The 131489-nt window shown below is 41.8% G+C and overlaps 1 protein-coding gene and 2 pseudogenes across 1 annotated transcript; all 3 read left to right on the top strand.

Moving 5' to 3' along the window:
- The first annotated feature begins 15773 nt into the window (after positions 1-15773).
- Positions 15774-15891, top strand: LOC149455430 (U2 spliceosomal RNA; annotated as a pseudogene).
- Positions 15892-30484: 14593 nt separating this feature from the next.
- Positions 30485-114578, top strand: LOC149455428 (membrane-bound glycerophospholipid O-acyltransferase 2-like). Its single transcript, XM_089686279.1, has 13 exons — positions 30485-30686; positions 45475-45620; positions 47994-48071; positions 70382-70471; positions 70560-70615; positions 73372-73426; positions 79243-79372; positions 84144-84318; positions 85110-85213; positions 88976-89040; positions 92928-93060; positions 97762-97913; positions 106788-114578. Exons 1-13 carry the CDS (start codon positions 30606-30608, stop codon positions 106927-106929), a joined length of 1407 nt encoding a protein of 468 aa, XP_089542405.1. The 5' UTR covers positions 30485-30605; the 3' UTR covers positions 106930-114578.
- Positions 42633-42748, top strand: LOC149455429 (U2 spliceosomal RNA; annotated as a pseudogene).
- Positions 114579-131489: the final 16911 nt, after the last annotated feature.

Genomic DNA, 131489 nt, shown 5'->3' with positions numbered 1-131489 from the left:
TGATTGTTCAAGTGTGCATGTTTATGTGTGAAGAGGGACAAAGCCAGTTAATAACAGCTGTTCTTGAGGGGAAACAATAGCATGAGTCCAAAAACTTCAACCTGGTACACTGAATCATTCATTGAGGACGTTGGGCTCTATTTACGAAGTGGTGTCATAGTTGCATAGGTAGTCTGGCTGAAAAAAGACAAAAGTCCATCCAGGTCAACCAAAAAAAAAACAACCTTATAATCCTACACCCTCAATTGATCCAGAGGAAGGAAAAAAAAAACAGCAAATCACAATCCAATTTGCTCCTGCAGGGGAAAAAATTCCTTCCTGATCCCCCAAGAGGCAATCAGATATTCTCTGGATCAACTATACCTATAAATTGACCACTTTAACAGCCTATAGCAGACTGACGGCCGGGCAAGACACTCGCCGTTGTGTCTGGGCGGTCATATGACGTCCTGTCAAAACAAGGCGCTCTTGTGGCCTCAGGGCAGCGCAGCGGCACGATCTGTCACTGGCTGTGTCCACGGGACACAGCCAATGACATATCATTACACTGCCCGTTGCCAGTATCACGTGACCGCTGTGACCAATCACAGCAGATCATGTGTCAATTGTATACAATGGATAGCTTCCTGTCATGCCATCCATTGTATACAATTATTTTGTTAGCTGTGACTGGTCAAGGCAGTCACATGATACAGACAGGGCCAATCACAGCCCATCTGTATCATGTTATCAGCTTTGCCCAATCACAGCTAATCACAACAAAAGACTGAATTAATCAGTTTCATTCAGTAACAAAGATTGCAAATATCAATGAAATACATTGGTATTAGCAATTCTAATGTGTTAAGAAAAAAAAAATCCTGCTCACTTGCCTAGAGTAGTTCAATGTTACTATGGTAACATTGTGTTGCTTTGGTCGCTGTGTGCTGAAAAATAAAATAGTTGAAAAAATGTAATACAAAATAAAAAAAAAAATAGAAACATTTAAAAAAAAAATACAAATTCAATTATTATTATTTTCACCAAAGAAATGTAGCAGAATACATTTTGACCTAAATTTATGAAGAAATGTTATTTATTTGCTAAATTTTATAACAGAAACGAAGAAAGGTGTTTTTTTCAAAAGTTTCAGGTGTTTTTTTGTTTATTTAGCAAAAAATTAAAAACCCAGTGGTGATTAAATACCACCAAAAGAAAGCTCTATTTGTGTGAAAAAATTTATAAAAACGTCATATGGGTACAGTATCGCATGACCACGCAATTGTCATTCAAAGTGCGACAGCGCTGAAAGCTGAAAATCGGCATGGGCAGGAAGGGGGTATAACTGCCCGGTATTGAAGTGGTTAAGAAATGCACTAAAATACTGCTCAGTGTTTTTCAAAACAAATTTTGGCATTCACAAAAAAGCACTACTAAAATACCGCATGTGGTATTTTTCTGAAATACAATATGTGGTATTTATCTCATGAAATTTCATGCGATATCCAGTGGGATGGATACAGTGGAGAAGGATTAGAACCCCTGTCGGTTTTTATTGCTAATAAAGAGGTAAAATTGTTTAAGCCATAGAAATATGCCAACTAAGGCCCATTTCAGACGGGGCAAATCCAAGTGCTCAGTGTCAGTCTTCACTGACTCCTGCTGAGCAAGTGGATGACAGGTCTGTGTTCGCTCCACTGCTGCAAAACGGACACAGACACAGCCTGCTGTCTTCTATGGGGCAATCGGATGGCAATGGACCGACTGTCTGTTTCCACCCAACTGCCGTCCAATCTGATCAAATCTGCCATCCATCTGTTTTTAACTTACAGGATCGGATCAGATGCCGGCAGGTGTTAGCGGACACCTGCTGCTCCATAGAGAGATATGGATGGTCTGATTGGGTCCGCCTGAAAAAGTGACAGGATCGGACTGTCAGTATGAAAGGGGCCTAAGTCACTGTGGTCCTATGTATTTATACAAAACAAAAAAGGTGCCTGGAATACCAGTCACAGGGAAGCTGCTTCCACAGGACACACATGGTGTATCAAAAACAACTAACTTAAATTAGGTAAATACAAAATATTTTTCTAAATGTCACCTATTGAATGAAAATAGTATAAAAAATCACACACATATACAAATACCTTTCTTCCACCAATAAAAAATACAATGTTGCCTTTTTTATTGGTGGAAGAAGGGTATTTATATATGTGTGTGATTTTTGATACAATTTTCATTCAATATTTGACATTTAGAAAGATATTTTGTATTTACATAAAGTATAACTAAAGGAAAAACTTTTTTTTTGTTTGTTTTGGATAGTATGGAGAGGTATTAGAACACCTATTTTTTTACTGCAGCCTGTCTCCATTAGGAAGATTCACCGTATTTGTCCTGTTTACCATTATAATTGAAAAGTAATGTAAAAGAAAATCCCAAATTTTGGGGTGGCCCCAGAACAGTAATAGAGGGGACATTTTCCAATGGGGACACAGATGGCAAAAAAATTAAAAAGAAAAACTAACAGGGATTCTAAGCCTCAATTACTCTATTCAAAATGAAAAAGAAAGTTTTTCCTTTAGACCTTGATCGCACTGGGTGCAACATGGCATGCGATTTGCATGCCATGAAACTTGCAAATCGCATGCCAAGTCGCACCCTATTGCCCGCAATTACAGCGGTCATATCAGTGCGGTTCCAACTTGGCCGGAGCCACACCGATTTCTAAAGTAGTACATGCACTACTTTTGGTGCGATTTGCATAGACATCTGTGTCAGATATCTTGAAAATTGCACCTGAAATCGGCAAGTCACCCGACTTTGAAATTGTGCGACTTCACTGTAAGTCACATGATTTCAGAGTCAGGCTTGATGTGACTGGGGTGTTACACTTTCAAACAGCCTTTCTCAACCTTTTCAACACAGAGGAATCCTTGAAATAACTTTCCGGTCTCAGGAAACCCCTGCTAAAATGGCTATATCTACAACTCATGATACATGATAATACATTAATGTGATGGCCAGTGGGAAGAATGCTCCTTACACTTGTGGTCACTATGAAGAATTCCCCCATTATAGATAGATAAAAAGATCAATGATGTCAGTGGGAACTTGTTAGTGGGAAGATATCTCTAAAAATAATTGTGAAAAAGTAAAGTATACACACTACATATGTTCTAACAAGGGATTAGACCAGTGGTCTCCAAACTGTGGCCTGGGGGCTGGGTGTGGCCCGTTGCTTGCTTTTATCCAGCCCTTGGGGCTCTATTCCATTCACTGACTCGATCAATGGAACATCATTCCTGCCACTAACATCAACAATGGGGCACAAATCCTCCCATTTACACAAATGATGGTATACAATTCCACCCAATATCACCAACAATGGGGCACCATTCCTCCCAATGACATCAATGATGGGGCACTATTTCTCTCACTGACAACTACAATGGGGTACAATTCCTCCCAAAAACACAAAGGAAAGGGCACAATTCCTTCCACTGACACCAGCAGTTAGGCACTATTCCTTCCACTGACACCTACATTGGGACACAATTCCTCTCACTGACACCAGTGCTGGGATATAATTCCTTCCAATGATATCAACCATGGGGTACCATTCCTCCAATTAACACCAGTGGTGAGGCACTGTTCTTCCCACTGACACCAATGGCAGGCCACTATTCCACCCACTGACACCAACAATGGGCCACAATTCCTTCCATTGACACCAATGATGGGGCACTATTCCTCCCGCTGACACCAATGATGGGGAACTATAACTTCCACTGACACCAGCAGTTGGGCACTATTCCTTCCACTGACACCTACATTGGGACACAATTCCTCTCACTGACACCAGTGCTGGGATACAATTCCTTCCAATGACACCAACCATGGGGCACCATTCCTCCAGTTTACACCAGTGGTGAGGCACTGTTCTTCCCACTGACACCAATGACAGGCCACTATTCCACCCACTGACACCAACAATGGGCCACAATTCCTTCCACTGATGCCATTGACGGGGCACTATACCTCCCCTAATTCCAAAAATCGAGCATTGTTTACTCCTAGTGAAACCACAACATTTTCTTCTCTGACTTCCAGCAGTCCGGCACCCCCTAAAGTCTGAAACACCATTAACTGGCCCTTTCTGTAGAAAGTTTGGTGACCCCTGGATTAGACCATTGTGATATGTATTATGTTTGGAGTGATTGGGAGTTTTTTTGGTTTTTTGGGTTTTTTTTGCAGCAAATGATGTATATGTTTGTATAGTCGCTAAAAAAGGTCCTCTAAAAATCTGGTGAAATGACAAGAAAAATAAGTATATTTTTCTACATGTAATGAGGTGGATTTACAAAATTTTATGGGGTTTATTTGCTAAAAGCACATAGACTGAGCACTTTGCAACATTCCAGAGCTTAGTAAATGAGGCGAAGCTCTGCTGACTTTCATCATTCAGCCATATGCAAGCAAAAATTGCTGTTTTTTTCCTTTGTATGCAATTGGGTATTCCTTGTAAAGTGAAGCTTTACTTCATGTACTAAGCTCGGGAGCAACCTGAAAAATGCCTTACAGGAGAACTATAGGCAACAGTTTTCCCCCCATTTTGGATGACATAAAGGAGGGTTATACCCCCTCTGTTTTTTTGTTGTCTTTTTCTTAATTTTTTGCCATCTGAGTCCCCATTGGAAAATTTCCTCTCTATTACCTTTTTGGGGACAACCAAAACTGTGGGATTTACTTTCACTTTTGATGATAGTGATAAATAAGATAAATAGAGAGGGTGAATCGAACTGGGGGACAACAATAAAAACCAGACAGGTGTTCTAATCCACCTCCACTCTATCCAAAACAAAAAAAAAGCTTTTCCAATGATTTCCATGTTTAGGTTTCTATGGTTTCTAGGTTTCTATGCATTATTGTTGAGAGAACTGATCTAAAAAGGCAGAAGCTACTCAAAATTGCCTATTATATTTTTACATTTCTTAAATACCTCATGCCTGGACCACTACTTAATTACCGCATGCATTTAATTATCTATTTCCTTCTGTGAATTGAGTTTAACGCCTTTTCATGCTGTTTTTACAGAACGTTTTGAGCGCTTGAGCGTAAATACCGCAAAACGGTATAGTGAATTGACAGTTTCAGAATTGCATGCAATATTTAGGCAAAATGTGTCCAGGCACCTAAATCCCGCAAGTGATCTGCTTCTGTGAATGGAGCCCAGGGCCATGGATAAGGGGTTACCACCAGTCCTCCTGTACGGGGCCCAGGCCAGCAAGGGGGGCCCAAGTGGCTGGGTGAATATGATGTGGGCAGGAAGGGTGATCAGTACAATGGAGGGAAAATTACTGGAACCGATCCCTTGTTTGGCTCACTCTGCAGCTGGCTTTTAACTGCTCCATACAAGTGATTGGTTCCTGTAATTCCCCCCCCCCCCCCCCCCCCGCTGCATCCATCACCCTACCTGTGCACCATATGTTTCCTACCAGGCCACCCCTGTAGTGCTGCAGGCTTCCCTGCTCTCCTTCCCACCAGCAGCTGTAAGCACGCAATAGGATCCTTCAGAATGGAGAGTGCGGTAGTGGTCCGGTACATATTCCACATTTACCAGCCCCTACTTTTTCTGTATGAACACAGTGAGTGATCAGTACCAATAACTCACTGTGTTCATTCATATCTGATGTTTTTTTTTTTTTTTTTGTTTTGTTTTTTTTGGGGGGGGCAGGGGGCCCCATTGGGGGTTGGCTGTATGGGGCCCCATTGTTTCTAACAGCAGCCTTGATGGAGCCCAATATGCTAAGTGATGTTTGCAGAAATTGGACTGTATCCATAAATAAATGACCTTGTGGCTGCGAGCACTGATCAGTTCTGGCAAGGGGGGCCCTGCTGTCAGAATACAAAGGCACAACAAAGGAGGTTGCCACATCAACATTGCTTGAGTTCTAATCACAACCAAGCTGAAGTAAAAGTAATGCAAGAACTACTTTAGAAATCGCCCTGTAGCAAATCGCATATGTTAAGACACTGACATCCACATTCATTAGATGCGATTTCAGGTGTGATTTCTATTCGCAAATTGTACCTAAAAACGCACCAGTGTGACCAGGCATTTGCTGATTTGCTGCAGTGCAATTTCTAAAGTAGTTCTTGCATTACTTTTTCTGAAGTTTTGTTATGATTTCACATACATAGAATATAATGGAAATCGCACTGCAAATGGCAATAAATCATTGAAAATCTTCACAAGTAGCAATAAAGTCTTCAGAAATCGCACTGCAATTAAGTGTAGCCAGTTTTTGATGGAATGATGGAATATGGAATGATGGATTGCAACATGCATAGGTGTAAACCAGGCCTTATACAGGGAGTGTGTTAGTGGCCAGATCACCAGGTCAAATAAAGAAGAAAAAAAGCCAAAAAAAGAAAATGAAAGCAGCCACCACATCTAATGATTGGTAAGCTGCAATTATTACAGTTTTGTATTTCAATACCTCTTTAATTTGCAGTCAGATTGAGAATTATATTTAGCTTAGTGGTGATGGTTACTTACAACAGTTGTGGTTCGGGGTTCTCCAGGGTTTGGCAGTCAGTACCACAATAGAAGAAAGATTGAGAAACCCTGCCTGTAATCTGGGGGATTGTTAGCTTGTGAGTGAAGTTGCATTTGTTTAGTAAGATATGTCAGTCCGAACTGCAGTTTAAGGGCATGGCAGCCCGCTTTTATTAAGTAAAGCAAATGGTTCCAATGCAGGGGATTTTCCGGCATCAGCAAAAACACAATCACTGAAAATACTGAGCTACCTGTCTCTCATGTCAGCAGCACTATGGCTTCATCAGCCTTGGTTGCAGCACCTCTCCCCATAGGCCCACTTCTGACCACCTGTCCTCCTGAGGATTTACCCCCCTTCCTGACCAGGCCATTTTTTGCATTACGGCGCTGCATTGCTTTAACTGACAATTGCGCAGTCATGCCACGCTGCACTCAAATTAAATTTACGTCCTTTTTTTCCCATGAATTTAGATTTCTTTCGGTGGTATTTGATCGCCTATGCGTTTTTTTATTTTTGGCGCTATAAAAAAAAAAGGCTGACAATTTTCAGAAATAACAATAGTTTTGACTTTTAATCATGTCCAGTAAAAAAAATTTAAAAATCTAATTTCGGCATAAATTTCGGCCAAAATGTATTCTGCTACATGTCTTTGCTTAAAAAAATCCCAATACGTGTAAATTAATTGGTATACGTGAAAGTTATAGTGTTTACAAACGGCGGTATAGATACTGGAATTTTTTTTTTTTAACTAGTATTGGTGGCGATCAGCGACTTATAGCAGGACTGCAGGACTGTGGTGGACATTCTGACACTGGGGGGAACTGACTTGGTGTCACTGACATCCCCAGTGACACCAACACAGTGACCAGTGCTAAAAAAAAGCACTGACACTGTACTAATGGCACTGGGCAGGAAGGGGTTAACATGAGGGGCGATCAAAGGGTTAATTGTGTGCTGGTAGTGTTTTACATAGGGGGCTGTGTCTGTGTGCTTCACTGTAAGCACACTGCTTTGGATGGCTGTGCTGTGCACAGCCATCCAAAGCAGTTCTCCCCCCATGTTATTATTATTATTATTATACAGGATTTATATAGAGCCAACAGTTTGCTCAGCGCTTTAAATTTTGGGGGGAGACAATACACGAGACAGTACAGTAACAATACGATTCAATACACGAGGGGTTCGAAGGCCCTGCTCCTTGGAGCTTACAATCTAGGATGGAGGGGATAGTGGTACAGGAGGAAATAGCTGTGGGGGTAGAGTGGTAGGAAGAGTGGATGAGTTCAGTAAATAGCTGAGGGCGGGGTAGGCTTCCCTGAAGAGATAGATTTTCAGAGTGTGCCTAAAGGTGAGCAGAGTAGGTTATAGTCTGATTGATTGGGGTAGGGAATTCCAGAGGATGGGGGACGCCCTGGAGATGTCCTGGAGACAAGCATGGGAGGAGGAAACCAGGGAGCTAGAGAGTAGGAGGTCTTGTGAGGAGCGGAGAGTATGTTTTGGGTGGTATTTGGATACCAGAGCGGTAGTTTGGAGTAGTATTATGAACAGCTTTATACATCAGTGTTAGCGGTTTGAATTTTATCCGTTGGGCAATCAGAAGCCAGTGGAGGGATTGGCAGAGGGGGGTGGCAGATATGGAGCGGTTAGTAAGGTGGATGAGTCTGGCCGCAGCATTCAAAATAGACTGAAGCGGGGATAGCCTGCGGTAAGGTAGGCCGATAAGGAAGGAGTTACAGTAGTCAAGGCGAGATATAATAAGGGAGTGAATGAGTAGCTTAGTGGTTTCCGGGGTTAGGAACGGTCGTATTTTGGAGATGTTGCGGAGGTGAAGTCTGCATGAGTTTGTCAGCGATTGGACCTGGGGCTGGAAGGACAGATTGGAGTCTAGGATGACACCTAGTACTCTGGCTTGAGGCGTGGGACTGTTGGTAGTGTTGTTGGTCTTGATGGAGAAGTCCGGGGGGGGGGGCGCGGGCTGGGGGGAAAACAAGGAGCTCAGTTTTGGAAAGATTTAGTTTGAGGAAGTGGATGACATCCAATCCGATATGTCACTCAGTAGGCTTGTGATACGGGTGGAGACTGAAGGGGTGAGGTGAGGGGTAGAGAGATAGATTTGCGTATCGTCGGCATAGAGATGGTACTTGAAGCCGTGGAAATTGGCCAAGGGAGGAGGTGTAGATGGAGAAGAGAAGGGGCCCAAGGACAGAACCTTGAGGGACCCCAACAGAGAGGGGGAGTGAAGAGGAGGTGGCAGCGTTATAGGTAACACTGAAGGAGCGCTGTGATAGGAAGAGAGCCAGGAGAGAGCGGAGTCTCAGAGGCCAAGAGAGTGTAGTTTTTTGAGGAGGAGGAGATGGTCAACCGTGTCGAAAGCCGCAGAGAGGTCGAGGAGTAGGAGCACTGAGTAGTGGCCATTAGTTTTGGCGGTAAGCAGGTCGTTGGTGAGTTTGAGTAGGGCAGTTTCGGTGGAGTGTAGGGGGCGGAAGCCAGACTGTAGGGGATTAAGGAGGTTGTTGATGGTTAGGTGGGAATTCAGGCGATTATAGACTAAGCGCTTTAGGAGTTTGGATGTAAATGGCAGCAGGGAGATGGGTCTAAGGTTGTTCAGGACGGTGGGATCCAGGGTAGGTTTTTTAAGTATGGGAGTGATGTGCGCATGCTTTAGAGGGGAGGGGAAGGTGCCAGTAGAGAGGGAAAGATTAAAGATGTGAGTGAGGGAGCGTAGGATGGAAGAAAAGGGTGATCGTAGGACTTGTGAGGGGACAGGGTCAAGGGGGCAGGTGGTGAGGCGGGCTTCTGAGAAGACCTTAGTGACCTCTTTAGTAGTAGCGAGGTCGAAGGAGTGGAGTGTTGAGCGGGTTTTAGTGTGAGGAGTGCTAGATGGGGTGGAGGTCTGAGTAGTGGCGAGGTCGATGAAGTGGAGTGTTGAGGGGGTTTTAGTGTGAGGAATGCTAGGTGGGGTGGAAGTCTGAGCAGTGGCGATGTCTCTACGAATTGCGTCGATCTTGTTTTTGAAGTGGTTAGCAATCTCGTGGGTGGTGAGTGAGGTACTGGGTAGAGGTGGGGGCGGAGAGAGTAGAGAGTTAAAAGTAGAGAAGAGCCGGCGAGGACTGGAGGAGAAGGTATTAATGAGGGTAACAAAGTAGGCTTGCTTGGCAGCGTGAAGGGAGGAAGTGTATGTTAGGAACGCTGATTTAAATCGGGTGAACGCTTGTTGGGATTTGGTTTTTCACCATAGTTGCTCCAGCGCATGACTGCGACATTTGAGATTTTTGGTGTGGACAGTCTGCCAGGGTTGTAGCGGTCGGGGTCTAATGTTTCGTGTAGTTGGGGGGGCTAGCGAGTCTAGAGTGGCTGACAGCGAGTTGTTATAAACAGTAGTGGCCAGGTCAGGGCAGGACAGGGGAAGGATACTGGGGTAAAGTTGGTCAGCTGCAGAGTGGAAAGGGGCAGGGTTCAAGTTGCGGAGGTTTCTGCTGGTGATAGTTTGATGTTTGGAGGGATAGGTGTTTGAGGAGGAGGAGACGGAGAAGATAATGAGGTTGTGATCAGAGAGAGGAAAGGGGGTGTTTGTGAGGTTGTAGGGAGTGCAGAGATGAGAGAAGACAAGGTCTAGGGTGTTCCCGTCGGAGTTGTTGGAGATCATCGTAAGTCACCGGGCACTGGTGAGTAATCACCGGCTGGGACCAGGTGATTGACAGCACCTGTGTTGGGTAAGTGCAGCGGCAGTAAACACACAGAGGCCCAGAGGGCAGTGACTGATGTATTAAAGAGATTGCAAACAGTACAACGACCCGGCAGGGAGCTTACCCAACCGGGAACTTACAGTCAATGTAGTGGAGAGTAGCGATAGTAGGCTCAAACTCTGCTGCACTGCTGAGGAGGGTGGAATGCGGCCTGGTCCATCAAACCCAAAAGGAGCTTGCTGGTAAAGACATAAGCCCTGAGCTGACCCTACCCCTCTGATACATGTCCCTACCACTAGTGCTGTCACTGACAGACAGGAATGCTCTCCCTACACTAGTCACTTCACCAAAATGTACCAAAACCTAGGGACAGGGACTTAAAAAGACTCCGTTTAACCCAAGATGGCTGCCAGGGTCACCTGGATGCAGTATAGCCAACCAGGAACCAAGGGAACCATAGAGACTGTCAGTTTCCCTAGACTTCCCCTCAGGCTGCAGTACCGCTTGGGATAAGCACCACCTGCAGTGGAGACAAAAGACCACCTTTCTACACCTGAAGCTTGCTCCCTCTTCCAGAGACTTCCCGACTCCCTCCAGCCCCCTGCCTTAGCTTTCTCAGTCTCCCAGACTCTGATAGCTGTCCTGACTTTCCCAGTCCTCACGTATGAAATCGCCCTCACAAGGGATACAGTCTCTGGCTGCAAATGGCAGACCTGAGCTATTCTCAGACTTGGTTTATAACGACCCTGCATACCCTTGTACTCACACAGGCTACAGGAGTCCAGCAAACTGTACACATAGGATTGAAGGTTCTGTTCCACCCAAGACACTTAGGGGTTTATTTATTAACCGCTTAAGGACCGCCCTATAGCAGATATACTGTATATATATGTCATTCTGCATTTCCGGGTAGGGGGCGCGATTGAGCCATGCGCGCGCCCTATCCACACCTCCATTCGCGGCTGTGGATGTCAATCACCAGGTCTTGGCCGGTAATTACCCGCCGGCGCCTGGTGATTACCGAGCATCTCCAACGAGGAGGAAGATTGTTTTGTTTACAAACAATCTTCCTCCCTGTCAGCTCGAGCACACTGTTCGGGATGGCTGTGCACAGTACAGCCATCCCAATCCGTGTGCTTACAGTGAAGAACACATCCCCCACCCCCTAGTAAAACACTCCCAGCACACAGTTAACCCTTTGATCGTCCCTCGCATTAACCCCTTCCTGCCCAGTGTCATTAATACAGTGTCAGTGCTTTTTTTAGCACTGATCACTGTATTTGTGTCACTGGGGTGTCAGTGACACCAAGTTAGTTCCCCCCAGTGTCAGAATGTCCGCTGCAGTCCCGCAGTCCCGCTAAAAGTTGCTGATCGCCGCCATTACTAGTAGAAAAAAAAATCCCATTATCTATGCCGCCATTTGTAAACGCTATAACTTTCACGGAAACCAATTAATTTACACGTATTGGGATTTTTTTTTAGCAAAGACATGTAGCAGAATACATTTTGGACTAAATTTCTGACAAAATTTGATTTTTTTACATTTTTTACTGGACATGTTTAATAGCAAAAAGTCCAAAATATTGTTTTTTTCTCAAAATTGTTGGTCTTTTTTGCTTATAGCGCACAAAAATAAAAACTGCACAGGCGATCAAATACCACCGAAAGAAAGCTCAATTTGTGGGAAAAAAAGGACATAAATTTCACGTGGTTGCAGCTTTGCATGACCGCGCATTTGTCAGTTAAAGTAACGCAGCGCTGTAATGCAAAAAATGGCCTGGTCAGGAAGGAGGGTAAATCCTCAGGAGGACAAGTGGTTAAATGTGAAGTTCTAGATAACTGTTTCTGAGCAGAGAAAGCTGTGTTTTAGGCTTTTTCTGGGGTTTTGTAATTGGAGTTTAGAGCTTGAAGGTTCATAAGGGGTTGATTTACTAAATCTGGAGAGTGCAAAATCAGGCTCACTTCTGCATAGAAACCAATCAGCTTCTAACAGGGGGTCAGCACAGTAGCTAAATGGTAGGCAGTTCCACCTGGCAGTACCAGGGTCATTGGTTCGAACTCCAACAATGGGACCACCTGCCTAGAGTTTGCATGTTCTCCCTGTGCCTGCGTGGGTTTCCTCTAGGTACTCTGGTTTCCTCCCACACTCCATAGACATGTTGGTAGGTTAATTGGCTCCTGTCTAAATTGTCCCTAGTATGTGTATGTATGAATGTAAGTTAGGGACCTTAGATTGTACACCCCTTGAGGGTTAGGAACTGTGAATGTACAATATATATGTAAAGCGCTGCGTACATCAACGGCGCTATATAAGTATATAAATAAATAAACCTCAGCTTGTTCAATTAAGCTTTGGCCATAAAACCTGGAAGCTGATTGGTTTCTATGCAGATGTGTGCCGGATTTTGCACTCTCCAGCTTTAGCAAAGAAACCCCTTAAGAACCTATAAGCTCCAGACTCCAGTTACAAAACCTCGGAGAAAGCCTAAAACACATCTTTCTCAGCTCAGAAACAATTATCTAGAACTTAAGTCTAAGGCTGCTTTCACACATTTCTGCTGAAAAAAAGTATCCAAAACGCATATGCGCTTTTGATACATTTCCAGTGCATTTTCTGGGTGCCCATTATCTAGCATGCACCTGTAAATCTTGGACATGTGACTCAAAAAACGCACCAAAAACGCAACACAGGTGCATTTTTTATGCATATTTGCCACGTTTTCTATTTATTTCAATGGAGACCTGCATTTTCGGTGTGGTTTTCAAGATAATGCAAGCAGGACTTTTTAAAATGCACCGCACCCACAGCACAGTGGTATGAAGTGTCCCATAGGATTTAGCTTGGGTTCACACTGTTGCAATGCGGAATTCGCAGCGGTTTCTGTGCAAATTCCGCACCGCATCACAGTCGCACCCCGTTCACCGCTGCGGGTGTGTATGGTAAGTTAATAACACCCCGAAATCAGTCCGCAAAATGCGGTGCGATGTGCAGAACCGGATCACATAGGTGTGAATACCCATGCAATCCGATTCTAGTGCGGACCAAAAAAAGGGTCCTGCATCTTTTTGGCGTGGATGCGGTGCGATTTGAGCCATACAAAATGTATGGCTCAAATCGCACCGCACAGATTTTGCCTGTGATTTGCACAGGAAGGCGGTGCTGTTCTTGTGCAAATCACATGCAATATGTCACACTGCACAAGTGCGAACCCAGGCTTAAAGGGTAATAAATTTTCTTGCGTTTTTTTTTTAGCAAGGTAAAATCAAACGAAAAAGGCCTCAGTGTGGACTGGCCCTGAATGCGAATCTATTCTACCTTCATTTCCCAAACTCACATCATGGCAGGGTATTGTGACATATGTAAATGTTGAAATGGGATGCACATGCAACACTAGTATAAAAATCTTCCTTTTTTTACCCTCTGTCTGTTCTATTTTTATGTTCACACGCATATTCAAGATTATGCTGTTTTTTCCTTTGTATTTTGGATAATAAAAAAGTATCTATATCATAATCTAATCTAATAATCTACCCATAAAGGATGCGATATGAATGATTTTACCATCTACAACACATGGCTGCTAGGTCTGGGTACTAAATGATATATGTAACATTTTCTTCACAACCTTCTCATAGTGAAAATACATATGAATGGATGTAGCCAGGGGCGGACTGACAACTCATGGGGCCCCCGGGCAATAGGGGATCATGGGGCCCCTGTGTCCTTGCCCAAACTCAAAAAAGCATATGAAAAAGGTACCAGGGGCATCTCATGGGGCCCCTTACTGACCCCAGGCCCTCAGGCAGTGCCCGAGTTTCCAAATGGTCAGTCTACCCCTGGATGTAGCACCCTCCTAGTTAGGCTGCTAGCTAAATTTAGATTTGACTTTTGCTGTAATCAGCGGAACAGTGATTGCTTGGTTTGGTTTACTTACCCGAGGTTCACACCTAAGCGTTTTCTGCAGCGTTTTGCATTTTGCAGAAACGCAGTACAATCCATTTAATAGGATTTCCTATAGGACATGTTCATACCTGTGCGTTTTCACCCGGTTCATTTTTTGGAAAGGTTCAAGGACTTTTTTTAAAGCAAAACGTTGCATTTTTGGTTCTATAGACTTCGATGGGAACGCTGCAGAAAAGCATGTATTGTGTTTTTGCTGCATTTTTTACGTGTTTTTGATGTGCTGCCTAGCAACAAGAAAAATGAAAAAGAATGAAACCCCCCCCACAAAACACATCAAAAAAGCGGCAAAAATGCATCAAAAACAAAAGCGTCCAAACGCAATGCACAAATGCTTCAAACGCAACCTGCATAGGTGTGAACCTAGCCTTAGAGCTTTACAGGCTGAGAGTTTGATTACTTCCCTCTGCTTCTAGGAGACGTTTCTAGAGCTTAGGGCAGGAGGATTGAAATGTCCAATCTGAATATTCAGCAAAGCCTAGCCAATCCCTAAGGAGGTGTGCCCATATGGAATTAGGTTGCTGTTAAAGAAGAGTTCCACCCAAAAGGGAAGCTCTGCTTGTCCGCCTCCCCCCCCCCCCCCCCCCCCACACACACACACCCCCGCTGCCACATTTGGCACCTTTTCTGGGGGAGTGGGTACCATTTTCTCCCATTTTCGGCTCAGTTTACTGTGGCAAACTAAAGAAGTTTGGCCTCACCCTCTTTCCCCCCGCACCCTTCTGGGACACTTCACAGGTCCCAGAAGACTGCGGCCCATTCACAAAATGCACTTGCACTTCGTGCCCGTGCAGTACGAAACTGTTAAGGCGCAAAGCTTCATTGCCGGTTTCCCTTAGTCAAGATGGTGGGGCCAGCACCCAATAGCCGATTAAAGGCCTGGGGTGAGGACACCGCTGGATGCCTGGACAGAAAGTGCTCTAATATTAAAAGTCAGCAGCTACAGTATTTGTAGCTGCTGACTTTTATTTTTATAAAAAATTTTTGGGGGGGAATCCTCTTTAAGTAGTCTAGGGGATGGATCTGTGAGCTGAGAGTAGAGAGTCTTGGACTGGATGGACTTATCCTGCCTTAGGATTTGGGATAGAGCTTCTTTCTGTACTGCAGCTTAATGCATAGAGCCCAGCTGTGTACCTATAGACTGCCCCAGTCTACTACTACTTGTGCCCATACTGCTGCAGGGTCTCCAGCTGTGCATCTCTAGACAGTCTACTACTTCCTATGCTTCTGCTACTGAGAAAGATATGTCCTCAGCAGACTGTGTTTAACGCTCTCACACTTTGAATGACAATTGAGAAGTCATGCAATACTGTACCCTTATGAAATTTTTTGCATTTTTTTCACACAAATAGAGCTTTCTTTTGGTGCGATTTAATCTGGGCAGCACAGTGACTAAATGGTTAGCACTCCTGCCTGGTAGTACTAGGGTTGTTGGTTAAAATCTCAGCCACAGCACCACCTGCATGAAATTTGCATGTTCTCCCTGTGCCTGCGTGGGTTTTCTCCAGGTACTCCAGTTTCCAAAGACATGCTGGTAGGGTAACTGGCTCCTGTCTAAATCAGCCCTAGTATGTGTACGTACGTATCGCTTCTCGGCCTTTTGGCTAAGATCAAGTGTAGTATCTGTTCTTATCAGTGTCCAGCAGGGGTGCTCCATGGTCATTCTAGCTTTGCGGGGATGGCTGTTTGTATAGTACCCCTGCTGGAATGATGGGGGTCCTGACGGCTAGTACCGGCTGGAACAGAAATTGAGGCACCCACAGGCTGTTGGGGCCCGAGAGTAATTCCCCCGGGAATACCGTAGGGGCCCAGTTCCTCCTGATCTGAGCGGATCTACCTCGGTCTGGCCAGGGGCCGGGAGGGCAGAAAGTCCGTGAACCAGTGCCCCCGAGTGGTCGCCTCAGGGATGCTCTTAGTAACACTTGGGTGTGGGACCCCAGCGTGTGAAAAGGCACATGGTCACTGTGTTCAAACACTTTTTCCTCACAGCGCCCTCAGGACCAGGCCTTTTGGCTAAGTTCGGAGCAATTTTTGCTACAGGCCTCAGGGCCTGGTCTGTGCACATTTGGCACGACCACTTTTTATTTATTTAATTTATTATTTCTCCCACTGTTTGTCACTTTCACTCTTATGTGTGTGTTTTATTTCCTCACAGGATGGAGGGTGTGGGTCCTTGGGCCTACCCTGAAGTCTAGGGGGAGGATGTGTGGCCTTTTGGTTCCTTCCTCCCCTGTCCCTAGGGGGTTTTCTCTTCGGGAGAACCCCCTGGCCAAGTACTGAGTGGCTGGCTTCGGCTGGCCACAAGGAACGGTAGTCCGCCAGGCCTTTTGGCTAGGTGGACCAAATGGGAACCTTGTCCCTGTCAGGAGCTTCGTACCCCGGGGGATCAGGATAGAGGTCCATCCCCTTCGGGGGAAGGGCAAAGCACACCCCTAAGTGCACTTTTTTTTGTGGTGTTTTGCACTTGCACGTTTTTTGTGAACACATACGGGTTTTTTCGTTTTTCGCACGTTCGCGGACTTAAAAAAAAAAAAATGTGTACGTATTAATGTAAGTTAGGGACCTTAGATTGTGTGCCCCTGGAGGGTTAGGGACTGATGTGAATGTGTGTATATATATATATATGGAAAGCACTGTGTAAATAAAATAAATAAATCACCACTGGGTTTTTTATTTTTGCACTATAGACAAAAAAAGTCCAAAAATGTAAAATAAAAAAGTTTTCTATTATAAAAATGTAGCAAACAGATAATTTTTCTCATTCTCTGATGTACATTGATGAGGTTGCACTGATAGGCAGCAGTGGTGGGCACTGATTGGCAGCACTGATGTGGCTGCATTGATAGGTGGCAATGATGGGCACTAATAGGCAGCACTGACTGGCGGCACTGACGGGCACAGATTGGCAGCACTGCTGTGCAGCACTGTTGGGAACTGCTGAGCGGCAGTGCGGCACTGATGGGTAGCACTGTTAGGCATTGATGGGAACTTTTGGGGATGCCCTGATTATTAATGTAGATCTCTCCTTTCACAGTACTGCCGATCTGGGGCGGACTGGCAACTCATGGGGCCCCTGGGCAATAGAGGATCATGGGGCCCCTGTGTCCTCGCCCACACTCAAACCACACCCAAAAAAACCTATGAAAGGTACCAGGTGCATCTCATGGGGCCCCCTACTGACCCCGGGCCATCGGGCAGTGCCCAAGTTCCCAAATGGTTAGTCCGCCCCTGCTGCCAATAACCAGCAAGTGTATTTGCATGGTGATCAGCTGTGTCCAAAGGACACTGTGTGTGTGCCGCTGGGGGTGTGCAAGGGACGCGTTCTGCGAGGACGTCATATGACGCCCTCCCAGAACTGGACGAGTGCGCTGTAGCTGTCATTCAGCTATAGCTCTTAGATTGTAAGCTGCAAGGAGCAGGGCCCTCCTAACCCTCTTGTATTGCACTGTATTGTTGCTGTATTGTCTCACTTTATATTGTAAAGCAAAAATGCATGTAAACGCGTCTAAACACTAGCTGCGTTTAGTGCTTGGGCATTTATTCATGTCAATTGAAATACAGTGGCCAATCAAATGAATAAACATTCAAGCGCTAAATGCGGCTAGAAGCGGTACTGCACCTACACGCGTTTTTTCTGCGTTTAGCGATTTTCTGCTGCAAGGAGAGCTAAACGTCTCGGGGGTTAATTTGTACATGAGGCCTCAAATGCTGGTAAACGCTTTTCCTGAACACAGTTTTTGTGCTTTCAGAGAAATGCCAGTAATTTCAGCTGCCTGTAAACTCCTCTAAACGACTATGTGTACATGAACACTTACAGTTCCTTGAGTTCCTCCCATTCTTTCTGTTCCTTTAAAAACAACGCATGGGGCTAGTGGTGAGGTCATCACAGTGAGCGGCGTCTGGAAGCCATCCATTGGAATATGGATGTGTCATGCCGTGTTTTATCTGCTGAAATGTCCATTTGTTTACCATTTTCAATAAAAAGAGTGAGAACGATCTGCACTATAAGTATCTTTTTGCTTTTCGCATATTATTTTGCCATTGGCAGAAGGTCTGTGAGTGAGGTAAGAGGAGGACTGGAGAGGAGTTTCCTTTTTACACATGTAAATAAAGCGCAGTTGGCCTCCTTTTATCAGTGGGGGTCCAACAATTAAGGTGAGCTGATACCCATAAGGTGGGGTGAAGGGCACTCTGTTATGCATGGTGTGGAAACTGGAGCTTCCTTGCACTGTCCGAAGATCTACTTATTTGCAATAGGAGATTGAACAAAAATTGAATGGTTTATGGGACTCACTTAATTTACAGATTTTTTTTTCTTAGAGATCTTTTTCTACCACTGTTGCACTTTATATTGACTTTGGAATGAATATATTTAATACAACTGTGGCATATGGATTATGTTATTATTTATTTAATGATTTACATGATTCAGAGAACATTCTTTGCACATTGCCATGGTTCTTTTTACATCTATTGAGGTTTGATCCGCTCATTGATTTATCATGTATGATAATAATAATAATAATGATAATATATATATGATACTGATACATACAGTATACTGGATAGATAGATAGATAGATAGATAGATAGATAGATAGATAGATAGATAGATAGATAGATAGATAGATAGATAGATAGATAGATAGATAGATAGATACCATAGATAGATAGATAGATAGATAGATAGATAGATAGATAGATAGATAGATAGATAGATAGATAGATATGAGATAGATAGATAGATAGATAGATAGATAGATAGATAGATACCATAGATACCATAGATAGATAGACAGACAGACAGACAGACAGACAGACAGACAGACAGACAGACAGACAGACAGATAGATAGATAGATAGATAGATAGATAGATAGATAGATAGATAGATAGATAGATAGATAGATAGTAAGAAATATAGATCTAGATAGTGTTTATAATTGATTGATTTTGGGTCACTGTAATATTTATTTAAACACTGTATTAAAGTGTTACTAAACCCAGGACCCTGCATCCACTATATCTGGTCTCCCACATTACACACTACATGAAAATGCAATTATTTTAGTAAATAGAAGCTGCTAAATACCTTTTCTCATCAGCAGTATAAAGCAGTCTTGTGACTTCTATCTATTCTACTTCTAATCTATGTCCAGTAGAGCACATGTTAAAGCTTGTAGGAGGAGTTTTCATTTTGCTCTAGGAGGATGCAGAACCCCTGACCTCTGTCTGGACAGTGCTAATTGGCCCTGTGCTGATCACATGCAGTCTCTCAAGAAAAAAAAACCTCTCTAGCAATACACAGCAAACTGAGCATGTGCAGAGTGACTCCACACAATATGTCCTATCAAGAGATCAGAGGGGGACACTGGAAGAAGTTGAGGATCAGAGAAGGCAGGATCAAACAGCGTCTTTACACAATGCAAAGGATTAACCCCTTGGGTCCACAGTGAGTATAACAAGCATGCTTTACCACATATACAGAGTGTTTTTACTGTTGAGGGTTTAGTAACACTTTAACTCTTTACACTGATATCTTTATACCCCAATAGGCTAGTGACCTAATCTTTGGCTGTCTGTGCCGATTACTTGCATTACACCCCTTTATTAACTTCAGACCAGGCAAAGTTTCAAAGCTTTACTTGAATAATAGAGCATAGAAAGAATCACAGGATACCAGTTCAACAATAAGTAGTCTTTCCCTAACATCCCTAATCCCTAACTACAGGCTTGTGGCTGCCCAGCATACCTTCACAGGTGAGAGTCCCATCATGGCCGAGTCCCTGGATGGTATCCTTAGGGGGGACTGCAAGTCCCAGAAAACCCCTACACATGGAAGGCTCCAGGACACAGGTTGTAGTAGCTTTGCTATAATCAAGAGCACAAGCACTCTCCTAGGGACATACTAAAATGAATGACAGAATGGAATGCCCATAAACTTTAACAAGGCAGTGGAATGCCCATAGAGAATAATGAAACAGAAGGGAATGCCCATACAAAATAATGGAGTCAGAACCATTAGACATATCACATAAATCCTTAGCAGACATGCTCTGCAAGTTCAGTATTGACGTTTAAAATGAGGAATTAATATTGTTTTCTTTTAGAGTATGTCGACTAAGGATTTATTTGATATGTCTATGTATATCGGCATTCCATTCTGTCATTTACCTTTGTCTTTCCCTAGAAAACTGCTATAACCCAAGATCATTTCAATCTTACAATCTGCTACTCTGCTTGGGGATCGCCCAAAGATTTGTCAACAAATACATTCATATTTTGTTTCCATTATACTCTATGGGCATTCCCTTTTGTTATTCACATTTGTCATTCCATAGAAAACAATAATAATCCCACTTAATCTCAATTTTAATAATCACCGCTGAATTTGCAGAGCATGTCTGCTAAGGATTTATGTGATATGTCTCATGGTTCTGACTCCAGGTCACACTTTGCTTCCCATTATACTCTATGGGCATTCCTTTGTGTGATTCATCTGTCATTCCATAGAAAACAGCTATAATCCCAAATTATTTCAATTTTACAATCTGCTGCTGTACTTCAGGAACACCCGTGGGAAAGATTAAATTGCTATATGTCACAGCTTTGCAAATACATTCATATTTTGCTTCCCAATATATTCTATGGGCATTCCCTTCTTTCATTCACCTTTGTCATTCCATAGAGAGCAATGATAATCCTGTTTAACCACTTCTTGAGCGCACTATAGCTGAATGATGGCTACAGCGCGGTTGTCCAGTTCTGGGAGTGCATCATATGACAGCAGCGCACACCCAGCACTCTCTGTGATCGCTGTATTCTTTGGACACCGCTGATCACATAACATGGTAAAAAGCCAATCACAGCAGCCTTTTACCACATGATCAGCTGTGTCCAATCACAGCTGACCACTATATAAATACACTTGCCAGTTATGGGCAGCACTTTCCTCGTGCTGTCACAGCGTGAGGAAAGTACTGCCGATAATCGGCAACTGTGAAAGGATTAATCTACACTGATAATTCAGGGCACTGAATATCAGTTCAATATTATCAGTGCAGCCCCAAAAGTGCCCATCAGTGCTGCCTATCAGTGCCCAACAGTGCTGCCCAGCAGTGTTGCCAATCTCTGCTCATCAGTGCTGCCAATCTGTGCCTATCAGTGCTGTCAGTCAGTGCCACCAGTCAGTGTCCTTCAGTGATGCCTATTAGTGCCCATTAGTGTCACCTATCAGTGCCCATCATTGCTGTCTATCAGTGCCGTATATCAGTGCAGCCTCATCAGTGCCTTCTCATCAATGCCCTCATCAGTGAAGCCTATCAGTGCCCATCACTGCTTTCATTCAGTGCTGCTGCATCAGTGCCCATCAGTGCTGCCTATCAGTGCCCATTAGTGCAGCCTATGAATGCCTATCAGTGCAGCTTCATCAACGCACATCAGTGAAGGAGAAAAATGAAATTAATAACCCAGTGGTGATTAAATACCACCAAAAGAAAGCTTCATTTGTGTGAAAAAAAAGATAAAAATTTAATATGGGTACAATGTTGCATGACCGTGCAATTGTCATTCAAAGTGCGACAGCACTGAAAGCTGAAAATGGGCCTGGGCAGGAAGGGGGTGAAAGTGCCCGGTAGGCAAGTGGTTAATCTCAATTTTAAACATCACCACTGAATGTGGAGAGCGTGTCTGCTAAGCCCCCGGTACACTTCACTTACAGTGAAGTCGCATGATTTCAAAGCCGGGTGACCTGCTGATTTCAGGTGCAATTTGCAAGACATCTGACACAGATGTCTATGCAAATCGCACCAAATGTAGTGCATGTACTCAGGGGCGGACTGACCATTTGGAAACTCGGGCACTGCCCGGGGGCCCAGGGTCAGTAGGGGGCCCCATGAGATGCCCCTGGTACCTTTTTCATAGGCTTTTTTGAGTGTGGGCAAGGACACAGGGGCCTCATGATCCCCTATTGCCCGGGGCCCCATGAGTTGTCAGTCCGCCCCTGCATGTACTACTTTAGAAATCGGTGCGGCTCCGACCAAATATGATCGCTCTAATTGTGGACAATAGGGTGCGATTTGGCATACGATTTGCATGCCAAGACGCAGCCAATGTGCCCGGGGTGTAAGGATTTATTTGTAATGTTGAATGGTTCTGAATCCAGGTCACATCTTTCTTCCCATTCTACTCTATGGGCATTCTCTTTTGTCATTCCATAGAAAACAGCTACAATTCCAAATGATTTCAATGTTACAATCTGCTGCTCTACTTGGGCAAGACCCGTGGGAAGGTGACATTGCTGTTTCTCAGATTTGCCTGCAAATGAGTTTATATTTTGCTTCCCATTATACTCTATAGCAGTGGTTCTTAACCTTTTTGGAGGTACTGAACCCCACCAGTTTCATATGCGCATTCACCAAACCCTTCTTAATTGGACAAATAAAATATGATTTTTAAAATTCAAAACATAGGTATATATTTATACATAGGTGCACAAAATGAACAAAACCATTAAGAACAAAGAACAAAACCATTAAAACATGATTTTCACACAAAAACAAAATAATGAATATTTACCGCAAATCAGTGTGACTTCTGCTGTTGTCTTTCAGAGGCCAGTTCAGAAATGCGCGGCATTACCTTGGCAAGTGCCACTCTCTTGTCATTTTCGCAACAAAGTCTGTTCCTTTTCTTCGTCTTTATGTCCAGCATCCTCGAAAAGGATTGCTCGCAAAGATATGTTGTAACAAACGGTATGACAATTCATCCCCCATAGTAATTCATCCCCCATATAGTAATTCATCCCCCATAGTAATTCATCCCCCATATAGTAATTCATTCCCCATATAGTAATTCATCCCCCATAGTAATTCATCCCTCATAGTAATTCATCCCCCATATAGTAATTCATCCCCCATATAGTAATTCATCCCCCATAGTAATTCATCCCCCATAGTAATTCATCCCCCATATAGTAATTCATCCCCCATAGTAATTCATCCCCCATATAGTAATTCATCCCCCATAGTAATTCATCCCCCCTATAGTAATTCATCCCCCATATAGTAATTCATCCCCCCTATAGTAATTCCTTCCCCATATAGTAATTCATCCCCCATATAGTAATTCATCCCCCATAGTAATTCATCCCCCATATAGTAATTCATCCCCCCTATAGTAATTCCTTCCCCATATAGTAATTCATCCCCCATATAGTAATTCATCCCCCATAGTAATTCATCCCCCATATAGTAATTCATCCCCCATAGTAATACATCCCCCATATAGTAATTCATCCCCCATATAGTAATTCATCCCCCATATAGTAATACATCCCCCATATAGTAATTCATCCCCCATATAATAATTCATCCCCCATATAGTAATTCATCCCCCATAGTAATACATCCCCCATATAGTAATTCATCCCCCCATATAGTAATTCATCCCCCATATAGTAATTCATCCCCCCTATAGTAATTCCTTCCCCATATAGTAATTCATCCCCCATATAGTAATTCATCCCCCATAGTAATTCATCCCCCATATAGTAATTCATCCCCCATAGTAATACATCCCCCATATAGTAATTCATCCCCCATATAGTAATTCATCCCCCATATAGTAATACATTCCCCATATAGTAATTCATCCCCCATATAATAATTCATCCCCCATATAGTAATTCATCCCCCATAGTAATACATCCCCGATATAGTAATACATCCCCCATATAGTAATTCATCCCCCATATAATAATTCAACCCCCATATAGTAATTCATCCCCCATATAGTAATTCATCCCCCCTATAGTAATTCATTCCCCATATTAATTCATCCCCCATATTAAGTCCCCAAGTCCCCCCTGTGTCAATTCACTTACCTTTGCTCCGCGCGTTCCTCTCGCTGTATTCCCGCGCCGTTCCGGTCTTCAGGGCGGACTGTGAGAGGAGCCTAGCTCCTCTCACGTTCGTCACGCTGCCCCACCTACACACATCCTGACAGCCAATCACTGGCTATCAGGATGTGAGTGGCAGCGAGACTGGCCAATCATTGCATTTGAGTCCCTGCCGCCCGAGAGGAGGGAGGGGAGCGGGCGCCCAGCACACAAGAGCCGCGGCTTGCCGACCACTGGGCTAAGCGATGTTGCGTGACCACCTGCAGCCAATGATGGACAAGCGGGGCATGTCATCACAAATCATATGAGTCGGGTGTGGGTCACCTCCGCCGAACCCCCGAGACTGACTCACCGAACCCCTGGGGTTCGATCGAACCCAGGTTAAGAACCACTGCTCTATAGGCATCCCACTGCCCTGCTAAAGTCTATGGGCATTCCATTCTGTCATTTCTTTTAGTATGTCCTGTATACACAATTATACAGTGATGTTAGCATTTTCTGTATCTGCACCCCTCTCTGCCAATCTATCCACTGACTTCCCATTGCCCAATGAATAAAATTCAGAATATTAACAATAACATATAAAGCCATTTATAACTCTGCCCCAAATTTCATCACCAATCTTGTCTCCAAATATCACCTAAACCGTCCTCTCCACTCCTCGCACGACCTCCAGCTTTCTAGCTCCCTTGTCTCCTCCTCCCATGCTCATCTCCAGGACTTCTCCAGAGCCTCCCCATCCTCTGGAACTCTCAACCCCAATCTATATATCGCATACTCTGACCACTTGTATGCAATCTCTGATTACCTCTCTCTTCAGGGAAGCTTATCCTGCCCTCAGCTAATAATGGAATCTTCTGTTTCTCCAATCAGTTCATCCTTCACAGGTATTTACCTTTTGTACCACCAGCCCCTCCCTCTAAGATTGTAAGCTCCAAGGAGCAGGGCCCTCCTAACCCTCTTGTATTGAACTGTATCGTTGCTGGATTGTCTCCCTTTATTTTGCAAAGTTCTGAGAAAACTGTTGGCGCTATATAAATCCTGTATAATAATAATAATCATAATCCTCACGTCACTGTATATTAGTGTATACCATGAGGAAAGTCCTCACGTCACTGTATAATAGTGTATACCATGAGGAAAGTCCTCCTCACATCACTGTATAATAGTGTATACCATGAGGAAAGTCCTCCTCACATCACTGCATAATAGTGTATACCATGAGGAAAGTCCTCCTCACATCACTGCATAATAGTGTATACCATGAGGAAAGTCCTCCTCACATCGCTGTATAATAGTGTATACCATGAGGAAGGTCCTCACATCACTGTATAATAGTGTATACCATGAGGAAAGTCCTCACATCACTGTATAATAGTGTATACCATGAGGAAGGTCCTCACGTCACTGTATAATAGTGTATACCATGAGGAAGGTCCTCACGTCACTGTATAATAGTGTATACCATGAGGAAGGTCCTCACGTCACTGTATAATAGTGTATACCATGAGGAAAGTCCTCACGTCACTGTATAATAGTGTATACCATGAGGAAAGTCCTCACGTCACTGTATAATAGTGTATACCATGAGGAAAGTCCTCCTCACATCACTGTATAATAGTGTATACCACGAGGAAGGTCCTCACATCACTGTATAATAGTGTATACCGCGAGGAAGGTCCTCACATCACTGTATAATAGTGTATACCATGAGGAAAGTCCTCACGGCACTGTATAATAGTGTATATTGGGAGGAAGGTCCTCACATCACTGTATAATAGTGTATACCAGGAGGAAGGTCCTCACGTCACTGTATAATAGTGTATACCACGAGGAAAGTCTTCCTCACATCACTGTATAATAGTGTATACCATGAGGAAAGTCCTCCTCACATCACTGTATAATAGTGTATACCATGAGGAAGGTCCTCACGTCACTGTATAATAGTGTATACCATGAGGAAAGTCCTCCTCACATCACTGTATAATAGTGTATACCAGGAGGAAGGTCCTCACGTCACTGTATAATAGTGTATACCACGAGGAAAGTCTTCCTCACATCACTGTATAATAGTGTATACCATGAGGAAAGTCCTCCTCACATCACTGTATAATAGTGTATACCATGAGGAAGGTCCTCACGTCACTGTATAATAGTGTATACCATGAGGAAAGTCCTCCTCACATCACTGTATAATAGTGTATACCATGAGGAAGGTCCTCACGTCACTGTATAACAGTGACACTATTATGCAGTGATGTGAGGAGGACTTTCCTCATGGTATACACTATTATGCAGTGATGTGAGGACTTTCCTCATGGTATACACTATTATACAGTGACGTGAGGACCTTCCTCATGGTATACACTATTATACAGTGATGTGAGGACTTTCCTCATGGTATACACTGTTATACAGTGACGTGAGGACCTTCCTCATGGTATACACTATTATACAGTGATGTGAGGAGGACTTTCCTCATGGTATACACTATTATACAGTGACGTGAGGACCTTCCTCATGGTATACACTATTATACAGTGATGTGAGGAGGACTTTCCTCATGGTATACACTATTATACAGTGATGTGAGGAAGACTTTCCTCGTGGTATACACTATTATACAGTGACGTGAGGACCTTCCTCATGGTATACACTATTATACAGTGATGTGAGGAGGACTTTCCTCATGGTATACACTATTATACAGTGACGTGAGGACCTTCCTCATGGTATACACTATTATACAGTGATGTGACGACTTTCCTCATGGTATACACTATTATACAGTGACGTGAGGACCTTCCTCATGGTATACACTATTATACAGTGACGTGAGGGCCTTCCTCGTGGTATACACTATTATACAGTGACGTGAGGAGGACTTTCCTCATGGTATACACTATTATACAGTGACGTGAGGACCTTCCTCGTGGTATACACTAATATACAGTGATGTGAGGAGGACTTTCCTCATGGTATACACTATTATGCAGTGACGTGAGGACCTTCCTCATGGTATACACTAATATACAGTGATGTGAGGACTTTCCTCATGGTATACACTGTTATACAGTGACGTGAGGACCTTCCTCATGGTATACACTATTATACAGTGATGTGAGGAGGACTTTCCTCATGGTATACACTATTATACAGTGACGTGAGGACCTTCCTCATGGTATACACTATTATACAGTGATGTGAGGAGGACTTTCCTCATGGTATACACTATTATACAGTGATGTGAGGAAGACTTTCCTCGTGGTATACACTATTATACAGTGACGTGAGGACCTTCCTCATGGTATACACTATTATACAGTGATGTGAGGAGGACTTTCCTCATGGTATACACTATTATACAGTGACGTGAGGACCTTCCTCATGGTATACACTATTATACAGTGATGTGAGGAGGACTTTCCTCATGGTATACACTATTATACAGTGATGTGAGGAAGACTTTCCTCGTGGTATACACTATTATACAGTGACGTGAGGACCTTCCTCATGGTATACACTATTATACAGTGATGTGAGGAGGACTTTCCTCATGGTATACACTATTATACAGTGACGTGAGGACCTTCCTCATGGTATACACTATTATACAGTGATGTGACGACTTTCCTCATGGTATACACTATTATACAGTGACGTGAGGACCTTCCTCATGGTATACACTATTATACAGTGACGTGAGGGCCTTCCTCGTGGTATACACTATTATACAGTGACGTGAGGAGGACTTTCCTCATGGTATACACTATTATACAGTGACGTGAGGACCTTCCTCGTGGTATACACTAATATACAGTGATGTGAGGAGGACTTTCCTCATGGTATACACTATTATGCAGTGACGTGAGGACCTTCCTCATGGTATACACTATTATACAGTGACGTGAGGACTTTCCTCATGGTATACACTATTATACAGTGACGTGATGACTTTCCTCATGGTATACACTATTATGCAGTGATGTGAGGAGGACTTTCCTCATGGTATACACTATTATGCAGTGATGTGAGGAGGACTTTCCTCATGGTATACACTATTATGCAGTGATGTGAGGACTTTCCTCATGGTATACACTATTATACAGTGACGTGAGGACCTTCCTCATGGTATACACTATTATACAGTGATGTGAGGACTTTCCTCATGGTATACACTGTTATACAGTGACGTGAGGACCTTCCTCATGGTATACACTATTATACAGTGATGTGAGGAGGACTTTCCTCATGGTATACACTATTATACAGTGACGTGAGGACTTTCCTCATGGTATACACTATTGTACAGTGATGTGAGGACTTTCCTCATGGTATACACTGTTATACAGTGACGTGAGGACCTTCCTCATGGTATACACTATTATTCAGTGATGTGAGGAGAACTTTCCTCATGGTATACACTATTATGCAGTGACGTGAGGACTTTCCTCATGGTATACACTATTATACAGTGATGTGAGGACTTTCCTCATGGTATACACTATTATGCAGTGACGTGAGGACCTTCCTCATGGTATACACTATTATACAGTGATGTGAGGACTTTCCTCATGGTATACACTGTTATACAGTGACGTGAGGACCTTCCTCATGGTATACACTATTATACAGTGACGTGAGGACTTTCCTCATGGTATACACTATTGTACAGTGACGTGAGGAGGACTTTCCTCATGGTATACACTATTAAACAGTGATGTGAGGACCTTCCTCCCAATATACACTATTATACAGTGCCGTGAGGACTTTCCTCATGGTATACACTATTATACAGTGATGTGAGGACCTTCCTCGCGGTATACACTATTATACAGTGATGTGAGGTCCTTCTTCGTGGTATACACTATTATACAGTGATGTGAGGAGGACTTTCCTCATGGTATACACTATTATACAGTGACGTGAGGACTTTCCTCATGGTATACACTAATATACAGTGACGTGAGGACTTTCCTCATGGTATACACTATTATACAGTGACGTGAGGACTTTCCTCATGGTATACACTATTATACAGTGACGTGAGGACCTTCCTCATGGTATACACTATTATACAGTGACGTGAGGACCTTCCTCATGGTATACACTATTATACAGTGATGTGAGGACTTTCCTCATGGTATACACTATTATACAGTGATGTGAGGACCTTCCTCATGGTATACACTATTATACAGCGATGTGAGGAGGACTTTCCTCATGGTATACACTATTATACAGTGACGTGAGGACCTTCCTCATGGTATACACTATTATACAGTGATGTGAGGACCTTCCTCATGGTATACACTATTATACAGTGACGTGAGGACCTTCCTCATGGTATACACTATTATACAGTGATGTGAGGACTTTCCTCATGGTATACACTATTATACAGTGATGTGGGGACCTTCCTCATGGTATACACTATTATACAGCGATGTGAGGAGGATTTTCCTCATGGTATACACTATTATACAGCGATGTGAGGAGGACTTTCCTCATGGTATACACTATTATACAGTGATGTGAGGACCTTCCTCGTGGTATACACTATTATACAGTGACGTGAGGACCTTCCTCATGGTATACACTATTATACAGTGACGTGAGGACCTTCCTCATGGTATACACTATTATACAGTGATGTGAGGAGGACTTTCCTCATGGTATACACTATTATACAGTGACATGAGGACCTTCCTCATGGTATACACTATTATACAGTGATGTGAGGAGGACTTTCCTCATGGTATACACTATTATACAGTGATGTGAGGAGGACTTTCCTCATGGTATACACTATTATACAGTGATGTGACGACTTTCCTCATGGTATACACTATTATACAGTGATGTGAGGACCTTCCTCATGGTATACACTATTATACAGTGATGTGAGGACCTTCCTCATGGTATACACTATTATACAGTGATGTGAGGACTTTCCTCATGGTATACACTATTATACAGTGACATGAGGACCTTCCTCATGGTATACACTATTATACAGTGATGTGAGGAGGACTTTCCTCATGGTATACACTATTATACAGTGATGTGAGGAGGACTTTCCTCATGGTATACACTATTATACAGTGATGTGACGACTTTCCTCATGGTATACACTATTATACAGTGATGTGAGGACCTTCCTCGTGGTATACACTATTATACAGTGATTTGAGGGTTTCTCTCTTGTAGTATAGCCTTTTATACAGTGTATCATTGTGTCGTTACATTCCTGTCATTCTGCTGGTACAGGCTCCCCTCCTACATGAGAATACATTCCTGCAGTGTCCTGTGCCGCTCCTTCCTGACTAGATCAGCCTCCCTCCCCAAGTTCCTCCCTCCATTCACATCTTGTGGGGTGCCCTCCTAGCAACACACTTGTCGGAGTGGTGTGTGTGCGGGTGTGGTAGGGCAGGGGCGGGTGTCATAGTAGGTAGTGTCAGGGAAGTCTCGGCACGGGGGTGGATTGTCAGTACAGATCACCGAGGACTCGGAGAGGACATGAAAGGGGTAGGGGTGTCTGAAGAAGGGGCACCCCTGCTGGTCCTGTGGCACCTGGTCACCACCCTTCCTACAGAACAGGTGTGTATACATATATGTGTGTGGGGGGAGGGAGGGGGGTGCTCAGTGGATGCCTTGGCTGGCTGTACACTACTTCTATATTGATCGCACAGCACGACCCAGACTTCTCAACCTCTGCAGGGAAGTAGCTGGCACCGTTCTAAAGTTGTGTTGCTGCTCCAGGGAGAGTTTGGTGGGCTGCAGAAGGCGGAGGTCCGTGTGACAATGAGCAGGGAGTTGTAGAATGACACCATAGAGTGGGCTAGTGTGTGAGGGGATGACAGCCCGTGATGACGTCACTGGCGATGGAGGAAATGTCTGTGCAGAGCAGGGCGGTCCATGTGCTCTCTTTGTTATCTGCTGGAGTAGTGAGCAGGCAGGGTAACAAGAACACCACTGATAGGAGATATCACATGAAGGACAATAGTACACAGGCACACCAGTCTCCAAGGGCAGTATTGAGTTATATGGACCTGTGCGCACAGCTGCGTTGCGCTCTTGTGTTCAGTGAAATGAAAGCAGAAAATTCTGCGCCCCACTCTCAGTGATTCGGTATAATTTGTATGTGTAGAAGGGGGCCATGGATAAGGGGGTACCTCCAGTCCTGCTGTACAGGGCCCAGGCAGCTGGGTGAGTCAGATGTGGGCAGGTAGGGTGATCGGGAATGAGGGGGGGCAATTACTGGAACTGATCCTCTGTATGGTTCTCTCTACCACCGCTGCAGAGACAGACATACAGGGGATGGGATCCATTAATTGCCCCCCCCCCATGCACCCATCACATTCCCTGTGCACTAAATGTTTCCCCCGTTGTCCAGGCCCCTGTGTGCCCCCACTCCTGCAGTGCTGCCGGCTTCCTTCCTCTCCTTCCCACTGGCACATTTACCAGCCCCTTCCTTCCCTGAATGAACACAATGAGTGATCAGTACAGATGACTCACTGTGTTCATTCAAACTGAAGCACAGTAAACTGTGGGAGTCCTTTTGAAAGGAGGGGCCCTATCAAGTCGGCTGTATGGGGCCCCATGGTTTCTAACAGCAGCCCTGTGTATAGGTGTGTAAATGTGTGCCCCCACTCCTGCAGTGCTGCCAGCTTCCCTCCTTTCCTTCCCACCGGCAGCATATGTCACATTTACCAGCCACTTCCTTCCCTGAATGAATACAATGAGTGATCAGTACTGATGACTCACTGTGTTCATTCAAACTGAAGCACAGTAAACGGTGGGAGTCCTTTTGGCAGGAGGGGCCCTATCAAGTTGGTTGTATGGGGCCCCATGGTTTCTAACAGCAGTCCTGTGTATAGGTATGTAAATGTGTGCCCCCACTCCTGCAGTGCTACCAGCTTCCCTCCTTTCCTTCCCACCGGCAGCATATGTCACATTTACCAGCCACTTCCTTCCCTGAATGAACACAATGAGTGACCAGTACCGATGACTCACTGTGTTCATTCAAACTGAAGCATAGTAAACTGTGGGACTCCTTTTGGAAGTAGGGGACCTATCAAGTTGGCTGTATGGGGCCCCATGGTTTCTGACAGCAGCCCTGTGTGTGTAGGTATGTAAATGTTTGCACACGTGTACATGCTGGGACTGAAAATAGAGCTAAAAGAATGGAAGAAGAATTCTACAGGTCTTTGGACATTTTGGATGCCTACAAACATGTAAAGTGATGCATTTTATGCATTTTTGTTTTAAGCAGGATATTTCTGCCAGCAAATCCCCTGCAATGATGTTTATATTTTATCATGTCCATGTGCATCAGTCCTTAACGTATACCTAAAGAAAAAACTTTTATTGTTTTGGATAGAGTGGAGAGGGATTAGACCCCATGTCAGGTTGTTATTGCTGTCTTTGTCCTCATTAGGGAGATTCACCCTCTATATTTGTCCTGTCTACCAATAAAATTGAAAGTGAAAATAAAAGAAAATCTCACATTTTGGGTTGTCACCAGAAAATGAGTAAAGGGGAAATCTAATATGAACACTACTGGTGATTTCCCTCACTTTGGAAGGATGTTCTCTCGCTTTCTGTTTGGCCGTGGGACAGGAAGTGAAGGGAAATCTCTTGAATGGGACACATCCCGAAATGAATGGCAGGGTACATCCAGAGACTGTGACATTAGATGTTAGCAGGCTTTAGCCCACTGTTAGCTGATTCTGGATAACAGGAGCACAAAACTAAGTGCACTCCTCTGACCCACATGAGAGTTATGATCAACCAAGCTTTGTCCATACCTCTGTTTTAATAAGTTTTTTGTTACGGATTTGGAACACCTGTACAAGTCAGGGGTTCTGACTTTTCCTGTTGCACATTTGTTCTAAGTTAGTGCCCATTCACACCATAACACACACACCAGAAGTATGGAAAACCTGCTTTCCATGCGCATTTCCCACACTCCACTACCATGCAATCCAGAGTCAGTGCATTTTTAAAAGTAGCGCATGCACTACTTTTGGTGCAATTTCAGCCCATTCAAATGAATGGGCTGAAAATCGCATTGCACTGAATCATACAGGAACACAGATTCTGAATTCCAGTGTGAACTAGCACTTAGTGATTCAACACACTAATGCTAGAGCGCAGCAGGATCATCCACGGGTCCGCTTAGGCAAATTTCAATGTTCTGGGGGCCATGTTAGAATCTTCATGCTCCTGCAGTAAACAAGGGAGCTAATGCAGTTGGTTAAAGCTCTGTACCTGCCAGTCCGTTCACAAGGGTGGATGCAGATAATGTGTGGGACAGCCTATGCCAGTACTTACAATGCAAATAGGAGGCCTATTGTAATCCTTAATATTGTCAGTTGAAGTGATGGGGAAGGGGTGGGGGGGATTGCTACCTTGCCTAGGGCCCCATAAAGCCCCATGAACAAGAGACATTTTCACATGGAGGGTCTGCAATAGTATTCTATGTTTTTTCACAACAGGTGTACCTAAATGTAACCCTTTATCACCTGCTACATTGGTACAAGCTGTGCTGGATGCCATTACCTAGTGTGGAGCTCATCCACAAACTTGTACTCATTCCTGCCTGCTTTTAGGTACCTTCATCCTCCCCCCCATGCTCCACCATCAGAAGGAGCCTATGTGTGCCTGAAGATAACATAGGGTGGTCAGAGGTCTCCAGCACTCAGGCTTAACTGTGGGCCACAAATAGGAATGGGAAATGGAGATGAGTGCTGTCGGCAAACCTGCAAGAAGGATCTGTACCTGCAGTTATACTTGCTTTACACTTTGAAAGTAAATATAGTGAATGATGGTGATATATTGTACATGCTACTGCATGCTGATGATTGTCTGCCACAATAAATGATAGCTCCTTAGCAGGGGCGGACTGACAACTTATGGGGCCCCCGGGCAATAGGGGATCATGGGGCCCCCATGTCCCACACCCAAAAAAGCCTATGAAAAAGACAATGAAAGGTACCAGGGGCAACTCATGGGGCCCCTACTGACCCTGGGCCCTCGGGCAGTGCCTGAGTGTTCAAATGGTCAGTCCACCCCTGCTCCTTAGTAATCAGTTAAATATTTAGGCACTCGTATAGGGCTGAGAAAAAGTGATGATTTGTGTGGCAATAACTCTGTCTATGGTGAGCAAATGGTCACTGAGTATCTGGCTGGTTATCTGACACTGCGTTCCTGATCATGTATAGAACAAGGACGGGTCACATGACCAACGCAAGCACATACATCAGATGAATAATCACATTTACCATACACACTTGGGACCCAGAGGCATGCACAGTACTCCTAAAAATTTGACACATTCGGTATCCCTCTACTCGTTGGAGGCTTTGGGGTCCATGCACACTGGCTTAATACAACTCCAGTGCTCTTGGCGGAAAAAAGCTAAATTTGAGTGTTTAGGAGCGTTTAGTGTTTTTTTTTTTTGCTCTCAAAAATGCAAACAGAAGGTTTTTTTCTTTCTCTAAACGCTGAGCTAGACTACCTAATGTGCATGAATAACAGGTTTTTCTACAGGCAAAATGTTAAACTCCTCTAGGAGCAGCATTTTTTAAGCCAGTGTGCAAGGAGCCTTAGAATTAATTTAAAGTGATACTAAAGGTTCATTTTTTTGTGTGTAAAATAACAAACATGTTATACTTACTTGCTGTGTGCAGTGGTTTTGCACAGGGCAGCCCGGATCCTTCTCTGGTCCCCCGCAGGTTCTACTGTCTCCTACTTTCAGTCGGGTGCCCCCCACCTGCTCCCTGTGTCCATTCACACATGGAGCCATGGCTTGGCTCCGCCCCCTCTCTGTACTCATTGTCTGATTGGCTGTTATTGTCAGCCAATGGCTCCCGCTTGCTGTCTCAGCGAATAAAGAGGAAGAAACCCGGGACAGCCAACACTGTCATGGACATCGCTGGATCGCGGTGGGGCTCAGGTAAGTATTGAGGGGCCTGGGGACATGACTGCACACAGGTTTTTTACCTTCATGCATAGAATGCATGAAGGTAAAAAACCTTCAGCCTTTACAACCACTTTAAGCAAATACATTTATATTGCTAAAGTGTTAAAATAATTGTTTATGTTTGTATTCATTTTTCATTATATTTTTGTACAATGCTTTAAACTTCAGACAGACAATTAAAGGCACAGCTGAAATACATATATGAAAGCTGTTTTACCTGCCAAGGATTTGCATTTCTCTGCATCCAGTTCTGAGATTTAGGCTTCATGAACACGAGCTTACCCTGACCACCGCCCATGGGAAAACGCAAATCGTGTCATAAACGCAGTACTGCGGTTGTTGTGTTTTGGCTCGTTTTGCGTTTTCCCATGGTCAGTGGTCAAAACATTCCTATTGTGATCGCGATACTTCCGCATCCAGGAGAGGGAGGTTTAACCTCACCTAAACACTGCAGCTCCTAAATTCTGCTAAAAGCTTATGTGTACAAATTTAATTTCGGTACATACACTAGTTACATTTAGGGCCCATTTACACCACCACAGTGCAGTATCATTCATTGTGAATGGCACCCCAACACACCTTCCCAATGTACCTATAACACAGTGCAAAGCAACATGCAGTATTGCACTACCATGTGTTGTGGTGCACTACAATACCCAAACTTGGTACAGCAGTGATTGTTAGATCCATGAATGGGCTGCCTAAATGCAATGCACACTAGAATGCATGTGTTACATACTGCAACTGAGCTCCCTGGTGTGAGTAGGTCCTTAGAACATATAGATATAATGTGGTGTGTCTATGGTGAAGCAGCTTTGTCAAAGTAGGACAGGAAGTAACTTTGGACTACAGAAAATCTCCACTTTATCTCCATAACATAGAGGGAGGTATTCAGTAGTTCAGAGGTGAGGCAGGAAGGTAAGACTTGCAAAAATGCGGTAGAAACACAAGTTTTTGATACATTTCCAGTGCGTTTTCTGGGTGCCTATTGCCCAGCATGCACCTGTGAAACTTGGACATGTGACTAAAGAAACCTACCAAAAATGCAAACAGCAGGTGAGTTTTTGATGCATGTTCTATTCATTTCAATGGGGAGGTGCGTATTTGGTGCATTTTTGTAACATGCACAAAATATGCACCAAAAATGCAGCAAGCAGGACTTTTAAAAATGCAACGGACCATAGGATTTAAAGGGATGCATTTTTCTTTTGCTTTTAACTGAAAAACTGATCAAAAACTGATCAGTGTGAAAGGGACCTTATACTTTGGAAAACTGGCTTGGCCACCAGGGGTTGGAAACAAAGTAAAAAGGATTTTTTGTAACCTGACTTGGGAAATGTAACTGTTACATAACAAATACACTTGCATACTAATTGGAATGATTAAAAAAAATCCCCTGGGCATAACTGTTATCAATGAACGCAGGTTTTCTGTCCCATGTAAAAAAGACTTCCTTATGTAGCAGGCTCATTGTACAAGAGGATTCAGAAGGAATCACATGATCAGCAGTCAGTCCTTTCTCTCTCTCTCTCCTTTTTGTAAAACCTGGGCATTCTGCCAAGTTCATGACTCATCCACTACACAGCAAAGAACGCTGGGAGGGGGAGGAAGGAGGAAGTGAAGGGGAGAACAGGGAGACACGAGGCTGGAGAAAAGACAGGGACATGTGGAGCCCGTCCAAGCAGAGGAGGAGGCACTACAGCACCCAGTGCGGATAGAGGGACCCTGCTGTGTGTTCAGAGTCTGGTGAGCTGTCCCCCTGGAGAGAGTAAGACACACCATTTACACTTTGCATATAGACTGGGACATCCGCACCCCACTGCTGGGATCTCACCCATCCGGGGCCCTGTGCAAGCCACAGATCCCCCTGCCTGCTTTGCCCCTCACCACCAGTGTAATTGAGACTGTCTGCCCCGGGGACTGACACATACTGGGAGATTGCATCCTGCGACTGCCCCTGGTCTTGGGGTGCTTTGTGTTGCGTTTAGACACTGAGGTTGGACCCTCTCAGCCCAGAAACCTAGTGAAATCGGATGTAACCCACACCAGCTGAAACTCCAAAGAAGCCTTCAGCTGCTATTTACTTCATTGTAAGGACTAAACGTGCACCAACTAGAGTTCCACCGTTACAAGGACTAGAGTGGGGGAATCTGGTTTAGTAGCTTTATTAGATGTACCTCTTTATTGCATTCTGTTCTGACTCTGAGGTGATTTTTGGCTGACGCCCCTCAGAAGCAGAATCATACACCGGTGTGGGTAATACATTTCATTGATACAGTATAAGTAAGTTTATTTGTTTGATATCAGTTGTATTCTGCTTAAAGTGCGACTCTGCCATCCGGAGACTCTTGGCTGTGAAGCCCTCTAGTGGCAGACCAAATTTACTGCATTGCATAAAAGAAGAAAAGTAAGTTTTGAAGTTGAAAGGGGAACCCCACCTCTCTACACTGCATTTCATTCTCCATAAAATTGTTCTTGTTTTATTTAACCCTGTGTCAGCAAATTTCTTGGCGGGGTATTTGCTATTCATTACCAGTTGTGCCAGAGGGATTGGGTTTGCTTAGGGTTGGATCTATTGAGCGCAGGACCCATAATATATTCCAGCTTGTCCCAAGGGGCAGTGCTACATTTAGTAAATCACACCCTATGTATTTTGAACCACGAAAACCAAATTGTGGTAGTTATCTGATTAAGTCACAGGAATAAAACTGCCCATGTGTAGCTGTCTTAATTCCCTGAAGCATCTACACTGAATAGGTCCTGCCTGCTTATCTTTTAATTATGGGCTTAAGCTAATGCAGGCCATAGATAGGCTGTTTATTGGCCGAATTGTCAATGCTGCCACCAATGTCTATGAAAAAACGGCCGTTATTCGTGGATTTTCCAGCATGACCGATAAAAAGAAACAAGAAGATCCACGAAAAACGGCTGACGGCATTGCCCCACTAACGGCGTGAATATCGGCCGATTTTTCGTGCGGACAAAAATTCAGCCAATAATCGACCCGTCTATGGCCTGCATAAGAGACACCCTTCATTTGAAGAATCTAAGCCTGTCTCAGGCAAATTTTAGTAGCTCCTATTGGCTGTGATCATTCACTAATATTGCCCATATGTGCATTGATTTTTTTCAAGCAATCAGTTGTTCTGTACATTAGTTTTGGTTGGCTGAATATCTGAATTTATTATTATTATTTTTATACAGTATTTATAAAGCGCCAATAGTTCGCTCAGTGCTGTACATTACAAAGGGGGACAGAACATGTGACAGAACAATACCAATACAATGCAAAACATGAGGGGATCGAGGGCCCTGCTCTTTCGAGCTTACAATCTAGGAGGGAGGGGATAGTGGTACAGGAGGAGATAGCTGTGGGGGATGGAGTGGTAGGAAGAGTGGAGGAGGTCGGCAGGTCAGGAGGGGGTGGGGTAGGCTTCCCTGAAGAGATGGGTTTTCAGGGTGCGCCTAAAGGAGAGGAGAGTAGGTGATAATCTGATGGGTTGGGGCAGGGAGTTCCAGAGGAAGGGTGACACCCTGGAGAAGTCCTGGAGGCGGGCATGGGAGGAGGAGACCAGGGAACTAGAGAGTAGGAGGTCTTGTGAGGAGCGGAGTGTGCGTGCTGGGTGGTACTTGGATATTAGGTCAGTGATGTAGTTCGGGGCAGTATGGTGGACAGCTTTGTACGTCAGTGTTAGGATTTTGAATTTGATCCGTTGCACAATCGGAAGCCAGTGGAGGGATTGGCAGAGGGGGGTGGCGGAGATGGAGCGGTTGGAAAGGTGAATGAGTCTGGCAGCCGTATTCAGGATCGACTGAAGCGGGATTTTTTAAACACATGTTGGCATCAAACGCTTACAGAAGAAAGTAGATAAAAATTGGAACTGATTGTTTTGGAATTGATTGATTGCTCCATACACCTCAGAAATGAATTGGTTTGAAATGGATCACAATACCCAGTTTCTTCTTCAGATTGATTAGTTAAGTTAAGCCAGCTGTACAAGGCTTGGCTTTCAGTTATTAATTCAGTAGTCTAATACAGGGGTCTACAAACATTCTATGCAAAGGGCCAGTTTACTCTCGTACAGACGTTAGGGGGGCCGGACTGGAAAATGACCCATCATTAGTGGGAGTAAACAATGCCCCATATTTGGTGTTAGTGAGAGGAATTGTGCCCCATCGATGATGTCATAGGGAGAAATTGTGCTCAATCATTGGTGTCATTGGGCCCCATTCATGGTATCATTGGGATGAACTGTGCCCCGTCATTGGTGGGAATTATGCCCCATCATTGGTGTCATTGGAAGGAGTTTGTTGGTGTCAGTGGATTAAACAGTGCCCCAAGTGCAAGATAAAAGCAAGCAAAGGGCCACATCCAGCCCCTAGGCCACAATTTGGAGACCACTGGTCTAATAGATTATGCAAATGTATTTATGTCAACCACAGGCCAGTGTTGATGGGGGAATCCCTCCTGCTGTTTCCCAGCTGTCAGAATACAATGATCACTGCTGATGGCTATAGCTGCATACAAAAAAAAAACCTGACAGGCTGGTTGTACTAAGTTGATCAATAGATCGACTTCAGCACAACCAGCCTGCTATGGATCCAAATTCTTCCAGTTCCTCCTGAACCGGCTGAATTTTGATCCACCTATGGCCAGCTTAAGAAAATCTATTTACTCCCCCATCCATGTTAAACAGCATGGATGAGTGGATGAATCTCCACTGATGAATATTGTATTCAGAAGCCTTATTAAAATGATGCTTCTGGACAGTGACTTCTTTGGACAGGATGTGGTCACTGTTTGGCCGATAACTTTCCACCCAGCTCAATTTATTATTATTATTATTATTATTATACAGGATTTATATAGCGCCAACAGTTTGCTCAGCGCTTTACAATAGAAATTTATTTTAGAATCAATTTTTGTTGAGCCAGGTGCAGGGGCGGACTGACCATTAGGGTACTCCGGCACTGCCAGAGGGCGCGGGATCAGTAGGGGGCCCCATGAGATGTATATATATTATAGGTAGTTATTAAGAGGTTGTTAATTAAATTATCGTGTCACCCAATGTTTGGTTTCCATTCAGTAGCCAAAGAAGGCATTCAAAAAAGGGGGGTTTGTGAAAAGAGATTCACAGAAAAGCGGCTACATTATGAACAGACCGTGACACTCAGAAAATTTTCCAAAAATTATGCTTTATTACACAGATATAAATATGACATATGGGCATTCGCCCTGGTTTACCATCACCTCAGTATGAGACAATAACACACAGACCTAAAACCATATAAAATGACATCAAGACCGGTCTAAATGTATGTGCAACAGAAAAAGTGACTGCAAGAGTCTAATATCTCTGTAGTACAAACACATAGGTAAACACTTCCCTGAAGAGGTGTATCCAAAAATTATACCATAGGTATACCATAATATTAAATAATGAATTTACACCAATATCATAATGGTGAATCCCGAACAGGGAATCCAAAAATTATACTATGGATATACGTATATCACATGTATGAAATGCAGTAAGCACAATAAGCGTAAAAGAGGGGAACAGTAAGCCTCAGGCCTGTTTGGAAAAAGACATAAATGTCAAATATATGATGCAATACATTCCTGTGCCGGCACACGTGGTTGGGGCCCGTTCATCTGTTATGTGAACAGCTGTATCATAAAGCTCTTGAATGGAAATAAGCCCCATTTATTCCCAGGATGGGAGAAAAGGTGCAGATTGCAGCACTCTGCTTGAAATGGTGTCTTCACCACTGTATGTGGACTACACACCACCCTTTGTAGGAAAAGCAAAACATATCCCAAGGAATCTTCTGCCTGTTGAGCTATATGCGGTATGTCCTGTATCCTACACAAAGCACCATAATGTCCCCATCCTGTAGTGAAACAAATAATGTGGGAAGTCACTGACAGAGCTTGCACTCAATAAGATAAGTAGGTCATATTGATCACAGAGGACCGTATATCTAATGTCCTGTAACAATCCACTCACCACCTGTGCCGTGGATAAAGGGAATGAAAGAAATGTCCTTCATGAATATTGCCAAACACGGCCACAGAGGCCCAGGAACCACCGCTGACATCCGCCTTATGGGTCAGCGTGCGTTATGGGTCAGCGTGCGTTCCACCTAGTGGTCCTGACGAAGCTGAGTGAGATACGCCCATCGGCGAAACGCGTTGACGTCATACGTCAGATACGTCACTTCCGGTCATGCGCACTAGGTGGAACGCACGCTGACCCATAAGGAGGAAGCCATCTTCACATGCCATGAGGCAAGCGTGAGCAGTACAGGCGCTGAGAGGGGGCTGGAACCCGCGGTATATCGGCGGATGTCAGCGGTGGTTCCTGGGCCTCTGTGGCCGTGTTTGGCAATATTCATGAAGGACATTTCTTTCATTCCCTTTATCCACGGCACAGGTGGTGAGTGGATTGTTACAGGACATTAGATATACGGTCCTCTGTGATCAATATGACCTACTTATCTTATTGAGTGCAAGCTCTGTCAGTGACTTCCCACATTATTTGTTTCACTACAGGATGGGGACATTATGGTGCTTTGTGTAGGATACAGGACATACCGCATATAGCTCAACAGGCAGAAGATTCCTTGGGATATGTTTTGCTTTTCCTACAAAGGGTGGTGTGTAGTCCACATACAGTGGTGAAGACACCATTTCAAGCAGAGTGCTGCAATCTGCACCTTTTCTCCCATCCTGGGAATAAATGGGGCTTATTTCCATTCAAGAGCTTTATGATACAGCTGTTCACATAACAGATGAACGGGCCCCAACCACGTGTGCCGGCACAGGAATGTATTGCATCATATATTTGACATTTATGTCTTTTTCCAAACAGGCCTGAGGCTTACTGTTCCCCTCTTTTACGCTTATTGTGCTTACTGCATTTCATACATGTGATATACGTATATCCATAGTATAATTTTTGGATTCCCTGTTCGGGATTCACCATTATGATATTGGTGTAAATTCATTATTTAATATTATGGTATACCTATGGTATAATTTTTGGATACACCTCTTCAGGGAAGTGTTTACCTATGTGTTTGTACTACAGAGATATTAGACTCTTGCAGTCACTTTTTCTGTTGCACATACATTTAGACCGGTCTTGATGTCATTTTATATGGTTTTAGGTCTGTGTGTTATTGTCTCATACTGAGGTGATGGTAAACCAGGGCGAATGCCCATATGTCATATTTATATCTGTGTAATAAAGCATAATTTTTGGAAAATTTTCTGAGTGTCACGGTCTGTTCATAATGTAGCCGCTTTTCTGTGAATCTCTTTTCACAAACCCCCCTTTTTTGAAGGCCCCATGAGATGTCCCTGGTACCTTTCATAGGATTTTTTGGGTGTGGTTTGAGTGTGGGTGAGGACACAGGGGCCCCATGATCCCCTATTGCCCGGCTCCCCATGAGTTGTTAGTCCGCCCCTGGCCAGGTGATACTTGCAGGACTTCCCTTGGCTCCAATTTCAGCTGAATGAAAGGATTCTGTAAGTGCTAAATTGAACTAGAGCAGTTTCTTCTCGACCTTTTGGCTAAGATCAAGTGTAGTATCTGTTCTTATCAGTGTCCAGTGGGGTTGCTCCCGGCCATTCTAGCTTTGCGGGGATGGCTGTTGTATAGTACCCTCACTGGTATGATGGGGGTCTGGAAGGCTAGTACCGGGGGGACAGAAACCGGGGAGCGCCACGAGTTAAGCTGGGGCCCTGGGAGTAATTCCCCCGAGAAAACTGGAAGGACCCAGTACCTCCTGATTTGGACGGATCTACCTTGTCTGGCCAGGGGCTGGGAAGGCAGAGAGTCCGCAAACACAGTGCCCCCTGAGTAGTCGCCTCAGGGGTGCTCTGAGTAGCACTTGGGTGTGGGACCCCACGTTGCGAAAGAGCACATGGTCACTGCGTTTAAACACTTTTTGCACTGCGCCTCTAGGACCGGGCCTTTTGGCCAAGTCCTGGGCAATTTTTTTGCTACAGGCCTCAGGGCCTGGTCAGTGCACAATTTGGCACGACCACTTTATTATTTTTATAGATTTATTATTTATTTATTTATTCACTCCCACGTTTGTCACCTTTTACTTATGTGTGTGTTTTCTTCACATGATGGAGGGTGTGGGTCCTCGGGCCTGCCCTGAAGTCTAGGGGGAGGATGTGCGGCCTTCTGTACTGTGTGATCATCATCATGATAATGATGACAAGCACATAAGGACAGTGAGATGCTTCCTGTTAGTTCTTATTTACACTTGTGTTCGAGGGACATTAATAATGTGTGGCTGAGCCACACGTTTAATGTCCTTCAACCACTCCCCATTATGCTGCAAAGGCACTGCCACCGTAGTATGGCAATAGTGGTGGGATGTTGTGTAAAACCCCTTGCTGCCATACTATGGTGGCAGTGCCTTTGCAGCATAATGGGGGATGGTAAAAGTGTGGCTCGGTCCCACATTTTTAACCTTCCTAGCGGTAATCCTGAGTGTGGCTCGGGGTTAATTTACAGTGCCAAATGCGGTAACCCTGAGCCACACTTGGGATTACACTGTAGTGCTTCTCCTGCAATCCCCCGATCCTTACCTTGTCCTGCGATCCCCCGATGTCCTCCTGCTGTGTCCTCCGGCTGATGCTGGCATCTGTCTTCCGGGTTCCCTTCCCTGCAAGCATCGGTACACGGGGGCAGAACCGGAGGGAGATTCAAAAAAGTAAAAATATAACATACACACAATACATTGTAATCTGTTAGGATTACATTACTGTATCAAACCATTTCACATACATTTTGTCCCGAGTGCTTTGTCCTGTGCCCTGCCTGCATTTTTACTGTTCTTTCTGCCTGGAAACTTGAGAACGTCCATGGCGTCCAAAAAGCGTCCCTTTAGGTCAAAAGCGGTTTTTGACCAGCTAGAGAACAGCGATAGTAAATTAGAACCACTTGCAGAATTGAGTGATAATGATTTGTGGGGAAATTCGTCATCAGACACTGAAAACGATTCTGCGACTATGCTCAGTGATGTGAAAACTTGGCGCTATATTTCAAATTTCAGTGTTTTTGGTTTGATTATATTATTCAATTAAATTTATTATTATAATATTATTATTTTTTATAATTACTTATTATATTATAATTAATGATTTTGTGTTTCAAACTTTATCATACCCGGGATGTTTACTAGACTCTTGTTTGGACATGAACATGAACATTAAGTGAATTATTCCTAAGAATTACAGGCCTACAATATAAAACAACACATTTCCATGCAAAACAATGTACCGCTTTGACATTCAAAAACATTGATTAGTTAGACTGCCAGGGAGATTAATGTCCCTCAAACCCAAGTGTAAAGAAGAACTAACGGGAAGCATCACATTGAGTGTGTGCAAATCTGACATGCTGACTGTCAGGTGAAAATGATTCAATAGCTGTGCAGCCTCCAAATCGCTTCCACGCCCCCCATGTGCCCTTCAATGCTTCCCAGGCTCCGCACTCCGCACCCAAAAGCAGACCTGGGACCTGCGTGGTGAGTGCCACCAATAGAAGGGTAGGAAATCAGCGAACACTTGTTCACTGATCTCCCCTTCCTGGTAATGACCCAGAAGCAATGTGTAAAACTTCACTTCTGGGTCCTGGTGTCACTGTCCCTAGACAGGATTAGATGATGTTAGCTGGAGATGAAGCTGTCTCCTGCAAACTTCAGCCAATCCTTCAAGAAGAGGTATCCAGCCAATGAAGTGCTGCACAAGCTCCCAGCTCCCCAGTCTCCATAGGTAGCTAACGTTGGCAAGGATTAGATTTGTTTTGAAGTTTTATTTTTTTTTGGAGGGGTGCAAATAGGTGGTCTTGCCTTGGGTGCAAAATGCTGTAGCACCGGCCCTGGCCGTACCTGCATGTAGCTCAGGGAGGATGCCAGCCCTAAAACAAATACCTCAGTGCCTGTCTGAATGAGGCCTTATGATCCATATAAGGATCAGTAATGTCTTTTAAACATTTGATTTCTGCTGTTTTGTGTTCTGTTCAACATCATTTCACCCAGAAGCATACAGTCTTCACATATTTGAATATACAAACTAGCAAGTGTAAGATTTCCAGGTCTTTTTCTAATAAAAAATGTTTATAAGTGCTTAGTATACAGTATATGTCATATTTGTATAGGAAGGATCAATAAATGCAGCAACATTCCAGTCACGCTGCACAGAGTTTGCTTATGGCCTTCTACTCTGCCATCTGGGTGACCTTTGTGTAGTGTGACAATAGCTGATCCTGTTTTCCATACTTGTAAAATTATAACTGATAAAATGGTCTGACAGTAACAGTCATGGTCAATGAACCTATCAGCTGTTTATATATCCCTTTTTATCTTTTTTTTTAGCGCATTTTCCTTGTAGGGCAACTCTCTGCGTTGATCCTGGCCTTCTTGTTCCGATATTACCTACCTCCCGCACAGTATGGACCAAGAATCAGACATGGCATGGCCTCCTTGCTGGGAATCTGCTTGTCAGTCTACTGTTTTGGATGGTGAGAGTCCCTTTAAGAACACAATTTTTTTGTTAAATTACCAAGAGATACTACAGATTAAAAAATTATGTTATTGAAGAGACCTGACTTGATTTCCCTAACTACTCTACCGGAATATTTTTTCACCTTCAATTTGAAGTAAAGCAATAGTCACCTATGTTTTTTTTTTTGGGATAGTAGAAAGGAGTAGAACCTCTCTCATTTTTTTACACTATTGTTGGGGAGATTTACCCTCATATTCCTGTGATGGACACAGTGATCACTGAAACAGGAAATGATTAGCAATCTCTCCAAAGCAATCCAAACAAAAGTTAAATAGTTGTGCATTAAAACTGGCCATACACTGTTATACTTTTTTCATTCAATAAATGTATACACATTTTCTATTACAGTGGTTGTCAGTGCAAATTCCCCATTACATTGGTGGTCAGTGTAAATTTCCCTTTACCTTGGTACATCTACACACCACACATGCATGCACGCGCGCACGCACACACACAACTCTCAAGGGGCATAATATATATATATGAATTCTGTCGATACTTACATATGAATGCCTCACTATTTACATATCGATTCCACCAGCCCATCACTATTTACATATGAATACCTGGTGTTTTCATATGAATGCTGACAAGATCCCCATGTGAGTCATAGCAGAGCTGAACAGCAAAGGTGACAACACTTCATGCTGAGATATTGGAACACAGAGTGGGATGAAGACTTCAAGGGATAAGGGAATGTAAACTAGGACAGTTGGCAACTATGGGGCAGCTGCTTTTGGCCCCACAACTGTGACTGGGCCCAAGGCAGCTGCCCCTTTTGCCCCTCCTTAAAGACGTGCCTGCCTATACTATACATAGATCATTATTATTTTCTGTGTATAGATTTGGAGGATTTCTCATTTCCTGTGCTAGTGATATTTGATCATAGGACAAAAAAATTAAGGGAAATCTCTCTAGTATGAGTGCAGGGAACAATAAAAAAGTTTAAATTCATATTAAAGATTCTGCTGAATGACTTTAATTGATAGCTAACTGATACGACTGAAGTCTGACTTTAGAACAGATCTATTGAGTTTAGAAATAATGTTTCTCATATTCATTTCATTATTATACGGATGAAATAATACCTTTTTATAAATTGTATTAGCTGTACAATTGAACCTTGGGAGCTCCCAGTCAAATTAGTACTGTTCTGCCTTAGATTTTAACCTATTTAATGGCAAAAGTATTTCTAAAGCCCCATACACGCGATGAGTATGCGACGAATAATTTTTTTTGCATGCTAGTCTCATTTTGAAAATGAAGAGGTTATGTACTTGTACTACAGAAAGAAAATTTGAAAGTGATGTGATGTATTTGTATAGTATTGAAAGCTGTACTGATTAAACGAAAATCGTACGATCCGGTATCGTACAAGAAAAATTTTCATGCTTGTCCCTTCAAATAATTTCATATGAAAGCGGTGCACTAACGATCAGATTATCGTACGATTGCTTCAAAAGCAGTATTTTTCTACGATTTTCTGATCATGTGTATTAAGCTTTAGACAGAGGGATTTATGTGGGATTTATGTGTCCAACAGAGTTGCTGGAGTTTCCAGCTATGCTGTGACTAATGGAAAGCTGGTACTTGTCATTATGACTTTGCTATGCTTTGTCTGGATTTATTTATAGTAGTCCACTAGGTAATGCTTTGCTATTTTGTACTTTTAAAACAAATCTGGAATAAAGGGGGGCCAGTCAAGACAACAGTATAAGGCACAGTTCCACTAAGGGCATGCATTAAAGGGGTTCTAAAGGCAGTTTCTTCCTGAAATAAAAAAGGTTTATACTTACCTGCTACATGCAACAATTTTGCATAGAGCAGTCCTTTTCCTCTTTATGAGTGGTCCCCCACTGTCCACATCTTCTTTCTGTGAGTACCCTCAATGTAAGCTGTATGCTGAGGGGGCAGTTGTGCGGTCGCACAAGCAAACCAGGCTGCGTTCATCCATAGACACATACAGTGCACCTCGACTACACCCCCTGGTCCCTCCTCACAGGATATGACTGACACAGAAAGAGCTACCGGACTGCTGCCAGTGAAGCCTGTGGATGCAGGGAGAAAAGAAAGTGGGTCTATTGGCAGGGACAGGGTTGGATTGTGAGAGGTGTCAGGTGAGTGTTTGGGGGGTAGCTAGAACAATTAGTAGGACATTTTTTACCTTAATCCAGGGAATGCATTAAGGTAAAAATTATTTGACTTTAGCACCCCTTTAACAACCTTCTACCTTTCTTTAACACTTGGTTTTGCCTATCACTACTCGAAAGCACATGAAAAGCTGCTAGATAGTAAACTTTGTATGTTTTTTTTTCTGTTTATATTTCAGGCTTACCGTATTCCTGATAGGAGAAGTTTTCTTATGCTACCTCATGCTTCTTTTCATTGATCCCAGGAAAGTACATGTGTAAGTTTTATGTGATTGGTTCTTAAAGCATATCTAAACCCAGGAACAGAAATACAAAGTATTGCAGCTTACCTGTCCTTGGATGTGGTGGTTGCATTCATTTTATTTGATTTGTTAGGTATTTTCATCTCTATCACTGTATCACTGCAGGAGCAACATTGTCACTGTGGGCTGTGATAATAGAACGTCTCCCTCTTTTCATCTTTGTAACATAGGAGGAGGTGTTCTGTCATCCACAGAGAGAGCTGGAAACAATGTTAACTAATAAAGAATTAAGTACAAGCAGAGAGCACAGGAAGTTATAGGCTCACACGATTTCTGGCTGGATCAACAGGTTCTTTTATACCCATTAAACAGATATGACAAAAGAATTTCAATGGTATTGTTTACAGAACAAATAGGAGCAAAACAGATGGGGCGGATCCATCAGTCTGCTCAGTGGGGGATCTCTCCACTGATCAAATGGGGCGGATCCATCAGCATTTTCTGCCTGCTCAGAGGGGGATCTTTCCGCTGATCAAACGGGGTGGATCCATCAGCGTGATCTGCCTGCTCAGTGGAAGATCTCTCCACTGATTCCCACTGAGCAGGCGGATGACAGGTCTCTGTCGGCTCTGCTGCTGCAGAGTGGACGCAGACAGTGCCCACTGATATCAATTGGACGGGCAGATGGAAACGGACCACCTATCCATTTTCACCCGATTGTCACCCAATCTGATCCACTGGATGGATGGGGAACAGATCCTCGTCTGTCTGTTTTTGACGTACATAGAAGTCTATGGATGGACTGATCGGGTCCACTTGAAAAACAGACAGACGGACCCCATCAGTCCATTCATGTGAAGGGGGCCTTAAGGTTCACATACACTTTAAAGCAGTAGTAAACTCTACTAATTTTTTTTTAATGAGCCCCTGCAAGTTTATGGCATAATGCGCTAGTATTCCCGGCATACTTGCACATTATGACAGACTTAGCTTGTACAGAAACATCCAGCACTGAGCTGTCACTGCTCCCAGCTCTTCCATCTTCACCTAGTCTTCCTTCTGGATTCTAGCTCTCCAACCATTTGAATAGCCAGGTTGCGATGACGTCAATCCTGAATATGCACACAAGAGTCACAATATTGGCATGGCGCTCTCTGCATTCAGGCGTATCAGTGTGCAATGAATGCAGAGCACACTGCGAATGCTCAGAGATGTCATCAGCTAGAGCCAATGTGAATATCTCCTAAATGGCTTAAGTTTAAGAGCTATTCACCATACCCACAGTACAGATAAGACTTATTATAAGCTTACCTGTAGGAAGACCTTTAAACTAAAGCCGGCCATAGATGGTTTGAATCTCAGCCAGTTTAACAGGCTGGTATGGGCAGGTTGAAGGTACCCAAGTTGATCGATCAACTTGGGTACAACCAACCTTCTGGATTTTACATGCGATTATTGCTAATGGCTTATATAGCTGCTATCAGTAATCACTTTGTTCTCCCAGCAGGGGATGACTCCTCTCCGCTGGGAGAACACCATGGCTTCACAGAAGGGATTCCCACATCAAGACTGACTGTGTTGATGAGGGAATTGATTGGTTCTTTCCTTCAACCTATGGTTGCAGGAAAGAAATTTGCATAATCTATTAGACTACTAAATGAATAACTGAAATTCAAGCCTTGTATGTCCTGCTTTACTTGGCAGCATCAACCTGAAGGTGAAAATAACTGGGTGGTTTGAAAAATTGTGATCACTTTGAAACCAATTCATTTCTGTGGCATATGGAGCAATCAATCAATTCCAAAACAATCAGTTCCGATTTTCATCTACTGTCTTCTGTAAGCTTTTTGATGCCAAACATGGTAGGATTGTGGTAACTCGTGGTTGCAGGAAAGAAAATCACTCCATCTATGGCCATCTTAGGAGTTTACTCTGAGTTTTTTTTTCCAGTTTTTTGCTGCTATTGTTTTCCATTGTTCTACATTTAATACATCGATATGGATGTCTGTATGGCGGATCCTGGGGCTCAATCACCACAGGCACATAAAAGCCATGTATTGTGTAGTACAAAATGCTTGGACAAATGAGAATGTATTTTCTTTCTACATGATTACATTGCATTGTGAAAGAGCCCTGTATGCTGCATTCTAGCATGTTCCAATTGATGCTTTTTGTACAAGTACAAAATACATGCCAAATTGCATAGTTATATACTTTTCTATGTGTGTTATAGTGTGAATGAGCCTAGTTGTTCTTACCAGAACTCATTACCCATCTTGCTTTAGATCAGTCAAACTATGTCATCCTACATTATCCTTGTTAGGAAGAACCCTCTGGCAGCTCGATATATGATTTACTGCCGGCCACGTACAATGGCTGTCTTAGACACAAAGGGCCAAGTATTAAATTGTCATATGTCAGTTTCAAAATGTCTACAGTTAAGATGCATTGTTGAGAAACTGTTTATCCAGAAAGCTTAAAAATGGATAAAGACAAGCTGGTTTTGCTTCCTATAAGATTGTCATGCATACCAGCATTTGTTTGTGCATATCAGCTAACAGCATAACATCAGCATTACAGCTTTAATCACATATAGGAATGCTAAGAATATTTTGAGGAATATGCATTCATGCATAGAATTTTAGGCATATTGATATAACTTTACCATTCTTACAAACATTCTTCTATATTTTAGTTATTGTAAATGAAATTAGCATTAAACCTGTTATCAGTTTAGGTCATTTACTTTCTTCTTACAACTGATGAGATAAGATATCACTTAGGGCAGCATTTCTCAACCTTTTTACCGTAAAGGTATCTGTGAAATATCTGTGTGAGCTATGTTATATACATTTCTCCACATTACGTTACTTTTTTTTTTTCATTTACATTTTTTCTATAATAAAAATCAATGACTTATGGCCCATTCACACCAGAACAAGGTTTGGGAAATCCGTGTTCCGTGTGTATTTTCTGCACTGCATTCAAAATGCATGGTGTGTGCAATCTGCTGTGGGTGTCAATGTATTTTTAACGACACCCCAAACACAGATCGCAAATGCAGTTTGCCTGTATCAGATTGCATGGTATTGCAGTACCATGCAAACTGGTTGCAGCGGGTTTTTTAAAATTTTAAAACTATTTCTTGTGTGATCCAGTGTGATCATTATCATTTGAGTGGACTGAAAATCACACCACATTTCTGACCGCGTTTCCTTCAGGATACACGACTTCCATGTCTGGTCTCCTAACAAGTCTCTGAATGCCATTTCTCTGTTGCTTTCAACATACCGTAGTTTCTTCAACTGTTTATAAATATGGATGAGATGTACTCTAATCTGACCTTTTGACAGCTAAACTAATACATTTCTTAGTGAACCCCTTTTAAAATGTATATTTAACCATTGTATATAAACGGCCATTGTATATAAACGGGTGGACGGTGGCAGTGCAGGGTCAGGTGGCCGTTTATAAACGGCCTACCCACACCCTGCTTGTGCTCGCTCCCTGGGAGCGCGCAGCACCGCGATCCGGTGCCCGCTGTGTCCTCCAGACACAGTGGAACACCAAATATCGGACAGGACCTCTGTGCGAAGTCCTGATCATGTGATCACTGATTGGCCAATCAGGGATCACATGCAGAGAAGTAAGCAAGTTGTCACTTTTGACATCATTGCTTACTACGTGTGAAATCTGTGAATGATCACAGAGGTCACATGGTACAAGGCTATTCACAACTGCTTTGTACCATGTGACAAGCTGTGACCAATCACAGCTCACTCAGTAGTTCTCAATGGCTGCAAGAATGCAGCTAGAGAGAAGGAGGAATGATTGCTTTTACAGCCTTTATGGGTCTAAAAGCAATCAGTGTAAAAAAAAAATCTTCATCACCCCCCACAAGTAGTACTTGTGGGGGGTTTTATAATATTATAAAAAAAATTAAAAAATAAAAAACTAATTTGGGTTATTTTTTTTGTTTTACTAAAAAGATAACAGAATAAATTTTGGCCAAGATTTATGATGAAATATTATTTATTTGCAAAATTTTATAAGAAAAACACCTTTTTAAAAAATTTTGGGACATTTTCATTTACACAGCAAAAAAAATAAAAATCCCAGTGGTGAATAAATACCACCAAAATAAAGCTTTATCTGTCTCATAAAAATGCTAAAAAATTCATATGGGTACAGTGTTGCATGACCGCAAATTGTCATTCAAAGTGTGATAGCACTGAAAGCTGAAAATTGGCCTAGATAGGAGGGGGTGAAAGTGTCCGGACTGGAAGTGTTTTAAAACTTATAGTACATTAGTGCAATCAGTAAGTTGTAGACAAAACAAAAAGGGAACAGGGAATGTGGTTCTCCTAGCATATTTGACTCCTGGGGCAAATAATTTTTTTAACATCTCTCTCCACAACTTTACTTTCAGTAATAATCATAAAATATGAAAAAAATATTAGAATGGCAAAAAAAGAAATGCAGACAGTGAAAATTGTAGTGCCCTTCTACATTGGTGGTCAGTGGAAAAATATCCCCTCATATTAGTGGTTAATGGTGCCCCACTTTACATTCGTGGTCACTGGAGAAGTACTCCTATACATTGATGGTCAGTAATATGTCAGATGAATATCAGAGAAAACATTTCCATTTACATTAAAGGTCAGTTGGAAAAAGGCACCCTTACATTGATGGTCAGTTGGGGAGGTGCTCCATTACATTGGTGGTCCCTCAGTGAGATGCCCCCCCTAGTGGTCAGTGGGAGAGGTGCCCTCTTACATTGGTGGTCAGTGGGAGAGGTGCCCTCTTACATTGGTGGTCAGTGGGAGAGGTGCCCTCTTACATTGGTCAGTCGAGAGGTGCCACCTACATTGGTGATCAGCGAGGGAGATGCCCCCTTACACTGGTGTTCAGTGGGAGAGATGCCCTTACATTGTGGGTAGTGGAAGAGCTGCCCCCTTACATTGGTGGTGAGCGAGAGAGGTACGCTCTTACATTGGTAAGTGGAGATATGCCCCTATACATTGGTGGTTAGTGGGAGAAGGGCCACCTTACATTGGTGGTCATTGAAAGGCAGGCTCTGTTAAGTTGCCCATACACCAGTAGAATTCCTTTTGAAAATTTTCATTTTAAGAACGTTTGCTCAATTTTTGAATTGTTAGTGGAGTCAAATCTATGTTCGTTTTTGACCGCAGTAAAGAGAAAAATCAAAGGAGCAGGATGGAAATTTTTTCTTGAATGAAAAAGTGTTTATAAGCATGTTCATAATAATGTTCATTGGAAGATCTATTAGAGTGTGACCAGCTTAACAGTGCTAACTAACGACAAACATCTAGCAATCTCAGGATGAACAGGGAATGCATTGTTCATAGTGGTCAGCTGAATCAGAGATTTGTGCTGGGAGAAACGGAGAAAGGGCAGTAAAGCACAACCATAATGTGATACGGAAAAGCAGGATGAAGAGCCTATGTAGCATGAATACACATGTATGTCTCCAAGTGTGACCTATATATACAAAGGTTCTTAGTACTAGTTTAAAACAAAAAGTGGTAGGATAATAGAAATAGAGGTTAGGATAGATTTTATGTGCCTTTTAAGGGTCAGGTTTAGTGTAAGATTTATGGTACTGGTTAAATTGACTTTACATTTAGGCCTCATGCACAATTAACTTTTTTTCCTCCCCTGGATGGTTTGCTGCAGATAAAAAGAAAGCAAAAACACATCTAAAATCGTGTTTTGAATGAATGCTGATGCACGTTTGGTGTTAATGCATGCTACTCCTAGATCAGTGGTTCTTAACCTTTTTGGAGGTACTGAACCCCACCAGTTTCATATGCGCATTCACCGAACCCTTCTTAATTGGAAAAATAAAATATGATTTTTAAAATTCAAAACATAGGTATATATTTATACATAGGTGCACAAAATGAACAAAACCATTAAGAACAAAGAACAAAACCATTAAAACATGATTTTCACACAAAAACAAAATAATGAATATTTACCGCAAATCAGTGTGACTTCTGCTGTTGTCTTTCAGAGGCCAGTTCAGAAATGCGCGGCATTACCTTGGCAAGTGCCACTCTCATGTCATTTTCGCAACAAAGTCTGTTCCTTTTCTTCGTCTTTATGTCCAGCATCCTCGAAAAGGATTGCTCGCAAAGATATGTTGTAACAAACGGTATGAAAATTCATCCCCCATAGTAATTCATCCCCCATATAGTAATTCATCCCCCCTATAGTAATTCATCCCCCCTATAGTAATTCATCCCCCATAGTAATTCATCCCCCATATAGTAATTCATCCCCCATATAGTAATTCATCCCCCATTTTAATTCATCCCCCATTTTAATTCATCCCTCATAGTAATTCATCCCCCATATAGTAATTCACCCCCCATAGTAATACATTCCCAATATAGTAATTCATCCCCCATAGTAATACATCCCCCATATAGTAATTCATCCCCCATATAGTAATTCATCCCCCATATAGTAATACATCCCCCATATAGTAATACATCCCCCATATAGTAATTCATCCCCCATATAGTAATACATCCCCCATATAGTAATTCATCCCCCATATAATAATTCATCCCCCATATAGTAATTCATCCCCCATATAGTAATTCATCCCCCCTATAGTAATTCATTCCCCATATTAATTCATCCCTCATATTAAGTCCCCAAGTCCCCCCTGTGTCAATTCACTTACCTTTGCTCCGTGCGTTCCTCTCGCTGTATTCCCGCGCCGTTCCGGTCTTCAGGGCGGACTGTGAGAGGAGCCTAGCTCCTCTCACGTTCGTCACGCTGCCCCGCCTACACACATCCTGACAGCCAATCACTGGCTATCAGGATGTGAGTGGCAGCGAGACTGGCCAATCATTGCATTTGAGTCCCTGCCGCCCGAGAGGAGGGAGGGGAGCGGGCGCCCGACACACAAGAGCCGCGGCTTGCCGACCACTGGGCTAAGCGATGTTGCGTGACCACCTGCAGCCAATGATGGACAAGCGGGGCATGTCATCACAAATCATATGAGTCGGGTGTGGGTCACCTCCGCCGAACCCCCGAGACTGACTCACCGAACCCCTGGGGTTCGATCGAACCCAGGTTAAGAACCACTGCTCTATAGGCATCCCACTGCCCTGCTAAAGTCTATGGGCATTCCATTCTGTCATTTCTTTTAGTATGTTCTGTATACACAATTATACAGTGATGTTAGCATTTTCTGTATCTGCACCCCTCTCTGCCAATCTATCCACTGACTTCCCATTGCCCAATGAATAAAATTCAGAATATTAACAATAACATATAAAGCCATTTATAACTCTGCCCCAAATTTCATCACCAACCTTGTCTCCAAATATCACCTAAACCGTCCTCTCCACTCCTCGCACGACCTCCTGCTTTCTAGCTCCCTTGTCTCCTCCTCCCATGCTCATCTCCAGGACTTCTCCAGAGCCTCCCCCATCCTCTGGAACTCTCAACCCCAATCTATATATCGCCTACTCTGACCACTTGTATGCAATCTCTGATTACCTCTCTCTTCAGGGAAGCTTATCCTGCCCTCAGCTAATAATGGAATCTTCTGTTTCTCCAATCAGTTCATCCTTCACAGGTATTTACCTTTTGTACCACCAGCCCCTCCCTCTAAGATTGTAAGCTCCAAGGAGCAGGGCCCTCCTAACCCTCTTGTATTGAACTGTATCGTTGCTGGATTGTCTCCCTTTATTTTGCAAAGTTCTGAAAAAACTGTTGGCGAACCCCCGAGACTGACTCACCGAACCCCTGGGGTTCGATCGAACCCAGGTTAAGAACCACTGTCCTAGATTGTAAGCTCCAAGGAGCAGGGCCCTCCTAACCCTCTTGTATTGAACTGTATTGTTGCTAGTATTGTCTCCCATTATATTGTAAAGCTCTGAGCAAACTGTTGGCGCTATATAAATCCTGTATAATAATAATAATAATATTGGCCAGAATATTTACTTATTCTGGCCATTAGAATGCATTAACACGTGAATGTGCCTGTATGTATCTAGCATTAATGCGCATTTGGTGTTTTATGCCCAAATGCTCTTTATCTGAGCACGCAAGTGGTGCTTTTTTTTTGTGGCTCTAAACGACTGTGCATGGACACCTAGGCCATCATGGAGGAGTGTTTAGAGGCGAAAAAAAAACCATGAAACGCCCTAAGAAAATTGTGGTTTTTATGCCTTGTGTGCATGGGACCTCAGAGGTATGAGGATAAAAATGAACGAGCGCTGCAGAGCACAAAGCAGCTGAAACACCAAGGCAACCAAAAAAACCTCTAAATAAATAATAGTATAAAAGATGAGTACAGCGCTAAAAGTCAATGTGCAAAATTCTGAATATGGACAATAATTATTGCATATAAGGTGCTGATCATAACAAATAAAGTGACATAGTGTTGGGACATATGTAAACACAATAAATAAAGTGCATAAATGAGAACCACAGACAGTGGTTAAAGTGATAAGTGAATGTCCAGTATTATTGAACATGAGGATCATAAGATCTCCAATAAGTAATCAAATTCTTTATCCAGAGTGGTAGATGGGGTGAACGATATGAAGTATATTGCGCACTCACCAGATGCGCAAATTAATCACGCATTTGAGATAAACTGTCTCATCAGGTCAGCCATAGCATCCATTCTGGAGATAGTCAGATTCTAGCTCCCTTCAGAGTCTCCAAATGGTACCGGTAACGTCAGGTCTCCTCTAAGATGGGCTTCTGCGAATGGTGAGGCTCACAGGGAGCCCAAAAAAGGATGCCACATAGTGTAATACTGTTTACCAGAGGAATGTTTATTCCCAAATAAGGGTGCAGTGACAGAAGAAACAAAACAAACTGACCATGTAGCCAAAAGATGGCCACCAGCGGCGGCGTGACGTCAGGGCGCTATAGCTCCTCGCTTACGCGTTTCGTGCTAAAAATCTCCAGAGTGGATGCTATGGCTGACCTGATGAGACAGTTTATCTCAAATGCATGATTAATTCGCTCATCTGGTGAGTGCGCAATTTACTTCATATCAGTCACCCCATCTACCACTCCGGATAAAGAATTTGATTACTTCTTGAAGAGCTTATGATCCTCATGTTCAATAATATTGGACATTCACTTATCACTTTAACCACTGTCTGTGGTTCTCATTTATGCACTTTATTTATTGTGTTTTCATATGTCCCAACACTATGTCACTTTATTTGTTATGATCAGCACCTTATATGCAATAATTATTGTCCATATTCAGAATTTTGCACATTGACTTTTAGCGCTGCACCCATCTTTTATACCTCAGAGGTATGTTTTGTATAAGAGCTAAGTTTAAGGATTATGGTTAGGTTAACAATTATATTTACAGGTATGTGTAAGAATAGGAGGGGTTGGGACAGGTTGACAGTTTAAGGGTTAAAGATGAGGTTAAAGGTTTAGAGCTCTATTTCAGGTCTAAAGCAGAACTAAAGTTGAAAAAAATTTCAACTAGGCAGGCTGTTTATTGCAGAAGAGACATGCAAGGTTTTTTTTGCAATAAATTGTACACTGGGCTGCACATGCACAGCTCAGTTTGAATTCTGGCACACTGCCTATGTGTTGGGATGACTGTACTCCTGCTCATGTGTGGGAGTGATATCAGCCTGCGTCGGCAAAAGATGTCAGCATTGGCGAAGGACCTTGTGGGCGTCAGACCTTTGGAACAGAGGTAAGTATTTTAGACTTTAGTTCCACTTTAAAGCTCAATTTAACTTTAAGTTTAAATGATTTAAATGCATTCCAGGTGCACCAAAACATAACTTGTTCAAAAGTCTTTTCTGTTTTTTTTTTTTTTAGAAAACACCTTTCCCATGCTGTAGAGAAAAATGTTGTTCTCAGTATGAAAACAGTGGCCTCTCTGCAGAGGTTTGACATGCCCCCAACTGAAGCAGACCTATAGCTTTTCAATCAGCAAAGCTCATGCTCCCTGTTGATTGTAGAGCTCTAGCCCTGATTGAGGATAGGGAGAAATGCCAGATCTCTGCAGAGAGGCCTCTGCTTTCACACATAGAGCAAAGGTCTTTTTCAACAACAGGTCATATCATGTCTTAATCTGAGGACTATTTCTGCTCATGTATTTTCCCGTTGAAATCAGAAGTTTTTATATGGACATTAATTTACTCACTTTACGCACATATTGCACAGAATAGCACTTTAAACATTTCGCAGATATTTATGAATTTCTAATAATTTATATATAGATATATTTATAGTGCTGCACTTTATATTTTTATGCTTTTATTGGGATCGTTGCCTCTGCCCTGTAGTGCTAGCAGCTACCTTAACCAATCACTTCTTTGTACATGCGCTCACTTATTTACTTTTTGACTTTTTCAATAACAGGTTGGCCAGAGACAAGCTTTTCTACTTGAGGTGTAGCTGCTTTCCAGAATTAATTAACTACACACCTTTTGTTATGATGCACATGGAATGCATTTAGCTAATTTAAACTAAAAGTCCAAATAGAGTTTTAATGCTTTTGTTGGTGATATTTATTTCAGGTGTGATCATTTCACTTTTTCTAACTGGTTGTCTTGTGTGAATTTCCTGAGTCACCACGCCATAACCAGTACATTTAAAAATAACATACCACTTATAATCTTATCTTTACATCTGACATAAAAAGGAAGTTCTGACCTAAACCCAAACTCCTTAGAGAATTGCATGTGTCCCATCCTTTGTTGGTGAATCGCTGTGATGGAGTGACAGTACTACATTGAAAATGGAAGTTTTCTGTTTTACACAACTGTTTGCCAGATTCTCTATTTATAAAGCTATTGTGCATAGTTTATCATGTTACCATGGAGTTCTGTAAACACGTGTAAATAATTTTAAATGACACCCCATGTGACAAGGAGAAGTTGACAATGTCATTGACAGTTGTCTGCTGCTGTTGACCAATAGCATGACAGAGACCATGTGAACAGAAGCAGGGAAAATAATGTATTCTGAAGAGATTAGTATATAGTCAGTATATTTTTTCACTTATATTATTATGTTTACAATTCTGATAAGGTAATTTACTTATTTCTAACAAGTTAAATCTTACCTGATCTGTCTTGTATATTGAAACACTGGATCACTTGAGTTTGTTCATATCCAATATTTCAGTGCATCAAGTAAAACATTTACCTATGCAGGATGCAGCTGTGAAATGACAGTTGTAAGCCCCCTTTCTGCTAAACACAAAATGCAAAATGCACAAATGCCCACATACAGTGGGGATCGAAAGTTTGGGCACCCCAGCTAAAGATTTGTATTAATGTGCATAAAGAAGCCAAGGAAAGATGGAAAAATCTCCAAAAGGCATCAAATTACAGATTAGACATCCTTTTAATATGTCAACAAAAGTTAGATTTTATTTCCATCATTTACACTTTCAAAATAACAGAAAACAAAAAAATGGCGTCTGCAAAAGTTTGGGCACCCTGCAGAGTTAATATCTTGTACTGCCCCCTTTGGCAAGTATCACAGCTTGTAAACACTTTTTGCAGCCAGCCAAGAGTCTTTCAATTCTTGTTTGAGGTATCTTTGCCCATTCTTCCTTACAAAAGTCTTCCAGTTCTTTGAGATTTCTGGGCTGTCTGTCACACACTGCTCTTTTAAGGTCTATCCATAGATTTTCAATTATGTTGAGGTCAGGAGATTGTAAAGGCCATGGCAAAACCTTCAGTTTATGCCTCTTGATGTAATCCCCCGTGGATTTCGAGGTGTGTTTAGGATCATTATCCATTTGTAGAAGCCATCCTCTCTTTAACTTCAGCTTTTTCACAGATGGCATCAAGCTACCATCCAAAATTTGCTGAAATTTTATTGAATCCATTTTTCCTTCTACTCATGAGATGTTCCCTGTGCCACTGGCTGCAACACAATCCCAAAGCATGATTGATCCAACCCCATGCTTAACAGTTGAACAGAGGTTCTTTTCATTAAATTCTGTGCCCCTTCTTCTCCAAACGTACCTTTGCTCATTCCGGCCAAAAAGTTAAATTTTAACCTCATCGGTCCACAGAACTTGTTTACAAAATGCATCAGGCTTATCTATATGTTCATTTGCAAAGTTCAAACGATGATTTTTGTGGTGAGGATGTAGAAGAGGTTTTCTTCTGATGACTCTTCCATGAAGACCATATTTGTACAAGTCTCTCCTTATAGTGGAATAGTGTACCACAACTCCAGTGTCTGCCAGATCTTTCTGGAGGGATCGTGCAGTCAAACGTGGGTTTTGAATTGTTTTTCTCACAATCCTGCGAGCTGTTCTGTCTGATATTTTTCTTGGTCTTCCAGATCTTGCTTTAACTTCCACTGTTCCTGATGACTGCCATTTCTTAATTACATTCCGAACAGAGGATATTGACATCTGAAAAAGCTTTGCTATCTTCTTATAGCCTTCTCCAGCTTTGTGAGCGTCAACTATTTTCAGTTTCAGTTTTCTAGACAACTGCTTAGAAGAACCCATAGTGCTGATTGTTGGGGCAAGGTCAGATGAGTCTGGGCATTTAAAACCTTTGAGATTGACATCACCTGGTCTTCCCAGACGATGATTGAGAACAATCCATGATACTGGCAGGTCTGAGCTTGGGAAAGGGGGCAGTGCATGCTATAAATTCTGCAGGGTGCCCAAACTTTTGCAGACGCCATTTTTTTGTTTTCTGTTATTTTGAAAGTGTAAATGATGGAAATAAAATCTAACTTTTGTTGACATATTATAAGAATGTCTAATCTGTAATTTGATGCCTTTTGGAGATTTTTCCATCTTTCCTTGGCTTCTTTATGCACATTAATACAAATTTTTAGCTGGGGTGCCCAAACTTTCGATCCCCACTGTATATGATACCAAATATATGTGCAGAATAGAGACCTGAGGGTGCAACTGAGTAGAGAATAGTCTGATGAACTATATATAAAAAGATCATACGCTCTCTATTCTATGGCCAATATCTATATACATAACTTGCATCTTTTAGCACCGAGTGACACTATCAATACTAACACACTAAAACCTGCTACACACAGGCTGAATATTGGCTGCTTTCTGTTAGACTGGCTGACATTCGGCCCATGTGTACAGCAGGCTGTCTGGCCTCTGTAGAATAGGCATGCTAGAAGAACATCTGCCGATCTGCATCTGATCAGCGCTCGCAGCTAATGGCTGACCCGTGTGTTCTGGTAAGGGGGGGCAGTCCCCCTGTCAAAACACAATAGCTCAGCAGGGGGATTGCTGTGCTAACATCGCATAGTCAGTACATAGACCTCCTTGCAAGCTCCTCAGTTTTTTTCAGCCCACTCAGCTGAACGAAAAGAAACTCATATTGTGTACCAGGCATTAAAGTGGTTGTAAAGGCTAAATTTTTATTTTTTTTTAACATTCATGCATTTTGTGCATGAAGGTAAAAAACCTTCTGTGTGATGCTCCTCCCAAAGTCCCCCTTATACTCACCTGTGCCCCCTCTCGATCCTGCGATGTGCACAGTAGACTCGGCTGTCCCAGGTTTCTCTCTCTCCCCACTGGCTGAAACACAGAAGCGGAAGCCATTGGCTTCCACTGCTGTCAATCACAGCCAGTGATCCAATGGAGACAGCAGGGAAAGGGCAGAGCCACAGCTCTATGCGTCTTATGGACGCATAGAGCGGGACTCTGGAGCGAGCATGCGCCAGTGTTCCTCTAGCAAGTGGCTTGCTATTGGGGGCACTGGTCAAGAGGAAGGAGCCAGGAGCAGTAGGGGGGACCCGGGAAGAAGAGAACCGGGGCTTCTATGTGCAAAACCATGGCACAGAGTAGGTAAGTATGACATGTTTATTACTATTATTATACAGGATTTATATAGCGCCAACAGTTTGCCCAGCGCTTTACAATATAACGGGAGACAATACAGCAACAATACAGTTCAATACAAGAGGGATAGGAGGGCCCTGCTCCTTGGAGCTTACAATCTAGGATATATGGGTTTTTTTGTTTTTTTTTTAAAGGAATCTTTAGTATCACTTTAATAAATATGTGTGAAATAACACTATGTAGCGTTCTAACATAATGTACAATCTGACTTTATTATGTTAAATCAAGAATACAATTAGATTAAAAAAAATTTAAATTTTTATACACAATAATACCCATTCCATAACATTTACAAATGTTTAAAAACCAGTCCAAACCAAGTTCAGCATGTATGAAAAGATAAAGCATCTAAGAAATCTTAAAACGCATAAGTCAGTTCTTCAAAAAGAGCTGTAGTGTTGGAATACCTAATAATGCTTGTGCTCCACTCATGATCTGTCTCTCTACTTCACTCTGTAAGATCAAGCCCTTTTTCTGAGCATAGAAGAAAACCAAATGTCCTTAAATATTCACTTTTCCTAAGGAAGTACAATAGACATTCCACTCTTTTCTCAGTGTTTTCCAAGCAAGAGTTCCAGTTATACAAGAACAAAGACAACGCATAAGGGTGTCTTTATAAAAAGCTTTGCTTTAGTCTTTGAATTTGCCCACTGAAAGTTCATATACATTTGATGTGTGCAAATAAATGAATCTGTGAAAAAACAAATATTATTAGGCTATTTCCTATGATGGAAAGTTTTCCATTGATTTAAACCTGATAATACCACATTTGGCCACTACATGGAGCTGAATGTCATAACAAATTCCTATACTATGCTTCTTTTTTATAATGCACCTCAAAGTGTAATCTTGTTTTTCAATTTTATTAAAAATTAGTAACCCAGCATACTCATATATAACATGCACATAGCTGTTGAGTATCCCAGAAACGAGCTCCACTCAAAACTCCAATGTGACCTCTACGATTAAATTGGGGACTACCAGCAAGCCATCAGTTTTCAAAGGTGTGATGTCATCAGCATGCAGCCTATTTTGGATGTTTATTGCACATAGCTGTGTTAGTTTAAACTAATAATTTTCCCTTCCAAGCTCCAAATGTATTGCTTACAATCATTCATGTGCACTTACGTCATCTAACTCTATCACCGCATTTCATCCTCACAACTTCAGTGACATGGAATGGCTATGTGAATACTCCCTGGAAATATCAAAACGCCTGGTGCCCAACCTGCAACCCTTTGGTAGGTGATGATCAGCCCTTGGACCTCAGCAATCTGTAGCGGGAACATTGATTAGGGTGATAGCATTTGTCTCTACTAGCCTCATGTAGCATGTTTCCAGCTTCATATGATGTTCTGCAGCAGATCCCCAGCCAACAATGTAGCATGTCCACTCTCTTTTTTTTTTTTAATTTAAATATTTATTAAATTTTTCATATTAATACAAAAACCCAAAAAGGGAAATAATTCTCATACAAATAGACAATTATATAACCTTTCTACCTTTCCCTTACTAAAAACTCTTTTCCCTCCCGTCCCACTACCCCCCCCCCCTCCCGCCCCTCCTCCCCCCTCCTCCCCCTCTGCAGACTCTAGCCCTTTCTAATCTCTTGAGGCTTATTAATTTTTTTGCTAACATCCTAGTTCATATCTTCCTATATTTCTCTTTCAATCCTGCTCTTTCCCACTTTTCCCATCTCTTGGAATAAACTCTCATCCTATCTTCTTGCATATGGTATGATCTTTCCATTCTACCTATCTGGTTTACTCTATTAATCCAGTCTACCTCCTTCGGTACCTCAGCTTTCCGCCAAAACTTGGGTATCAACCCTTTCGCCGCATTCAAGAAGTACCAAATACCTGAATCTTTATATTTATTTACAGATGTCTCCACATTGTGTAGGAGGCACGTTGTTGGGTCTAACCCTATGTCAATTGCAGTTATTTCTTCAATTAATTTAACTATTATCTTCCAAAAAGCCTGGATTTGCGGACATTCCCACCATATGTGAAACACCGTGCCTATCTCTCCACATCCTCTCCAACACATATTTGAGTTTTCCCCATTCATCTTGTGCTCTACACTCGGTGTAATATGCCATCGTGTCACACACTTATAATTAACCTCAACCTCTCTCATACTAACATTATCGTGTATCAATCTAAACATCTTTCTCTGTCTATCTTCATCAAACCCAACTCCCATATCCCATTTTGTCATAAAAATTAACTTTGTGTTTGTGTCTAATTCTGTGAGTATTCTATACACTTTTGAGATACCGTGCTTCCCATCCCTTCGTGTCTCTAACAACCTTTCAAACATATTCCACTCCCGTTTTATTCTCAGGGGTTTCGGTAGGTTTCCAATAAAACTTTTCAAATGATGATATTTCCACTCATCTATTCTAATAAAAATATCTCCCTTCTTCTCTATTAACTCTTTAAGTGATCTCAATTCTCCCTCCACCAAAACATCTCTCAATTGGGTATCCTCCTTTCTAAACCATCTCCCTGATATCTTATCCTGTCCCGGGGGGAAGTACTCAGTATTTGTGAGAGGCATTAATATAGAGTTAAATTCCCATTTCATGTTTTTGTGTAAATTGTCCCATACCCTAAAGACATTTAAAGTGTAGATACTTGTGCTTTCTTTAATTCCCCTGAACTGTGGTGGAACCCATATTATCTGACTCAATCTATTGCCACTAAGATCATTTTCAATTGTTACCCAGCTTTTCCCCTTATGGTTAAATGTCCAGTCATATATTCTTGCTAAAACCACTGCTTTATAGTATCTCTTGACATCTGGTAGGCCCAATCCCCCTTTCTCTTTAGTCCTACCCAATGTTTCATATGCTATTCTAGGTTTTTTATTCTTCCAAATATATCTTGTTAACATTTTTTTCATTGTCTTAAAGAAGGCTTCTGGAATTTTAATTGGTACCATTTGAAATCTATACAGTATTTTAGGCATAATTACCATTTTGACTAGGTTTATACGTCCTATCCAGGATGGATTTACTCCTTCTAGTCTTTTTAAGTCTTCCCTGATCTCATTTATTAAAGAGATATAATTTAATCTATACAAATGCTTAGATGAGGCAGTGAGTTTTATTCCTAGGTATTTTATCTCTTTTTCTCTCCATATAAAGGGGAATTCTTTTTGTAGTTTTTCTTTTTCATTCTTTGGTATATTAATATTCAGGATCTCTGTTTTCGTTGGATTAATTTTTAAATTTGATAGTTCACCATACTCCTTCAGAATCTTCATTATATTTGGGAGAGTTATTCGGGGATTCCCCACATAGAACAATAAGTCGTCCGCAAAGGCCGCTACTCTATGTTCTATGGATTCTATCTGAATTCCCTTTACCGATCCACTATTTCTTATTATTGACAACAGAGGTTCGAGTGACAATACATATAGCAGAGGGGACAGTGGACAGCCCTGTCTTGTACCATTAGACATTCCGATGGGTTCTGATCTCTCCCCGTTTACCGTGATGATTGCAGTAGGCTCCCTATATAATTTACTTATCCACTCTCGCATTCTCTCACCTATCCCCAGCACTTTCAAGTTGTCCATCATAAAGCCCCAGTCCACTCTATCAAATGCCTTTTCTGCATCAATTGACAAGAGCACCACCGGGGCTTTCCCCTTTCTACTTTTCTGAATAAGCATCAGGGTTCTCAAGCCGTTATCTCTACCTTCTCTCCCCGGTACAAAGCCCACCTGGTCTCCATGAATCCATTCAGGCATCAGATCCCTCAACCTGTTTGCTAACACCTTTGCATACAGTTTAGTGTCTGTGTTCAAAAATGAGATAGGTCTATAGCTGGAGCACTGAGATGGATCTTTTCCCTCCTTGTGAATAAGTACTACATGGGCCTGTAGGGATTCTCTCCTCACTTCCATCCCACCTCCCAGAGCATTCATATATTTCTCCAACTTGGGTAGCAGTACTTCACTAAATTTCTTATAGTACTTAACTGTATATCCATCCGGGCCTGGGCTTTTTCCCCCCCCTGTGCTTCTTAATGCTATTTTAATTTCTTCCTGGGAGATTTCTGCGTCTAGGTAGTTCAACTGTGCTTCACTTAGTTTTGGTAATCCCGCATTTTTTAAGTATGTCATCTTTTTTTCATTAATTCCCTCTTGGGCTTCTTTTAGGGGGCCTTGGGGGCTAATATTATATAACTTTTTGTAATACTCCGTAAACACTTTAATAATCTCTTTATTTGAGTGGACCAACTCCCCCTTTGAACTTTTTATCTTTTCTATATAGTTCCTATTTTTCTTTTTATTCAAAGCTCTCATTAGATATCTTCCTGGTCTGTCCCCCCATCTATATCTCTTGTTCAAAACCCTGTTGTATACTCTTCTCTTCTCCTCATCCATCAACCTCTCTAGCTCATCTTTTTTATCCGATAACCTCTGTCTCGTATCTTTTGTTATTTTCTTCTTATGGATCTGCTCCAAGTCCAATATTTCTTTTAAGAGCCCACTGACCCTCTCTCTTCTTTCCTTTTTCTTCTTTGCTCCCGCCGCAATCAAGATTCCTCTTATGAATACCTTATGACTTTCCCATACTGTAGCTATCGATACGTCCTCTGTTTCATTCTCCTTAAAGTATACTTTAATCTCTTTCTCGATTTTCTGAACTACATCCTCATCCAGAAGAAGACCCTCATTTAACCTCCACCCTAATCCTCCTGTCCACCTTCTTCCCCATCCCATTTTTATTACAACCGGAGCATGGTCCGAGAACGTCCTTGTCTCTATATCAATTTTAACCAGATGATCTATAAGTTGATGGTCTATTAAGATGTAATCTAATCTGGAGTATATCTCATGTGCATTAGAGAAGAAGGTATAGTCTCTGTCTTTCATATGCTTTATTCTCCAAGTGTCCACTAGTTGATATTCATGCATCACTTTTTTCAGAGCTCTCAGAGACCTACTCCCCTCTCTTTGCACGGAAGAGGTATTATCCTTTTGTGGGTCCATACAGAAATTTAGGTCTCCAGCTACTATCAGGCGCCCTTTTTTAAATTCCATTAATTTTTTCAGCAGACCCTTCATATACATCTCCGGGTTTTTATTAGGGCAGTATATATTGGCTAAAGTACACTCAATCCCCTGGAGTCTACCTTTTAAGAATAAAAACCTCCCCTCCGGGTCGGTTCTTCTATCCTCCAGCTCAAATCTCATATTCTTTGCAAAACCTATTGCAACCCCTTTTGCTCTTTTAATTGGAGAATCTGCATAGTACCATATTGGGTAGTGTTTGGATTTCAATTTCACGTTTGCCTCTATCTCAAAATGCGTCTCCTGTAAAAATACCACTGACGTAGCCCTATGATGTAACTCATTAAACAACCTAAATCTCTTCCCTGGACAACTCAACCCATTCACATTATAGGTTATAAACTGTATTTCTTCCATCATTCCCAATTAACTCCATCTCTCTTCCAGATTGCCTCTTCCTCTTTATCCCTTCTGTCATGCAGAGTATTGACCCAATACCTCCTCCCCTCCCTCCCACCCAACTCTCGTCCCCTCCCTCCCCCCCTTCCCCCCATCCCTTTTTAGGCTTGTAAAGTGCCTACTATTCATTTGTGGGATCATTCCCACCCTTGATTTTAAGACTTTGGGGTTGACCTCCGCCCATGGGCGGCTCACCTCTCCTCCATCCTCCTCAGTTTACCTCTCTCTAAAAATTTGACTCAGAAAGAAAAAAAAAGATGAAATCAGTCCAGAAAAAATACCCTATTTTCAGAAGGGGGTGGGTGGGAAATGAGGAGCGTGGAAGGGAGAGAAGAAAAAAAAATCGAGTCTCTATTTCTCCCCTCCCTCTCTCCCCCGCCCCAAACCGCCCCCTCTTCTTCCCCTAACCTGCAGCCAGTCCTCTTTTCTTATATCTTCTAATTCTCCTTTTTCTTCTTCCCATCCTTCTATTTCCATTCTTTGCAAGTCCAATCTCTCACAAAAGACTCTCAGTTCCTCTGGAAATCTCAGATAGGCTGTGACTCCGTTTCTCCATCCAATTAGGCATTCTGGGGTTCCCCATCTATACTGCACCTTCTGCTTTCTCATTTGTTCCAATAAAGGTCTCAAGGATCTTCTTCTCCATAGGGTCTCTGATGTTAAGTCCGCATAGATTTGGATATCTAAATCTCTATATTTAATTATTGATCTTCCTTTACTCTTCCTCCAAATCTTATCTTTGTCCCCAGATTTTTGAAATTGAACAACTGTATCCCTCGGTCTCTCCTTCCCCATGATCTGTTTGAACTTTCCTGTTCTGAACACTCCATCCAGATTAATCACTTCTGATTCCGCTCTATCCATTATGGAGTTTAGAATTTTACTAATTAGTTCATACAGTGATTCCCCTTTTACAGACTCTGGGATTCCTCGTACCCTAAGATTACTCCTTCTTTCTTTATTCTCTTGAACCTCCATCCTATAAAGAAGTTTTTTCTGAATAAAGTCCATATTTATTATCTTCCTTTCTAGTTTAACAATGGTTTGGGCCTGATTTTTAACTTTCTCCTCTGTTTCCTCCACTCTCAGCAACAGGTGCCCCAAATCATTCCGAATAGATGTCATTTCTTGCTTTATCATTTTCTCCAGACTTTGAAACATTTCTGTCATCTCTTTTTTATTTGGTACATGTAGTTCACCCTCAGGTTCGTTTTTCTCCAGCCTTTCCACCGTTTGTTGACTACAGCTGCTATTCATGTCCAGTGATAATCTAGGGTTACTTCCCAGACTGATTTCCATTTCACCCTTTTCACTAGTATCTTGGGGCCTTTCTGGAGTACTATTTCCTTGAGTAGTATATTTCTTAATCGTTCCCGTTTGAGACCCTTTGAGTCCTGCTCCTTTAATTCCTTTATTCTTCATGTCCTCTATGGGTCTTGTTTTCTTCTATGACCCCTTATACAAATGTAAGTCAAGTGTCTATGGCTTGTTAACCCAGCCTTGCCTTGCTATTTTTCCTTTTATTTTACTTTTCTGTATCTCCTTATTCCTCTTCTCTTCTCCACCTCTTCTTGACCCTTAGGAATCCCCCCTCCTCTCTTTCACCTTTTTTTCTCCCCTCTGCCAAGGAGATTATAGTACACACACAATGTTCCAGTATGTAAAAAGCCCCAGCCACTCACACTCACCCGTCTCTTTACTTGTAAGAGGCTCTGGTCGTCGGGTAGAGGGCCTTTCTCAGTCCCAGGGGGATTCCTCTGGGTCTCCTTTGGTCTCTCGGTCACCTGGGGGTCATCACAAGGCTACAGGCTGCTTCTCACAGTTTTCCAGGGTCCAGGGCCAGTCTGCACGCCGGGGAACAAGGCCAGGAGTGAGCCGGCACTTCCCTCTCTGCTCGGGATGCCGGCCGGTCTCACCTCCTCCCAGAGATCCTCCGCGGCTTGTCACATGATCCCGCCGCGTCTCCTCGTCTCCCGGCTGACCCGGTTCCTGCCTCTCTTCACGGGCCACTCAGCTCCCCTGCTCTCCGGCCTCTCCTGCTCGGCCACCTAACTCCGGTGAGTCTGCCCCTTCATTTTTTTTTTTTCCGAGGGTCCCTGGGAAGGATGGAAAGCGGAGCCTAGCAGAGTGCTAGTGCCTCACGCTCTCCTCGGCCGCCATGTTCGGGCTCCTCCCATCATGGTAGAGTTCTGAGCATGTCCACTCTCTAATCCTCATTTACGCTATTAAGTCTGCAGTTTATGACAGTTCTCTAAAGCATTACATATACTGGAGATTATGTGTGTCCTTTTGATGATGTCAGGGGAAGCATTTGAGGCCCCCTTTAGCTCGTAACTTGACGTAACTTGACAACCACTGATCTAAACTACTGTTTCAAAGGATACTACCCTTTGTATCCACCATTGACAAAATATTAATGCATTGCCATCTTAAAACTAAACATGACTCCTAGGTGTAAATCTTTTCTGTAGCTTCTTAACTTATTGTATTTCTCTACCTGGATAAATAATGCAGCAGTTACCTGCAAATGGTTGGCCATTGTATTTTAAATCACCCTTTTATGTTATAAATATATAAACTAACTACAAAGATTTGTAGATACATATATAAAATATAGTGTTGCATGTAGTATATAAAATATGGTGTTGCATGTGATAAAACCAATTTTTTTTTGTATGCATAAAGCTTTACATTACACGTGGTTCATTATAAATGTTTAAAATATGGCCTTAAGGGAAAAGATGATCATTTGTACTGTGATTTAAAATAACATAACAGCATCTCCTAGATTGTAAGCTCCGAGGAGCAGGGCCCTCCTTTCCCTCTTGTATTGAACTGTATTGTTGCTGTATTGTTTCCCGTTATATTGTAAAGCACTGAGCAAACTGTTGGCGCTATATAAATCCTGTATAATAATAATAATAATAATATATTGCTTTTTTTTTAGGTATACATTATTCCTGACCATGACATATCTCACATTCTTCCACATACGACGATATGCAAACCCATTTGTAGATGAACTGGACTTCACTGTGTAAGTATTTTGTCAAAAATGGACCTTCCACATTACATTCACATCACTGTGTTTTTTATCCAAATCAATGCTTGTGTCTTTCTTTCAGAACTTTAATGACACTGACCCAAAAAGTCAGCAGGGTGGCTTTTGAATACCATGATGGTAAGTTACCAAGCATTCTTTCTTATTGTAGAAAATGAAGCCTGACAGAAAACAGGAACTCTTTGCTTCCATGCTAATAATAACAGTGTTCCTGTTCATACTAACACTGTCTATGCATTGACTTCCTATGTGTAGTAAATGGCTTTCCTTTGTAGACAAAAGTATTTGAGAAATTATGTAAAGGATGCAAAAGGTGGAGACTGATCAGCAGCACTGAGGTCATATTTCAAGTGCACAGCGCAGTTACAGTTGAGGATATCAACCTTAAAGTTAAAAATGCAGGATCTATTTTTTATCCAGGGTCTGCTTCCCCATGCCAAAACATTGCACTAAAATGAAAAGAAAGAAAAACTGTGGTTAAAAAAGTTGGTATATACTAATTACTAGTATACTTACCTTACATCCAGCTTTTGTGCACTGCACTTAGGCGTGGGTGATGTCACTATCAATCCTTCAAATGATATATCACAAAAAGTTGAATAGCCCAATCTTGCAAAAAAAGATATTTCTGTGCTGTGCCAGAGTATGATCTTGCGAGATTTGGACTACTTGATATTGCCCATTACCTTGCTGCAAGGATGGTGATGTAACTTCCTGCTGTTCCAAAGCCTAGAATAAGGTAAATGCAGGTGCACCTTAATAACCTAGAATATCATCAAAAAGTTAATTTATTTCAGTAATTCAGTTAAAAAAGAGAAACTCATATATGATATAGATTCACTAAACACAGAGTGATATTTTTGAAGCATTTCGTTCTGTTAATTTTGATGATTATGACTTACAGCTAGTGAAAACCCAAAATTCAGTATCTCAGAAAATTAGAATATTACATATGATCAAATAAAAAAAGGCTTTTTAATACAGAAATGTTGGCTTAGTGAAAAGTATGTCCATGTGCAGTATAGTGAGCACTCAATACTTGGTCGGGGCTCCTTTTGAATTACTGCATCAATGCAGTGTGGCATGGAGGCGATCAGCCGGTAGCACTGTTGAGATGTTATGGAAGCAAAGGTTGCTTTGATGGTGGCCTTCAGCCCATCTTCATTGTTGAGTCTGGTGTCTCTCATCTTCCTCTTGACAGTACCCCACAGATTCTCTATTGGGTGTATGTCAGGCGAGTTTGCTGGCCAATCAAGCACAGTGATGATCATTAAACCAGGTATTGGTACTTTTGGCAGTGTGGGCAGGTGCCAAGTCCTCCTGGAAAATGAAATTAGCATCTCCATAAAGCTGGTCAGTAGAGGGAAGCATGAAGTGCTCTAGAATTTCCTGGTAGAGGGCTGCACTGACTTTGGACTTGATAAAACACAGTGGACCAACACCAGCAGATGACATGGCTCCCCAAATCATCACTGACTGTGGAAACTTCACACTGGAACTCAAGCAACTTTGGTTCTGTGCTTCTCAACTCTTTATCCAGACTCTGGGACCTTGATTTCCAAATGAAATGCAAAATTTACTTTTATCTGAAAAGAGGGCTTTGGACCACTGAACAACAGTCCTTATCCCAGGTAAGACGCTTCTGACGTTGTCTCTAGTTCAGGAGTGGCTTGACACAAGGAATGCGACAATTGTAGCCCATATCTTGGATGCGCCTGTGTGTGGTGGCTCTGACACCAGCCATAGTCCACTCCTTGTGAATCCCCCCCAATTTCTTGAATGGCCTCTGTCTTACAGTCCTCTCAAGGCTGCGGTTATCCATGTTGCTTATGCACCTTTTTCTACCACACTTTTTCCTTCCACTCAACTTTCCATTAATATGCTTGCATACAGCACTCTCTGAACAGCCAGCTTCTTTAGCAATGTGTCACCTTTTGTGACTTAGCCTCCTTGTGAAGGGTGTCAATGACTGTCTTCTGGACAACTGTCAAGTCATCAGTCTTCCCCATGATTGTGTAACCTACTGAACCAGACTGAGAGACCATTTAAAGGCTCAGGAAACCTTTACAGGTGTTTTGAGTTAATTAGCTGACTAGAGTGTGAAACCACACTTTTTCACAATATTCTAATTTTCTGAGATACTGAATTTTGGGTTTTCACTAGCTGTAAGCCATAATCATCAAAGTTAAAAGAAAGAAATGCTTGAGATATATTACTGTGTGGGTAATTAATCTATATAATATATGCATTTCACTTTTTGAATTGAATTACTGGAATACATTAACTTTTTGATGATATTCTCATTTATTGAGATACACCTGTATATTTGTTAGCATTTTTTATGCATGCTATATTTTGGCATGGTGGAGGGGGCACTGAGTATAAAAGTTGACCATGCTTGTAATGCAAGGTCCTCTTTAATATGCCAGGATTCAAAATACTGTAATGCATAGCATCACAAATTAATTTAGATATAATAACTGTAAATTGATTTCCTTTGATAAAGGCCATTTAGACACCACAAAAGACAATGATCTAGCTGTGACGATGCATGAAATATTACATTATAGTGGCCATTTCTTTAGAAAGCTAAATTACAAGCCACTATCTCCTCCTGTGCACATTGTGAGGACAAATGTAATGGTACAGGTGACATGTACTTTCTCCTCCATTACTGTGCAAATACAGCAGGAGGAGAAGTTTCCTCCAACCTTTGTCAGGTCCTGTCGTACTTCTTTGTAAGATACAGTACAGTTGTAATCAGGTATTACCAGAGCAGCCACTGAGGAATTGGTTTGCAAATATTTGTTGTTTTTTTATGTTGATTAGCAATGTTTACATACAGTATATCTCAGATATCATATACCGTATTACAGGTGCTATCCACAATGACCAATCCCTAAGTCCCTCACAGAGACGCCTAGCGATCCGGTATGGTTTTGTCCTCGCTTTGTCTTCCTTTACCTCCTTTCTCTGTCATGTTCTCCTTATTTACATGATCAGTATAACTGAAACTTTATAACTTTCTAATTCTAAGCACTGAGGAAAAATTGGTATAGATTGTAAGGCCCCTTTCACACGAGCAGACCGATGGGGTCTGCCTATCCATTTTTCAGGTGGACCCGATCAGTCTATCCATAGACTTCTATGGACCCGCAGGTGTCAGCAGACAATAGTCCACTGACACCTGCTGGCATCTGATCCAATCGTATACACCAAAACAGGCTGATGGGGATTCGGGTGGAAACGGACAGGCAGTCTGTTTCCATGCGACTGTCCCAATTAAATCAGCAGGCAGTGTCTGTGTCTGCTCTGCAGTAGTAGAGTGAACAGAGACCTGTCATCAGGCTGCTCAGCGGGGATCAGCAGAGAGATCCCCTGTTGAGCAGGCGGATCACGCTGACGGATCCACCCCGTCTGAAAGGGGCCATAGTGTCAAGTGTTTGTCCCACAGAAAACTGTGTATTTCTTAGGTAATATGTTCAGATTTTGGGCTGAAGAAAGTGTAAAGGTTCCTATTATCCTCAATGCATATTTAAAATTAAGCTGGCACTAGACAGATGTGGTTCCTCTCTAATGTTGAGTAAGGAAAAACCTACCCAATGCATTTACGTTTTCCAAAAGTATGGTCTCATGGTGTTTCCTGCTATTCCATGTTTGTACATTGGCATAATAATCATCTAACATTTATGGATACATTGACATGAGAAAGTTATTCTTTCATATATTAGTTATTTACTAATTTACTACAGTTAAGCCACATACTTTAAGAAAGACATCTATATTTTGTAAGTAAAGCCTTTTGGGTTGATTTACTAAAGGAAACTAGACTGTTCACTTTGCAAAGCCCCAGAGTTTAGTGAATGAGTTGAAGCTTTGCTGACTTCCATCATCCAATAGAGCAGAACATCTCATATTTGCCATGGAGGTCTGCCCATCTACTGCTAGCTTTAGATGGATGCACAAGAATACACATCAGTGTTTATTGTAAAACAACTGTTTAGTGAGTTTGCAGGTAACAGATGTAGCAGCACCACTGCAGGGATAAATGAAGAGTCAGCCAATCTGGAAATGTTGTGATGCTTCTAAAGTGTAACTGTTGTTTGGATTCAGAGGAAAATCGGAGGCATATTCCAAGTTTTAGGAGTTCTTGAGCAGTGTGGGAAAAACAGCATGTAGACATTTAAAGTGGAAATGTAGGCTAACAGCTATATTCACCACCCTGATACACAACTATAAACAGTTCTAGCTGCCAAAAAATATGTCATTCTGTTCAGCCACTTCTTTTTCTAATCCCGAAATTCCTGTCAGACAGCACAGACAGGTTCTGACCTCACTTTTTATTCACACTTGGCTAATGACTGCTTAAGCCTGTGATTGGATAGTGAACAAGGGTGAACTTATTTGGTGTGTTACTACTCCTTACACTGATAAGTTCACCCATGTTCTCCCCCTTCTATCAGCCTGCTATCTTTTCAATGTAGTAAAACATGATAGGCTTACAGTGCTGCACATTCCTCTCCTATTATGAATTCTACTGTGCAGAGAACAGACTGAGCTACTTTTTAAAAAAATCCATGTTTAAAGCTTAAGACAGGCCATAGATGATGCAATTTTCTTTCCTGCAACCATGGGTTGCAGAAAAGAAAATCACTTGATTCCCCCATCAACACTGACTGAATCCCTCCTGCTGTCCTCCCAGCAGGAGGGAGGCCTGGGGAGCTGTCCCTGCTGGGAGAACAGCATGATTATTGTCAGTGGCTATAGCCGCTGGCAATAATTGCTTGCTAGAAATCCGACATGCTGGTTGTACCCAAGTCAATCGATATATCAACTTGGGTACAATCAGCCTGCGTATACATGGTTCAGCAGAGACCGGCTGAGATTTGAGCCATCCATTGTCGGCTTACGTGCAGCCAAAATAAAACTTAAAACACCACAAAAATCAGCATAAGGGATATTACTTACAGTCAGTAAGATGTGCTCCTTATGCTGACTCCTTCTGCGTTAAGTGAAATCTTCCTCTGTCCATGACATCCCCCCCCATCCTTCCTACAGGCTTTCATCAAGAGTGCAGGGCTATGTCTGCCCTTTCTGCCCAGCTCTGCCATTCATAGATCTTGTTTCATTCATAGAAGCTGTAGTATGGCTGGAGGATGATTTCACATAACAGAAGAGACTTCAGTTCAAGGGACACAACCTACTGACTGTAAGTTATATCCCTTGTGCTGATTTTGTATTTTTTATTTTGGCTGTACTTAGGCTTTAAATATTATATCTGCCTGCAATTTTTTGTTAAAGTACATCTGCCATTTTGCACATTGTGTTACTTTAATTTCAGCCTTCGTTGATATTCCATTTAAATAGTTTTTATTATTAATGTAATGAACGTGACTGCTTGTGCCACCTAAGAACACAGTGCTGATTCTATAATGAATGTACAGTCTGTATGTGCAGTTGTAGCAGTACTCACATGTCACTTTGTACCATGTCCCAACATTCTCCAGTGAAGACATACAGTGGGGAAAATAATTATTAGACTCCCTGCAGATTTTATAAGTTTGCCCACTTACAAAGAAATGAAGGGACTATCATTTTTACCATAGATGTATTTTAAATGATATAGACAGAATATCAACCAAAAATCCAAAACAAATACATGATACAAATGTTATAAATCAAGTTGCAGTTCAATTAGTAAAATAAGTGTTTGATCCCCTACCAACAATAATTCTGGCTCCCACAGACTGGCTATGTGCTCATGTGGTACACAGATCAGTCCTGTCAATTTAAGAAGGTGCTTCTAATGACAACTCCTTATGTGTATAAAAGACACCTGTCCACAGAATCTCTTTCTTGGGCACCACCATTGGCAAGAGCAAAGAGCTGTCAAAGGACATCAGGGACATGATTGTAGACCTGCACAAGTCTGGAATGAGCTACAAGACCATCAGCAAGAAGCTTGGTGAGAAGGAGACAACTGTTGGAGAGATTATTCGCAAATGGAAGAAATACAAAATTATCATTAATCACCCTTGGTGTGGCGCTTCATGTAAGATTTCGCCTCATGCGGTAAGGATGACCATGAAAAAAGTGATGGAATAGCCCAGAACTACATGGGAGGAGCTTGTGATTGCACTCAAGGCAGTTTGACCACAGTCACCAAACAAACCATTGGTAGCACAATAAGCCACCATGAATTGAAATCTTGCAGCACCCGCAAGGTCTCCCTCCTCAAGAAGGCACATGTACAGGCCCCTCTGAAGTTTGCCAGTGAACATATAAATGATTCAGAGAATAATTGGGAGAAACTGCTGTGGTCAGATGAGACCAAAATTGAGCTGTTTGGCATTAACTTAAATCTCCGTGTTTGGAGGAAGAAAAATGCTGACTATGACCCTAAGAACATTATCCCTACAGTCAAGCACGGAGGTGGAAACATTATGCTTTGGGGCTGTTTCTCTGCTAAAGGCACAGGCCGAGTTTGCAGCACTGAGGGGCCAATGGATGGCGCCGTGTATTGTAAAATCTTGGATGAGAACCGTCTTCCCTCAGCCAGAACACTGAAGATGGGTCGTTGTACGGTCTTCCAGTATGATAATGACCCAAAACATACCACCAAGGCAACAAAGGAGTGGTTCAAGAAGAAGCACATTAAGGTCATGGAGTGGCTTAGCCAGTCTCCAGACTTTAATCCTATAGAACATTTATAGAGGGAGCAGAAAGTTCGAGTTGCCAAGTGACAGCCAAGAAACCTTAAGGATTTAGAGAAGATCTTTAAAGAAGATTGGACCAAAATCCCTCCTGAGATGTGTGCAAATCTGGTAACCAAATACAAGAAAAATCTTACCTTGCCAACAAGGGTTTCTCCACCAAGTACTAAGTCATGTTTTGCTTGGGGATCAAATACTTATTTTACTCACTGAACTGCAACTCAATTTATAACATTTGTATCATGTGTTTTTTCTGGATTTTTGGTTGATATTCTATCTCTATCATTTAAAATATACCGATGATAAAAATTATAGACCCTTCATTTCTTTGTAAGTGGGCAAACCTACCTAATCGGCAGAGGATCAAATAATTATTTTCCCCACTGTATCTGTACAGGCAACAACACTACTGGCAATTTCAATGCCAAAGTTTGAGGGTTGTCATCCACTTTGTTTTTTTTGTATCTTATACTCTTAACACACAGGTGTCAAAATGTGGCCCTCCAGCTGTTGAGAAACTACAAGTTCCATCATGCCTCTGCCTTTGGGAGTCATGCTTTTAACTGTCTGTCCTGCAATGCCTCATGGGATTTTTAGTTCCGTAACAGCTGGAGGGCCACAGATTGATGCCCCTGCTAACAAATGGACCACAAATATGCTATAAAGAATACTATTTTACTATCATTCTGGTCTTTTGCTTACCGATGATCAAGTATTTACATTTATGGTCAGCTTAATGGTATTTGCATATTTTTGTTGTACATCTGCTTCTTGCACAATTAGTATTCGATGCATTGATGACATATAAGTATCACATATACCTCATATATCTAATATCCCAGCCATTTTCTGTCTAAAACCAGTATTTTTTTTATTGTTTTGGGTGGTGAGGGGTTAGAAACCCTGTCAGATTGTTATTGCTGTCTGTGTTACCATTAGGGAGGTTTACTCTTTCTATTTATTCTGGTGACCACTGTTACCATGACTGAAAGTGATGGAAATAGATGTTTAAGTTGTCTTCAGAACAGGAAAAGGGAATCTTCCAACAAGGACACTTGTTTCTGTGACAGTTGCCTAAGAGGGGATTTCTGTTACTTTGAAGACATTTTCTCTCACTTCCTGTTGCGACTACAGGGCAGGCAGAGGAAACAGTTTACAAAAAGACTGGTAAGGGTTTTAGTCATTCTCTATGCTATCCAAAATGGTAAGAAGGTTTTGGATGAAAATATACTTCAAGTCCTAATCAATCCATTTATGTTGCCACATTTACAGTTCTGCATTCTACTCTTAGTTTGCCCAACCTCACTACTTCTGATTAAACTCTTTTTGGGCTCTCCTGTCCTTTGACTTCCTCCTGTAGTAGTGCAGATAATCAACATGCTTGGTAAACATTTATGTAGTCAGGTAAGCAGTAATGCAGAGTTGTCCATACAGGTTCTTGGTTTGCTCTGCTTTCTTGAGCATATGATTGTGTACTGAATATAGAGTATATTGCCACTGCAGCCTAATTAAAGGCACTTTGAGAATGAACTAGATATGGTATATGAGATATAAATACACCATATCTGCAAAATATGGAGTAGGCAGAAGAGACAGCTGCCTTGGGTGCTTCAGCAAGATGATGAGGCCACAAATATGCTGCTGACATACAGTAGTTCATAGCTTATGAGGTAGTGCACTTTTTGACTTGGGTGCTAAAGGGCCTTGTCTCAGTACTGGTCACGCAAATGTGTGTACACCCTGAGTTTGTGTTCCTTTGCTCTACTCTCTCTGTCCTCTACTTTGTTTTTTTCTGACTTTCTGTGCTTAGTTGAGTAAAAGATTAGCTCCATTCTGTATGGTAAAGTCCAGAACTGAAAAAGGAAATACAGGGTATGTACAAAAATAGAAATATGTACTCGGTATCGGCAAATACTTGACTGAAATTGTTGGTACGCATACTTGCATCCCTAGAAATATTGTGTACCATACATTGTATTCATAATTCATGTTCAAATACTCCTTTTCTCTCCCATATTCTGCCCTTGTCTCTAGGTCTCCACCTGGACTCCTCCCATACTTCAGTTACACTGTGGGATTTTTAGGACTTCTTGCTGGTCCTCTTTGTTCCTTCAATGACTATCAAATTTTTATACATGGTAATGAGAAGATAGGAAACCCAAATGTGAGTAACACAAGGTAGTGAGAATTAAAAAAAAATGCAGTCCATTTTAAAGTGTCAAATAAAATGGCTGATGATATGACAAACACTTTGAGTTTTATACAGGGGCGGACTGACCATTTGGAAACTCGGGCACTGCCCGAGGGCCCGGGGTCAGTAGGGGGTCCCATGAGATGCCCCTGGTACCTTTTTTAGGCTTTTTCAAGTGTGGGCAAGGACACAGGGGCTCCATGATCCCCTATTGCCCAGGGGGTCCCATGAGTTGTCAGTCCGCCCCTGGTTTTATATAAAGAATCTTTGAATGGAGCATTTCTATATATTTATAGGATGGACTGCCCATTTAATAGGATGAATTTTTTTTTTTATCGAGAAACAAAAAATTTGTATTGAAGAAAAAAAGAAACATACATAGGATATTCATAGTACATAGCACAAGTGCCAGACTAACCAAGCAGTCTGCAGTAATAGAATGACATTAAGTCTTCACCATACTATATACTAGCAAAAGTGTGCCTGTTTGGTCACATGGGATATTGTGGAGTGTTACAATCATCAGATTTTTTTTTTAAACTAGACCATTTATTGAAAATACACTACTGGAAGTAATATTTCTGATTAGTTAAACTCTGTAAATAGTATAACTCAACCCAAGTACAATATTATAACACAGTATATTGCAGATTACCAGTTCTAAAATATGGTAACTGTATTAGTTTCCTTTTTCAGGTTATCAAAGTTTTCATTGATTGTGCCAGAAATACTCATCTGAAGCGAAGTGGAAGGAAAAGCAGTGCTAACTTGTAATGTAGTCACATCACCTTTATATAATGTAGCACAGTGGCTTAGTGTTTAGTAATTCTGACTAGTAGCACTTGAGTTGTTGGTTCAAATTTCAACTACCGTACTAACTTCACAGAGTTTGCATGTGCTCCCTGTGCCTGCATGGGTTTCCTCCAGATATTCCAGTTTTCTCCTACACTCCAAAGACATGCTGGCAGGTTAATTGGCTCCTGTCTAAGTTGTTCCTAGTATATGTATTAATTTGAGGTAGGGACCGTAGGTTGTAAGCTCCTTGAAGGCAGGGACTAATGTGAATGTACAGAGTATATATACAGTATGTGAAGAGCTGTGTAAACTTATGGCACTATATATGTACCTGAAATAAATAGCTGAACAAAGGCAAACATTGATAACTGGGGCACAGAGTGTTTTATTCACAGGATAACCAGGAATAAAAAGGAGAAAAAAGAAAACTAATACAGTTATCTCATTAAAATACTTGTAATCTGCAATATATTACATTTTAGTTTTTGGGTTTAGATATGCTTTATGTAATACATGAAGAAGTCATTGCTCCTGCAGTCTTTGAATATAAAACCTTGTCATCCAAAAAACGCATGGCTTCTACCTAAAAGTACCCTTCTGTTCACTGTACAGAACCATAGCTAATAAGGCAGCCCCAAACTGTGTATATAGTTATGTTTGCAGACACAGTAGAGAAGAGGTGGTGAGAGGCTGAAAAAGGTTTAGCCATACATGAGAGGGGAGCCAGAGAGAGGCTGCAGTGAACATGAGCATTGGGGTGATGCACAGACACAAGGATGTAGAAAAGGAATGGGACAAGATGCTGCAAAAATTGAGCCAAACAGGAGACAGGAAGGACGAGAGACTGCAGAGACAAAGCCACAAGGAAAGATGATGGGTGAGTGACTGCAGAGATCCAAGTGTCCAGAAGAGAAGAGGGGGTAAGAGGATGCAGAGACACAGCTTCACAGGAGAGAGGAAGGATGAGAAGCTGCAGAGACACAGCTTTACAGGTGAGATGAAGGATGAGAAGCTGCAGAGACACTGCTTCACAGGAGAGAGGAAGGATGAGAAGCTGCAGAGACAAAGCTTCACGGGAGAGAGGAAGGATGAGAAGCTGCAGAGACACAGCTTTACAGGTGAGATGAAGGATGAGAAGCTGCAGAGACACTGCTTCACAGGAGAGAGGAAGGATGAGAAGCTGCAGAGACACTGCTTCACAGGAGAGAGGAAGGATGAGAAGCTGCAGAGACACAGCTTCACAGGAGAGAGAGGAAGGATGAGAAGCTGCAGAGACAAAGCTTCACGGGAGAGAGGAAGGATGAGAAGCTGCAGAGACACAGCTTCACAGGAGAGAGGAAAGGTATGAAGCTGCAGACACATAGCCACACAAAAGAGAGGAAGGATGAGAAGCTGCAGAGGCAGCTTTACAGGACAGAGGAGAGATGGGAAGCTACAGATACACAGCTTTACAGGTGAGAGAGGAAGGATGAGAAGCTGCAGAGACACAGCTTCACAGGAGAGAGGAAGGATGAGTAGCTGCAGAGACACAGCTTCACAGGAGAGAGGAAGGATGAGTAGCTGCAGAGACACAGCTTCACAGGAGAGAAGAAGGATGAGAAGCTGCAGAGACACAGCTTCACAGGTGAGAGGAAGGATGAGTAGCTGCAGAGACACAGCTTCACAGGTGAGAGGAAGGATGAGAAGCTGCAGAGACACAGCTTCACAGGAGAGAAGAAGGATGAGAAGCTGCAGAGACACAGCTTCACAGGAGAGAAGAAGGATGAGTAGCTGCAGAGACACAGCTTCACAGGAGAGAAGAAGGATGAGTAGCTGCAGAGACACAGCTTCACAGGTGAGAGGAAGGATGAGAAGCTGCAGAGACACAGCTTCACAGGAGAGAAGAAGGATGAGAGGCTGCAGAGACACAGCTTCACAGGAGTGAGGAAGGATGAGTAGCTGCAGAGACACAGCTTCACAGGTGAGAGGAAGGATGAGAAGCTGCAGAGACACAGCTTCACAGGAGAGAAGAAGGATGAGAGGCTGCAGAGACACAGCTTCACAGGAGAGAAGAAGGATGAGAGGCTGCAGAGACACAGCTTCACAGGTGAGAGGAAGGATGAGAAGCTGCAGAGACACAGCTTCACAGGAGAGAAGAAGGATGAGAGGCTGCAGAGACACAGCTTCACAGGAGAGAGGAAGGATGAGAGGCTGCAGAGACACAGCTTCACAGGAGAGAAGAAGGATGAGAGGCTGCAGAGACACAGCTTCACAGGTGAGAGGAAGGATGAGAAGCTGCAGAGAAACAGCTTCACATGAGAGAAGAAGGATGAGAAGCTGCAGGGACACAGCTTCACAGGAGAGAGGAAGGATGAGAAGCTGCAGAGACACAGCTTCACAGGTGAGATGAAGGATGAGAAGCTGCAGAGGCAGCTTTACAGGGCAGAGGAGAGATGGGAAGCTACAGATACATAGCTTCACAGGTGAGAGGAAAAGTGTGAAGCTGCAGACACAGCTTCACAGGTGAGAGGAAAAGTGTGAAGCTGCAGACACATAACCACACAAAAGAGAGGAAGGATGAGAAGCTGCAGAGGCAGCTCTTCAGGACAAAGGAGGGATGGGAAGCTACAGATACTCAGCTTTACAGGAGAGAGGAGGTGTTAGAGGTTACAATGACACAGCCCACACAGGATAGAGGAGGAATGAGAAGATGCAGAGACACCACTGCACAGGGAGGGAGAAGGGATGAGATTCTCTTTGGACATGACATTAGACAAGTTCACACTTCCTATGAGATGTTTTCCTGTAGGGGAAGTTGCAATTTCTACCCATAAAATTAGTTTATAGAATATGGAAGTGATAGGAATGGCTTGTACAGTATTTGCTACTCTGTCCCTTTAGTTAAAGCCTTACAATTCCTTCTAAACCAGTGGCCTGATATTTTTGGAATTTACCACAATACTGTATATATAATGTAGTGATTATAGATATATCATTGTGGGGGAATAAAGCCCAAACATTTTTTGTTTTTGATAGAGCAAAAATGGTTTGCTGTCTGTCCCCACTGTGAAGATTTCCCCTCACCTCCTCCTGCCCTGGGGAGAAGAGACAATGGGGTCAAGGAAATGGCAGGGAATATCTCTAAAAGGGGGGAGGATATTGAAAAAAAAAACTGTTTTTGGGGAAAAGTTTTAACTTTTTTTGTGTTTTTTTCACTCTGAGCCTTCATAATTCAGTGTCCTCTGTCTCCCTCATTTCTTGTCTTGGTGTCATAAGAATCAAGGTGAGGGGAAATAGCCTCAATGGGGACAGAGACAGCAATACAAAACTTGGCAGTTCTAATACAGGTAGTTCAATAAAAAGAAAAAAATGTTTTACCTTGGCCTGAGTCCTCATGCACACTGGACGTTTTTACAGCTGCTGTTTTTGGGTCAGAATTAAATCAGAGCTCTTAACTCAGCATACTTTTTTTGGACCAGAAACTCAGAAAGTACTGAAGCCAATGGAGTTGATTTACAAAAGGAAAATAGACTGTGCACACTTGCAAATGCGTTTGCTCCAATGATTAGTAAATGTGATGAAGCTTCACTTTGCAAAGAATACCCAGTCACATGCAAGGAAAATTAAAAAAACAGCATTTTTGCTTGCACGACTGGATGATGGAAATCAGCAGAGCTTCCCCTCATTTTCTGTGTACAGTCTATTTGCCTTTAGGAATTCAGCCCCAATGAGTCACCTTGACAACAAGGCAAGTAGCATTTTCTGAATCAGTAATAAATAACAGTCTCCATATTTATCTTGGGACACGACTCCTTTAATTTTAAAGGCAATACTTGGTGGTACATCAGAAAATACAGTACATCATCAGTATGTGATGTAATGCATACAATATAAAGGAACGCTTGCTAAGATTGAGTATTTACATGAAGATTGATTTTTAACATGATACTGAAATATTTTCTAACACTAGGTGGCAGTATGCAAGAAGTTGACCATATGCTGTGTTCTGCTCGCTATCCATATTTCAGTTTCGGATCAGTTCTCTATATCTAGTGATCCAGAACGCTCATTATTTGGTCACTTCACAGATCTCTATCTGACAGCAGCCGCAAGAAGACCCAAGTACTATTTTGCCTGGACTCTAGGTGAGAAATGAAAAATTTAAAAGCCTAATATATGTCAGTTTTAGGTTGGCACACGTGGGATGAATCAACTGCTCCTTTTTTGTTTCAGTGGAGTCCAGTATGTACAATTTCCTGCTGACGTTTCATGGAGTGCCACATTGTCATAGCAGAACCATTGCTGTGTCATATGGCTTTAGGCCAGTGGTCTCCAAACTATGGCCCACGGGCCAGATGCAGCCCTTTGCTAGCATTTATCTAGCCTTTGGAGCACTGTTACTCTCACTGATACAAGGCACTATTCCTTCCTCTGACACCAACGATGAGGCACCTTGCATTCCACTGACACAGTGGGGCATAATACCTCCCATTGACCCTACTGAGGGGACACTATTCCCCCCACTGATACCAATGATGGGGCCCTATTCCTTTCACTGACACCAACATCGGGGGACTATTCCTTCCACCAATACCAACAATACCAATGATGGGGCACTACTCCTCCTATTGAACACAGATACTATGTATTTTTTTTACTTGCACTGACCACAAAGCCTGAGACTTTGTCCACTTCCATTGATGCAAGGGCATGTTCTACTCCCAGTGGCCACAGTCCAACCCCCCTAAGGTTTGATGACAGTAAACTGGCCCGTTGTTTAGAAAGTTTGGAGACCCCAGCTTTAGGTCGAAAAAGGCCTTATTCAGAAGCAACAACACACCTTTGGTGCTCCAGGTATAGAATGACTGCTAAATATTGAAAATAAAGGCTATATATCATTTATGTGTGTTTTTTTGTTTTGTTTTTTTACATTTAGCGGATACCATAAATAATGCAGCTGGCTTTGGGTTTAATGGAATCTCTGAAGATGGAAAGGAGAGATGGGATTTGTTGACCAACCTAAATATATTAAAAATTGAGGTAAGAACAGCCCAGATAGATATACTAGGGAAAGTATTAAAATTTTAACTGCCTAAATACATTCATTCATTCTCATTTATTTATTGGCAATGTCTCTTTTGAAAATTTTATTCTATGAATAACAACCTTTCTATATATTAGTGATAGTCAGGCCTGGCACACTTCATCTCTGATTGGACTATTCATGAGCAGGTAGAAAGTGACGATGGTTGTGCAATAGGAAGCTATTGCAGTTTACCTCAAAAGCTTTATTCTTTATTTTTTTTTTCTGAATGTAGGAAAAACCTTTCATATAAAAAAACTGTAAACGTTAATGCATGCTGTAAAGTAAACCTTTCAGAAAACTAGGCAATTCAAACTAAGCATCTGATAAAACAAATGCATAAACAGAGCTTATCTTCAGTGAAAGCCACCACCTTCTATGCAAATATGGAGTTTTTCTATAAAAGTCACATTGGCCCTGCCCTTTGCCTATTTGTCCTTAAAAGAGATTGATGATTACAGAGACCAGTAGAAAACTTCCGAAGGTGGTGGTGCCAAACACAGCCTATACCGTAAAAGTCATTTTTGCAAACAACGTAATCTACCTATATCTATGGATGTAATGATTCATTTACCTTACTCTGCATATATAAAGGTTTAGATTTTTCAATACTAGAGCTGTTTTTTGAACACGTTAAAAAAAAATTTTAGATTACATAAACCCTCAGAACATTGTATACTTTATGAAAGCAGACACTCTAGAAAATAAAATTGTAGTAGTTGCAATTTTCTGTGTTAAACAATATTACCGCAAAGGTCTAGGAAATCCAATATTTCAGTAAAAATTCACTAAAGTATATTTTAGGGCAAACAAACATGATAAATTAACTATTTAGTTGGAAATATATAAAAGATGAGGTTGTTCCGAGTAAATAGATACCCCACATGTCAAACCTTAAATTTGTTTGCGCACGTGAAATGGCAACAAACTTCAGCACCTTGCATTTTCCATAGGCGATGCTTTAAAAGTAGGGATGCACTGAAATTTCGGTGGCTGAAACGTTTCGGCTGAAAACACCCCTTTCGGCCGTAGGCCAAAGTGAAAAAAGCACTGATACAGGTGCCGAAAAAACCCCACCCCTCACCGCCGCCTACCCGCCTTCGCCGCCGCTCGGTAGTTCTCAGCCTTACCTTACCATCTTTTTATGTCCTTTTCCATCTTTATAAAGTTCCATTACCTTGTTACGCAGGACTTTTGACAGTTCTTTTCTGATCTCCATGGCTCAGTATCTAGCCTAGTCAGTGCTTCCTCGTAAGAGCTAAAAAACTCATTGACTATTTATACACGGACACGAATTGCAATTTAAAAAGCCACAGATCTGGGAAATGAACCTCTAATTGCCATTTTAACCCGTCTGTGTCACCTTGTGTGTCTGTACCAAGGCCAAACATTCCAGGGTATGTAAACTTTTGATCATGGCCATTTGGGTGATTTCTGTTATCATTATGATTTAAAAAGGAGCCAAACAACTAATTGATAAGAAATGGCTTCATATGATCATCATCCTTCAATAAAAGAGCATTTTTTGTCATGATCAGTCATATTTTCAATATCAATGCCAAAATTTCACAATTTCTGCCAGGGTATGCAAACTTTTGAGCACAACTGTACCTACCTCATGAAGCCTGTTTGGAAAACTCCTAGGGCTTTGTTAAAGTGTTACTAAATCCACAACAGTAAAATCAGTCTATATATGCAGTACAGCATGCTTGTTATACTGACTGTGGAACCTAAGGGGATAATCCTCTGCATTGTGTAAAAAGGCCATTTGATCCTGTTTTCTCTGCCCCGCCTCTTGTTCAAATGTCCACGTCTTATCTCCTGATAAGATAGACTGAACCCGTAGTCACATGCAAATGCTCAGTTTGGTGTGTATTGCTAGAGAGATTTTTTTTCTTTCTTGGAAGAGAGCATGTGATCAGCACAGGGCCAATCAGCACTGTCCAGACCAGAGGGTGAGGGGTTTTGCATCCTCCTAGGGCAGAAAGAAAACTCTTCCTACAAGCTTTAACCAATGCTCTGCTGAACACTGATGGAAGTCACAAGACTGCTCTAACTGCTGATGAGAAAATGTATTTCGCAGTTTATATTTACTAAAATAATTGCATTTCCATGTTCTGTGTACTGTGGGAGACCAGATATAGTAAATGCAGGGTCCTGGGTTTTAAGTCTTTGCTAAGAGAAGCCTACCTGTCCTGTCCACCTCCACCATCACAGGAGTGAGCTCTCAAATGCAGAGCTCAGAGCTACTGCATCAGGGTAGAGAAAGCACATATGAAGATGAATCAGAGAAAGATCTCACTCCTGTGATGGTAAAGGTGAACAGTATCAGCTGGGCCTCTTTTAGCAGCATCCAAGGAGTCTTCCAGTCGTGCTTGATGTGGTAGGTTAAAGGCCTACATCTAGAAAGGGCATTATTCATCTTTGGTCAAAGCTGCTCAGTTTGTTTCTATCTACAGACACCTCTTATCTGCTTACCCTAGGTTCACACCTAAGCGTTTTCTGCAGCATTTTGTGTTCTCAGAAACACAGTACAGTCCATTTAACATGATTTCCTATGGGACATGTTCACTCCTGTGCGTTTTCACCTAGTGCGTTTTTTGGAAAGGGTCAGGGAAGTTTTTGAACGCAATAAGTTTCGTTTTTGGTTCTATAGACTTCAATGGAAACACTGCAGAAAAGCGTGTATTGCATTTTTGCTGTGCAGTTGCCGCTTTTTTGATGTGTCTTGCGTTTTAAATCTGCCTAGCAACAAGAAAAATAAAAAAAAAATAAAAAACACGGTAAAAATGCAACGCAAAACACAATGCAGAAACGGCTCAAACATAACCTGCAAAGGTGTGAACCTAGCCTTATGAATGTTTTGATAAAGGTTAACTATGCCTTTTAAGAATGGGATTACTTGGACGTTTTCCATGTATGCTCAATAAAATATCCCCCTTCCCCCCCGGCATTTTTTATTAAACTTTTTCCTGCAGTCTTTTAGCCATTCTAGTGACATCACAGCAGCTTTCTTTCTTCTTTAGCAGTTGAGGGGGGGCATTCTGAGCATCACATAATGATGTGAGCCCAGTCTTTGTAATGATGCACCCCCAGGGGGTATGTAAACGGCAGACTGAGCTCACAGGAAATGGGTAGAATGAGGTAAGTGCCATTCTGCCCCAAGATGCACTGTTCCCGAGGGGTCAGACAGGGGCAGAGCTTAAAGTGTGGAGAGGCTAAGTATAACTTGGCAATATTTTTTTAATACAGGAGAGAGGAGGAAGGGTATTGGAGAATAGGAAAAAGACATAAAGTTCTGCTTTAAATTGTCTGGGCTTGTGATAGGTTTACTTTAAATGACAAGTTTATTCTATATATGTTATATTGTTTATTTAGTGTTTTGGTTTAGTGGCTAGTCACTAAGGACAAACACTGTCACATGACAGAGGGGTGACTAGGCTCCGACTCCAGGTTATTGGTCCCAGCTGCAATGGAGGAAGGCGTGGGTGTGTTCACAGAGAGGATCAGTAGGTTGGGTGTCTTTTCACAGACACTGTCACATTGTCCTAACTGTCATAGTGACAGTGTCCCTTTATATTATTATGTTTTGTGTACAGTGCATGTAGAATTCTGTTTTGCTAAGGACAACAAGTACTGTTTTGCAAACTTATATACTATGTTTATAGTTACTGTATACATTACATACTATTGTGTTCCTTGTATGTTTTTCCTTGTAGACCGCTACCAGCTTCAAGATGTTTATTGACAACTGGAACATTCAAACAGCAGTGTGGTTAAAAGAGTTAAGTATTGGCCTCTGAATGAATTGTTGATAGTCACAATGGAAACAAGGCCCTAATAGATCAGTGGGTTTTTCTATGACTCCCAGTTCCTAAAGAGTAATACCTCCACTTACCCAATTCAGCATACATGCAGTCCCCGGGTTACAAACAAGATAGGTTCTGTAGGTTTGTTCTTAAATTTAATTTGTATGTAAGTTGGAACAGGTAAGTTTCTTAAGTGTACCTCCAGCCAAAAAATTACAGGAGTGATTTTTCTTTCCAAGGGTAGATTTCCTCTCACATTTTGTTGTCTCAGGGATGGGAAGTGAGATTAAATCTTTCTGATGAGGATACAGATAGAAGTAAAAACCTCACAGTGGCTCTATAACCACAACACACAGTACACAGTGGCTCTAACCCCACACCATACAGTACATAGGCAGCTGACGAGAGCTCATGCTGGAACACAGGTGGATATACTGTACAGTAGCACAGTCCTGCTATCATAGACGTTACATGTACAAGTACAGTACAGGGCATACTCTCAATAGTAGTGGGCACAAAGTACAGTATTGTAATAAATACCAGCTCCACGGGTTTCAACCACTTCTGACCAGGGGCGGACTGACCATTTGGAAACTCGGGCACTTCCCAAGGGCCGGGGTCAGTGGGGGGCCCCATGAGATGCCCCTGGTACCTTTTTCATAGGCTTTTTTGAGTTTGGGCAAGGACACAGGGGCCCCATGATCCCCTATTGCCCGGGGGCCCCATGAGTTGTCAGTCCGCCTCTGCTTCTGACTGTGCAATGATGTAGGATGTTCCGGGCACTGCTGGGTGTGCTTCTGGGCAGGCAGTGATGTGGGTTTATTTGGGGCACTTGTGGCCATGGAGTAATGTGGGATGTGTCCGGCACTTCTGACCATGCAGTGCACAGTACAGTGGCCAGCAAGATGGCTGCTCGGAGGTTTCTGGGACCAGCATGGAGCGCCAGCAGCCAGAAGTGATGTCATGCTGCCTCTCTTCATTAATAGGAGTCGATCATAACTCGGAAGTCCGTAACTCAGGGACTTCCTGTATAGAATTACATAAACTTAGTTCAGTGGATCACCTATGGCATCTTTGCTTGTATCAGCAAAAAAATACTGTTTGATTCAGTGTATCTAATTGGTGAGTGATCCTTGAGGTGTATTTATAAAAGTCCTAGCAAATCCAAGCAGATTCACCAGCCTGGATTTGCCTGCAATATTTATAACACTGGTAGATTTCAAACATGCTTCCAGGTGCTGCTCAACCTAGCTAATGTTTTAGATACAGCTGTAAAAATGTGCACCCCTTAGAAAGTATCGGAGCCTGATGTTGAAGAAAATTGGGCACCCCTGGTTTGAGGATGAGAGAGGGGTATTAAACCCAAAAGTAAACATTATATTGCAGCTTACCTATTCTTAGATGTGATGGCTGCGATAGCTTTCTTTCTTTCCTTTTCAAGAAGATCATTCATACAGTAAGCACTATTACCCACTAATGTACAGGTCATCAAAAGTGCTTTAAAAATACTGCAAATATCTTTAAAAGATGTCTGTTTGTTACACAAGACCTATAGAGCAGGGGTCTCCAAACTTTCTAAATAAAGGGCCAGTTTACTGTCCTTCAGACCTAAGGGGGGCCGGACTATTGGAAGTAGAAAGGGTCCTCACTTCTGCGGAAAACAAACAATGCCACATCTTTGCTATCAGTGGGAGGAATAGCGCACCATCGTTATTGTCATTGGGCCACATTGTTGGTGTCATTGTGAGGAATTGTGACCTGTCATTGATGTCATTGGGAGGAATTGTGACCTGTCATTGGAAGTTATGCTGCCCCTTTAATGGTGTCAGTAGGGGGAATTATGCCCCATTGTTGGTATCGGTGGAGAAAAATAGTGCCCCAAGGACCAGATAAAAGTGGGCTAAGGGCCACATCTGGCCCCTGGGCCACAGTTTGGAGACCACTGCTATAGAGCAATGAGTGTTTTTCTGATTATAGATTCTTGTAGCTGAGAGGAAAAGAAGTTTTTTGCTGGTAGAACCCAACAGTTCCACATGCACAGTTGACATGGCTCTGCCCATTTTCCTAAAATGAAGAATGAAAACATTTTTTGGGGGGGATTTATGTTGAAAGTGAGACTTTACAGTACTTTCTGAATTTCTAAATCATCCCGACTTCCTATTTTAGTGAAATAAAATGCCATATTCCACCAGCTAATTTAGAGATGGCCCTTCCAAATAGTTCAGTGTGTGTCAGGTATTTTTAACTGATCAGAATTTGGATAGCAAGATTAAAAATGGTGAGAATGTTTGCTTTATAATATTGTTTAATCATAACTGGAGTCATAACAGGTGAAACAGGTTAAAACAACCAGCCTGTCAGATTTTACATGCGATTACTGCTAGCAGCTATTATAGCAGCTAGCAGTATTCAATGTGTTCTGGCAGGAACAGCACTCCCCCGCCCTTCTGCTGGGAGAACACATTGGGGTTGATTTACTAAAGGTAAATAGGCTTTGCACTGCAAGTGCATTCTAAATGCATTTGGAAGTGCACTGCAAGTGCACTAAAAGTGCAGGTGCTCTAGATCTGAGAGGAACACGCAAGGAAAATAAAAAAACAGCATTTTTGCTTGTACACTATTGGATGAAAGAAATTTGCAGAACTTCGCCTCATTTCAGAGCTTTCTCTTAGATATAAAGCAACTGCACTTGCAGTTCACTAGTGGTACACAGTATATTTACCTTCAGTAAATCAACCCCAATGGCTCTATGGGAGGGATTCCCCCATCAACACTGAATCCTGTAGTTGCAGAAAAGAAAGTCACTCCATCTATGGCCACCTTTAGGAGAATTGCAGGCCAGTCTGAGGGAGGTCATGGAGTAATTTTTTCATGTAAGAAAAAAAAAAAACTTAGCCTGCTCCCCATTGATACCATGGGCAGTCAAAGCATCTGCTTTTTATCATGCTAGAAAATCTCTGTAAGGCAGGCCATAGACAGGGCAAAAACCGGCTGTTTTTTGTTTAAAAAAAGGAAAAATCGGTCGTTCAATCGGCCGGCGTTACCACCATTGGTAAAAAAATATCAGCTGATTTTCATCCCGTCTACGGCCAGCAAATACAATAGCAGTGTCCCTGCAGAGAGCTCCGCTATTATATTTGACATTTAAAAGTATAGCAAAGTTGCAACATTGTATCTATTTGTATCCATTTCGGATACAGATGTTTCTATTCGGATACAAATAGATACAATGTTGCAGCTGCAATACTTTTAAATGTCAAATATAATAGTGGAGCTCTCTGCAGGGACACCGCTATTATTTTTGACATTTAAAAGTATTGCAGATGCAACATTGTATCTATTTGTATCCGAATAGAAACATCTGTATCCGAAATGGATACAAATAGATACAGATGTTTTTCTTTGTCTTCACCTTCTTCTTTTTCTTCTTTTCCTTCTTCTTGCAGGTCACGGCTCATGCACGGTTTTTTAATCGGTAAAAAGAGCAGCCGATTTGCCCATCATTGCCGTGAAAATCGTCTGATCGAAAAAATCGGCCGTTATTTTTCCAACATGACCGATTAATGTGTCAAAATCACGAAAAACGGCCGACAAATTCACCCACTAACGATCCGAAAATCGGTCGATTATTCTTTTGGAAGAATTTTCGGATGATTTTCGGACCATCTATGGCCTGCTTAACTGTGTGTTTGTTTTCGCTGTTGAAAGTAGAACAATACATTGATGCAGGTTGCAGTGGTTACTCACAAGGTTCACTCCTTTGGAAGATCTCTTAACTCCTGTCATTCTCAATGACAGTCTAATTTATGTTTGGCAGGCCTAACCATCCTCATTTTTAGGCTTATTCTATTTTCTCATTTAGGGTGTGCTATGACCGAAGTCCATACAACCCACTGTTGTCGACTTTTGTACTGTCAGCAGCTTGGCATGGTGTACACCCAGGATATTACTGCACATTTCTCACTGCTGTGCCAATCACGCTAGCAGCCCGTAGGGTAAGTCATATAATAGCTTCATAGACTATGACAAAGTACATGTAAACCCTAACTAAACTACATTTGGCTTGCTAAAGTATTGTGTATTATAAACAATTGCCATTATTAAAATAAATCATTATTTTTTACCGCTTTTATCCTTTGTTGTAGCTTATGCTGCTGATCTATTGCAGCCACTTCCTGTCAACATGTATGCATTCCATCAAGGACTGGATGGCTTTTCTCAAAGCAGTTCCTTTGATAGCAACAATAGTTGATCATACCATGCAGTTAGCATTGAAAGTGAAGAATTCACAGATTTATTTTTTTTTATTATTTAGTTTTAAATTTTGTCCATTTTAACTTTTACCAGCTTCTCTACACCCCCTTTTGTAAGTTGCTTCAATGTTTCAATATAATTTTAAATGTCCTCTGCTGCACAGCACTGGGCACAGTAGTTTCGCAGAACAGAAATGTATCAGTGATCAGCAGTGTATCTATACCATTGATGGACCTCACCTGTGCTACTATGAAATTTTTTAATTTGGGGCTGTTTGGGTATTATGCCTGGTTCACACCAATGCATTGTGCTTTTTGTCCATTTTGCAGTGATTTCTGCAGTGCGTTTTTACAGCTTTTTGCATTTATTTCAGCTTTTTTTTGGTTAAAGTAGACATATTTTTGTTGCTGGGCAAAATAAAAATGCAAAATGCAGCAAAAACGCATCAGAGCGCACTACATGCATGTCAGCAGCTTCTCCATTGAACTCTATTGTAGCAAAAAATCAGCTTTTTTGCGTTCAAAAAAGTCTCTGACCCTTTCCAAAAATGCAGCAGCTCAAAAAAACCATAGATGTGAATGTGTCCTATAGGAAACCATATTAAATGGACTGTAGTGTGTCTCTGCAAAAACACAAAAAAAGACGCGTTGGTGTGAACCAGGCCTTACTACAGCCTAATGCATTTCTAGAAAAGAGCAAAGAAAAAAAAGATGTTTAAAAGCACAGAAGAGGTCCCATATATGCTTCCATACTCCATAAGATCCATGTGCACAAAGAAATTGAGGGATGGTAACTTGTTTCTTGTAATGCACATATTATATAAAAGTCTATAGGCATAACTTAAAAAAAGGAGATTATGTACGTGCTTACTTTCACTTACATTCCAAGCCTTTGCCACCTGTAAATAAAAGATGCGGAGATAGTGAGGTTGTGTGTGAGTACAAACAGCTTGTAAGATAACTGCATGATTTAAGGACAAAGCCAAGCTGAGAGGAAGTCACAAGGTTTGTAGATGATATGGCCTGATGCCGTGTGATCAATGTGATACACAGGCTGCAGGCATACATTACAGAGAGGAAAAAAGCATTTAAAGGTAACGTTTTGTGCGATTCAAATAAAGCAAAGTCACACTGCAGCTGCAGTGCAGGACAGGAACCCTCCAGTACAACACAGTTGGGTTGATTTGCTAAAGGCAAATAGGCTGTGCACTGCAATTGCACTAGGAAGTGCACTGCAAGTGCACCGTAAGTGCAGTTGCTCTAGATCTAAGGGGAACATGCAAAGAAAATAAAAAAACTGCATTTTTGCTTGAACATGATTGGATGAAAGAAATTAGCAGCGCTTTGCCTTATCTCAGAGCTTCCCCTTGGATCTAAAGCAACTGCACTTGCAGTGCACTTTAAGTATATTTATACAATATATATACCTTTAATAAATCAACCCCAGTGACTTTAAGCTCCTGCCTACCACCTTGATCATTATAGCCCCCAAATGCATTAGGTCGTTAATGGCTTTCCTGAAAGTCAATGGGGTTGATTTACTAAAGGCAATTAGGCTGTGCAGTTGCTATAGCAGTGAAGGGAAGCTCTGAAATGAGGTGAAGCTCTGCTGATTTCTTTCATCCAATCATGTGCAAGCAAAAATGCTGTTTTTTTAATTTTCCTTGCATGTTCCCCTCAGATCTAGAGCAACTGCACTTGCAGTGCACAGCCTATTTGCCTTTAGTAAATAAACCCCAGTATCTGCATGGCACTCTAAACACATTTTCCCTGTGTGACAGTACGCAGGTCTGCTGATAGGATGGTCAGGATGCAAGTACATCTCTATGGGATGGGGAGTGAGCATGCTTGTTTGCCCTATATCTAGAAATGTAGTTTTCTAACAGAGCAAGTGTAGAGGATTGGAGAGGTGGCAAAAGCAATAAAGGTATTGTATCATACAGAATGGTGGTGTTGTAGGAATTTATCTTGCCCTGTGTAACCATTAAATAGGTAGAATGGTTAGACAAAATATTTACATTAGTGTACATTAGGGGTTTGTCAGTAATGGTAGTTGATAATTGTTTTTTAGCCTGGGTTCACACTTCTGCAGTGTGGAAAATCGCTTGTGATTCACACAGGAATCACATGAATTTTGTATGGCTCAAATCGCACCGCATCTGCACCAAAAAGGTGCAGGGCCCTTTTTTTTGTTCACACTAGAATGTGTGTGAATACCCATATGATCCGATTCTGCACATCGCACCGCATTTTGCGAATCAATTTCAGGTAATTGTTAACTTAACATACAAACACGGAAAGGTTTCTTCACAGTGAGAGCTGTGAAAATGTGGAATAGACTCCCTCAAGAGTTGGTTCTGGCCAGCTCAGTGGATTGCTTTAAAAAAGGCCTGGATTGTTTCTTAGATACACAGAATATAACTGGATACTAACATTTATAGGTACAGTTGATCCAGGTAATATCCCATTGCCTCTCGGAGGATCAGGAAGGAATTTTTTTCCCAGCAGGAGAAAATTGGATCGTGCTTTGCTGTTTTTTTTTTTGCCTTCCTCTGGATCAGCTGTGGGTGTAGGATTTAAACTTTTTTTTTTCTATGGTTGAACTGGATGAACTTTTGTCTTTTTTCAGCTAGACCAACTATGTAACTATGTAACCTGCAGTGGTTCACATGAACAGATGCAATTATGATGTGGTGCGGAATTCGCACAGAAACCGGTGCAAATTATGCACCGCATCAGTGTGAACCCAGGCTTAATGATCCATAGTGTAGAGCAGTGGGTGGAAACAGTCCAGGGACCTGCTGTGTATGACATTACATGAAGGACAATAATATGCAGTTGATTTACTAAAACTGGAGAGTGCAAAATCTGGAGCAGCTCTGCATAGAAACCAATCAACTTCCAGAATTTTTTGTCAAAGCTTAATTGAAGAAGTTGAAGTTAGAAGCTGTTTGGCTACCATACACAGCTGCACCAGATTTAGCATTTCCAGTTTTAGTAAAACAACCCCTTTGTCTTATTGCTTTTTGTAGTTTAGGCACAGAATCGTAGAAAGACCACTTCATCATCCATAGCCAGCTGTTTGTAATGTCTGCAGGCTCCTACAGACCAAAGCATTGATTGTAGAGCGCAGTTATTCACAGCAACAGTTCACTGGACTAAGGCAAGGCCAAAATCAAAATCAGTAGTGGTTTGTTGCTCTGGTTACTGCATTTTTCCACATAACACATTACTCATTGCAATAATATTTAAAAAATACCTGAAAAAGAGGGGAATCTACTAAGACTGGAGCAGCCAATATCTGGAGCAGTTGTGCATGACAACCAGTTAGCTGCTAGCTTTCATTTTCAAAGGAGTCTAGAGCTGTCCTCACCTGGCTCAGTTCTTAACTGGTTTTTGGATCCCAGGTGCCACTATCTTGGATGTGGGAAGCCAGCTGTGACTTTCTGCTGTTTCACAGCTGGCTCCCCATTATGCATGCCTGAGATACGCTGCATATTTAGAATGGTCCTGCAGTCTCTTGAGACATGTGACATACAGTTGTGCTCAAAAGTTTTGATCATGGCCACATTTGGGTGATTTCTGTTATTATGATTTAAAAAGGAGCCAAGCAACTATTTGATAATAAATGGCTTCATATGATCATCATCCTTCAATAAAAGAGCATTTTTTGGCATGATCAGTCATATTTTCAATATCAATGCCAAAATTTCACAATTTCTGCCAGGGTATGCAAACTTTTGAGCACAACTGCATCTCAGGAGAAGGAGGGAGACTTCCACTCTGCTTGCCTAGGCAAGCAGAGTGGAAGTGGGAGCAGGTACCTGTCAGAAATAGGTACCAGCTCCCAGAACAAAATGTGTACTACAATGGCAGAGGAGTGGGGGGAGGAGGAGGACCAGAACTTTTTCGGTGAAGTTCCACTTTAACTGAACAAGCTGAAGGTAGGAGCTGGTTGGCTACTATGCACAGCTGCTTCAGATTCTGTATAATCCAATTTTAGTTACAGTCCCCAAATATATATAATTGCCCTTTCATGCTGCTAATTATTGTTAATTAATTAAATAATTAAAGTAATTATTTAAATAAGTAATAAAGTAAAGTGAAGAAAAACTTTTTAAGGCTTTTATGCAACCTTCATGGATATGAAATGTTGCTACAGCATGCAATTATTATTATTTCAGTGTTTAAACTTAAAGGGGTACTCTACCACCCAAACCTGTTTTTTTCTTTGGATGGATTGGGGGAGGGTTACAACCTCTGTCAAGTTTTTATTTATTGACCTAACCGAAGTTCTACATATTCTTCACTCCATCCAAAGCTTAAAAACGTTTTGGCAGGAATTCCATATGTGCCAAGCAGAAGTATAGTCATTCTAAACATTTGTCAGATATGGAAAGAATGTGTGAAAAATGCATATGCAATTTTTTTTTCTACTGCCAGGTGAGGCAAAACATCCGTCCATTGTTTCAGCATACAGCAACACACAGATTTGTTTATGATGTAATCACTTGGGCTTCTACACAAATAACAATGAGTTACACTGTGGCTCCCTTCATACTACTAGAGCTTGGACCATCACTGCAGCTGTACAGGTAATAGATGGGGTGTGGAAAAAGTGGATTGGATAATCATTGTGGAAATCTGAAATTTTAATATTGGACCTGTTTATAAAGGTTAAAGCCAACCTCTGCTTCATGGTAATGCACTTAATACCTCCCAGCAGAATAAATTTGCCTTGTCTTTCAGTACTTTGTTCAGCTGCCAAGATCATTGGAAATATTTTTTATGTCTGGGTAGGGATGAGCACAGGTTTGGTCCAAACTTGAGTTTGGAATTAACCTGGAAGCAATCTGTCGCTCAGCCTGTCCAATTAGCATCCAATCAGCCATGGCCAGAGTCAGTGGTGTATTTTGTTTTTGTGCTGCCCTAGACAAGACAAAAATCGACCCTGCGTTCACTATATCTGGTCTCCCACAGTACACAGGACATGGACATTTCAGTAAATATAAACAGCTAAATACCTTTTCTCATCAGCAGTTAGAGCAGTCTTGTGACTTCTATCAATGCCCAGCAGGGCACTGGTTAAAGCTTGTAGGAGGAGTTTTCTTTCTGCTTTAGGAGGATGCAGAACCCCTGACCTCTGGATAATTCTGGTTGGCCCTGTGCTGATCATATGCAATCTCCCAAGAGAAAAATAACCCTCTAGCTGAACATGTGCAGAGTGTCTCCACACGATATATGTCTTATCAGGAGATAAGAGGGGGACACTGAAAGAAGGGGAGGATCAGAGAAGACAGGATTAAACAGTATTTTTACACATTGCAGAGGATTAACCCCTTAGGTTCCACAGTGAGTATAACAAGCATGCTTTACCACATATACAGACTGATTTTACTCTTTTACCATTACCATTCAGACTCCATAATGTTCTAACCACTGTTTTAGTATGTTATCTTTATATTTATGTTCACCTAAAATTACAGTACTGCTGTACCAGGATTTGAAAAAGGAAACAACTGCAACTTTAGTACAACAGTAGAACGGTGGTATAAATAATTCATTGTAATACAAGGCTTTCCCAGTACCTGTGGATATTGTCCTGTTTAGTTCTAGTTTGCCAGCTTTTCCAGAAATTTAGTACTGTGGCTTTCAACTTTCAAAAACCACTTCCCTGCCTTTTATTCTGCTGACCTAAAGATTGCTTATTTATAAACAAGTGGGGTATGGTTGCACCGATACCGGTATCTGTGCCAATACTATTGGTACTTGTGCAAATGCTCTGATACCTGAATTCGATAAGCTCAGCTATTTCAGTTGTCAGTGGGATTCCCCGCTGACAGCTGAAAGGTAAATTAAAAAAAAGCTATTACCAATTGTAAAGGAGCGGGGTCGCTGCACTTAACAACGGATGACTCATTCAGCTGTCAGCAGGGTTCCTCTGCTGACAGCTGAATTGTAATCAAAAGAAACATTCTGGCTAGAGATGAGCGAAGAAATGAAAAATTCGATTCGGCTGATTCGGCGAATTCCAGTGTGAAATTCGATTCGATGCGAATTTCTCCGCTACGAAGATGACTTATTTAAAGGGTTTCTAGGCTTCAGAGAGCCTTTAAATTAGTGCAGAACACTGTACCTTTAATTTAAATGCCCTTGGAGATGAGGAAGGAGAAGGAGAAGGAGAAGGATGAGAAGAAGGAGAAGGAGAAGGATGAGAAGAAGGAGAAGGAGAAGGATGAGAAGAAGGAGAAGGATGAGAAGAAGGAGAAGGATGAGAAGAAGAAGGAGAAGGATGAGAAGAAGGAGAAGGAGAAGGATGAGAAGAAGGAGAAGGAGAAGGATGAGAAGAAGGAGAAGGATGAGAAGAAGGAGAAGGATGAGAAGGAGAAGGATGAGAAGGAGAAGGATGAGAAGAAGAAGGCTGAGAATAAGGAGAAGGATGAGAAGAAGGAGAAGGAGAAGGATGAGAAGAAGGAGAAGGATGAGAAGAAGGAGAAGGAGAAGGATGAGAAGAAGAAGGATGAGAAGAAGGAAAAGGATGAGAAGAAGAAGGATGAGAAGAAGGAGAAGGATGAGAAGAAGGAGAAGGATGATAAGAAGGAGAAGGAAGAGAAGAAGGAGAAGGAGAAGGATGAGAAGAAGGAGAAGGATGAGAAGAAGGAGAAGGATGAGAAGAAGGAGAAGGATGAGAAGAAGGAGAAGGATGAGAAGAAGGAGAAGGATGAGAAGAAGGAGAAGGAGAAGGATGAGAAGAAGGAGAAGGATGAGAAGAAGAAGGATGAGAAGAAGGATGAGAAGAAGGAGGAGAAGGATGAGAAGAAGGATGAGAAGAAGGAGAAGGATGAGAAGAAGGAGAAGGATGAGAAGAAGGAGAAGGAAGAGAAGGATGAGAAGGAGGAGAAGGATGAGAAGAAGGAGAAGGATGAGAAGAAGGAGAAGAAGGAGAAGGAGAAGGATGAGAAGAAGGAGAAGGATGAGAAGAAGGAGAATGATGAGAAGAAGGATGAGAAGGATGAGAAGAAGAAGGATGAGAAGAAGGAGAATGATGAGAAGAAGGAGAAGAAGGAGAAGGATGAGAAGGAGAAGGATGAGAAGAAGGAGAAGGATGAGAAGAAGGAGAAGGATGAGAAGAAGGAGAAGGAGAAGGATGAGAAGAAAAAGGATGAGGAGAAGGAGAAGGATGAGAAGAAGGAGAAGGATGAGAAGGAGAAGGAGAAGGATGAGAAGAAGGAGAAGGAGAAGGATGAGAAGAAGGAGAAGGATGAGAAGGAGAAGGAGAAGGATGAGAAGGAGAAGGATGAGAAGAAGGAGAAGGAGAAGGATGAGAAGAAGGAGAAGGAGAAGGATGAGAAGAAGGAGAAGGATGAGAAGAAGGATGAGCAGAAGGAGAAGGATGAGAAGAAGGAGAAGGATGAGAAGAAGGAGAAGGATGAGAAGAAGGATGAGAAGAAGGATGAGAAGAAGGAGAAGGATGAGAAGGACAGTTCTGTGACAGTTTCTGTCTATTTCTGACAGTTCTGGGACATTCACTCCATACAGCGGTTTCAACCGCTGTATGGAGGGAATGTCATAGAACTGTCAGAAATAGACTATTAATGACAGTTCTGGGACTGTCCTTCCATGCAGCGGTTGAAACATTGTATGTATTTGTTTCCATAAATGGATCCATTTATGGAAACAAATACATACAATGTTTCAACCGCTGCATGGAAGGACAGTCCCAGAACTGTCATTAATAGTCTATTTCTGACAGTTCCATGACATTCCCTCCATACAGCGGTTAAAACAGCTGTATGCAGTGAATGTCCCAGAACTGTCATAAATAGTCTATTTCTGATAGATCTGGGACATTCACTCCATACAGCTGTTTTAACCGCTGTATGGAGGGAATGTCATGGAACTGTCAGAAATAGACTATTAATGACAGTTCTGGGACTGTCCTTCCATGCAGCGGTTGAAACATTGTATGTATTTGTTTCCATAAATGGATCCATTTATGGAAACAAATACATACAATGTTTCAACCGCTGCATTGAAGGACAGTCCCAGAACTGTCATTAATAGTCTATTTCTGACAGTTCCATGACATTCCCTCCATACAGCGGTTAAAACAGCTGTATGCAGTGAATGTCCCAGAACTGTCATAAATAGTCTATTTCTGATAGATCTGGGACATTCACTCCATACAGCTGTTTTAACCGCTGTATGGAGGGAATGTCATGGAACTGTCAGAAATAGACTATTAATGACAGTTCTGGGACTGTCCTTCCATGCAGCGGTTGAAACATTGTATGTATTTGTTTCCATAAATGGATCCATTTATGGAAACAAATACATACAATGTTTCAACCGCTGCATTGAAGGACAGTCCCAGAACTGTCATTAATAGTCTATTTCTGACAGTTCCATGACATTCCCTCCATACAGCGGTTAAAACAGCTGTATGCAGTGAATGTCCCAGAACTGTCATAAATAGTCTATTTCTGATAGATCTGGGACATTCACTCCATACAGCTGTTTTAACCGCTGTATGGAGGGAATGTCATGGAACTGTCAGAAATAGACTATTAATGACAGTTGTGGGACTGTCCTTCCATACAGCGGTTGAAACATTGTATGTATTTGTTTCCATAAATGGATCCATTTATGGAAACAAATACATACAATGTTTCAACCGCTGCATGGAAGGACAGTCCCAGAACTGTCATTAATAGTCTATTTCTGACAGTTCCATGACATTCCCTCCATACAGCGGTTAAAACAGCTGTATGCAGTGAATGTCCCAGAACTGTCATAAATAGTCTATTTCTGATAGATCTGGGACATTCACTCCATACAGCTGTTTTAACCGCTGTATGGAGGGAATGTCATGGAACTGTCAGAAATAGACTATTAATGACAGTTCTGGGACTGTCCTTCCATGCAGCGGTTGAAACATTGTATGTATTTGTTTCCATAAATGGATCCATTTATGGAAACAAATACATACAATGTTTCAACCGCTGCATTGAAGGACAGTCCCAGAACTGTCATTAATAGTCTATTTCTGACAGTTCCATGACATTCCCTCCATACAGCGGTTAAAACAGCTGTATGCAGTGAATGTCCCAGAACTGTCATAAATAGTCTATTTCTGATAGATCTGGGACATTCACTCCATACAGCTGTTTTAACCGCTGTATGGAGGGAATGTCATGGAACTGTCAGAAATAGACTATTAATGACAGTTGTGGGACTGTCCTTCCATACAGCGGTTGAAACATTGTATGTATTTGTTTCCATAAATGGATCCATTTATGGAAACAAATACATACAATGTTTCAACCGCTGTATGGAAGGACAGTCCCACAACTGTCATTAATAGTCTATTTCTGACAGTTCCATGACATTCCCTCCATACAACGGTTAAAACAGCTGTATGGAGTGAATGTCCCAGAACTGTCATAAATAGTCTATTTCTGATAGATCTGGGACATTCACTTCATACAGCTGTTTTAACCGCTGTATGGAGGGAATGTCATGGAACTGTCAGAAATAGACTATTAATGACAGTTCTGGGACTGTCCTTCCATGCAGCGGTTGAAACATTGTATGTATTTGTTTCCATAAAATGGATCCATTTATGGAAACAAATACATACAATGTTTCAACCGCTGCATTGAAGGACAGTCCCACAACTGTCATTAATAGTCTATTTCTGACAGTTCCATGACATTCCCTCCATACAGCGGTTAAAACAGCTGTATGCAGTGAATGTCCCAGAACTGTCATAAATAGTCTATTTCTGATAGATCTGGGACATTCACTCCATACAGCTGTTTTAACCGCTGTATGGAGGGAATGTCATGGAACTGTCAGAAATAGACTATTAATGACAGTTGTGGGACTGTCCTTCCATACAGCGGTTGAAACATTGTATGTATTTGTTTCCATAAATGGATCCATTTATGGAAACAAATACATACAATGTTTCAACCGCTGCATGGAAGGACAGTCCCAGAACTGTCATTAATAGTCTATTTCTGACAGTTCCATGACATTCCCTCCATACAGCGGTTAAAACAGCTGTATGCAGTGAATGTCCCAGAACTGTCATAAATAGTCTATTTCTGACAGTTCTGGGACATTCACTCCATACAGCGGTTTCCGGCAAAAAGTGTATGTGCAGAGTTCCTCTATTCTGCAGATACACTTAGAGGAGCTCTGCAGATACACTTAGAGGAGCTCTGCACATACACTTTTTTCCGGTTTGGAATTATTCTTATTTTCATCCTACTTCTTCTTCTTCTTCTTCATCCTCATCCTCATCCTCTTCTTCTTCTGAGGATGAGGATGAAGAAGAAGAAGAAGAAGAAGTAGGATGAAAATAAGATTAATTCCAAGCCGGCAAAAAGTGTATCTGCAGAGCTCCTCTAAGTGTATCTGCAGAGCTCCTCTAAGTGTATCTGCAGAATAGAGGAACTCTGCACATACACTTTTTGCCGGCTTGGAATTATTCTTCTTTTCATCCTACTTCTTTTTCATCCTCATCCTCAGAAGAAGAGGATGAGGATGAGGATGAGGATGAGGAAGAAGAAGAAGAATGAAAAGAAGAATAATTCCAAGCCGGCAAAAAGTGTATGTGCAGAGTTCCTCTATTTCTGACAGTTCTCTCACAGCTTCTTCACATGTACAGCGGTTGAAATATCTGTATCCTAAATGGAAACTAATAGATACAAATTGTATCTATTAGTTTCCATTTAGGATACAGATGTTTCAACCGCTGTACATGTGAAGAAGCTGTGAGAGAACTGTCAGAAATAGAGGAACTCTGCACATACACTTTTTGCCGGCTTGGAATTATTCTTCTTTTCATCCTACTTCTTCTTCTTCTTCTTCTTCTTCTTCTTCTTCTTCTTCTTCTTCATCCTCATCCTCATCCTCTTCTTCTGAGGATGAAGAAGAAGAAGAAGTAGGATGAAAAGAAGAATAATTCCAAGCCGGCAAAAAGTGTATGTGCAGAGTTCCTCTATTTCTGACAGTTCTCTCACAACTTCTTCACATGTACAGTGGTTGAAACATCTGTATCCTAAATGTAAACTAATAGATACAATGTTTCAACCGCTAAACATGTGTTCCTTCTGTCAGAGAACTGTCAGAAATAGCGGAGCTCACTGCAGGGACACTTTTGCCGGCTGATCGGGAAATGTTCGATTCGCGCACCCGAAGTAGGCAAAATTTCTGTTTCGACACGAATCGAATATTTCCTGAAATTCGACTCGAATTCCGGTTCGCCTAGTTCGATTCGCTCATCTCTAATTCTGGCAATTGGAGCTGTCAAAAAAAACAAAAAAAAAAGCACCCTGACAATGTTTATAAACAACCTTGCGCAGTCTAAAACAGAAAGATAAAAAGAAACACTGTTTCATTTTGTATCTTTCTGCTTTGATCTACAGATCAAAGAGATGAACTTGGATCTGCAGATGAAGTCATTAAAAGCAACCTGACAAGTATAAAAAGTTTTTTTTGTTTTTTTTTCATATGTTCCTCTGTTTAAGCCCTTATTAACCCCTAATTTACCCTAATCAGCCCTAATTAACTCCTTATTCTCCTTCTCCATTTAATTATTAGTTTCCTGCTGATTTTCTTTTTGTTTTTGTTTGCTTTATTATTAAAATTGTTACACCTTTAACCGCTTCAGGTCCAGCCTATAGCAGAACTACTGCTAGAGGGTGACAGGGCTGCACAAAATCACATATATATACGTGATTTTGCATTTCCGGGTAGAGGGCACACACATGCCACCCTACCCGCACCTCCGGCGATCACCAAGGAACACTGACATGGGAGAAGTCTGCATGTAAACAATGCAGATTTCTCCCGTCAGCACCAGCATGCTGCTTTGTATTGCTCTGCGTAGCAGAGCAATACAAAGCTGCATGACACACAGCACACAGTTAACCCTTTGATCGCCCCAGATGTTAACCTCTTCCTGCCCAGTGTCATTAGTACAGTGTCAGTGCTTTTTATTAGCACTGATCACTGTATTAGTGTCACTGGGGATGTCAGTGGCAGTTAGTCAGGTCCCCCCAGTGTCAGTCCTGCCATAAGTTGCTGATCGCCACCATTGCTATTATAAAAAAAAAAGATTCCAGTATATATACTGCCATTTATAGACGCTATAACTTTCACATAAATCAATTAATTTACATGTATTGGGATTTTTTTTTAGCAAAGACATGTAGCAGAATACATTTTGGCCTAAATTTATGATGAAATTTGATTTTTTTTTTAATTTTACTGGATATGTTTTATAGCAAAAAGTAAAAAATTTTCTTCTTCACAATTGTCAGTATTTTTTGTTTATAGCGCAAAAAATAAAAAATGCACAGGAGATCAAATACCACCAAAAGAAAGCTCCATTTGTGGGAAACAAAGGACATAAATTTCATTTGGGTGCAGTGCTGCATGACCGCGCAAGTGTCAGTTAAAGTAACGCAGTGCTGTATCGCAAAAATTGGTCTGGTCAGGAAGGGCGGCAAATCCTCTGGAGGGAAAGAGGTCAACATATATTTACGTGTTTCACGTTGAAAAAAGCGCAAAATTTAAAAAAAAATAACTTTTTTGTACCAGTCATAATCTCAGTGTCATTTTAAAGAGGACAAATTACAGAATAAAATGCACACTTTTATTTTTGGTAACAATATTTATTATTAAACTAACACCGCTCAAAGAAAATAAACAGTGTGTTTTTTTAGTTTTGCTATATTTAATTGTCTAAGGATTGTGAAAAAAATACCATTCTTATAAGACAATATTCACGAAACAAAAGCCTTGTTTGTCCTTAAAAAACAATAAATGTATTACATTGGTATGTGACAAAGTTATCGCAGAATAAACAGGTCCATAGCAGAAATGTAAAAATTGCTCTGACCCATAAGGGGTGAATAGGTGTGAGAGGTGAACTGGTTAAGGAGCGGAGTGCCGCGTCCTTAACAACAGATCACTCATTCAGCTGTCAGCGGGGTTCTTCTGACAGCTGAAGTGTAAGCAAAACAGTTCCTGGCAGGTGTCGGTAATTGGTATCAGTGAGAAAAAAAAAAAAATATCGGTACTCGTACTTGCTGTAAAAAATTGGTATTGGTGCATCCTTAACATGGGGAAAAAGTAGATTTGTCTGAAACTAGTCAACCAATGAACCAAGCTGCTGCAGATTTGAGTCATTATAAAGCTCCTTTATAATTCTACAAATCTCTCCTCTATGTTCATGTCTTTTGGTTCCTGTTATGAAAGTGTTTCATCACTTTTTTGTCCCTGCTGTTTATTTTCTCTCACATTGTCCTATAGTAATAAGTTACAGAGAAACATATTAATTTCAATGGCCTTCACTAAATCATGGAAAATGGGATAACGCCTTCTCCAGGACCCAAATGCATTTCTTTATGTTATAATGTCTGAGTAATGCAGACTTATTCTCTCCCTCCTTGCAGGTCTTTGTTCTTCTGCTTGCACATCCTTCCTGTCTTGCTGTTCATGGTTTTACCTCAAAGAAAAAGATCTCTGTCTGTAAAAGAAACTTCTGCGGAGACACCTTGTGACCGTAACTACAACCACCTGAAGAAGGAAAAGTAGTGAGCATTTTCTTCACACCAGACCCAAGATAAAAAGTCCAGAATGTTATACAAATAGGAGAGTCACCTTACTTTAGATTGCCATACATGCGTACATTTTTTTGTTCAGCCTGCAGGCAGAACAAAAAGAATCTTACAGATTTCCATCTGTGCCAAACAGCACAGATGAACAAATCTTCCCTGATAGCAATTGTATTTGGGTGCAGTCTCTGTTTGGCTGAAACTTTTCACACAACTAAAGCAAAAGTGGATTGAACAATCCACTTTTGTCTACCTAGGTGGTGTTCACAGGGTCACCTACAGTTTGAATTTCTGCTGATTCAGCATGCATTGCCAAAGTTTAAGCTGTTTATGGTAGCCTTTAGTGTGTTAGGTTTTTTTTGGTTGTTTCTGCCAAAATGTATAAACATCCAGGAACTTAATAGTATAAACAGCAATGAGACATCTGACAGGCTACTTTGACAATGAGGCTGATTTACTAAAGGTAAATATACTGTACAATTTGCAAAGTTCAGTTGCTCCAGAGCTTAGTAAATGAGCAGAAGCTCTGCTAACTACCATTATCCAATCATGTGCAAGCTAAAATGCTGTCTTTTTTAATGTTCCAATGTTACATAGTTATTCTGGCTGAAAAAAAGACAAAATTCCATCCATTTCAACAATAGAAAAAAAAGTTATAATCCTATACCCACAGTTGATCCAGAGGAAGGCAAAAAACCCAGCAAAGCATGATCCAATTTGCTCCTTCGGGGGGAAAAATAATTTCCTGATCCCCCGAGAGGCAATCGGATATTCCCTGGATCAACTTTACCTATAAATGTTAGTATCCAGTTATATTCTGTGGATCTAAGAAACAATCCAAGCCTTTTTTGAAGCAATCCACTGAGCTGGCCAGAACCAACTCTTGAGGGAGTCTATTCCACATTTTCACAGCTCTCACTGTGAAGAAACCTTTCCGTGTTTGCAGATTAAATTTCTTTTCCTCCAGACTTAAAGAGTGCCCCCTTGTCCTCTGTGATGACCTCAGGGTGAATAACTCTACACCGAGTTCACTATATGAACCACTGATGTATTTATACATGTTGATCATATCCCCCCTTAATCTCCTCTTCTCAAGAGAGAATAAATTCAGTTCCTCTAATCTTTCCTCATAGCTGAGCTCCTCCATGCCTCTTATCAGTTTAGTTGCCCTTCTCTGTACTTTCTCCAGTTCCCCAATGTTCTTTTTGTGAATTGCTGCCCAAAACTGAACTGCATATTCCAGATGAGGTCTTACTAATGATCTGTACAGGGGTAATATGATATCTCTCTCTCTGGAGTCTATACCTCTTTTAATACAAGAGAGGATTTTGCTCGTTTTAGAAACCGCAGCTTGGCATTGCATGCCATTATTAAGCTTGTGGTCTACCAGAACCCCCAGATCCTTCTCCACCATTGATTCCCCCAGTTGTACTCCCCCTAGTATGTATGATGCATGCATATTCTTAGCCCCCAAGTGCATAACCTTACATTTGTCAACATTAAACCTCATTTGCCACATAGTTGCCCAATTAAACAATATGATTGGGTGTTCTTTTGAAAGTGGAGCTTTACCTCATTTCTAAGCTCTGGTCATTTGCATAGTACACAGTCTATTTGCCTTTAGTAAATCAATCGCAATGTATCCAATTCCCTTGCACCATTTTTATGATTTAAGTAAAGTCTTATGAAGTTAACGTGGCACTTACTGAAGCCACAAAATAGGACAGAAGTTTTATGCATAAGTCAATTCATATTTTCACTGGGCTTTGTAATAAGTTTGTTTCTGACTAAAGGGCCCCAAACCTTGAATATTAAACAGGAAAACAAGAACTATACATAGTTATTGTTCTGTAAATATAGAAATAAGCCAAAAAAACCATTCCCTGAGACAAAGTTTGTAAAAGCATACATTTGCACTATACGGTTAGTGTGTGAATAATGGTGAAAGAAGGAAAAAACTCCATACAGGTATACTGCGTTATAGTGGTTACTTTTCAATAACCTTTGTTAAGAAAATTAAAAATAGTGTTCGACAAATGGGACAAAGTGTACCTAAACCCAGGAGAAAAAAAATTATATATTGCAGTTTATCGGTGTTGTGGCTGCATTCGTTTTCTTAGTTAGGCTAAGTCTGCCCCCCATCCCAGTAATGAAGATTAGGAGATGGGGAGGTGTCTGTAGTCCACATAGACTAGGAAATCAGCCTAGTATGACAACTCTGCTGTTTCATAGATACAGTGCAGTGAGTAATAGTTGTCACTGTAGGATTAATATCGACTGGCATTTTTTTCCCAGGTTACAAAACAAACATTTATTAAGAGTAATAATCTTTTTAATTCAAGAAATTGCCATGAAGAAGGATTATTCAACATGTTACATTTGTAGGATTCATCTGAAGGAATCTGTGTGCCTGGTGTTCATATTACTATGCACCACTTTATGTCTTATGGACATTTCATGACCTCGGCTCTAAAAGATTTGTACTGTAAAACCATTGTGATTCCTCTATTTCTTTTTCTAAAGCTAAGCTGTCATAGACGTAAGAGGTTAGACATGCAGGCATGATCTGACTGGCTAGAGGTTTGTCTGTTGGCCAAGATGCCATAGCATACATGTGAATGGAGTAGTAAGAAAAAAGTATAGATAAACACTTCCAGCAATGGCACATTTTGGGGGACAATAGTAATAGTTGAAAAGTTTTTGCCGCACAAATAAGTCATTGGGGAATTTTCTGCAGGTGCCTACACAGCGGGTAAAATAAGTATTGAACACGTCACCATTTTTCTCAGTAAATATATTTCTAATTAACGTGAACTTTTCACCACATATTGGTAACAACCCACACAATCCATACGTACAAAGAAACCAAAGCAAATACGTTCAGAAATTATGTTATGTGTAATAAAATGGAATGACACAGAGAAAAAGTATTGAACACGCTAACTGAAATGTATTTACTTGCCCTCCTGAGGATTTACCCCCCTTCCTGACCAGGCCATTGTCTTGCTGAAATGTCCACCCTTGTTTTACCTTCATCATCCTGGTAGATTTTTATCAAGAATAAGGGATGCACCAAAATTCCGGCGGCTAAAACGTATTGGCTGAAAATAGCCCTATTGGCATTTTGCCGATAGGAAAAAGTGAACCAATACAGGTGCCGATAGTAGCTTATCTATTGCAGCCCTCAGGCATTCGGCCACTACCGCAGCCCTCGGGCATTCGGCTGTGACATCCTGGTTCCACCCTGCCCCATTCTCACTGAGAAGCTGTGGGTCACGCTACCCCTTCCTCCTTCGGGGGGAGGCACGACTGCGCAGTGAGGATGCCTTGGCTTCCCGGTTGTGCATTCCCAGTGGTACTGGCCAGGTGACGACTTACAGCACATTTAAGGGGCTAGCTCTGGGAGAACAGGCCTATGATAAGATATAGGTGAGAATATTTCCAACTACATCATGTTGCATACCTTATCTTTGGGAAGTTTAGAGTTAAGTGACAAAGTATGAAATACATACAACACTGAGTGATTATGCATGCTATTTAGAAAGAGAGCATTGTTATTTACTGACCACAGGGTAGGGTAGTGCATTTTTTTCTAATTTAAACATAGAGGATAGAGGCTCTTTGTCATTCTATTTTTTGCTTCTTCTTTTTATATATATATATATATATATATATATATATATATATATATATATATATATAATTTTATTTGCTGCCCATTTTTTCTGTGTTACTTTCAATAAAAGTTATTTTATGTTACTGTATTGTATTTTTTAAATTTATATTCACATGTCCATTTCGGTTTCGGTTTTCAGCCAAGCGCATCCTGAATTTTCAGTTTCAGCACCAGAAATTTAATTTTGGCGCACCACTATCAAGAATGTCTTGGTAAAATTTTTCATTCATCCTTCCTTCAATGATATGAAGTTTTGCATGTACTGTATGCTGAACAACAGTCCCACCTCCAATCTTCACTGTTGGTATGGTGTTTTGGGGGTGATGTGCAGTGATTTAACCTCCAAACATGGTGTGTATTATGGCATCCAAAGAGTTCAATTTTGGTCTCATCTGATCAGACTATATTCTCCCAGTATTTCACAGGCCTATTTAAATGTTGTGCAGAAAACTTTAAAAGAGCTTCAACATGCTTTTTCTTCAGCAATGGAGTCTTGCATGGTGAGTGTGCATACAGGCCATGGAGGTTGAGTGTATTACTTATTCCTTTCTTTGAAACAATTGTACCTGCTAATTCCAAGTCTTTCTGATTCTCTCCACAAGTGGTGCCTGGCTCTTGGACAACTCTTCTGATAATTCTTTTCACTCCTCCCTCAGAAATCATACGAGGAGCACCTGGTTGTGGCCAGTTTATAGTAAAATTATCTTCTTTCCATTTCTGGATTATGGCCCAAACAGTGCTCACTGGAACATTCAGAAGTTTAGAAATCCTTCTGTAACCAATGCTATCAGTATGTTTTGCAACAATAAGGTTGCAAAGGTCTTGAGAGAGCTCTTTGCTTTTACCTATCATGAGATGTTTCTTGTGTATTACCTTGGTAATGAGACACCTTTTTATAGGCCATCAGTTGAGACTGAACCAGCTGATATTAATTTGCACTGACAAGGGGCAGGATTGCTTTCTAATTACTGATAGATTTCAGCTGGTGTCTTGGCTTTCCATGTCTTTTTGCACCTCCCTTTCTTCATGTGTTCAATGCTTTTTCCCTGTGTCATTCCATTTTATTACACATAACTTAATTTCTGAACTTATTTCTTTTGGTTTCTTTGTATGTATGAATTGCATAGGTTGTTTCTGATGTGGTGAAATTTCATGTCAATAGCACCTTTAGAAATATATTTACTGAGAAAACTGGTGACGTGTTCAATATTTATTTTAATCGCTCTGCATAAGGTATTTTTGCCCAGTTGGCTGCTTCATGTGACAGTCATCCTTATGTTTCTATCCAGCTTCAGGGCTTGTTAGACAGGTGTTGTTGACAAATGCTGACTTTTGAATAAAATGCGTACACTCGTGAAACACAAAATGCAGAACATTATTTTGTTTGCTAATCAAGCTAGTCTGTATAGGACATGCTGAACCCAAAGAAACACAACATAGGTTAAGTGCAGCCTCAAACCTGCCATCTACACTACACTATTGAAGTAAAAATTAATCAGCTGACCTGCAGTTGATGTACTTTTCAAACGCACATCAAATGCAGGCAGAAAAACACCTATCTACACATGCTATTAATATTTATTTTGTAAACTGGTGGGTATGATGGCATGTGGCCTACACATGATCACCTGATCACATCTCTTCATGTGTGCAGTTACTGTACTAGTGTTTCCACAGGATCCAGACACTGAAGCACAGACACTGAAGCTTCTTATACCCAGAATAATGGATAAAGTGTTGGCAAACATCAGGGCAACTGGTCTGCAGCTGTGCTTCAGCCAGTCTTATCTCAGCATCCATGATCACCTTACCCTTGGCACTTACCATTGTTTGTCAGCATTCAGTCACCTGCTGGCTGCCATAACAACAAATACTCTGAATGCCATCTGTTGTGACAGTTTACTATTATGTATGTCACCAACATAGAGACATAAACACAAACTAGAAAAGCCAGTTGACAAAGTACCAATATAGTGTTTTTAGCATTTACTGTCCATATTATACAAAACCCCAAGGACCAGTCTTACAGGTCTTGCAATGTAGGGAAGAAAATATAATTACCCTGCCTCCCCATTTAGGATGCCTTCCATCTTTTTGTAAAACTGAGTAACCTTATTCATACTCTGCAAGAAACAAAAACATTTACAGTCATGGCCAAAAATATTGGCACCCCTACAATTCTGTCAGAGAATGCACCACTTCGCCCAGAAAATTGTTGCAATTACAAATGTTCAGACATTCTCCTGCTTCTTTCTTTTGTTTGTATTGGTATGACACAAAAAAGTGGAGAAACAAAAAGCCAAATGTGACACAGTTAATCCAAGACTCCAAAAATCGACTGGACAAAATTATTGGCACCTTCTCAAATTGTAAGAAATAATTGCATTCCAAGTTTGTGATGGTCCTGTAATTTGTAAATAAACTCACCTTTATCAATTAACAGGTGCTGACAATACAGAAATCACACTGGCATCCAGTTAAAATGGTGAAAATTTGACTCAACCTTTCTGTTGTGTGTCTCTGTGTGCGTGGGGAAGAGAAAGAGCAGCAATAAATTTGCTGAGGTTTTGAGAACAAAAATTGTGGAAAAGCATGTACAATCTCAAGGTTACAAGTCCATCTCCAGAGATCATAATGTTCCTGTGTCCACTGTGCGCAACATTGCCAAGATGTTTACAGCCCATGGCACTGTAGCTAATCTCCCTGGACGTGGACAAAAGAGAAAAAATTGATCAAAGATTGCAATGAAGGATTGTTCGATTGGTTCATTCATCTTCCAGACAAATTCAAGCTGACCTTCAGGCACAGGGTACAGCTGTGTCAGCTCACACTGCACGTTGCCATCTGAATGTAAAGGGACGCTATGGTGGAAGCCCCAGGAGGACCCACTGCTGACAAAGAAACATATAATAACCAGATTGGAGTTTGGCAAAACTTACCTGAGAAAGCCAAAAATCCTTGAGAGAATGTGCTGTGGACAGACAAAATAAAATAACATCTTTTTGGTAAAGCCCAGTATTCTACTGTTTTCAGAAAAAGCAACAAGGCCTTTAAAGAAAAGAATACAGTCCCCTTAGTCAAACATGGTGAAGGTTTACTGATGTTTTGGGTTTGCGTTGCTGCTTCAAGCACTGGATATCTTGACCGTGTGCATGGCATTATGAAATCTGAAGACTACCAAAGAATTCTGTGGTGAAATGTAGGGCCCAGTGTCAGAATGTTGGGTCTCCGTCAGAGGTCTTGGGTCTTGCAGCAGGACAATCAACCAAAGCATACATCAAAAAGCACCCAGAAATGGTTTCAGACAAAGCAGTGGAGAGTACTGAACTAGCCAGCAATGAGTCAAGATCTCAATCTCAGAGAGCACCTGTGGAGAGATCTCAAAACAGCAGTTGGGAAAAGGAACCCTTCCAATCTAAGATACATGGAGCAGTTGGCAAAAGAAGAGTTGTCCAAAATTCCAGTAGAGGTGTAAGAAACTCTTTGATGGTTACAGAAAGCCATTGATTTCAGTTATTTTTTTCCAAGGAGTATGCTACCAAATATTAAATTTAGGGTGCCAATAGTTTTGTCCAGTCCATTTTTGGGGTTTTGTGTGGAATGTATCAGATTGGCTTTTTGTTTCTCCACTTTTGGGTGTCATACCAATACAAACAAAAGAAATACACATGAAGAATGCCTAAACATTTGTAATTTTCTGGCCTAAGTGGTGCATTATCTGACAGAAATGCAGGGGTGCCAATATTTTTGGCCATGATTGTATATACAATCTCTTATGTCTTTGTTATTGTGCCAAATTAGATGGCTTATCAGCCTTTGTTAATAATTTAGAATATTAGGTGAAACACTAAATTATTGAGCATGTTTTAAGAATTACATTGTGACCTTTGAAAATGTTTTATATTTGCAATATATTTTATACATGTTCATAAATAAAGCTAAATTTATGGAAATCGGTGTACTTCTTTGTATGAACATGTTAAGGAGTGGGTGCTGGTAGTCTAAACTAGCCACTTCTTATATTGCTCCATTGTTTCCTAACTTCCCAGTGACTGCCATGGCCATTTTAGGGGGTCTCAACCTCACTTTTATTTCACATTATGGAAAATGTATCAGGCATCGGAGGAGTGATACTCTAATGGCAGTGGATTCTGGTGGTAAACAAAAACTGCAGCAAAAAATTTTGTTTTCTACTTTCATTTATGTTACCCTTAGCCTTTCATAGCTGCCTTTTCCCTATTGACACTTATGGGTCATTGCGTATCTTATTTTTCTTTGTCAGACATTACTTTTCTTATCGTACATCCCAGGACTCTATTCATTAGGGTTATGATGCCACCTTGACTGGACACTGCTGAGAAAGACAAGAAAAAGGCATAACCTCTCTCATCCAGTCAAGGCTTAAATTTTTTTGCTAGTGTCTTAGGTGATGGTCATGCTTGAATAGTCTCTGGACAAAAAAATAGCTAGCGTCCCAACAGTGTCATCTGGAATTAGGAGACAGACTTTTTCTGAATCCCTTTTATTACAGCTTTTCTATGCTCAGGCAAATGGTACCCAGACCACACACTGGACACACAGGGATGACCTATAATGTTGCCGATTGGCATTGGACCATGCACAATTATATATACAGGTGCCATACAGGTCTAGAGCAGTGTTCCCAGGTGAACAGTCGAGTCATTGAAGGCCCTTGTGACAATGCTTGCCATAATGGGTGAAGACTGAACTGCCCAGATGGGCATGGAACAGTGAATGTCCTGTGGTAGACCTGCTTGTACCCTTATCCTTGTCTGGCATCCAGGCAGGGAAGAAAAAATTCTTGTAGCACTAATTTTTTTTACTTTGATGTTGTGTGTGCTTTTTATTATATGGCCTCCCCAACCAAAATGAATACTACATAGTAGTAGCGGAGCTTAGGGGCCTTTAGGCTGAGGGCATCAAATTCAGGAGGTAGCGATTTTTTTCTCCCCTACCCCTTGCATTCACTCACTCAATCTAGCTAGGTCACATGGCCAGCACAGTATGGCCGGTGTTGTCATAAGTGAGGCAGCAGATTAAGCTTTTTGTGGGACTCGTTGCAGTACATTCTTCTATTAATACGACAGGTCGCAGCACCTGAGTGATAACCTTTGTGGGACTATAGGTTGCAGCAAATATTAAAGAGGCCACACAATGTTTCCTTATGGGGTGGTAGATCACTGACAGTATTAGAAGGGGTCAAATCTCCTTGGGTAACCAGCACACTGGTGCTCAGTGGCAGAGTGCCCTCTTGGCTGACTCGAACCGTTGTTCCCAGCAAGTTATGTCCCATCGATAGCAGAGAGGAACGGATGTAGGGGATGAGGGGTCCCAGAATACTTTCTCCAGGTAGGGAAAAGGCTGGGCGCAGACCACTGTGCAATGTATCCCCTGGGGGTTGGTTTGTCCCCTGCAGCTCTGACTCCTTCCACCTATCTGGTATTTCCACTTGTTCTGGGACACCTCAGCTCATTTCTATCAAGGTAGAAATTCTCATCTGCTATTGCTGATTTATAGCATCGGCTTTCCAAAATACATGCTAGCTTGGATCCCAGGGTCAGAGTTTATCTCAGGCCTTTGTGAGATTTCTCATGGAAGTGTATCAGACTAATTTGAGTCCTCTACCCCAAAGGTCACAGGTCTTGGATTATGGCGTCTGCCACAACATCCTCAATCCTTTCTTGTTTATCCTCATTTAACCTCCCTAGCAGTCTGATTATGTCCATATTTCTGTGCTGAAAGTGGTATATATTGTTTTGCATGGAAATATGTTGTGTATATTTTTTTATTGTAGGCCTGTAATTTTTAGGAATAACTCACTGAAATCTGTCCAAACAAGAGTCTAGTAAACATCCCGGGTATGATAAAATTTGAAACAAGAAATCATAAATTATAATATAATAAATAATCATAAAAAATAATAATATAATAATAAATTTAATTTAATAATATAATCAACCCAAAAACACTGAAATTTGAAATATAGCGCCAAGTTCGCACATCACTGAGCTTAGTCGCAAAATCGTTTTAAGTGTCTGATGATAAATTTCCCCACAAAAATCGTTATCACTCAATTCTGCAAGTGGTTCTAATTTACTATCACTGTTCTCTAGCTGGTCTAAAACCACTTTTGACATGGGACGCTTTTTGGACGTCATGGATGTTTCTCAGTTTAAAAGGTAGAAAGAACGGTAAAAATGCAGGCAGGGCACAAGATAAAGCACTAGGGACAAAATGTATTTGAAAAGCTTTGAAACAGTAATGTTTTACTATGTGTTTCTAGTGTATTAGTGAATGTCACTTTTTAAAATTTTTAAATTTCCCACTGGTTCCGTGCCCCGTACGTCCCGACGCTCGCAGTGACCGGAACCCGGAAGACTGATGCCGGCATTGGCCGGAGGAGATGGCCGGGGACACTGCAGGGGACACATCGCGGGAGCGCAGGACAAGGTAAGTGAATAAGGGAATCCCAGAGCAACGCTGCAGGGTAATTCCGAGTGTAGCTCAGGGTTACCGCTTTTGGCACTGATAATTAACCCCGAGCTACACTTGGGAATACCACCAGGGAGGTTACAGGAAGTTTTATACTTAGACTGGGCTCACCCTGACAAGTTGTCCATTCTGCCAAATAGGTCTGCTTATGAGTATGCATTTGGTGGATCCTGGGTCTCCTATCTCAACAAGACGCTAACTATACCAGTAGATGATGTCCTGGTATTTCAAGATGCTTCAGACAAATGCCTGTAGGCCTTATATAAAGCATCATTTACTCTAGTGGGAGCAGCTCTACAACCGGCAATTGTGGCTGTAGGCATATACCAAAGCCTGAAGGTCTGGGCACGTCATATGACTAGAGAAGTAGATCCTTCTAGTGGAGGTTCAGAAACTTACAGAATTTTCCATGTGCTCTTAGCTTCTCTGTGGATGCCTTATAGCAGGGGTGTCAAACTTCATTTCATCATGGGCCGTACCAGCATTATGGTTGCCCTCAAAGGGCCGGTTGTATCTGTAAGGCTAGATGTCCACGGCACCCCCCCCCCCCCATTACATCAGATGTCAAGAATCACACACCCTCCCTAACATCAACGTGCACCCCCTTTGGGCAGAGCTGGAAAGCAAAAAGTGCAGGGTCTGGAGGAGGACCAGAGGAGAAGTGGAGTCAGTTACCACAGTCTGCTGAATGCTTAGACCAGGGGAGGCAGAGATTTGGGGGTTCTGTAGCTGCACTGAGAAAAGCAGGATCTGGCAAAGGAGTTCTATTCTCTCTGCTGCTGACTGCTGAGACAAGGTGGGGGGCGGAGACAAGGGAGTACCTACAGGAGAGGTTCAAAAGCCACATGAAATGGCCTGGAGGGCGAGATTCGGCCTGCAGGCCTTGTGTTTGACACCTGTGCCTTAAAGGATTATATTCAACAACTTTCTCATCTAGGAGTCCTGTCAGTACATGTGCACAGGTTTTTATAGCTGAAGTGTTGGTCAGCAGAATTTTCCTGTAAGAAGGATGTGTATCATTTACCTTTTCAAGGGGAAAATTTAGTTGGTCCTGCTTTGGATGATTACATCTGGAAGGTGACTGTGGGTAAGTGTATCGTGTTACCACCTAAAAAGAAAGTTGAAGTAGAACTATGGGCAAAACATTTTTTTTTCATTTTGGTAAGGAAGGGGTATAACCCCTGATCGTTTATTTTTTGCCCTCGGTGTCCCTTTGGGGAGATTTACCTCAACTTCCTGTCCCATAGCCAAAACAGGAAGTGAGGGAAATTGCTGCAAATTAAGGGAATTCCCCTTAGGTCAGCACAACTAGTGTCCCTATTGGAAATTCTCCCCTCTTACTTTTCTGGGGACAACCCAAAATTTGGGGTTTTCTTTTACTTTCACTTTTGATGATAATGGTAAACAGGACAAGAAAGATAATGGCAATAAGGTGGTGTCTATCACATATGGTAGCACGGGATAATTGCTTTTTCACATCCAGGTTCAATGCAACGCTGGGCAAGTTCATCTCTAGCTTTTTAGTGTATAGTGTAAGCACACCAAATAGCCAAACTGCTTTTACAATAAGTTTGTATTAGGCATATACAGTACATGCAATCACCTAGCAGGTACAGATAACTAAGTAGGTGAGACATTTTCAGGAGGACCGAGTCTATACCTGGAAATATGACCGCAGGGCAAGAAGAGACAACAGAAATCAGGATACACAGTCCTCCTCACAATCAGACAGAAATATTAGCGAATCTTAGCGAACCTTCAACTTCCTCACAGTTGACTTTTTTAGCACAAGGAAGGACCAACACAAGAAGACGAGGTGGGGATAACGCCCCTGTGTGAGCTCCAGTGAGCAATGCAACTCAGAGCAAGACAGCACAGACAACCTAGTGGTAAATCTCCTCATACCCTCTATCTAAAGGGGAAGTCCTACTGTTGAACAAAGGTTTAGGAGTTGTCCCATACTACTTTGGTGACAGATTAGAGCTAGACATTGACCTCAAAACCTTTATTTGCACACTAAGGTTGCGTACGTACTTTGAACCAAGCACAAATCAAACTTAATCGTCAGGTTTTGCTTGACTTGAAGATGTGCAGAAGTCATGGGTCAATTATCAGATAGGAAGATATACTGCAAGTTGCAAGGTGATCTGCTTGTGGGGATTAAAGCTAGGATAGACAGGATCATAATAGATGCTTCAGGCCAAGGCATCATTGATAACAATCTCAAAAAATTCTTGATTACTGATTTTCCAGTAACTCCATTGTTTTATTGCCTTCCTAAGATCCACAAGAACCCCACAAAACCACCAGGACACCCCATTGTGGCCAGGAACCATTCAGTCTTCCAGTCTAAAGCTATTTTTTGGATCAGATTCTGCATCCCAATGTTGCGGATATTCATTAATTTTTGCTAAATACCACTCATTTTTTTGAACCACCTGAGCCATATAGGGACACTACCTCTGGGTTGTATCATATGTAGCATGGATGTGTGTAACTTATACACATCCATTCCACATAAGGATAGGCTAATGGTGATATCCAGAGTACTGAATGACATGTCCCTAACCCGGAACATGGCTTATTTTTCTTTAGAGCTTTGGAAATTATCCTAATAAAACATTACTTTTGCTTCAATGGAGAATTCTACCAGCAATGCCAAGGCACACTTATGGGGTCCAATGTGCCCCTTAGCTATGCCAAGCTCTTTATGGTAGATTTTGAGGAAAGATATGTACATTGCCATCCATTTTACCTGGATCATGTACTGATGAGGCTTAGGTACATAGATGATGTTTTCTTAATCTGGCATGACACAGAGGCAGATTTGCTTGCCTTTAAGTCACAGCTAAATGGATGCCACCCCACTATGTCTTTCACCTTGGAATACGGTAGAACGGCTACCCACTTTTTGGATATTCTGGTGATACAGGAAAACGGTGCTTTGCACACAAATGTATACAAAAAAATCTACTGACAGAAATACATACCTAGATAAATAACAACAGAAATTGTTGCGCTTTACCCAACCAATCTGGTGTAAATAGTGAACTGCTGCAAATAATTAATCTAAATATTTAAATAATATAAATCTAAATATATATAGTGCACTGTTCCTTTAAATACAAATAAATAAGTGCCATGTGTTCAAATGAATAAATCAATATAACGTGAAATAGATAATCAATGAATGCATATAAATTCAAATATATACAAAACATAAATAAATGAATAAAAAGTGCCAGTTAAATAATGAAGAAAGCGCTCTGTGCTTCAAAACCTCATGTAAAGTGCTTCCATGCTCAAGTGTTCTTGAAAAGAAACAAGCAAGCCTCTTACCAGATGGACATGATCTCAAACTATAGAGATCTAATGAGCATATGTATCATGACCCCAGGCTGGCTCTCTCACAGTCAAACCACCTCTGGAGAAAACTGGCTGCATCCACCAAACTGATATGCGGTCCCACCGAAAATTCAATATACTGTAGTATCAATGCCACTCATCATAATGACATGGAATGATTGAACAAGAAGAAACCTCATGGTGCAGTATATTAAAACCAACTATTTTATTAAAGTAGGCAGTAAATAACTCAATGTCTCAGTACGCACGCCAGTGCATGATGACATCACAAAAAGAACTCGACCTTATCATACATATGCAAAAGTGGTAGTTACTGTTACTTGCTTGTCCAAATGGTCATTACCCCATCGAATTAACCTGTACAGATCTCAGATCATACATGTTCTGCCCTCACTAAAAGTAACAATGAAACTGAGAGATGTGGTAAGGCAAGGCAGAAGGAAGAGGTGTTTGTGCCGAAATAAAACGATTTTGAAAACTTTTGTTTTGTGTTTGTTCGATTGTCTGATGGTTAGTGGGATCAAATCGATGTTTGTTTTTGACCTTGTGACAAGAAAATTTGAAGGAGCAGGATGGAAAATTTTCTCAAACAAAATTTCTAATTATGAATGCGATTTTCATTCTAGAAATACCTATGAATTTTAAAGCACATGTTCTAGGCACAAAAGAAAATTTTATAACATGGCATTCCACTCAAATAGTTGGTCAACACAAAATTTCAAGGGCTTTTGAACAAAATTATTTGACTAGATGATGGCAAGATCGAATGCTCTGATGAACAATTCTTTCAGAATCTCCATATGAATGTTCAAATGAAGTTCTAATGGTGTATGGCCTTTAGGCTAGGTTCCTGCGGGCCACGTTTTGCTCGGGCACGAGAGCTCATTCATTTGAATGGACTCCCTGCACTTCTTCGGAAAACGCAGCCTCGGTTCCCAGTACAGTTGCGATTTCCAGTGCGGGCAGCGTGTCATTAGAATTAATGGCACCCACCCGCGGGTCCACATTCCTCTGTGTGGGTGGTGCAGCTGCAAGGATTTATTTGCGGATCCGCAGCAGTACCACAGATGTGAACCAGGGGTTAGGATTCACCTAGATTATTAAATTTCTCTTGTTCAATCAATCCCTTATCCATTCCATTGAGGAATTTCCCCTGGCCAGCTCCACTGGCTGTCAATATACCCACACAGTGCCTGTATCTGATTGGATGCAGGTGCTGTTAGATCGACTACCTGGTTCTTTTGACAAACTTTGATTGAACTGACTTTTGTCTTGCCAGATGGGGGCAACAGTGGCACCCACAACTCGAATTTAGGCTCACCCAGTATAAATCACCTGAAATTCTAACTGAGCATGGTAGCCTTTTCTTTTTGAGAAAAAAATGTTGTAGTACATAGCTGTATCCCTGTTGCAATTTTCAAATAAAGGCATTTTGCTGAAGCCCTCAGTGTCTTAATCCTATTGGTTTTGGAAAAAAAGTGCTTTCCTGAAATTATTAGAATCTGCTTTTCTGTAATACTGTAGATAACAAAATAATTTGATCAAATTAATTTCTAAAAACAATAATTCTTTTTTGTAGCCTAATCGTTAGCTGTCTGGTCTCCCTTAAAGAAGCACAGATGGACTAATAATTTAGCCAGCTTCATCCATCCACCTGGAAAGGGATCCTAAGGCCTGAGGAAAGGGGTGGGAATATCTGCATTAGATGATAAATGGCCTCTCCTTACTACACAAACATTGCAGGTGGACTTGTCGGTGTCATAGTTAGCGTTCATATAGCCTTAGGTAGGAGGTTTCCAGGCTCTGCCTCCAGACTCACAACAGTGTTGGCTTTCAGGATCAGTGAGCACAGGTGCTCCATTTGGAGTATTAAGTCATTCTGACAGTTTCCCTGAAGTTCTCATGAGGTCACCGTGAGAACCTACAGTATAAAATGTCATCACCAACGGGGGCATGGGAATGATGACCATACACCAGCTAAAGGGGAACTTTCAAACAGCAAAAGATTTATCCTATTGTCATCTTTCCTTATTTCTGTTAAACAAATGTAATTTTTATGTTTTTCAAATGTGGTATGACAGTAATAGTTAAAGAAAATGACAAATTCTAATCTGTCACTGATACATACTAGTAAATTTCCTGTGCAACAGTTCATTTGGATCAGATGTAATTTATAGACATAGATATTAAAATAAGATCACAGATAAAATAATTAGTAGAACATGCATTTCACTTTATCGTTTCTTTATATCTCTATATAATCTTCATTATTTTCTCTCCTTTTAAAAACTGTTCTAAACTCTCTCTCCAGTGCTCCCAAATGATTAACATTTTATTCATTCATTGCTAGTTAGCCATTGCCTTCCATGACCAGAGATTGTAGTGAAATGGACATGACCCAGGCTGTATATCTGTGGGTGCCAGGCAGGGATATCCTACCAGGAAGGAGTGTACGTTGGGCAGCACCCAAGAGTATTAACTGTTTATAACTCCACTGCCAGAACTTTCACACACCTCTGCAAAATGAATCAGCAGAACAGAGCAATGGATATCATGAGAATGAGTAAACACAGAGTTCTATGTAATAAACCAAGAGAGCAGGCTATAAATTAGATTGGTATGTTGTGGAAGGGGGTTGTGAACATTTAACTTGGGGCAGTCCTAACCTACTAGCTTTTATAACCCTGGCCCAGCCCACCTATTAGTGCCAAATTAAGACACTGCCCCTTCTGCATCATCCATGAGGAAACGTCTCACCACGTTTTCTGGGAGTGCTCTTTTGCTCAGGCCCTGTTGGGGGCCCTGGAACCTGAACTCAAGGACTTTGTACCACAGACAGCCATCACTCACTTTGGGGTGTTGAATGGACTATTCTGTGGAACTTTTTCTCTGGAGGACATTGACGGCGCCTGGCGGGTGCTGTGTTGTTTTAAGGACGCTTTATGGTGCGCCAGGAAGCGCCTCATCCACCAGCGGGAGAGGATGTCCATTGAGGACTGCCGCAGACTGATCCTCAGTCTGCTCAGAGACTATATCTTGATGGACTTTAAGGAGGAAGAGGACGTCTGAAGATCTCCCCTTCCCCCTACCCCCCCTTGCGTGTCTTTGTCTCTTCAATAAAGCTTCGGGCCTGTGTTTTCCCCCTTTTTTCCCCTTCCCCCCCCACACACCCGATGCCTATTGTAGATTGTAACATTCGGTTTTCGTTTTTTGCATGACTTAGTGATATTAGGAAATGTACTGTGTATTAGGATGCTATGGTTTTGGGGTAAGCGGCGTTATGCATGACGTGTTGGTCTGGGGATTCATCCTCTAGCACATCACGTCAGGCATCATACCGCTGAGCGAATGTATTTATTTCTGAATGTATTTATCGTATGCTTGGAACTGTATTGCAATGTGGTGCGCTGCGTCGCAGTACAGGGTGAGATGTACCCCGATTACAAGTATCATGTTGTTTTTTATACTTCTGTAATAAAAGTATCTTTTCAATCAAAAAAAAATTAGTGCCAAATTAAGAATTATTAAACTAATGCAAAGCTCAAATGCCTTAAGTTAAATTCTAATTTAAGAATAATACAAACGGGTGCTTTTGCCTTTTTGTTTAAGCCCCCCTTCTCACTTGAGCTATTGTACTCATTTCCCTACAACTGACTATCTCATTGTTTCTAACTGACCTTGTTCACACTTAAGCCTTGAACACATAACAGAAACAGGCCAACATTTAGCCCATGTGTACACCAGCCTGTCTGACAGAAGCTGGCTAAACGGCCGACTTCTGTCGAAGAAGCATGCTAGAAAACCAGCATCTTATTGACATCCAATCAGTGCTGGCAGCCAATGGCTGCAAGAGCTGACCAGTGTGTTGTGGGAGGTAGTCCCCCTCTCAGAACAGATCGCTGTACTAACATTGGATAGTTAGTACAGCAAGATCCTCCCGAGCTCTTCACTGGTTTTTTCATTCAGCTCACTTGGTAGAACAAAAAACAAAAACTGTTAGTGTGTACCAGGCATTATTCTTTCAGTTGGCCCAAGGTGCATGACCTTTTTTTGAGCTTATTCAGGTGTTTTTGACCCCGTAGACTTTAATAGTAGGGTTGTTAAGGCCTGCCTGATGTGGAGCTGCAGTAAAAAGTGTCAGGAGGGCAGAGGATGTGCGGTCAGAGGGGCAGTGTGTAGGATGCAGTAGGGCAGTGCACAGGGGATCAGCAAGGCAGAGGGGAGAGGTTAGGGTCAGCAGTTTGTAGGGAAAGGTACAGAGATCATTGGTTTGTACTGCAGTGTACAGTGGGTTATCAGGGCAGTGTATAGGGGGTTAGCAGGGCAGAGAACGGGATCAGCAAGACAGAGGACAGGGAGTCAGCAGGGCATTGTGCAGTGGGTCAGCAGGGCAGAGTATGAGAGATCATCAAGGAGTGTACAAGAGTCTGTAGGACAAGGGAGCAATAGGGCAGAGGACAGAGGTCAGCAGAGCAGGGGACGGGTTAACAGAGCAGATGACAGGGGTCAGCCAGGTGGAGAGCAGGGAAGAGAACAGGGATCAGCAGGGAAGAGGATAAGGATCTGCAGGGCACTGTACAGGGGTCAGCGGGATGGAGCACATTGTTCAGCAGGGAAGAGGACAGGGGTCAGCATGGCAAAGAAGAGGGGTCATAAGGGCAGAGGAAAGGGGGTCAGCAGTGCAGAGGACAGGGGTTAGCAATGCAAAGGGCAGGGGTCAGTATGGCAAAGAAGAAGGGTCACAAGAACAGGGGAAAGGGGATCCTGGGGAAAGGGGATCCGCAGTGCAGAGGACACGGGTCAGCAGGATGGAGGACAGGGGTCAGCAGTGCAGAGGACAGGGGTCAGCAGAACAGAGGACTGAGGTCAGCAGGATTGAGGACAGGGGTCAGCAGGGCGGAGGACAGGGGTCACCAGGACAGGGGTCAGTATATCAAAGAGGAGGGGTCACAAGGGCAGAGGAAATGGGGTCAGCAGTGTGTGCACAGTCCAATCTAGCGACTCTGTGACATCCCCTCTATGGAGGATCGCTGTTATGACAGGAAGGGGGAGAGCACAGCACAATGCATTGCCCTTGGCTCTCTCTCTCTGCCACTGTCACATCTCTTCAGACTTTTTATATTAGTTCACTGCACCAGGCAGCCGCCCGCCTTGTCCCGGCCCTGAGTGCGGGGATGGAGATAGGAGCTCAGCAGCTGGACACAATGTCCATGGGGGGAGTCTGCCTGGGGGGGCACATGGGGGGGCACAACTGAAATCTGGGCGGGGCACAGCCCACCCCACCCCAGCACCCCCTTACATCTGGCCATGACGTAAAAGTATTAAAGTATTAACACCAATGGATTAGCATAGTAGCCAGTAAACTAGAATTTAGGAATGAGAAGTCGGTAAAGGCAGCCTCGATACTTTGTACAGATTTGCTTGGCACTGTGCTACCTGTACTGATGAGTGAAAGTCACAGTGGTAGAAAATAGAAGTCCCTAAACAGTCTCTCTAATGTCATCACTAAAGAGTGGGATACAGTTTGTGCACCTTATCAAGCCCTGATAAAGAACAGGCCACTGCAAGGCAATTGTCCTTGTCACCCAGACACCAGGAAGAGTCCACCTCCCAGAATGGTAGCTGAGAGTGATTGCCTGGATGAGAAGTTGGCTGCGTAGGAAGTGCCCATCATTGCACACAAAGATTTTCCAGCTTGTTGCACAATCTCTGTGATTGTGACAGGTCTGACCCTTTGTCAACCTCTCCCTCTTCTCACTGAAAAGATAGAAGTACTCCTGCACTTCACTCCACTGATTGAGTCACAGGACAGGATGCTGTGAGCAATCAAGAATGTGCAGAAGTCTCACTATGTAGCTTATTCGTAAAACAACATATGTATGTCTATGATCATCCTAAATCTTTGGCTCAATTAGAGTAAAGTACCTATGTAAGAAAAAAAAGAAAACCTATTATTTGCATTCACAATGTTGATACTCATACCAGTAGAGAAATATAGGTATTTGTCACTGTTTTTCTTAATTTGCAGTTGAAGGGATCTGCTGCCCTCTACTGTTAGCTGCTAATATCACAGTGTTATGTATAGTTATGCTAGAATTTCCTGTCTCTGGGAGGTTGGATTTTGAAACTCCAAAAGGAAGAAGTGAAAAGAGAGAGAGAGAGAAAGTCTCAGGAACATGTCCTATCCATGCTGCCAAATCCAGACCGGAAGGTATTATTAGGATAGATATGCACTATATTGCCAAAAGTATTGGGACACCCTTCCAAATCATTGGATTCAGGTGTTCCAATCACCTCCATGGCCATAGGTGTATAAAATCAAGCACCTAGGCATGCAGACTGCTTCTACAAATATTTGTGAAAGAATGGGTCGCTCTCGGATGCTCAATGAATTCAAGCGTGGTACCGTGATAGGTTGCCACCTGTGCAATAAGTCCATCCATGACATTTCCTTGCTACTAAATATTCCACGGTCAACTGTTAGTGGTATTATAACAAAGTGGAAGCAACTGAGAACAACAGCAACTCAGCCATGAAGTGGTAGGCCAGGTAAAATGACAGAGAGGATTCAGAGCATGCTGAAGAGCACAGTGCACAGAAGTCGCCAACTGTCTGCAAAGTCAATAGCTAAAGACCTCCAAACTTTGTGTGGCCTTCAGATTAGCACAATAACAGTGCATAGAGAGCTTCATGGAATGGGTTTCCATTGCCGAGCAGCTGCATCCAAGCCTTACATCACCAAGTGCAATGCAAAGCCCTGGATGCCGTGGCATAAAGCACGCCGCCACTGGACTCTAGAGTAGTGGAGATGTGTTCTCTGAAGTGACCAATCATGCTTCTCTGTCTGGCAATCCGATGGTCATGTCTGGGTTTGGCAGGTGCCAGGAGAATGGTACTTGCCTGACTGCATTGTGTCAAATGTAAAGTTTGAAGGAAGGGGGGGATTATAGTGTGAGGTTGTTTTTCAGGGGTTGGGCTTGGCCACTTAGTTCCAGTGAAGACCAAAGAGTTTTCTCCACTTGAGTAATGGGATGTTACAGCCAACATACATATATATAAAATGTAAATACATTTTATTACAAAAAGGTTAAAAACTGGTTAGCTCAACACACTTTGTGCATACAGCTGGAATATGTATCCAGTGAAGGGAACTTTTAAAGCATCAGCATACCAAGACATTTTGGACAAGTTAATGCTCCCAACTTTGTGGGAACAGTTTGGGGATGGCCCCTTCCTGTTCCAACATGACTGCACACCAGTGCACATAGCAAAGTCCATAAAGACATGGATGAGCGAGTCTGGGGTGAAAGAACTTGACTGGCCTGCACAGAGTCCTGACCTCAACACAACAGAACACCTTTGGGATGAATTAGAGTGGAGACTGCTAGCCAGGCCTTCTTGTCCAACATCCATGCCTGACGTCACAAATGAGCTTCTGGAAGAATGGTCAAACATTCCCATAGACACACTTCGAAACCTTGTGGACAGCCTTCCCAGAAGAGTTGAAGCTGTTATAGCTGCAGAGGGTGGGCCAACTCAATATTAAACCCTACGGACTAAGACTTTGATGCCATTAAAGTTCATGTGCGTGTAAAGGCAGGCGTCCCAATACTTTCGGCAATATAGTGTGTGTATATATATATATATATATATATATATATAGTGATAGAAGTAAAGCTGTCCTTTTGTTGTTACCTCACATGTACTATATCAGCTGAGTCTGTGTGCATGTGTAGTGGTCACCTAATGTATGTTAGTAATTGAACCTGTTTATTGCAATAGAGTTTATATGCAGCTCCTGTTGTTTTAGTTAACCCTGTCCATTCTGGTCTGGGATTCTATAGCTAGTTTTAGCTTAGGGCTTGATAACCAGCATAGACTAGAGTCAGATTAGGCACCTGAAGGCCACTTCTGGTAGTTTGAGGTCGGGTTGCATGACAGATTAGATGCTATCAAGGACTAAGACACAGAGTAGATAGGCTAACTCTGAGTTCCAGGACCACACCATTCATCAGGAGGTATATCTATTAATAACTATACATACCAGGGTATATGTGCACAATTCCACCAGGACTCGTGTTGGGCCCTTTGTTGATAATACATGTTTGTATATTGGATGTATGTGTGGGGCGGTGCAGTGTGGTGTGACATCAGTAAATACTCAGAATCCAGTTGCAGGAAGCAGAACTTGTATTAAAGACAAAGTTTGAACTTCACAACAAGCCCGGCGGGAAGGCACCCAACTGGAAACAATCACAGGGGTGTGTAGCACAGTAGATCTCAGATGTGCCGACAGTGTCTGTGTTGAGGTGTGGAATGCCACCTAACTGGTCCCTACCCAAATGGGATGCTTCCTAGAAGGATGGGATGTCCCTTCCCTTTCCATACATGTATGGAACCTTGGCCTACTGCTATGCACTTTCTCTGCAAGACAGATGACCTGGAAGCCCAGGAGCCAGGGTCTTAACCTCCCTGGAGGTATTCCCGAGTGTAGCTCGGGGTAAAGTTTCAGCACCACAAGTGGTAACCCCGAGCTACACTCGGGATTACCCCGCAGTGTTGCTCCAAGATCCCTTCTGCACTTACTTTGTCCTTCGCTCCCACGATGTCCCCCCTGCAGCGTCCCCAGCCATCTCCTCTGGCCAATGCCGGCATCTGTCTTCCGGGTTCTGTTCCCTGCGACGTCAGGACGTACGGGGAACGGAACTGGCGGGAAATTTTAAAATGACAAAAAGTGACATTCACTCAATACACTAAAATCACATAGTTAAACATTACTGTATCAAACCATTTCACATACATTTTGTCCCGAGTGCTTTGTCCTGTGCCCTGCCTGCATTTTTACTGTTCTTTCTGCCGGGAAAGTGAGAAAAGTCCATGGTGTCCAAAAAGCGTCCCTTTAGGTCAAAAGGGGTTTTAGACCAGCTAGAGAACAGAACAGCGATAGTAAATCAGAACCACTTGCAGAATTGAGTGATAATGATTCGTGGGGAAATTCGTCATCAGACACTGAAAACGATTTTGCGACTTTGCTCAGTGACGTGCGAATTTGGTGCTCTATTTTAAATTTCAGTGTTTTTGGTTTGATGACAATATTGAATTACATTTTTTATTATTATTATTATTATATTATTATTTTTTATGATTACCTATTAAATTATAATTTATGATTTCGTGTTTCAAATTTTCACATACCCAGATTGTTTACTAGACTCTTGTTCGGACAGATTTCAGTGAGTTATTCCTAAGAATTACAGGCCTACAATAAAAAAACTACATATTTCCATGCAAAAAAATGTACCGCTTTGAGCACAGAAATACAGACATAATCAGACCGCTAGGGAGGTTAAATAGACTCAGCCTGATCCAAGATGGCTGCACGAGTTACATGGAGCTGTAGCATCCAACTAGATAGCTTCCCCAGTGACCAAGAAAACCATTGAGGAACCATGTTCCTCTTGACTTTCTCTCCCTCTGCAATGCCACTGTGGTTGAGCGCCACCTGCAGTGGAGAAAGCAGACTGCACCTGCCTACATATGTAGCATTATTAATCACTTCTTATATAAAGCTTGTATTATTTCTACATCTATATATTTATGGTTAATGTTACATGCTGCTTGCAGTAGTTCTTCTGCTCCCAATTATTTTGTTTAGATTACTGATTAATTTCCCAGGAAGGGAATCTTCTGTGTCCATAGAGGCCCTGTCTTAGGTGGAGGCATTGCCAATGTATCAAATCCACTCTTCCACTTAATGAAGGTTCTGGTTTTCTTATTAACCTTTAGGTTTAGCGCAATATCCTGTTTGGGGAGGGTCATTTCTCATAACCCCCTTCAAAAGAAAGCTACGCAATGCAGTTTAAAATGCTACATTATCAAACATTTTAGGCCTAAGAAGGTTCATAAGGAACATTCAGCGTTGTGCCTTGTTCTTGACATAAAAGGAGAATGTGCTCAATTAACAGTGGCTAAATGGTTAGAACTTCCGTCTGGCAGTAGTAGGGTCGTTGGTTCAAATCCCAGCCACGGCACCACCTGCCTGGAGTTTGCATGTTCTCCCTGTGCCAACATGGGTTTCCTTCGGGTACTCCAGTTTCCTCCCACACTCCAAAGACATGCTGGTAGGTTAATTGGATCCTGTCTAAATTGTCCATATTATGTGTATGTATGAAAGTGAGTTAGGGACCTTAGATTGTACACCCCTTGAGGGTTAGGGACTGATATGAATGTACAATATATATGTATAAAGTGTTGCGTAAATGGGTGGTGCTATATAAGTACCTGAAATAAATAAATAATTAAAAATTTGTGTTCTCATTTTACCTACAGTCATGGCCGAAATTGTTGGCACCCTTGATATTTTTCCTGAAAATCAAGTATTTCACACAAAAAAGGTATTGCATTAACACATGTTTTGCTATACACATGTTTATTCCCTTTGTATGTATTGGAACAAATATAAAACAGAGGCAGAAAAGCAAATATGACATAATGTCACACAAAACCCCAAAAATGGGCTGGACAAAAGTATTGGCACCCTTAACTTAATATTTGGTTGCACACCCTTTGGAAAACATAACTGAAATCAGTCGCTTCCTATAACCATCAATAAGCTTCTGACACCTCTCACCCGGAATTTTGGACCACTCTTCCTTTGCAAACAGCTCCAGGTCTCTCTTATTGGAAGGACACCTTTTCCCAACAGCAATTTTAAGATCTCTCCACAGGTGTTCAATGGGATTTAGATCTGGGCTCATTGCTGGCCACTTCAGAACTCTCCAGCGCTTCTTTGCCATCCATTTCTGAGTGCTTTTTGACGTATGTTTGGGGTCATTGTCCTGCTGGAAGACCCAGGATCTTGGACGCAAACCCAGCTTTCTGACACTGGGCCCTACAGTGCGACCCAAAATCCTTTGGTAATCCTCAGATTTCATGATGCCTTGCACACAGTCAAGGCACCCAGTGCCAGAGGCAGCAAAACAACC

The sequence above is a fragment of the Staurois parvus genome, unplaced genomic scaffold (genome assembly GCF_062004578.1).
Source record: "Staurois parvus isolate SC_StPar_1 unplaced genomic scaffold, SC_StPar_1.0 ptg000394l, whole genome shotgun sequence".
Taxonomy (NCBI): domain Eukaryota; kingdom Metazoa; phylum Chordata; class Amphibia; order Anura; family Ranidae; genus Staurois; species Staurois parvus.
Note: the sequence above shows the minus strand (reverse complement) of the source record. Positions and strands in the feature narration are given on the sequence as shown.

What these genes read in the sequence shown, in the direction of transcription:
- LOC149455428 (XM_089686279.1), top strand. Translation starts at nt 30,606, where the DNA reads ATGAAAGGGGTAGGGGTGTCTGAAGAAGGGGCACCCCTGCTGGTCCTG. An exon ending in GGCTTTTGAATACCATGATG is followed by an intron (nt 70,616 to 73,371) that starts GTAAGTTACCAA and finishes ACCGTATTACAG; the next exon opens with GTGCTATCCACAATGACCAA. An exon ending in AGAAGATAGGAAACCCAAAT is followed by an intron (nt 79,373 to 84,143) that starts GTGAGTAACACA and finishes TTCTAACACTAG; the next exon opens with GTGGCAGTATGCAAGAAGTT.